At 43.8% G+C, this 107,088-nt stretch overlaps 2 protein-coding genes across 9 annotated transcripts; one reads left to right on the forward strand and one right to left on the reverse strand.

Moving 5' to 3' along the window:
- Positions 1-39,377: 39,377 nt before the first annotated feature.
- Positions 39,378-73,578, forward strand: SMG7 (SMG7 nonsense mediated mRNA decay factor). 7 transcript variants are annotated; one of them, XM_075616574.1, is made up of 26 exons: positions 39,378-39,591; positions 39,983-40,012; positions 40,622-40,695; positions 52,781-52,812; positions 53,300-53,417; positions 54,375-54,528; positions 54,734-54,866; positions 55,133-55,304; positions 55,699-55,770; positions 56,324-56,474; positions 56,597-56,732; positions 57,477-57,639; positions 58,437-58,593; positions 61,215-61,285; positions 62,511-62,571; positions 63,142-63,261; positions 63,807-64,239; positions 64,396-64,540; positions 65,080-65,459; positions 66,444-66,821; positions 67,698-67,847; positions 68,659-68,736; positions 68,840-68,999; positions 69,526-69,696; positions 69,815-69,966; positions 71,985-73,578. In XM_075616574.1, exons 5-26 carry the CDS (start codon positions 53,387-53,389, stop codon positions 72,096-72,098), a joined length of 3,582 nt encoding a protein of 1,193 aa, XP_075472689.1. In that variant the 5' UTR covers positions 39,378-39,591; positions 39,983-40,012; positions 40,622-40,695; positions 52,781-52,812; positions 53,300-53,386; the 3' UTR covers positions 72,099-73,578. The 7 variants fall into 7 exon arrangements, with proteins under 7 accessions (XP_075472689.1, XP_075472692.1, XP_075472694.1 ...); XM_075616579.1 differs by lacking the exon at positions 54,375-54,528 and having other exon boundaries at positions 39,379-39,591; XM_075616577.1 differs by lacking the exons at positions 39,983-40,012; positions 40,622-40,695.
- Positions 73,579-74,292: 714 nt separating this feature from the next.
- Positions 74,293-106,886, reverse strand: NCF2 (neutrophil cytosolic factor 2). 2 transcript variants are annotated; one of them, XM_075616583.1, is made up of 15 exons: positions 106,488-106,886; positions 99,791-99,873; positions 97,901-98,009; positions 97,259-97,396; positions 96,332-96,439; positions 92,799-92,858; positions 92,219-92,262; positions 90,893-91,034; positions 86,985-87,047; positions 85,037-85,127; positions 84,524-84,564; positions 83,659-83,810; positions 82,966-83,071; positions 77,891-78,047; positions 74,293-74,710 (listed from the first exon to the last, which is right to left on the reverse strand). In XM_075616583.1, exons 1-15 carry the CDS (start codon positions 106,659-106,661, stop codon positions 74,622-74,624), a joined length of 1,557 nt encoding a protein of 518 aa, XP_075472698.1. In that variant the 5' UTR covers positions 106,662-106,886; the 3' UTR covers positions 74,293-74,621. The 2 variants fall into 2 exon arrangements, with proteins under 2 accessions (XP_075472698.1, XP_075472697.1); XM_075616582.1 differs by having other exon boundaries at positions 85,037-85,145.
- Positions 106,887-107,088: the final 202 nt, after the last annotated feature.

Raw genomic sequence — 107,088 nt, forward strand, 5'->3', positions numbered from 1 at the left:
GCTGCAACTAATTGAGCAGGCTGGACTCCTGATTGCAAAGGGAGTTAAAAGTCAGGAAATGGCTTGATCAGAGAGACTGCTTTTCTCCAGAGAAGGGAGGAGAGAGAGCTACCCAGCTAAGAAGAGGCTAAGAAGAGGCTGGCACCGTCCCGTAGACCCCCTGGATGGTGGTCACAGAGTCTGCAGGGACTGACTGGGTCTTAATCCCAGAAAGAAGACTGAAGGACGCGAGACTGCACTGAAGTAGAGATGTCCTGTCCATAACTTTGGAACTACAGGAAGAGGGATTCTGTAAACTCTCGCAGGGTCCAGGGGGAATTACCTGGAGCCCCAACAGAAATAGATAAGAGATAAACACTATATTGACATGCAGAGACTGTATATATTGTTTAGAGATAATACTGTAGTACATGTTTTGAGTCGACAAGCAACTTAGCTGACGGTTACTGTTAGAGAGGGCTGCAGCTACTGCAGGAGTTAGACTCCTATGAAGGAGTAGGTGTTATTTTATTATTTGTTTTGATTTAAAGGGATGGTGGGACGGTTAGAGTATAATTTAATCCAGTAAATAAACCCTGTGTAGAGAAATACAATGCTTCCGGCCTTAATCTGGGACGTGATGCAGACTTCACAATATATATATATTATATATCACAATATATATATTAAACCTGATTTATATTCTAAAGAGAGTGCTACAGTATTTTTTTATTTTTGTACTATCTATTTCCATGGCTGAACGGTGCTCCCAGCTGCTCTGCAAGCACCCTGTCTGCAAAGATAAGTAACTTATTTTTTGTGATAAACCGAAAGAGAAAGAACTCAGTTGAGTTGAAGTAGCACTCAATTATCAATGATGATTAGTGTATTGATTAAAAATAATCTTTATTATTCAATTTAAATGTTAAAATAAATGGTGTACAAAGAAAAAAATAATAATAATCTTGACATGAATATGTCAGATATCTGGGGCTGTGCCAGTAGTAGCGGATCGCTACATAAGGATAGACCCCTATTGTCGGTGTAAGAGTAGCAGTGTCTAGTTGCTTAAGTTGGTAAAAGTAAGTAATTACACTCCCCCTTGGCCAAGGTGGGGAGTATAGTGATGTGGAACTACAGATGATAAATCTCGTCAGCTGCTTGTATGATATAGTTTAACACAGCAATTTGTGCTGTAGTGATATGGTATGTTGTAGTTTAACGCCACGTTGCTATGCAGATGGAGGAGCAATAGAGTGCAGCCTTGCTGCTTGTCCTCAGTATATAGATGTATAGCTAAAGTTTAGCCATATATACAGCCCCTTGCTCTGAGCCCCCTGTGGTCGCAGTTACCATCAGGGGCAGTTAGAAAGCAGTGAAATGTTATCAGGGCAGTAGGAATTGCGGATGTAGGATACTACCTGTGTATCAGCTGTTTGGCTCTGTTGGACAAAGTTGCACACAGGTGTGTTCCGCTCCTAGTCACTACAATAGGTGTTGCAGTGGAGTGTTAGGTTAGCTGTATTGTCTATAATGATGGCGTTCCAAACCATTAACCTCAATATCGCAGCCATAATAATAATAAAGTCCTCCACTACTGAAGTAAGGTAAAGCTGACACTGCTACAATTTATAAAGCCTACTAGGCTTTTTAAATTGTAGCAGTGTCAGCTTTACCTTACTTCAGTAGTGGTGGACTTTATTATTACTATGGCTGCGATATTGAGGTGAATAAACAGGTAGTATCCTACATCCGCAATTCCTACTGCCCTGATAACATTTCACTGCTATCTAACTGCCCCTGATGGTAACTGCGACCACAGGGGGCTCAGAGCAAGGGGCTGTATATATGGCTAAACTTTAGCTATACATCTATATACTGAGGACAAGCAGCAAGGCTGCACTCTATTGCTCCTCCATCTGCATAACAACGTGGCGTTAAACTACAACATACCATATCACTACAGCACAAATTGCTGTGTTAAACTATATCATACAAGCAGCTGACGAGATTTATCATCTGTAGTTCCACATCACTATACTCCCCACCTTGGCCAAGGGGGAGTGTAATTACTTACTTTTACCAACTTAAGCAACTAGACTCTGCTACTCTTAGACTGACAATAGGGGTCTATCCTTATGTAGCGATCCGCTACTACTGGCACAGCCCCAGATATCTGACATATTCATGTCAAGATTATTTTTTCTTTTTTCTTTGTACACCATTTATTTTAACATTTAAATTGAACAATAAAGATTATTTTTAATCAATACACTAATCATCATTGATAATTGAGTGCTACTTCAACTGAGTTCTTTCTCTTTCGGTTTATTGCAAATACAATTCTCAGACAAGCACCTTATCTACGCCATTAAAAACTTACCTGTTAGCTGAGCAGAGGTTTACTTTCCTTTCCCACCCCTCCCATACTTTTCCCATGGTATATATATTATTTTTTGTGATGATTGTTTGAGTGACCTGAACACCTTGTTGTGTATATGTGTATATATATATATATATATATATATATATATATATATATATATATATATATATATATATATGTGTGTGTGTGTGTGTGTGTGTCTATACTGTATATATATATATATACCCCCCTGAGGAAGATCCCCCTGTGTGGATCGAAACGTTGGTTCTGTGTGTCGTATTCCTAATACATTTGTTTATTTGTTATATTACTGAGTACTGCCTCCTCTTTGCCATCTTTTCTGCTGGTAACGTACTGTATGCTCTATTTGTTTTATGGTACAAGCACCAGACTACTGCATCATTAATACAGGAGTGCCACTTTTATATATATATATATATATATATATATATATATATATATATATATAGATAGATAGATAGATATATAGCTAGATATAGATAGATATAGATAGATATAGATATATATATATAGATATAGATATACACATACACATACACATACACACACATATATATATATATATATATATATATATATATATATATATATATATATATAATAGCTGTACCCAGCATAACATTCTAGCAAATATTAAAGGTTATTAATTAAACATTCACACATTTATTTATTTTTTAACTTATATTTTTTAATCAAAGATTTCTCTAAAGACACAATTGTCAATTTCTACAATAAGTGAATCAAACGATCTAACTCTTGATAGAGAAACATATAATTGTCCATGACTAAAAACAGGCATAGGTAGGGAAAGGCATATTTCATCACGTTTGGCCTTGTGACTTATTGATTGACATTGAAAAAGCCAATTGTATGGGAAATTGATTTCGTTTGAAACTGAATGGTACATTTGTGTAAATGAGTGGGATTCTTGGAATAAGTACTGTGTCTGAGTTTGCTGCACCGATCACTTTTGCTTCGATTGTGTGTGTTTGTACAGTATTTGACTAACAGTAAATCTTGTACTATTCCATAGTTCTCTCAATGGCATTAGGTTTTAAGGAGTATGATAACAGCTCCTACTTTAAGTTTCAGTATCCACGTTTTGCTGCAGCGATCAGTATGATGATAATATAAGTATTATAAGTATCTACCCAATTTGTAAGTTGTTGTATACAACCGCATCGCAGTCTTATAATCATTACCTAACGCTTTGCTTTATATTACAAAAGATTAACACTTTTATTGGCAATGTCTATACCATGTTGAACACACCGGTTCTCGTCTGATCACCAAAGTTAAGAAACATCGGGCGTGGTTAGTCCTTGGCTGGGTGACCACTTGGGAACAGTATTTTTTTTTTCCCTACATAGATTGTTGCAGACGTCCTTAGCTATATATATATATATATATATATACAGTGTTCGACAAACCTATACATTTGCACGCCCCGGGCGAGTGGATGTAACATCGTGGCGAGCTCCTATTGGCCCAAGCAGCACACGTGTGGTACTAGGTGGCGAGTAGATTTTTTTTGTTCGGCGAATAGATTTTTTTTGGTGATTTGTCGACCAATATATATATATATATATATATATATATATATATATATATATATATATATATATATATATATATATATATATATATATATATATACAGTGTTCGACAAACCTATACATTTGCTCGCCCCGGGCGAGTGGATTTAACCCCCGGGCGAGTAAATATTGGCCCAAGCAGCACACGTTTGGTACTAGGTGGCGAGTAGATTTTTTGGTGATTTGTCAACCACTGTATATATATATATATATATATAGAGGAGAGAGAAAAGAGAGCGCACGCCCCATAGGATATTCACTCGAACGTAGAACAAGGGAACCGGCAATGAATTGGAGGCCTCTGAAGATCTCTCAGCTGCGTGGCCTGTGAATGTTACACACACGAACCGGCCTGTTCGTGCGCAACGTAATGACGCAATGTCCGTATCGTAGTGCGTGATGACGCTCCCTGACGGGTTTCGTCACTCTCGGGCGACTTTGTCAAAGGGTGGTAGGGAAGGAGATCTTCAGAGGACTCCAATTCATTGCCGGTTCAATTGTTCTACGTTCGAGTGAATATCCTGATGACCACGGATCGTCTATATCCAGTTAGCGACATCAGAGACAAGTAAAGACAAGCAAAGACGCCGGATGGTGGTGATTTATTCACGATACGCTTTTAACTTCCTTATCCTTGTGAGTGCGATTCTTTCCCCCCCCTCCCCCCTCCATTTCCTTTATTAAATATACAGTTACACACAATGGGGCGTGCGCTCTCTTTTCTCTCTCCTCTACAGATTCTATAGGATGTGGTTCATCCTTTCGAGAGCAGCCGGAGACCCCCTGCATTCAAGCTTACATATCTTTGATGGACTACACCTATAAAGGACTGGTTTTTCTCCTCTTTATTTATTTTTATATATTTTTATACCTTTTTAAATTTTTTATAACATGCTTATATATTTGTTGCATATATATTATTGCGTCCACTAAGTATTTAATTGATTATATGTGTATCAATTGTTATTCATCACATTTTTGTACGCAGGCACTGATATTAATTTATACTATATACAATATTTATCATTGCATATATGCCCTTTGAGGCGCTGCTTTTTTCTGTGTGTTAGCATATATATATATATATATATATATATATATATGTATATATATATATATGTATATGTGATATGATATCAATTTGTAGAAACAAATATACGTACATGTATAACTTTTCCAATTTTAACAAATGTCACATAACATGAATATATAACTTCACTTGAGAACTGTACGGAAACAGTTTCTAAAGATTTAGAAATGTTTTTGTCATTACATATGAATTATTTGTTTCTATGTTTAGTAAACAGCATCTATTATGCATCCTTAGTATAAACTGCTTGCTATATGTCACGCATGTATGCCCGCAGACCAAGCTAGACCCCAGTACTGAGGTAGGAACGGTATGATACCACACACCCACAGCAGTGGGAGCAAGCCCGGAGTGTGGTATAGCGTTGCTGGGCCTGTTGGAAGAGTTGTTAGAGTATACTTGCAACGCTTGGGGAGTGTCCGTGAGAATAGTCGTGTCCGTTAGCCAATGTCCAGGGATCCAGAGGGTAGAGTCGTCAGAGGGCAAGCCAGGTCCTAGGAAGCCAGAGGTCAGCGAAGTCGTACGTGTAGCAGAGTTCAAGGGATACCAGAGAGCAGAATAGTCCTGGGTCAGCAGGGGTCAAAGCCAGGGAAATCCAAAGTATCGCAGGAGCAGGTAATAACAGGAGCACAGAGGGAGCACAGCATAGGTCAGGTACACACAGGGAAACAGGAACTATGCAGAGCGAGGAAGAGGTGGACAGACAGGGGTTATAAAGAAAAGGTGCACCAATGACAGAGAGGGGAGGAGTAGAGAGAGAAGTGGGAGAAGCTGGAGATAGGTCAGGGGAAGAAGAGGAGGAGACAGAAGGGGCAGTCAGGGGAATGGCCTGTACAGCTTGGGAGGCGGAGACAGGGGAAAGCTGATAAGAAGCGTCTGTGCGCGCCCCCTGTGGATACGTACGCACAGGTTGCAACACAGACGCGGCCCGCACGGAGCAGGGGAAGACCGCAGGAGGAGGACGGAGCCAAGAGGAGGGGAACGCACGCAAGGCCTGCGCCCGCGCGATAGCCAGCAAGGGCAGGGAGGAACATGCACGCGCGTCCTCCGTGGGCTGAGGGGGCGCGTGTACCGGACGCGTCACCAAGTGTGCAGAGCGCCGTACCGCGGGCATCACGCGAGGAGGAGGCAACGGGACGGATGGCACCACAGGGAAGGTAATGGAGCTACCGCGGGGGAGATGGAGCAGGGAGGATCAAGGCAAGGGTTAAGGGAGCACGTGGGTATGCGGGACCTGCGGGGGACGCGCTGTGGTAAGGGGAGAGAGGTAGACGGTGAAGTAGGGGAGTGAGAAGGAATAGAAAGGGAGACAGGAGATGGGAGAGAGGGACAAGGAGAAGAAAGGAATCTCCTGAGTCGTCACAGTATCCCCCCCTTGAGGATCAATCTCCGAGTGATCCAACCACGGCTTAAGGGGGAATTTCTGGTGAAACTGGGAAAGCAACCTTGGAGTGTGGACGTGCTGTGCCGGTACCCAGGAACGTTCCTCGGGACCGTAGCCCTTCCAGTGTACCAAAAACTGAAGTCTTTTTTTTGAAATACGAGAGTCGATAAAGGACTGTATTTCATACTCCTGTTGACCCATGGTGGACACTGGAGTAGGTCTCCGCGAGGGATCCGGGAAGTGAGGGCTGGACACAAACTCTTTGAGGAGGGAAACATGAAAGACAGATGGGATTTTCATAGAGGGGGGAAGCTCGAGGCAGTAGGCCACATGGTTGACCTTCTCTTTTAAAAGGTCCCAATAATCTAGGGGACAGCTTGGGTGAGGGAGACTTGAGCCTAATGTTCTTGGATGACAGCCAGACCAGATCACCGGGTTTGAATGAAGGACCTTTCTGGCGGTGGCGATCAGCTTTGGTCTTTTGCTTGGCTACAACAGATCGTAAGGACTTGAGAATATTTTTCCAGGATTCTTGCAAGTTGGTGATATGAGAGTCGGTTGCAGGCACTCCAGAAGGAGAAGGTGAGAGAGGGAGGCTACTGGGGTGAAAGCCACAGTTGATAAAAAAAGGAGACTCCTGAGTGGACTCGTTCTTTAAGGAATTGATGGCAAATTCGGCCCATGGTAGAAGATCCACCCAGTTATCTTGTGAGTCAGAAATGAAGCACTTCAGATACTGTTCGAGAGTTTGGTTCATCCTTTCAGTTTGGCCGTTGGTTTGTGGATGATATCCGGAGGAGAACAAGAGGAAGATACCCAATCTTTGAGAGAAAGCTCGCCAGAATTTCGAGATGAACTGGGATCCCCGGTCTGAGACGATAGAAATGGGAACTCCATGCAGCCTAAAGATTTCTTTAGAGAAGACATCCACCAAGGTAGCCGAGTTGGGAAGACCCTTGAGGGGAACAAAATGAGCCTGTTTTGAAAACCTATCAACTACGACCAAGATAGTGTTCATCCCTTTGGACACTGGCAGTTCAACGATAAAGTCCATTGAAATGTGTTTCCATGGTTGTTCCGGGATGGGAAGCAGAAGTCCAGATGGCTTATGATGGAGGGTTTTACTCTGGGCACAAACCAGACAGGCGGACGTAAAATTGAGGATATCTTGATTCATCTTGGGCCACCAGAAAGTCCGTTTAATGAGATCAGCTGTCCTCTTGAAGCCTGGATGACCAACTGCTCTGGAGGAATGACCCCAAAGTAAGACTTTATGGCGGAAGCGTGGAGCCGCATAGAGACGTCCTTCTGGTACCCTGAACCTGCTGGGGACATGAGCTTGTGCCTTGTGGATCTCATCCAATACATCAAAGTTGTTAGCCGAGATTATGCACTTGGCCGGGAGAATAGGTTCAGAGATTTCTTTAGCCTCGGTCTCCGAGGCAAACTGACGAGAAAGGACAGCCGCTTTAACATTTTTGGTACCAGGGATGTAAGAGATGGTGTAGTTGAAGCGGGAAAAGAAGAGTGACCAGCGAGCCTTGCGGGAGCCCAAGCGACGAGCACCCTCAATATATATAACAAATTTTTGTGGTCCGTGAGAATGGCGATTGGTTCCTTGGAACCCTCTAACAGATGTCTCCATTCCTGGAGAGCCAACTTAATGGCCAAAAGTTCACGATTACCGACATCATAATTCTTTTCTGCTGCTGAAAATTTCCGGGAAACAAAACCACAAGGATGGAGTTTCTCTTGGGGAGAAGTCCTCTGGGACAGGACTGCGCCAGCTCCTACGTCTGAGGCGTCAACCTCCAAAGTAAAGGGGAGGGAGGTGGCCAGATGACGCAGGATGGGGGCAGACACGAACGCCTTCTTGAGAGTCTCAAAAGCTGTGATGGCGTCTGGTGACCAGGATGTGACGTCGGCCCCTTTTTGGTCAAGGCGGTGATGGGAAGAGCAATGGAAGAATTTTTTTTTGATAAACTTCCTGTAATAATTAGCGAAGCCAAGAAAACGGTGCACCGCTTTGAGCAAATTAGGGAGTGGCCAATCGAGGACCGCCTTCAGCTTCTCTGGATCCATGGAGAAACCTTGGCTGGAGATGATATAGCCAAGGAAGACCGTGGACGCCTGGTGAAACAAACACTTTTCCATCTTGGCGTAAAGGCGGTTAGAACGCAGCCTGGAGAGCACAAGTTTGGTATGTTGAATATGTTCCTCCAGATTTTTAGAAAAAATAAGGATGTCGTCTAGATAGACAATGACAAAGGTTCCCAAAACGTCACGGAAGATGTCGTTCATAAATTCCTGAAACACAGCCGGGGCGTTACACAACCCAAAGGGCATAACAAGGTATTTATAGTGTCCAGAACGTGTGTTAAATGCAGTTTTCCACTCATCTCCCTCCCTTATGCGAATGAGATTATAGGCCCAACGTAAGTCAAGTTTTGAAAAAATAGAAGCCCCTTGGAGACGATCGAACAGTTCAGAAATGAGCGGAAGCGGATATCTGTTTTTCACCGTGATCTTATTGAGTCCACGGAAATCTATACAAGGCCTTAGAGATCCATCCTTCTTCACAAAAAAAAACCTGCACCGGCAGGAGAGGTGGAGTTACGGATGAAACCTTTTTCCAGGTTTTCTTGAATATAAGTAGTCATGGCCTCGGTCTCCGGGATGGAGAGTGGGTAAGACTTAGACTTTGGCAGAGCAGTCCCAGGTATGAGGTCGACCAGGCAATCGTACAGGCGATGAGGAGGGAGGACCTCTGCTTGTACCTTGTTAGACACGTCCAGGTAGTCATGGTACACGGCAGGCAGGGACGAGCGATCGGCAGGTACGGAGTCCAGTCCAGCAAGCACAACCACAGGAGGATCCGCTGGCGTAGTAACTGCGGATCAGGGCCACTGGATGGGCAGGGTACCGGACCAATCAATGTGCGGATTGTGGAGTTGAAGCCAAGGCAATCCTAATATAATCTGTACTAAAGGGGACTGGAAAACGTCAAAGACAATTACCTCCTTGTGACCATCAGCCAGGGTCAAGGTAAGAGGAATAGACTCCCAGATGATGAAAGCCGGCTGGAGTGGTCGTCCGTCGATGGCCTCAAGGCCAATTGGGCTCTTCCTTCTGACCATGGGGATTTGATTCTCCACTGCAAACTACTGGTCCAGGAAATTACCGCCCGATCCGGAATCTATGAACGCTTCGACCTTTACGACAAGGTTGGGACCCTCCAGTGTGGCTGGTAGCATCAGCTTCTTTGTGAGAGCTTTGGAAGGAGAGGGGTTAGGAGAGACAGTACCCAGTAGAAGCCCCTCTACCTTTACTGGGTGTGCCCGTTTCCCGGCTTCAAGGGACAATTCTGGAGACAATGTTCCGAGGAAGCACAGTAGAAACACAGCCGGTTCTGGCGCCGCCACGCTCTCTCGGTTGCCTGGAGTTGTTGACTGCCAACCTGCATAGGTTCCGAGGCCTCCGGGGCCAGGAGAGGAGTAGCGACTGACCTGTGAGACACAACAGAGGAAGAAGAACGGGAACACTGCCTCTCGTGTCACCGCTCTTGCGTGCGCTGATCCATGCGTACGCTTAGGGTGATGAGTTCCTCCAGGGACGTAGGCCGGGCGTGAGTGGCCAGATCGTCTTTCAACGCATCTGAGAGTCCGTGCCAGTATGCAGCTGCGAGCGCCTCATCATTCCATTGGACCTCGGTGGCCAGCGTACGGAACGCGATGGCGTATTTGGCAGCTGAATTTCGACCCTGAGACACATGGAAGAGGGAGAAGGCAGCTGTCTCGTGCCGTGCGGGGGTATCAAACACAAGTTGGAATTCGCGTATGAATAAAATATAATCTTGCGTTATTTCGCTACCACGTTCCCATAGGGGAGAGGCCCAGGCAAGGGCGTCTCCGGTGAGTAGGGCGTAAATATACGCAATCTTAGCACGGCCAGTAGGAAACAGGGAGGAAGACATCTCAAACTGCACCTCACATTGGTTTAGGAAACCGCGGCAGTTGAGGGGGTTCCCATCATAGCGATTCGGAGAGGGAATCCGTGGGCCAGGGCCGGCGTAGGTATTGGCCATGGTTGGCGCAGAAGCCGTGGACCCCTCCTGATGGGTGAAGGTGGCTAATTGCTGGGATACCGTGGACAGCTGATCGCTAACAAAGCGTAAGGCCTCTATGCTAATACTTGTACCCACCTCAGGGGGGTTTGCGTTTGTTGGGCTCTGCATAATGTCATGCCTGTATGCCCACAGACCAAGCTAGACCCCAGTACTGAGGTGGGAACGGTATGATACCACACACCCACAGCAGTGGGAGCAAGCCCGGAGTGTGGTATAGCGTTGCTGGGCCTGTTGGAAGAGTTGTTAGAGTATACTTGCAACGCTTGGGGAGTGTCCGTGAGAATAGTCGTGTCCGTTAGCCAATGTCCAGGGATCCAGAGGGTAGAGTCGTCAGAGGGCAAGCCAGGTCCTAGGAAGCCAGAGGTCAGCGAAGTCGTACGTGTAGCAGAGTTCAAGGGATACCAGAGAGCAGAGTAGTCCAAGGTCAGCAGGGGTCAAAGCCAGGGAAATCCAAAGTATCGCAGGAGCAGGTAATAACAGGAGCACAGAGGGAGCACAGCATAGGTCAGGTACACATAGGGAAACAGGAACTATGCAGAGCGAGGAAGAGGTGGACAGACAGGGGTTATAAAGGAAGGTGCACCAATGACAGAGAGGGGAGGAGTAGAGAGAGAAGTGGGAGAAGCTGGAGATAGGTCAGGGGAAGAAGAGGAGGAGACAGAAGGGGCAGTCAGGGGAATGGCCTGTACAGCTTGGGAGGCGGAGACAGGGGAAAGCTGATAAGAAGCGTCTGTGCGCGCGCCCCCTGTGGATACGTACGCACAGGTTGCAACACAGACGCGGCCCGCACGGAGCAGGGGAAGACCGCAGGAGGAGGACAGAGCCAAGAGGGGAACACACGCGAGGCCTGCGCCCGCGCGATGGCCAGCAAGGGCAAGGAGGAACATGCACGCGCGTCCTCCGTGGGCTGAGGGGGCACGTGTACCGGACGCGTCATCAGGCGCACGGAGCACCGCGCGAGGAGGAGGCAATGGGACGGATCTACCGCGGGGGAGATGGAGCGGGGAGGATCAAGGAAAGGGTTAAGGGAGCGCGTGGGTATGCGGGACCTGCGGGGGACGCGCTGCGGTAAGGGGAGAGAGGTAGAAGGTGAAGGAGGGGAGTGAGAAGGAATAGAAAGGAAGACAGGAGATGGGAGAGAGGGACAAGGAGAGGAAGGAATCTCCTGAGTCGTCACACTATATAAGTCTCTTGGGCCGATTCACTAAGCTCCGTTAAGTGGCTTTAAGAGCGCAAAGTACCCTTTAAGACCGATAAGGCTGCAGTGAGATTCACTATGCAGTGATAACTGCGCTTTATCCCTCTTAAAAGGGCTTCTTCAGCCCTCGGCGCAAAATGCGCACGATCAGGCTATTGCGCTGCTTTGACAGTACAGGAGATTCACTAAGCAGCGCTAAGTGAATCGGCCTTAAAAAACACGCCTAACAAACGCACCAGCTAAAGGCAGGCGCAAAAGGAGCTGGACTTAGAAAATATTTCTTTGTTTACCTTTTTGCAGGCCCGCGGATGTCCCCGGCTGACCCCGCGGGGGTCCCCGGGTGATCTCCATGGGACTATGGGGGTCCCTGGGGTTCCCCGTGGGGGTGTCCGGGGGTTCCCGCAGCCGTCCAGAGGTCCCCGCGGCCATCCGCGGCCTGCGGTACCAATGGTGTGCCCCCCAAAAATAAACAATACTATAAAAAAATACCCCCGCCCCCTAACACATACACTACAGTAATGGGCAAAATTACTATTATCCACATATGGATAATAATGCATTTGCCCATTAAATATACATCACAATAAATACAATAAATACATTTTGTACTCACCCTTGTCCGGCACCCATGATGAAGGCCATCCTCATCTTCCTCACCGTCCATACACTGGGGTGCTGAAAAATATACACAAGAAGAAAAAGAGCCAAACTAATGTCCCCCTAACCCCTTAATGACCTTAGCGGTTATTAACCACTACAGTCATTAAGGGGTTAAGCCACCCTGACCCGATACCCACCCTTCACCCATTTATTTGTACAGTGGCTTCATCATGTATGTATATATACATATATATATATATATATATATACACTTTATATGCATGATTAACTAATATACAAATAAATGGTTAAGGATATACTGTACATGCCGAAATACAAATCTCTCCCAATATCAAACAGCACCAAGCAAAATCAATATCTAAGAAATGCAAATAAAAACACTCAATTTGACAATGTGTACATGATACAATTAATCTGCGCATCATGTATACTATGCCAACCAATGCTCCAAATCAAATACACTGTTCCAAACAAGATACAAATACAATCATTAAAGAAAAACAAAGCATCTCAACACAATTAAATTACCATCAATTAATCCAATCTCCAATCAATTACAATCCAAATCAATTACACACTTCAAATCCTAAAAACAAACCATTGTGAAAAATAATCTATGTCAAAGTAACCATCACACTAAATCTAGCTTCTGAAAATAAGCCAATGGAAATAATCTATAGCAAACAGCCTTTAAATAAACATTTGAAAAAATGAAATGTAGATTAGAAACACATTTTTACACACAGCAGCAAATTGCAATTCCAAAAAACATCAAAACAAGGCAAGCAAACAAGTTTTTATTATACCTGTATGTATGTCCATCTATAGTTTACAGACATAAATACAGGTGCAATAAAAGAGCATCAAAAACAATTGAATAAAATTAAAAATCAACATACAATACAACCACTGACTTGTCCTGTACGTATGACGTCATGCGCATGCGCAGTGGCATAAGAGGGGCGCGATTCGATAGCAATGCCCTGTCTGACGAGGGAGGCGTGTCAGGAACACCTTAATCATTTCATATTCGTGTGAGACAGCACTATGCGACGGAGCCTGACAGAGGGAGCCTACCTATGACGTCATGCGCATGCGCACACACTAGAATGAGGACAATTTGCCAGCAGTGCCCACTGTACGGGGGAGAGGGCGTCTTATGAATACAGCAATGCAATAGGACCATCAACAATGACGCATCATCAGTCCCACGCAGTCAGTATACTTTTAACACACACTTCTGTTTGTAATATGTATATCATGTGTTTGGACAAATTCTCACAGGTGATGACACTCACGTGCTTGATTATAGATCCTTTTTAAGGTTGCATGTTACTCTGCCTACCCCACCACTCCCAGTAGAAGGCTCTTGGCCGAAACGCATAGGAGCGGGTGCTGTAGGCAGGAACCCCTGGTTTGTCCCTTGCCAGGGACACGTAATTATTTCTGAGCTTTGCTCCTTGTTTCCTCCATGATTTTGCTATGTGTCTGACATTAGGTGATGTATGACTAGAGCATTAGGCATTTGAAGTGTGCTTCTCTAGGCTGTGTTACACTTTGGTCCTATCATGTACTGAAGCCTTGTCACTTGAGACTACCCCAGAGATTGCATGGGGATTAGTATGCCATAATATTACGTGATTTGACCACTCGCCCATAGCCACTTCAATTTTAATCTTAGCCTTTGTATTTACAATCACTGCTCACCTTGTCAGTTACACTTGAGTACATTATCTGTTTGATTTGATACGTTTTTTTCCTATGTGGATTTCACTGTTGGAGGAGTTGTGCAAGTATTATGTACAGGGGATCCATGCCTTGTTTTAATCTTTCTCTGCTTTCTTTTAATTTTTCTGTGTAATAAAGATTTTGTAAATTTGTACTGGAATTGGTATACTAGAGTGCTTTTGTTTGGGGCTTTTTCTTCTCTCCTATTATATATATATATTGTGACAAACGGCTTACTCCGGGGCTCCGCCGTCTGTCCGGGACTGTTAGAACACGGTCTTTTAGGGTAGGTTAAATGATGAGACGTCACGTACTGTTCCTTTAAACAGGCTATGCCTGGTTTATTCAGTCCCAGGCACTGAGACTGCCACAGTTTAAACAGAAAACAAAGCCAAACAAAAAGCTGCTCGTCTGAGCGATAACTTAAACTTAGATGTCCCTAACTCAGAGTTGGAAGTGGCTTGTCCACTTCCACCAACAAAATAAGTACCTTTGCAGTCTTTAGACAAACTAACAGAATGAATAAAGCGATTTGGGAAAGAGGCTTTCTCACCCCTCTGCAGTTCAGCAGCCTTCCAGGCTCTTGGGCGGGGCCCAGAGGAAACAGGAAACAGGTCTTATATACCTGAACTCTAATCAGCATGACAGGTGACAGAAAACAGGCAGCAGACAAACTGTGGAATGGAGTGCCTGTACCACGAGGCTGCCCTGTTCAGCTTAGACAGGACAGAAACTGTTCAGTATCCTGGGAGCCCTGTATATGGAGTTTATTACCAACCCCTGGTTTCTGTCACATATCCTCCCCCCCAGCTCAGACCTCGAGGGGTGAGCGACCATGGATATTAGGGAGTGCATCCTTGACAACCCGTCGGCATTGCCATGTTTGTGCCCCGACCTGTGTTCCACAGAAAATTTAAAGGGCTGTAGGCTTAGGAACCACCTGGTCACCCTAGCGTTCTTCTCCCTATTTTGACACATCCAGGTAAGGGGTGCATGATCTGTGACCAATCGGAACTTTCTCCCCAACAGATAGTACTTGAGTGTCTCTACAGCCCACTTTATTGCGAGACACTCTTTCTCGACTATGGAGTAATTTTTCTCCTGGGGATTTAGTTTCCTACTTAAATAAAGGATGGGGTGCTCCTCCCCTTGAGACTCCTGGGAGAGTACCGCCCCCAGCCCTACCTCAGATGCGTCGGTTTGGACTACGAACTCTTTGGAGAAGTCAGGTGTGACCAACACTGGTTGGGCACAGAGAGCTTCTTTCAGGCTTCTAAAGGCCTGTTCGGCTTCGGGGGACCACTTTACCATTAGCGGTCCTCTTGCTTTTGTGAGGTCGGTTAGTGGGGTTGCCTTAGTTGCAAAATTGGGAATAAACCTCCTATAGTAGCCAATTAACCCCAAAAAGGTCCTTACTTGTTTTTTTGTGACTGGCCTTGGCCAATTTTGTATCGCCTCTACTTTGAGTGTTTGTGGTTTGAGTAACCCTCTACCAATAGAATACCCCAGATACTTGGCCTCCTCCAGACCAATAGTGCATTTAGCGGGGTTAGCAGTTAGTCCAGCAGACCGAACTGCGTCGAGCACAGCTTGGACCTTTGGAAGGTGGGACTGCCAATCTTCACTATGGATTACCACATCATCCAGGTAGGCGGCAGCGTACCGAACATGTGGTTTTAAAATTTTATCCATCATTCTTTGGAATGTGGCGGGAGCTCCATGTAAGCCAAAAGGCAGCACCTTATATTGAAAGAGGCCGTCTGGGGTTGAGAAGGCTGTTTTTTCTTTTGCCCTTTCTGTGAGGGGAACCTGCCAGTACCCTTTTGTTAGGTCTAGGGTTGTGAGATATCGGGCTTTGCCCAGTCTCTCTACAAGTTCATCCACCCTGGGCATAGGATAAGTATCAAATTTTGACACCGCGTTTAGTTTCCGGTAGTCATTACAAAACCTTGTTGTACCGTCTGGCTTTGGGACTAAAACTATAGGGCTGTTCCACCCACTTTGGGATTCCTCAATTACGCCTAGTTTTAGCATTTTTTTAACCTCTAAACTTATAGCCTCTCTCTTGGCCTCTGGGATTCGGTACGGTTTAAGGTTAACTCGGACCCCCGGTTCAGAGACTATGTCATGTTTAATTACGTTAGTTTTACCTGGCTGTGTAGAGAAGATTTCTTTGTTCCTTCTCACTAAACTCTGGACCTCTCGTTTCTGATGCACGGACAGTGTTTCAGCTATGCTAACCTCTGGGTCAGTTTCTTGATTCTCTGACGGACCTGGGGGTACTAGGGTTAACAAGACCTCTCTATCTTTCCAGGGCTTGAGTAGGTTTATATGGTAAATTTGCTCAGGTTTCCTCCTACCTGGCTGCCTTACCCTATAATTTACTTCTCCCACTCTTTCCAAGACCTCATATGGCCCATGCCATTTAGCAAGGAATTTACTCTCCACGGTGGGAACCAGAACTAGTACCCTATCACCTGGAAAAAAAATTCTGACCCTAGCACCCTTATTATACGTATTCCTTTGTGCTTCTTGAGCTTTCTCCATGTGTTCCCTCACTATGGGTAGGACTGCAGCAATGCGGTCCTGCATTTGGGCAACATGCTCTATTACACTTCTGTAAGGGGTAACCTCGTGTTCCCAAGTTTCTTTGGCTATATCCAGTAAGCCCCGTGGATGTCGGCCATACAATAGTTCAAACGGGGAGAAGCCTGTGGATGACTGGGGAACTTCCCTAATGGCAAATAACAGGTATGGTAACAAACAGTCCCAGTTTTTCCCATCCTTATCGACCGCCCGGCGTAACATGCTCTTTAAGGTTTTATTGAACCTTTCCACTAAACCATCTGTTTGTGGATGATAGACTGAGGTTCTGAGATGCTTGATTTTTAGGAGTTTACATAGCTCTTTTGTTACTTGGGACATAAATGGTGTTCCCTGGTCAGATAAGATCTCTTTAGGAATTCCGACCCGGGAAAACAGAAGTACTAACTCTTTTGCTATGTTTTTAGCAGAGGTGCTACGTAGGGGAACTGCCTCCGGATATCGGGTAGCATAATCTAATATTACCAATATATGCTGATGTCCCCTAGCAGACTTTATTAGGGGTCCTACTAGATCCATAGCAATCCGGTCAAATGGTACCTCTATTATGGGAAGGGGTACCAATGGGCTGCGGTATGCTTTGAACGGGGCGGTGATCTGACATTCTGGGCATGAGGAACAATAGTTTGTAATTTCTGCCAGAACCCCAGGCCAATAAAAGCTTCGGAGAACCTTTTCTTTTGTCTTTTCCACCCCTAGGTGTCCCCCCAATGGATGACTATGTGCGAGGTGTAATACTACGTTACGGAATGTCCGTGGTACCAACAATTGTTTAGTTGTAACTGATTTTCTTTTATCAACCCGATATACTAGGTCGTTCTCTACCTCGAAGTAGGGGTAAGCAAGTGACCTATCTGGTTGGCCATGAGTACTATTCTGGTCCCGTATATTTCCCCTTGCTACCGCTAATGTGGGGTCCTCCCACTGGGCCTTCTTAAAACTCCCAGGACTGACCTCTAGGTCAGCGAGGGTCTTATCCTGTACTGGGGTGGTAAGTGCCTGATCAACATCTTGATTTGGGGTATTCCCTACCAAAGTAGTGATGGGGAAGGGAATTTCACAGCACTCCTCCTTTTCCCCTTTCTTATTTGGGCCCTCGTCAACCTCCATTTCTGAAAAAGGGAAAGGATTTGTTTCTTCTAACACTTCGTTATGGTCTGCTATTGAACTCTGGGCGCTATTCTGAGCTGGGGACCACATTTTTAGAAAATGGGGAAAGTCGGTCCCTATTAACACATCATGTGCCAGTTTGGGTACAACACCCACCTTGAAATCTAAAGAACCAAATTCTGTTTCAAAAAAAACATCAACAGTGGAATATTCATGATTATCCCCATGTATACAACAAATTGCCACTCTTTGTGAACTGTTTACCTGTTTCTTCTTAATGGGCAATAGGTATTCGGACACTAGTGTGACCATACTCCCAGAGTCAAGAAGTGCCCGAACCCTCTTACCATTAACCTTTACAAGTGCCCACAGATGGTTATTCAAGGGGTCCTCTGGGCTAGGGCCCATACATTGGGACAACAGCGAATAAGGTTCCACGCTGTTGCATTGCATGGGCTCATCATTTAGTGGGCAGATTTTTGCTGTGTGGCCCCTCTCATGACAATTTACACATTTAGGTACATAGTCTGTGTCCCACTTAGAGCCTTTTCCCGGCTCCCCATGTTGGCTATTGCCCTTAGTGTGCGAACCACTGTTGCTGGTGCTGCGTGAAGGTGGTCGCCGCTCTTCAGCTCCCCTTAACCCCGGTACCCTTTTACCGTCTCTGGAAGAGTCCTGGAACCTCGGGTAGTGGGGTTGCTCCACGACTGTGGGTTGCGGGTGCTCTCCTGCTGCATTGTACCTTTCTACGAGGGCCACAAGCTCATCCGCATTGTGGGGGTCACTCCGACTGACCCAATGGCGTAAGGCAGAGGGAAGTTTCCTCAAGAACTGGTCCATGACCAACCGTTCCACGATGTGGCTTGCTGAGTTGATCTCGGGTTGTAGCCACTTCCGGGCGAGGTGGATGAGGTCATACATCTGGCTTCGGGTGGCTTTATCCATCGTGAAGGACCATGCGTGAAACCTTTGGGCGCGAACAGCCGTGGTTACGCCGAGGCGGGCGAGGATCTCGAACTTCAATTTTGCATAGACGTTAGCTTCGGCTGGCTCTAGATCAAAGTAAGCCTTCTGGGGTTCGCCGCTTAGGAAGGGTGCGATTAGACCAGCCCACTCAGCTTCTGGCCATCCCTCTCTCTGTGCCGTGCGTTCAAACGTGAGAAGATAGGCTTCCACATCATCCGAGGGTCCCATCTTCTGAAGGTAGTGGCTTGCCCTGGTCATTTTCGGAACTGGGGCTTCCGCTGCCAGTGGAAGGTTACTGATAGTCTCCCTCAGGATCTCGAGTTCCTGCTGTAAGCCCTGAGCGAACCGCTGTTGCTCCTCTTTCAGCAAGCGGTTTGTCTCTTGCTGGTTTGCATTCGCCTGTTGCAGGGCTTCATTCGCGTCTCTCTGGACAGCGACATTGCGTACCAGCGCACTCACCACGTCTTCCATCTTGTTTGGAGAGAGAGAAAAAAAACCTTTTTTTTTTTTTTTTTTTTTTTTTAAAGTTCTTTAACCCCCAGACCTTTTAGTGTTCTGCCCGCATTCTCCACCATATGTGACAAACGGCTTACTCCGGGGCTCCGCCGTCTGTCCGGGACTGTTAGAACACGGTCTTTTAGGGTAGGTTAAATGATGAGACGTCACGTACTGTTCCTTTAAACAGGCTATGCCTGGTTTATTCAGTCCCAGGCACTGAGACTGCCACAGTTTAAACAGAAAACAAAGCCAAACAAAAAGCTGCTCGTCTGAGCGATAACTTAAACTTAGATGTCCCTAACTCAGAGTTGGAAGTGGCTTGTCCACTTCCACCAACAAAATAAGTACCTTTGCAGTCTTTAGACAAACTAACAGAATGAATAAAGCGATTTGGGAAAGAGGCTTTCTCACCCCTCTGCAGTTCAGCAGCCTTCCAGGCTCTTGGGCGGGGCCCAGAGGAAACAGGAAACAGGTCTTATATACCTGAACTCTAATCAGCATGACAGGTGACAGAAAACAGGCAGCAGACAAACTGTGGAATGGAGTGCCTGTACCACGAGGCTGCCCTGTTCAGCTTAGACAGGACAGAAACTGTTCAGTATCCTGGGAGCCCTGTATATGGAGTTTATTACCAACCCCTGGTTTCTGTCACAATATATATATATATATATATATATATATATATATATATATATATATATATATATATATATATATTATACATACATACATACATGATGAAGCCACTGTACAAATAAATGGGTGAAGGGTGGGTATCGGGTCAGGGTGGCTTAACCCCTTAATGACTGTAGCGGTTAATAACCGCTAAGGTCATTAAGGGGTTAGGGGGACATTAGTTTGGCTCTTTTTCTTCTTGTGTATATTTTTCAGCACCCCAGTGTATGGACGGTGAGGAAGATGAGGATGGCCTTCATCGTGGGTGCCGGACAAGGGTGAGTGCAAAATGTTTTTATTGTACTTATTGTGATTAATGTATATTTAATGGGCAAATGCATTATTATCCATATGTGGATAATAGTAATTTTTCCCATTACTGTAGTGTGTATGTGTTAGGGGGCGGGGGGGATGTGTGTTGTATATAGCAATGTTTATTGGGGCAATTGTCCCCAATAAACATGCTATTATGCCTTAATCCCTTCATTGCCTTAGCGGATAGCCGCTAAGGTAATGAAGCTGCTTTAATGTATTTTTATTAATAGTGTCGCCGCCATCTTTATAGAGCCCACGTCGCGTCTTGGACGCTATAAAGATGGCGCCGACACTGGCACCGATGCCCCATACCGGGGCCTGTAACTCGGGAAGCAGGTGGTCCCTGAGCCATTAATCAATGTGGTTCAGCTCAGGGGACCCCCTGCTCCCGCACACTATTATTACAATGTACTTTAATGCAGCTTCATTACCATAGTGGCTATCCGCTACGGTAATGAATTATTATTTATTGGTATTGGTGTTTTAATACTAGTGTAGATGTGCAGGGGGTCTCCTGAGCTGAACCGCATTGGTTTCAGCCTCGGGGACACCCTACTTCAGGAGATATAGGCCCCGTTATGGGGTGCCGGTATCCCCTGCACTTGTAAAGCTCCCGCATCACGTGACGGGACATTTACATTCTGCAGGGGATACCGGCACCCCATAACGGGGCCTATATCTCCTGAAGTAGGGGGTCCCCGAGGCTGACACTAATGCGGTTCAGCTCAGGAAACCCCCTGCTCATGTAAACTAGTATTAAAAATCATATTTGTACAGCACGATCGCCTGTAAGAGCTGTGCATTGAGACGCAGCGTCTCCATGCAGTTCTTACAGGCTGCTTTGTTTATAATAGTTATCTAACTTTAAGCACGATATCAAGGGGGGGGAAGAAGGTGATCGCGCGATATGGCCCTTTTGGGCAAGGTAGGCCGAAAACGCGCTAAACAGCCTCAGTGAATAGCGCTTATGGCTTCACCCTTTTTCGCCCGAGTGATGTAACCCATTTCAGCGCTAATTAACGTAGCTTAGTGAATCGGCCCCAGTGTTTTCTCTTCCCAGTTATAAGGACACTATATGAGCTTGTGTCTGTGATTGTGGACATTATGTACTGTATATAAAGGGTTTGCTGTTGCTTATATAACTTCCTGCGTTTTGCACTATATTTAGTCCTCCCACTTATGCTTCAGGGATATTTGCTTATCTCATATTTATACTGTATACTATTCATATATAGTATGTCTTTTTCATGTCATATACTTTAGAGTATTGTACTGTTATGTTTGAGGATTGTGAGGTAATGTTACCTATGTATATGCTTAGCACAAGCGATTTCAAAATTATTTATCTTATTTTTATATGTTGACTGATTTTTCGATTGCATATATTCTTTAATAATAAATATACCTATATATTTTGGGAACTGATGATTTCATATATTTATTTTTGATAGGCTATGTATTGATCACTTCAGTGTTGACCCAGGATTTTTTTGTGTCTGTTTTGCTTATCCTAGTTTTTCTGGCCCAGGTAGCACCTCTGTTTTATTCGGGTTTAATTTGTCCTGGTACATTTGGGAACTTTGACCTTGTTTTGGTTCGGTGTATATTGAATATTTAATTTGCAACTTTGGTAAAAAAAATTGGATCCAATGAAAGTTTGGAGTCTTGATTTAATTAATTATCCCCATGCAGCTCCAGATTATAAGTGTCTGAGTCATATTTTTTTTTTAGCATGTTCTTGTATAGCGCTGCTAGCTTTACGTAGCGCTTTACAGAGACATTTTGCAGGCACAATATGCACATACCAGTGCCAAATATGAATTATGTGCCACTTAATACATCAATCCCTTTACGTGTATTTTCTTCAGAATCTTAGCCTGTTTGTTCTCTCAGTGACTTTCTCCAATAGTATGAATCACTTTACCAATCTCTTTCCGTTTCTCTACAATAACAATAACACTCAGTAATAGTGACACACCGTTTCTCTCAACAGATTCATTTCATATGTCATCTCCTCGTTCTTATTTTTATTTTATTTTACTTAGGTTTTCCTTTTTCATATATAGAAGGGGGGGAGATAGGGGGTACAAAATAGAAGAGGATTGGAAAAGGGTATGACATTGTACAACATAAATATATCACATAGTATCACAGTTGTTCACTCACATCATTTGTAGAGTGCCGGTACCCGTGCCTTACAATTTTGGGATGGGGGTGGTGGGAAAAGGATATCATGGGGGAAAGAGAAAAGCCAGTGGTTCCGGTGGTAAGGAGGGTAGTTGAGGGGGCATGTGGGGTCCCTATAGTAGTAACATTGGTGCAAATTGGCTCAATTTCACCTGCGTTTCTGGCATATATAAACCACGAAGACCATATTTTATTAATCTACTTACTGTATCGTTTAGGTATGCTGTCAATTTTCACCATTAGCTTTATTTCCTATATTTTGTTTTTAACAGATGCTAGGGAGGGGGACTGGGGATCTTTCCAGTTCCTTGCAATTAAAACTCTAGTTGAGAGAAGTATCTGGGGGGCTAGTCAGATCTCGCAATTGGCGTTCTAGGATAGGTTGGCTTAGTATTATTATCCATGGATCCCTGGGGATGTTTTTTTCCCAGTATTCAGACCAATAACTGTAGGGTTCCGTCCCAAAGATGTGTTAATTTAGAACATGACCATCAAATATGTGACATTGTCCCTCTTTGTCAGCAGTGTCTCCAGCATAGCGGCGATACAGAGGGGAACATTTTGTGAACTCTCAAGGGGTGTAATACCACTGGTATAGTATTTTGTATGAATTCTCTTTGGTCATCTGTGACAAGAGCGACCTTGTAGGTGAGGTCAGTTAGGAGTCCACACACTGTACTTGTGCTGAAACAGTCCTTCTGGTGATTTATTTTTCACACAAGTAACAGAAGATTAGGTACACTGTCCCTTTAAAACAAAACCATAAACCAAATGCCTATTCCACTTTAGGGAGACAAACTGCAAAGAACAGGCCATGACTAACTGACTGGTTAGCTAAGCTAATTACCAGTTCAGACAGAACATTGTATAATACAGTACATCTGTAATCAACATACAGTTCTTATCTGAGGTGCTGGCAATGAGTCCCAGGTAATCTTCTGTTGCTGGCTGTGAAGTCTTGCTGTACCCAGGGAGTCCCTCTGAGCAACTACTGCCCTGTTTCCTTACAGGCTTCTTTGTGATGTGAGGTTGTAAGTCCCCGCTGTTCCCAGGTACATCTCTCTGGGAACAAGAAGCCTGGCTCCCTGCTGGCTGGTGTTTGGTTGGTGCTGGGTGTGTTTTACTTCCTCGGATTCTATTGGGCGGTCTAGAGTTAATATAGCTTCAGAGGTTAGATTCTATAGGCCACTTTCGTTAACATTTTCCACTAGGGAGGGTCCTTTCTGTGGGTTAGGGTTTACCAATGTTTTTATATAGTATAGTGATTAGTAGTATTCTTCAAATCTTCTGCATATCTCTTTTGGACCAGATCTTAAGGAGTTATCCTTATTTCAAATCTTTGTTATAGTCTTGAATGTTTTAAGGTTGTTCAGTTTAGCTGCTAGTAGAGAGTCTGCTTTATTCGCCTTAGAGTAATAGCATTATTTGAGCCATCTGAGTGCCAGCTCAGTCTTATATTGGAGCATTAAATTTAGTTCCCCTCTCTGAAATATACTGACATTGTTTGTGATTTCTCCTTTTATCTGGTGCACAGTGTCTGGATTGCAAAGCATTGCCTCATTAAGACCCCAGAACGTTTGAGGTTCTGCTTGTCTACACAAATGTTAATGTAATACTAGGGGTGTGTGGTCAGACCACATTATTGCATGGTATGTAGTGTGGCCCATAGTGGGGATTAATGATTTATCAAGTAGAATATAGGCCAGCCTGGAGTACATATGGTGTACTTGAGAGCAGAAGGCATAATCTTGTGTGGTCAAATTCTTCATTCTCCAAGCATCTGAGATATATTGAGTCTTGTAGAACATTTGGAAACTCTTTGAGTTTCCGGGGTATCTGTTTGGGTTATTGCTCGATAGGGTTGATTTATCTATAGGGAAGTGTGTGTTAAATTAAAATCTCCTGCTACTATCAGCATTCCTTTTCTAATGTTGGTTAGAACTTGTGTAATGTGTTCTAAATAGCCAGCTTGATCAGTGTTGGGAGCTTATAAATTGGATAGAATAACCTGCTGTACTTGTATAGTACCCATTAGTATGATATGTCTGCCATTTGTGTGTGCTTCGCAGGTCTGGAGCTGGAATGGAACAGTAGGATTGATTAGTTTCGCCACTCCTAGTTTTATCTGGAGCTGTGGAATGAAAGATATAAGATTTGTATTGTTCAACAACCGGGTATCTTTGTTTAGAAGGTGTGTTTCTTGCAGGAAGGTGATCTGTCCCTTCATTTTCTTAATATCAGAAAATAAAGAGTTTATTTTACGTGGTGTGTTGAGGCATTTTGCATTGTATGTAATAAACCTACAGTAGTATTCATTTATAGTTGGTGTGTTTTATTTGTAATGAAACTCTGCGAGGTATTGTGTACTCACTCATGTGTGTCTATGAACCTGGGGAGAGGGGAAGGAGAGAGGAGGAAATATGAGCCACTGAAATAGGAATGTGAACGCATTGTTGTTACCTTCATATTGATTTGTGGGTGATTGCTTTTATGGGGCGTCGTCATGCATTACAGATTTGGGGCGGTATTCGAGTATCAGGGCTCACCAAGATGTTCCTCCAGGTCTACGGTGGGGACAAGCAACTTAAGTATTGATTCCTCCCGATTTCTTTCATTCTAGCTACGTATACGGAGTCAGACATATTTCTAACATTCGTAACATTTGAGGACATTTTAAATGAATATATTCGGTCTCAATGGTAGTAGGCCTAACAGGAGGGCGACTTGTCATGTCGCTTCTAGAGAGAACTCCTGTCTCCAGGCTCCTCTCAGACAGATTTTCTTGAGTTATATTCACTCATGGTATACTGTTCAGTTCCTTATAGCAAACCATTAATATTTTCAGGTGTCTTTTCTTGCTCCCTGCTCTACTGGGGTTCAGGATCTCGAAGTAATCCATTCCCTTCTAGGCGGTCTGCGTCCCATCGGGGGGTCCGATTTACCTGTTTCCATGGGTGGCAACAGGTGTTCCTTGTCTTTTAAATATAAGAGGCCTTCATGTGGTGTTTGGATGTAGGTTTGGTTCTCTCCCTCCATTATCACCAGGCAGAAAGGAAATCCCCTTTTACATTTGATGTTGTGGCTTTGCAAGGTTTGGGTGATTGGCTGAAGTTCTCATCTCTTCGCTATTGTTTTCTGTGCTAAATCTCGGATCTTTGGATCTGGTGGCTTTCTGGGATAATCTCATGCATAGCCCTGCACTTTCTAGAGGATTTCTTCCACTGTTTGGAAATAATGCAGCCTTAGTATGGTATCATTTTGTTTTGAGGTGGGAATGTAGCTGGTGCTGAGGCTCTCTGGATCCTATAAATCAATAGAAGTTCCTAAGTTTTGTCAGGTAGAATAGCTTTAAAAAGGGGAGTGATATAGTCTCGCAATTGGTTCGGGCTTATCGTTTCTGGTATTCCCCGTAATATTATATTGTTTCTACGGGAGCAGTTTTCAGCATTCTGTTGGCACTCTTGGAATGTCATTACTTTGTGGTGTAGGTACCTTATCTCTGTGTCTGCCTCCTGTTAATATTGCACTATATCCTCTATTCTTCTCTCATTAGCATCTGTTCTACCTTCTAGGGATTTCACATCTTTTTTTTACTTCTGTAATAGATGCCTGCATTTCCTGATGGAAGGTACATTTTATTTCTTGTAGTAGGTTCTCTAGGTCTCTCCTAGTAAGTGGTGACTCCTCATCTGAGCTGCTCTCCAACTCCGTGTGGCCTCATGGTGAGCCACCATATTATGGCTCTGCATGTGTTTTGTCCCGCTTCTTAAAGAAGCTCGAGACCTCCTGTGCAGGTGTTTTGTGGTGTTTCGGGGCCATCGGCGAGTATTCCCACATCTGTTAGGGACGAAGCAAGCCAGTTTGTGTGCTTGCTTCCGTTTGCTCGGCGTGGTCGGAGCTCCCAGGTTGGAAGGCCATCTTGAATGCACACCACGCATGTGCCTCCCTCCTTGCTCTTATTTTGCTTTCTCGGCTTCACTATTTCAGTCTCTTGCTTTCTGGCAAATTCTTTCTTCTGTTTGCACTGCTCTATTTCACTCATCTTTGCTCTTCTTGTCCCACAAAGTTTATCCTAGACTTTCTGTGTGTCTCTCCTCATTGGCTTGAATGTCAGTTAACGCTTATAAAGCTACGATACCCATTATAAGAGCTCCGTGAATCCCCTCTAAGTCTCTTTCTGAAGCACATCTCTGCAGGCAGACTGTGTATTTTCTTTGGATCTGTCGCTTAAAGCAGCCTTTTTTTCTTGCCCATTTTTGTTTTTTCGTTGTTTTAATAGATGCAGCCCTTCGTTCCATTTACGGAAATGCAATTATCCAAGGTGCCAGTCACAGGAGTCATTAGGGGGGGGGGGGCAGAGAGTCACAGGAGACAGAGGGGGCAGAGAGTCACAGGAGACAGAGGGGGCAGAGAGTCACAGGAGTCAGAGAGTCACAGGAGTCATAGGGGGAAGAGAGTCACAGGAGACAGAGGGGGCAGAGAGTCACAGGAGACAGGGGAAAGAGAGTCACAGGAGTCAGAAGGGGCAGAGAGGCAGAGAAAACAAACACACACACACACACACACACACACACACACACAACAGGACCTTAACAGAAAACACACAAACAACAACAACAGGCCAGAACAAATACACACAAGACAGACACACAGCCTCACCTGTCTCTTGGCCACACCCCGCAGGCTCCTGACACCACCTCCTGATTGGCTGCTGCTGGGTAATGCAATCAGGATAGAGTAAACTGCCCAGCTCCCTAGCAATGGCCCTGCTTTCTCCCTGCCCTGGTAGATCAGGGAAATCCCACGGCACCCTTTTGATCCTCTCAAGGAACCCCAGGGTGTTGCAGAACCTCAGTTGGGAATCACTGATTTAGAAAGTCATACCCACTTCCTCTTTCGAAACAGGCTCTGACACACCTTTTTTTAGCTCTGCACTTTGGCAACAAAGTATCACAAACAGAGCTGATGCTGTGTTCCAAACAGCAGACTGTTTATTACTCTGAAAGCTGTAACAATAATGTGTTACACTTAGTAATATATTGTTACATACCAGCTGCAGCATTTCACAGACTGCAGCACAAAGTTAGAAGGCGGCCATTTCGTTAGACACACAATCAGGCTTTGAACTGATGTATAACTGGAGCACCAAACGATTGCCAGCTTACATAATCATATAGAATTATACATTGTCACATGTTTTACATTTAAAATAATTTTTTTAAAAATTCAAAAAAAGGGGAATGTAGTATTTAAAGCAGCGGTGCGCAAACTGTGGGGCGCGCCCCCTTGGGGGGGCGCACGATTATGTAGGGGGGGCGCGGGCTGCGTGCGGAGAAACCTGGGGGCGGGCAGAGCTGTGCACGGGCGGCCAGAAGCTCCGTGCAGAGGCTGCTTCTGTGTGATGTCTGCCTTGCTGTGGGGGCGGGGCTTCTCACTGCACACAGTTTTCAGCGTACATGGGGGACTGAAGCAGGCTTAAAAGTGAAAGTAAGTATTTGTGTGTTGTGTGTGTAGAGGTGGGAGACATATTGGGGGGAGGGAGAGAGAAAGAGAGCCATGGAGAGGTGGGAGACATATTGGGGGGAGATAAAGAAAGCCATGGAGAGGTGGGAGACATATTGGGGGGAGGGAGAGAGAAAGAGAGCCATGGAGAGGTGGGAGACATATTGGTGGGAGAGAAAGAGAGCCATGGAGAGGTGGGAGACATATTATGGGGAGATAAAGAGAGCCATGGAGAGGTGGGAGACAGAAAGAGAGCCATGGAGAGGTGGGAGACATATTGGGGGGAGATAAAGAAAGCCATGGAGAGGTGGGAGACATATTGGGGGGGGGGGGAGATAAAGAAAGCCATGGAGAGGTGGGAGACATATTGGGGGGAGGGGGAGAGAGTCATGGAGAGATGGGAGACATATTGGGGGGAGGTGGAGAGAGACATGGAGAGGTGGGAGACATATTGGGGGGAGAGATATGGAGAGGTGGGAGACATGTTGGGGGGAGGGGGGAGGGGGAGAGAGACACTGGGGGGAAGGTGAGAGAGAGACACTGGGGGGAAGGTGAGAGAGACACTGGGGAAGGTGAGGGAGAGACACTGGGGGGAGGGAGAGACTCAATGGCTAAACAGTGGGATGAAGGTCAGGCAGAGATGGCAGAATTGAGGGGCTTGGGAGTATGAGTTTTGGGGGGCTGAGGGTTCTTCTTTGGGTCAGAGGGGTCACTTCGGAGTATTGATCAGCAGGGGAGATTCATCAGTACCCCCCTTGAGTTTGGTTATGGGGTTCCCTGATCCCTGGGCAACGTTTAAAACAGGAATAAATAAATAATACATAAATCTGGTAGGTAGGAGTGGATGACACTGGGGAAAGCAAATGGGAGAGGGAAGGGATGTAGCAAAGAGGTGGATGAATGCCCCCTCAAATGTATTGCCTTTGTGCACCAGAAAAAAACATATTACCAGATGCCAGCAAACAATAAAATAAACAGTGATCCAATACCAGTATACTGCCTGCGCGCACGCCTGCAGCCCAAGCGATTTTGTGAACTTGGCTGCAGGAGATTGTAGACGCGTGGCGGGGGCGTCACAAAGCTGGTTCGCCCTCATTGGCTGAACCAGCTCACGTGCGCTGACGTCATGTGATTTTGATTACATCAGGCAGGGGGGGCCCGAGAAATTTCATGGATGAAAAGGGGGGCTCGGCATAAAAAGTTTGCTCACCCCTGATTTAAAGTATTGCTTTAAAGTAGCATTTCATTCAAAATCCTTTGTTTTTTTGTTTTTAAATAAATCAGCTGTGTAGTAGTAGTAGATGATACTTACTGCATTTAAAAAAAAACAAAAAAAACTTTAAAACGTTTTAATGTGTTAAGCTTCCTTGAAGTTGCTATAGCACCTATTTATGAATCCACAACACTTCCTATTTTGAAACAGGTAGCCATACTGGCAGTGGCAGACTTCCCATTAGGCTGAGTAGGCTGTAGCGTCAATGTTTTGGGGGGCGTCAATTTTTTTGTGGGGGCGAGGAATGTGTGAGAATGCCTTACGTTTTCTGGAGCAGCCCCCTCCTTTAGCATCGTGTCGTCATGGTGACCCAACGTCAAGTGACGCTGCATTACCATGTGTCACGGTTGTGCTCGCCACAAACTCGGGTCGGACCGCGTGGCTGAGGTAGGGTTGTAAAAGCACCGACATTAAACCTCGCAGGCTGATCCGGATTGCGCAGTTCATAGTCGTACGTAGCAGGGTCAGGATTGGAGAAGACAGCATCGTCGTTGTACAAGCCAGGGTCAGGACAGGAGACGTCAGAATAAACATTGTCCAAGTAGGAGGTCGGCAACAGGGAGTCAGGAAAACCCCGCTTCAGCTTAGGGAAAGAGTAGGCCCCAGGAACCAGGAAGCTGTAGATACACAGGGAAACCTCCGCTTCAGTGCAGGAATCCAGGAGACTGAAGGACGCAGGGGCGAAACCTCCGCTTCAGTGCAGGAATCCAGGAGGCTGAAGGACGCAGGGACGAAACCTCTGCTTCAGCACAGGAGAACAGGAAGCTGACGGACGCAGGGACGAAACCTCTGTTTCAGCACAGGAGAACAGGAAGCTGAAGGACGCAAGGGAAACCTCCGTTTCAGCACAGGAGAACAGGAAGCTGAAGGACGCAAGGGAAACCTCCGCTTCAGCACAAGAGAACAAGCAAGAGCTTGTGGCAGAACAGTTGGTGACATCCGGTAAGACTATGCTCGGCAGGGAGCATTATGGGGAAAGCAGTACTTAAAGGCCAGCGGGCCAATCCCCAGCGGGGGTGTGAAGGTACTGCTCCAATGAGTGAATGCAAGTCTAGGTTGCAGTGATAGGCTGCACAGCTGCAGTAGATACCAGAGGGAGTGTGTATAGCTTTGGTGAATGAATCCAGGCTGCAGCAAACATCAGGAGAGCTGTTCCAGAACTGCACCGGTCTGCAAGGTAAGGCAACCAGTAAACCGCGGAGCGGATTCCTGACACCATGACAACGTTGCGTCACATGATGCCGTGATGTCCTGACGTCAATACACTAGGCAGAGGGCCACCCCCCCCGAGCCTACAGGCGGCCCGAAATGTAAGTTGGCCACTGCATATTGGGTGCCCTGGGAAGCAGGATCTTTACTGATTGGTTACGGGGGAACGGATCGAACCATGAGCTTAAATAATTGTATTGTCGTAAATGTAAGGAACTGCTGCATTTATTTATTTAAAAAATTGGGCAAGACAAAATGCCCCTTTAAGGTTTCAAATAGTTTTAACTCGTTTTGTATTAATCAATCCAAAAATAGATTATTAAAAATTGTGAACAGAATGTAAGAATATATATATATATATATATATATATATATATATATATATATATATGTATATCTATATATATATATATATATATATATATATATATATTTATATTTTTCAGGATTCTACCTAGGACAAGTTTCCCAATTTTTTTGTTTAAAATGTACATCTTGATAGCAAGCCATATATTATGCTCCAAAATTTGGCAATTTGACATTTAATTAGAGCTCAAAATAATTTTGAACATGTATCCTTTAGTATCAGTATATGAAGGTCATTTAGACCTATTTAATCCCACCAGTATCAGAGAGTGATTTGGAAAGTGATTAAAGAAGGAAATGGGAATCACAGTCTGCACACATTATACCCGGATGTATTCAATTCTTTGTCTGGTACTGTCATTTTTTTTACTGCAAAGTCTGGCTAACAATATGCATCAAATTGATTAGCACCACATGCACCGTGTGAGAAGGAAAAGGAATAATTGCTCTGTGTTAATACACACTTTTTGGGATTTGATACACAGGCCCTAATACTCACTTGATCTTTCTAAAGGGCCAAAACCATATTTATTTTTGGTACTGGTGACAATCATATTGGTACTTGTCACGTACAGCACACCTGTGAGCATGTGACCTGCATACAGGACAAGGGTTAATACAGCACAGCTCGCAAGCTGCTCGACTTTTCACCTGCCGCAAAGTTCCCTCAAATGTTGAACAATATCTCACCTCACTCCCAATATACTATCTGTCATCAACAGCACACAAGTGAGCACGTGATTTACAGTAGGTGTGCTACCAGGGTTAATACACACGGCTACTCTAGACAACTCGCCTTTCTCCTGCGCAAGGTACTTTCAAGGAGTTAATATTAACCCCTTACCCAATTGCAATGATATCTATCTGCTGCCACCACCCAAGAAGAATGCTAAATATGTCTTTAATATATATCTTAACAAACAACACACAGAACCCCAGCAAGCTCTTTTTAGGAACATCTGAGCAAAATATATATGTATATAAGTGTCAAAAAGGAGAGCTATTGAGCGTGGCAAATGTATACAATCCTAATAGAGGTATATTAGTATTTGATCTGGTAGTGTTAGGACCTGTAAACTGGGTCTGCCTTGTCGTGGCTCACAGACTTACAATGCTTTGGTCAAAGGGTTAAACTAAATGACCCTTTTTCCAAGAGAATATATAAGTATTTTACTGTGTATTTTTGTCATATTGGATGTAGCATTGGGCTTCTCTGTTGCTTGTTGTATACATTTGCCACGCTCAATAGCTCTCCTTTTTGACACTTAAATACATATATATTTTGTGGGGGATCAGGGGTTCCCAAAAGGAGCTTGCTTGGGTTCTGTGTGTTTGTTAACTTATTTTCAGCTGTCTCAGCTGTTGGAGGTTAGTGGCTCCTCCCTCCCAGGTTTTAAGCCCGCCCCTCCCCATTTCCCAAGTCAGCGGGTCCTTTTTATTGTACTGGATATGGATCCAATGTTGGTCCTTCTCCCTCCTAATAGAGGTAAATGAGAATTTTAATCCTAGTATAGGTATATTAGTATTTTATCTGGTTGTGTTAGAACTGTTTTGGTGAATTTTAGCTCTTTTCTGTGCCTGTGTGTTGACTATTGGCTCCAGCCACAATAAAAACCCTTTATCAAACATCTTTTGTCCTGTCTGGTGACATTATCCTGGTCAATTATCCTGGTCTCCCATAACTAGGAATAGAGAGAGGAAGTGATTAGTAGAGGTAGGTAAGGACGGACACATCATGAAAAGCATGTTGAAGAACTGGAAAAGACAAGCAAGGGCAGAATTAGTGAAGTGAGATAACAACATACATGAAGGACCAACAGAGATAAGGACGGAGTTGAAAAGGGATGACAATAAGGGACAGTATGGAGATGTTGGGGTAAAGACAGATGTTGTGCATTGTATAAGGTGTGGAGTATTGTGGGAAAGGAGTGTAAAATAGTACACAAATAAAACAATTAGGTAAAAGTGTATACAGTATGCAAGGAAAAATGGGGAAAGGCAGGGTTGGAGACCAGTCTGAGACATGCAAATTTACCAATAAGTGGTATTTTTATTTGCTGTACACAGTATATTGGGAGGATTTTTGTCACTTTTATATTCCCCATCACTTGTTTTGTCTCTGGTTATACCTACTTACCAGCTTCACATTGCACAGCGGGTAACCAGCCTCACACTGATGACATCCAAAAGGTTTCATGCTGAGACCCAAAAGGTTGAAACAGCTGTCTGGCTATCGCTTCTAGGCCTTTTGGCTATGATCAAGTCCCCAAAGCTGCGATGCACAGGCATCACGAACCTTTCCCACCATGGACACTTTTAATCCACGGTTTTTATTTCTCACGCACTCGTGGGTTATTTATTGACTGGGTGGGTGGGTTATTTAGTGACTGGGTGGGTGGGTTATTTAGTGACTTTATTTAGTGACTTTTATTTAGTGACTGGGTGGGTGGGTGGGTTATTTAGTGACTTTATTTAGTGACTGGGTGGGTGGGTGACCTTTATTTAGTGACTTTATTTTGTGACTTTTATTTTGTGACCGGGTGGGTGGGTTATTTTGTGACCGGGTGGGTGGGTTATTTTGTGACCTTGGGTTATTTTGTGACCGGGTGGGTGGGTGGGTTATTTTGTGACCGGGTGGGTTATTTTGTGACCTTTTATTTTGAGACCGGGTGAGTGGGTGGGTGGGTTATTTTGAGACTTTATTTTGAGACTGGGTGGGTGGGTGGGTTATTTTGTGACTGGGTGGGTTATTTTGTGACTGGGTGGGTGGGTTATTTATTGACTTTATTTAGTGACTTTATTTAGTGACTGGGTGGGTGGGTTATTTAGTGACATTATTTAGTGACTGGGTGGGTTATTTAGTGACTATTATTTAGTGACTTTTATTTAGTGACTGGGTGGGTGGATGGGTTATTTAGTGACTTTTATTTAGTGACTGGGTGGGTGGGTTATTTAGTGACTTTTATTTAGTGACACTTTATTTAGTGACTGTGTGGGTGGGTTATTTAGTGACTGGGTGGGTGGGTTATTTAGTGACATCTCCCCCTACCCCCGCCCCCCCATACCTCAGGCGGAGGCCTTAAGATAGCGGGCGGGCAGGCCTGCATTTCCCCCCTGCATCTTACCCCCCCGCAGCGGCATGAAGCTAGTTTAAGGCCGGCACCCCCTCCCCCCCCATGCGGCGGCTTTGGGGGCATGAAGATAGCGGGCGGCACGCCATTCCCTCCAACCCCCCCCCCCCATACCTCACGCGGCGGCTTGAAGGTAGCGGGCGGCCGTAGTGGAATCTTTGGGGAGGCGGGTGGGTGTCACGTGGTGAGGTGTCCCTGCCGTGGCCACCACTGCCCTGCTCCTCCCGCAGGCATGTCCCGCAGTACGCGGGCAAGCAGGTTTGCAGGCTGTGAGGAGGGTGGAAGGAGGCGGTAGGGCTGCTGCGTCGCCCCTGAGGGTTGTGAGGTGATGGGAGCGGCGGCGGCGCTAAACCCCCACCCGCAGAGGAAGGGGGGAGGAAGGGTGTGTGTGTGTGTGTGACCTTTGGCCCGTCATTCCGCCTCAGGCCAATGAGAGGTGTGCGGGGGCGGGCGGGCCAAGGGAGCCATCTCATTGGCCTGAGGCGGAGTGACGGGCCAAAGCTCCAATGCGATTTCCCCTAGGGACAGAGGACAGACAGGCATACAGTGGTTTCAGAAATATATAGATAGATAGATAGATAGATTTCAGTTGTTTTTATCACAAATTCGCCCTTTTGGGGATTCTTTGGTCAATAGACTTGTTAACTCTATCTGATTTACACAGCTGATTTATCCTTATCAAGCTTCCTAAGGTGCTACTCCAATTTGTGTGTGTATATGTGTGTGTGTGTGTGTATATATATGTGTGTGTGTGTATATGTGTATATGTGTGTGTGTATATGTGTATATGTGTGTGTATATGTGTGTATATATATATATGCAAATACAACTGTATGCTCATGTGCATGTCTTAGGCAGGTCTGCAACCCCGCCTTTCCCCATTATCACCCAGCATACAGCACTTCCACTGCAGCAAGGGATTCTGGGAAATGACATGCAAATGAGCACACAGTGTCACACATATATATATATATATATATATATATATATATATATAGACAAATCACCGTGCTGCTTGGGCCAATAGGAGTTCGCCACAATGTTAAATCCACTCGCCCGGGGCATGCAAATGTATAGGTTTGTCGAACACTGTATATATATATATATATATATATATATATATATATATATATTTATATATATACACACACACTAGCTGAGAGACCCGGCGTTGCCCGTGAGTTAAATTTCCCGCTCCCTCCTCTCCCCCTATTTCTGTGCTCCCCCTCTTTCTCCGTTCCTCCACCCCCCAGAGGGAGGGAGGGACAGTGGACAGGAGGGGGGGGGACAGTGGACACGAGGGGGGGAGCAGTGGACAGGACAGGCACCCAGCGTTGGCCGTGCTTAAAATTTCTCGCTCCCTTCTCTCCACTCCCCGTCTGCTTCTCCGCTCCCCCCTCTCTCTCTGCCCCTCCCCCCATGCGCAGCTCCGGTCCCCACCCTACAGTGACACACACACAGTGACACACACACACAGTGACACACACACACACACAGTGACACACACTCACACTGAAACTGCGCACCACCACCTCCCCGCGCCCATTTCCCTCCCCACGCGGGCAATCAGGGTCCCGTGCACGCGGCCCCCAGCCTGTGCTCCCTCAGGTGCAGGCTCCCGTGCACGCGGCCCTCAGTTCGCGCTCCCTCAGGCTGTCCCAGTCCCCCTCCCGGCCGTCTGTTCCGCCGCTTGGTCCCGGCCGATTGAGGCGGGAGGCGCCGGGGTGTGAGGCAGCGGGAGGCACCAGGGATTGAGTCGGCGGCCCTGCGGCAGGGGTGTGAGCTGGGAGGCAAGGCGGGAACAGAGGCTGGAGGCGCAGGGGTTTGAGGCCCCGGCGGCAGGGGTGTGAGCTGGGAGGGGAGGCACAGGGGTTTGAGGCCCCGGCGGCAGGGGTGTGAGCTTGGAGGGGAGGCGCAGGGGTGTGAGGCGGCGGTTTACTTACTTACCTGGGCGGGAGGTGGTGTGTATGGTGGTGTGTGTGTGGCAGTTGGGTGAGGCGGCAGTTGGGTGACGTCATAGAGCCACCAATCTGATTGGCCAGAGGCTGAGGACCAATCAGATTCACCGCATCTAGCACCAGACTCACAAATTTCAAATGATGATATATATATCAACTGTAAATATTACTGTATGCTCATTTGCATGTCTTAGACAGGACTGCAACCCTGTCTTTCCCCATTATCGCCCAGCATACAGTGCTTCCACTGCAGCAAGGGATTCTGGGAAATGATATGCAAATGAGCACTCAGTGCCACCTTTTGTCTCAAGCTCGTATTACACAAGCAAATCCTCAAGCCAATGCATGCTGTTTTAAACACAGCTTTTAGACAGAGGCTGGGATGAGATGCAAAGCCATTAAACCCACTCACAGACATGTTTCAACCTTGATGGGTATCATCAGTGTGAGGTTGGTTGTAATGGCTAAGCTGGTTTTGAGACTATAGACTAGGTAATCACCACAATTATTGACAAAGTGCAGTGGATGCACGAAACGCGTCAGAGTTCTTTCTCTAGATGATTCTTTCTTTTTAATAACATGTCGTTGCTGTTCATTAGTGTTTATTAAATTTTGCACCGAAAATCGCCATCCAGCTTCCGTTTTTCTTCCTGCTTCCGGAACGCACGAGGCACCTGTTGGCACGCTGTCCACCGCCATCTTTCCCCCTATCCAGGGTGATTTTATACCCCACATTAACGTACGCAATGGGACCGGAGCATGTATGTAAAGCGAAAATGTACTTAAAGTGAAGCACTACCTTTTTCCCACTTATCGGTGCATGTACTGTACTGCAATCGTCATATACGTGCATAACTGATGTAAATAACGCGTTTGTAACAGGCTCTATAGTCTCCCCGCTTGCGCACACCTTCGGTACAGGTAGGGAGCCGGTATTGCTGTTCAGAATGCCTATTGAGCGAGATGTACTTACTCGCGAGTGTACTTAAAGTGAGTGTACTTAAACCGGGGTATGCCTGTACAATGTAATTCTATCCCTATATGCCAATAGGGACTACATAGTATCCACACATTAATAGTAATGCAACACCCTCTTACATATCTACACCTACCCACCATTGGTATATATTCCCACTCCACACACACCTTTTGTAAAGCGCTGTATACACTGTGGGCACTTTATAAATGTATATTTACACACAAACACACACACACACTCTTACATCACAAACATTCAGGGACCATTTAACACCTAAAGTTATAAATTGCATACTGCACAGGGGGGAGGGATATGTTTCATCCACAGATAACATTCCTGGCTGTTTTAAAGTAAAACTGCTTTATCCATTGTAACATTGCCCGAAGAAGAGATCAGCGTATCTCGAAAGCTCGCACAAATAAAAGCATTTCGTTAGCCACAGAACCGTATTGAGTATTTGTTTTTGATTATTAAGCTCGGCTAACACGGTACAGATTCACACACACACACACACACACACACACACACACTTCTGCAAATAAAAGAAGCACGGAAAGGACCTCCTATGGTGAAGTATGTCATTGTAAAGATAAAATCAATACAATAAAACTCCAAAATGGACACTGTCACACGTGTATACCCACAGACCTGGCAAGACCCCAATACTGAGGTGGGAACGGTATTACCACACACCCACAGCAGTGGGGGCAAGCCCAGAATGTTGTATAGCGTTGCTGGGCCTGTTGGAAAATAGTTAGTATACTTCCAACGTCTTGGTGGTATAACGTAAGAATGGTCGTGTCCGTGCGCCAAAGTCCAGGGATCCAGAAAGCAGAGTAGTCAAGTTCGTAAGCCAAGTCCAAGGGTTCCAGAGGTCAGCAAAGTAGAGTTTGTAGCAAGGTTCAAGGGTAACAGAGAGCAGGGTAGTCCAGGACGAGCAGGGGTCAAAACCAGGGGGATCCAAAGATGAGCAGGTACAGGCTGGAACACAGAGAGAGCAAAGCATAGGACTGCACACACAGGGATAACAGGAACTATGCAGAGCAACGAAAGACAGGACAGTCAGGGATTATAAAGGAGGGAACACCAATAGGAGAGAGAGGAGGAGCAGAGGGAGAAGTGGGAGACAGCAGGGATAGGTCAGGAGGAGAAGAGGAGGAGACATGGGAGTCAGACAGAGAGATTGCATGCAGGGCATGAGAGGAGTTCAGAGACTGACAAGCTTTAGAAAAAGAGCTGTAAACTGAGAGTGCGCGCGCACAGGCTGCGTCACGAGACACGCGGAGCGCCGCGCCGCGGACACACCTGTGGAGGGGAACGGAGGAACGGAGGGGATAGCCACCAGAGGTGAGGGAATGGAAGCGGACACCTGAGGGGACCTGGGAGCGGGGAGTGTCGCCGCAGGGGCTCGGGGAACGTGCTGGTGCGCGAGACTTGCGGGGCGCGCGCTGAGGCAAGGGAACAGCGTCAGAGGTTGCCGGAGCGGGACCGGAGTGGGTAAGCGAAGGGAGGTTGGCAGGGGAAGGGACAGAGAGGGTGACGTCAGGAGCATAAGAAGGGGAAGGAATCCCCTGAACCGTCACAGACACCCACAAAGTGTCTTAGTAATTGCGGATATGTAGACCAAAACCTGGTTCCTCCGTCCTGTGTCCCGATCTTGGCACACCTCCGTCCGTCCTCGGCTCACCTCACCATGAACCTCAGCCTCAGACCGTCCGGATAGTGTCCTGGTGATGTCGTTGGGGACTACAAATGCTCTGTTTGGCCAAAAAACCCAATGGGCATTTCGCAGATTGTTCATCTGCTTCGTCAGAGGTAGAGCAACAAAAGACCTCCACCGTTAGCCTATAACCAATAAAGAATGTCACTTGTGAGCACATTCACATGTCTTAGACAGGTATGCAACCCTGCCTTTCACCATTATTGCCTAGCATACAGTGCTTTCACTGCAACAAGCAATTTCCATTTAATTCATGTGTATATATATATACATATATAAATGTATCATTATATATATATATATATATATAATATATATAAATAAATATATATATACGTTTTATATTATATTTATATATATATATATATATATATATATATATATATATATATATATATATAATCATAATAATACAGATGACAGCATAGTCATAAACATGAAGCATCGCTCCACTGGCTCAGAGCTCCTGGTGACGTACTAAGCAGGCCTAGCGCCGCAACACACTGTTGCCTAGGCAACAGCCCAGCAGTAGGGAACCCGTTACCATGGCAGCCGAGGCCTCTCACTCCATCCCCACCTACCTCGTGGTGACGTCTCTCCCTGGACGTCTCTCGCGCGTGCGCCGTAGTCGGAGTGGGCGGCGCTGTGAAGCCGAGGAAGCTGCTGGAGCGGGAGGAATATAGCTGACGCACCAACCGGAAGTACCGTTGAGGGGGGCTGTTTCCGGAGGGGGAAGGTGTTGAGTGGGACTCTCCGGGGGGGGGGGAGTTGGTTACCGAGTGTCGGTTGTCAGGGGGATAAGGAGGAGGGGAGGGAAAGCGATGCAGGCCCAGGGCCCCGAGCTCGCAAGCGGTGGGGGCCCGGAGAAGATGGCTTGTTTCTCGACCGCCCTGAGACCGAGCCTGTGTGGGTAGACCGATCCAGAGAGCACCCGGAGGAGGATGAGCCTGCTCTGTGCGCAGTATCTCCGGTGAGGGTCCGACCGGCCCGGTGGGCAAGGAATCAGAGGGGGTTAGGGGGTTGCTTATGTAGTTATTAGGACAGCAAGGGCTGTAGGAAACTGGGGTTTTGGGAGCATTGGAGGGTAAAGATACCTGTGCCTGTATGGTGAAAGAATGAGGGGAGCTTGGTAATCCAAAGGGGCGAAGTGTAGGATATAAAGGGGATTTTGTAGGGCTGGAATAAGCATGTTGTGAAGGTGTCAGAGAGGGGTGGGTGCAGGAGGGACGTTTATCGAGGGTATTACATGTATGGGGGGGGGGGGGGGTAATTTGTATGGGGTTTAAGACTAATTGACACCTCAGAACTTTAGTATTCGGTGATATTTCTATATTTTTTAATTGGGCTAATTGATGTTTTAGGACAAGCTTTGGACAGTTCATCTCCGTCAGGTAAAGCGATACTGATTTTCTTCCTTCGTTGTTTTATTCAGTTCCAATGAGATAAAGGGATTCCCTTGCCGTTAACGTGTCTAGAAAATGAAAGACTGTGCAATATAACAGTATATTATGTGATTCCCATTTTAAACTGAGTTGTATAGACCAATCACAACAGCAATCTTTTGAGTGTGTTTCTCATTCGATGTGATATATAATCTGCCCTAATTAAAAGTGCAAGTTTTAGTATGTCATTAGTCCACTAGACCCTTAGAATAGGAGAGTAAATTATCATTGTTAATGTAACCCAGGTATACTTGCAAATTTTAGATTTTAAACTCCATGTATATATCCTGGTAAAATATATTTGAAATAAATTCCAGCGTAATACATACCCACTTGAATGGGAAAAGGTATAGAACCTGCCACACTCCTGAGTGAAATATTTCTCACTGTCTGCACATCCCCTTTTTTGCAGGGGAATTCCTGGTTATTTTCTGGTAACGTTAATAGATCTGTTGTTTGCTGTATGAAAATGTAGTGGATTTCAGACTTATTGTTTCCTTCTGATCCCTTCTGCATTTTTCTCATTGTTTTGTAACAATTAACCTGAATTTTTTTTAGTGATCAGTTGCCTCCTTCCTTCTGGACTTGACTTATTGCTGTGGATAGATTATATACAGTATTTTCTCCCTGTTGTAAGTATAACTATACAGTGTGTTCACATCACAGTTCTCCTCTTCACGTGATACACGAAGAGAAGACCTGTTTGATTTTGCAGGCTTCGTGCACTGTAATTTCATCTATGAAAATAATATATGTGCGTCCATTAAAATGATCACAACCTACACGAAATCTACATGTCTCCAAGACCAATATGTCAACTAAAACCTTGATCTTCACAGTCTGTTGGTAAAGTTTTCGTAGTGGCGTCCTGAGAATTGAGGAACTCAACTAGCACCTCATTACAATTAAATGTCGAGGCAAATTTCATTTGCAAAGTGCAGTTCAAGTGGTGCCATCAAAATAAATATATTATATGTATGTATTTCCCAACACATTCTGTTTTCTTACTGCATAGTTTTCAAAGTATGTGCTAAAAGCTTTTAGGAATGGAGGACTTCCAGTTCCTGAAATGTAATGGATCATTATTTTAATAATATTATTATTATTATTAACTTTCATATAGCGCTTTTCTCCCAATGGGACTCTAAGCGCTTGACAATTACAGTACAGTGCGTGGTACTCAGCACATAGGTTTTTTTTTTATTTTTATGCACAGTCCCTGTCCATATGAGCTTACAATCTGTTTTTGGTGTCTGAGGCAAAAAGCTGTCTTGTCCAAGGTCACAAGGAATTGACACTGGAATCTGAACCAAATTCCTTGTCTTTGTTCTCAGTCAGTGCCTTTACTCAATGAGCCATTCTTTCAGCCCCAGGTTTAAGAAGGTTTATCCTGGTGATTCAGCTTGTGGAAGGGTATATTGCACCGCTTTGTAATATTATGCCTGTAATTTGTTTAGGGTATGGAATCGTTGTTATTTTGGCACTTTTCTTGCTCGCTTTGATTTATTTTTGCGTTGGTTAAGTCAAAACTCACGTGGTTGTTTTGTTTTCCACTTTACTATAGAACTATATGAAAAATCAAATAGGTTCAGGGAGGACCAGACTCTGCAGAATGGGCTTCAGGAGATCTGGATTGAAAACTTGTGAAGTTTCCATATTGCTTGCATTACACTGAAGTTGGTGATCTTGGATATAGTGGTTCCTTTTACAGTAGCAGTTAGTTGCCAGAGTCTTTAAACGCCATTTTAAATGTTTTTGTTTTGGGTTTTTTTTAAGAATGAAAAATGAGAGCTTCTTTAAATAGATGTTTTCTCTGGGGGGGGGGGGGGGGGGGAAGAGGTTGAAGCCTAGGTTCCTAAATAGGGAAAAAAGTGTTCTCATGCCATTATATTTTGACCACTGGTTGTAATAGTACAGGTAGTCTTCGCTATCCAACATTTCACTTTACAACGAATGGCATATCCAACGCTTTACAATGCCTCCCTATGGGCCATTTTTCGACGCCGGAATGCGTTATCCAACGCTCACCGCCACTGATTAACATGGGACTCACTCTACAACGGTTTCATTATCCAACGCTACTCCCAGAGCGGATTCCGTTGGATAACTGAGGACTGCCAATAGTTCAGGGGGGAAGAGTCAAACGAATGAGTCCTGGTTTCCCATGAATTTGTGGTTGTACTGTCAGCGTGTGAGTTTTTCACTAGTGTGACCTGTTCTCTAAATCATCAGCATAGAGATGAGAAATCTGCAAGGTATGGCCTGATGGGGACCAAGGAAGACACGGGCAACTGCCAAGTAGTATATTAAAAAGAAAAGCATGACTGTGTCAATTTGAAGTACTATTAGGACGGTAAACCTTTCTTTTACAATATTTACATGGGTGGTGGATCTTTGGATATTTATTGTATTCTGTTGTATGGAACTAAAGTACAGTAGTTATTATTGGCCCTGAAGAATTCTTTGGTTGTTTTTGAAGCATGAGGTAACCAATGGACCAGCATTTGTTTTGAATAGTTAGCACATCAGCTTTCAACACCTCATACATATTAAGACCACCTGTGGGGTCGGGAAATGCCAAGTACTGATAATACTTATCAAGCATTCTGATGTTGGTCTGTAAAAACATAATGCTGTATCCAAAAGAGGTATGTTATGGAACACTGCGAATAAATGAGCTTATATAGTATTTATGGTTTTCTGATTAAAAGTATTAGCTGAACCACTACAGGAGTCCATTGAATATGAAGTCTGTGTCTTTCTGTGGAGCTGTGGATGCTTTTTAGTGCTGATGCTTAGTGGATTGGGTATTAAGCCTGTCATCGAAAGTTTAAATATTTAATGTGATGACATTTAGAAGTTTCAGTAATGCGGCAAAGGGGCAGTTGGTAAGGCCATAACAAGGCTTTGCAGGGACGAACCATTTGAAAATCAAGCCAGTTTACAATTTGCTAGGTAGGGCCTTTTTAAAAAGAAGTGGTGGGAAGTCCCTTATAAAACCCCCTAAGTAGTGATTGAATAAGGACTCTTTAGCTCCCACTCTATAGTCATGTTGGAATGTATAGAAGTATCTTCTTGTCCCTTGCTCTTGGTTTACATGCTGACTTCATGGTGTTGAAGCCTGTTCCTCATTTTGTCTTTTTAAAGCGGCATTCCAACATGGGGCAAAAACAAAATTTTAAGCAACTTACCTGCGTAATTTGTTTATTTGGAAATATTTAATCAGAACTGAAGCAACTGTTTTACCTTCTTGTATCTTGTGAACAATGAATGTGTTGCATTTCTCAAGGAATGTTGGATTCAAGCATATCCACTACTTGCAGGTGTAGAAAACCTTGTTGCCCCCCATTAACGCTGGCATTATTTAACAGTAGTGCTATGGAAAACAATAGTTAAGATAACGCTTGTTATTTAACCTGTTGACGGAGGTAATAATGGCTGCTACATCTGTATATTTATCGGTTTGACTAATAATGGGTTCATAATTTTCAAGCAACAAACAGGACAAAAAAGCAAATTGGTTGTGACTTTGAGAACTAATGCTCATCTCCAGGTGACATTGAATGAATATTGTTCAATCCAACCACATCATCTGTTTTGCCTTGGAAATGTTAAGTGTAAAAACACTTATACTTGTCAGTTTTTTGTTTTGTAATGGTCTCCATTTAATCTAATAAACATGCCACTGTCCTTAGTTTGTTAGAGAGACTGACTGACTCAGATGGATGGGGAACACCAACCAGTCCCAAAGATATTCAGGAAAAAGAAATCCGCAGCACTCACGAGTAGAAAAAATATATTTTTAAGTAATCAAAAGTCATCAGGCAGTCAAACAAACTCCAGGTCGAAGTACGTTTCAGACACCTAGGTCTTTTCTCAAGCTCATACATGCATGCATACATACATACATACATACATAGCCCCTTTTAATGCCAGAAAAAGTATGACTGATTTGTGGATCTGTCCGCATAGAGCAGGCTCTCCTTCTCTTTCCCCCCCTCCCCCCTTGGCCCCGGTGTTCTGACGCCATGGCAATGCGGCATAATTCAACGACGCAGCGCCCGAAGCCGTCTGAGCCAAGGTAAGGGAACTTGCAGAAGCCTTCGCCACTCCCCCGGTATTTAATTTGAATGTCTTTGGGAAGAACGCAGGGACTGTGTAACCGCCACGCCCCCCAGTTTGCGCACGCCTGTTATAGAGTATAGTTGGGGATTATGGGCACACATTTGTGGCAGAAAGAGTTTACAAGCTAAAGCTTGGAATGCATGGCAGATGAATTGTAAACGGGCACAGAGCTGGCTGTTGGCATCAAACTGAGATTTCTTAATTTGGAGGCCCAGCAGTTATTCATTTTGCTGTCAAAGCGTTGTAGACTTCTGTGAGCAAAAAGGGTTGATTTGAAAGCTTAGTCTTTTACCAAACAGTAATGGTGTCTCATTCACAGATATGCACCTGTCTTGCCTTTGTGTTTGCGTGGAACTACCAGTTATTCTCTTGTTTTGTCTTTTGCATGAACATCTGGTTCAAGACTGTTGTCTTGTATTGCTAAGTGCTGAGCATGCCTACAACTGTTATTAAAACTGAGGTGGGTGACTAAGTCTACCTATGACATGGTTAAAACATTTTTATAGTACACTTCCATAGTCTGTGAACACTGGATATATTGACTCTCCTTCGTTGGGATTATCTGCTGGGCAGTTCTACCGTTTAGTGGTTTACCTGCAACAAGATGCATCATTGGTGGTTGTTCCAGGTCCATTTTAACTCCCTTTACAAAACTGTGACGTGTTTTTGTATGGTCTTGCTACCCGTAGGCGAAAGGGGTTGGCGATGGACAGGATAGATGATCGAAAAATATATTTTCGTAGTTTCATGAGGCCTAGGGTCTAATCCCACTCCCCATCCACCTGTGCTCAGCACTTTCAGAAAGGAAGGTTGTTTCCCTGTTACTCGTGTTTCTAGCCTCACATCTTGCATATTAGTTGGCTATTTTGGTACTTGTGTTTGTTGCATGTAAGTCTTTTAAGATATTTTTCTGCTACGTTTCTTGGCATTCTAATAATAGGAATTATCAAAGGTTTGTTTTTTTGCCTCTGTTCTCCAGCTCCAGACTCTGGTTCTGTAGCACCATAAACTGCATTACTGCATATGGGCGAATGTTACATTTTTTAGTTACACAGGTAGTGTACAAGCTTATTATGATGGGATATTAAACACCTTGAGATTCCATGAGACACATTTTAGCCTGAAATCTGTTCCATTTTTTTTCCCATTCCTACCAACCAGTCTTTGTATTGATGTGACCTCCATGTTGCCATTATGACACAGTATAGTATCCCTTCTGTGGGCATTACTACTGAATCCTACAGGAAATGTGCAGTACTGTATGCCAACGCAGGGGTGCGCAAACGTCTTGAGCTGCGCCCCCCTGCCCGGAAGCCGCAGCGTTTGCGCCCCCCCTCTCCAATGACTCAGCATCAAATGACGTTGCTGGTCATGTTACGTGGCCCCGCCGCGTCATTTGACGCATGTTGCCATGGCGATGTGTGATGTCACATGACCCCGCAGTGTCAGTTGTCACCGCGACGTGTCGCCGAAGACCCAGCAGAGAGCTGGTAAGTGAGTTACATAGGCCTCATGCCTCCCCCGTCATTTAATTTAAATGCCGTGGGGAAGAGCGCGGCGCCTCTGTAATCGCCCGCGCCCTCCTAAAAATTCTCGCGCCCCCCAGTTTGCGCACCGCTCTGAGAATCGGGTAAAGCAACTTGGGATGCCCCTAAACACTGGGGTCTATGTTGAAGAAAAATGCAAGAGCTGGCTGCTAAAGGCAAAAGATCCTAATCAAGGAAAAGCAATATGTAGAAGGGAGCCAAGCACACCAAATAGTAGAAAAAAAATCAGATCCCTGATGAAGGTGCATGTGCACCGAAATGTTGGATGCAATTCTGACTCTCTAGTCATTAAATGACCTTGTTTGCCATACTTTTGATTTTTTTTTTTCTCTCTACATTTTGGTATGCTTGGTTCCTTTCTACAAAGTACTATATGTTGTCATATTTTTATACCTAATAACACGGGACACTACTGAATGTAAAAGATGAGCAAAGCTAATTCTTCATGTCTTCCTGTCGAGTATGTATGTATGTATGTATGTATGTCTTTATTTACATAGCGCTTCACATTAATAATACACGTGACAGTCGTATAAATAACAAATAATACAAATAGCAGGTCCCTGCTCCAAAGAGCTTACAATCTAATTGGTAGGTAGGAAGAGCGTACAGAGACAGTAGGAGGGCGTTCTGGTAAGTGCGTCTGTAGGGGGCCAAGCTTTATGTATCATTTGTATAGTATTAGCCACAGTGCTACTCATCCTTCTTTAAGCAAGTGGGTCTTAAGGTGGGTCTTAAAGGTGGATAGAGAGCGTGCTAGTCTGGTATTGAGGGGAAGGGCATTCCAGAGGTGTGGGGCAGTCAGTGAGAAAGGTTTAAGGCGGGAGAGGGCTTTAGACACAAAGGGGATAGAAAGAAGACATCCTTGAGCAGAACGCAAGAGTCGGGATGGTGCATAGCGAGAAATTAGGGCTGAAATGTAAGGCCTCGGACATGGTCAAAAAGACCGTGCTGAGGCGCACTGAGGGGAACCATTTATCCCTATCAGTGCGGCTTTAGACAGCGCTTCCGCAGGCGTGTGCGGAGGCGTGTGGAAATGCAGGAGACAGGCAAGTTTAAATTTTGCCGCTCATGCAAGCGCAGGGTCGGTCACGTGACTGCCAGAAGCCAATGGCAGTCTGACGTCAGCACCGTGGCGCCCTAGCCCCGCCTCCCGCCCGGCTCCCACCCTGCACACAAGCGCGTTCGCTGATGCTCATGCAGGGACAAGAAAAATCTCCTGCATGAGTGTCAGCGCTGCCTAGCGCCGCTCCCTGCACCATGTCCCAGGCCTAAGGAGGAGCAGAAGAGTATAAAGCTTTAAAAGTGAGGCGGAGAATTGAGTGCGAGATTTGATTGGAAGCCAGGAGAGTGATTTCAGCAGGAGAGACGCGGAGACAGATTTAGGAAAGAGTACAGTGATTCTGGCAGCAGCGTTTAGGATAGATTGTAGGGGAGACAGGTGAGAGGCAGGAAGGCCGAACAGCAGGAGGTTAGAGTAATTGAGACGGGAGAGAATAGGGCCTGAGTCAGAGTTTTAGCAGTCGCGCAACAGAGGAACGGGCGTATCTTTGTAATATTGCGGAGGACTATTAAATATAGATGGTAAAGGCACAGGTTTTTTGTGTCTCGGATTATTAAATTAATTTCTAAAGGTCCCCCCACACAATAGTAGTGAGAAGAATCTAAAACCATCAAAACCAATGCATCAGAAAACATAGGGTGCTATAATAATGTGGCCCAGTAAATCTACTACACACAGTGAGATCACAACAAAAGCACACAAATTATCAGGTTAAATATATTAAACATAAATTGAATACACTGATTAACAAATGTTGTTGCCTTGTCCTTGGACCTTCCTGATAATTGATCAGAAACAAGTCCAATTAAAAGACCTACCCAAGACTTATTTTGCCCTCCTAGAATGGGGGCGGGGTGGACACCAGATCAGTTTTGCCCAGTGTCTGCACTTAATTATTGTAATGAAGGCATCAGAGCAGTGTTTTTCAACCAGGGTTCCTTGGAAGCCTTGGGCTCCCCAGACATCCCTAAAGGGTTCCCTGCAATTCTCTTGTCATTTGAAAATTGTTCAAAAGACAGGTGAATTCACAATGCATCTGATAAGATATTACTATTCGAGATGGTTGGGGGTTTCTCAGAATTTCACTCTACTAAAAAAAGTTGGAAACCACTGCATCAGAGTAGCAATTTCTCTTTGCAACACGTCACACAAAATGAAAATAGTATTGCAACTGTCCTAAACTGGTGGTCTCTGCATCTACAGATAAGTCACTAGAACATTTATTTCCTAATATTAATGTAGTAAAGCATATCTGATTTATTGGTTCTTAAGCCTGTGAAGTGGTTAAACAAAGGGACACGAATGTTTACATCTGCATCTTGGCTCTGGATTTTTTTCCAATTAAGCTGTTAAATTGTGTGTCTGCTGCCAAGCCTGTAGTCATCAAATTAAGAGTTCAGTTGCCGCACTCCTTCTCTGCGACCTCTTGTGTTTTGCTGGTTCCGTTCTGTCCTCACTTTAAATTAGATGCAGCATCTAAGTCTTGTTTTGGCGCGGAAGCCGCACAAAAATATAAATTTTCACGTATTTGCTGTGATCTGCCACGCCACTGCTCACTTCCGTGCGCACGGCTGAAGTATAGCACGCCAGGCCTGGACACAGCCAATTATAAGTGCCGCGCGCGCTCTATATATTACGGGCCTAACAGCATGATTTTAATAAAGCACACCTACTATCGGAACGACTTAAAAAAATTGTACTTCACTTCTATCGTTCATAGTTCTGTTTCTTTTTAAATATGTTTTACGTTTGCAGTGGGGTTTTCCCCTTCATTCAAACCACCATATCACAGTAACTGTCTCATTTGTCATGCTCAGATCACTACGTAAACTTATATTTTACGTTCTGCGTTTGTTTCTGTCTCGCAGTTTCTCCTTATCTGCTCATTTAGGGTTTTTTAGTGGTACACCTCTGCATGTTCCCATCCGTAAAGTATACGTGAATAACAGTCTCTTCTCTGCACGGTCAACCTCAGAATGAAATACCCGAGAGTGCTGGCTGTGGGACTAAAAACCTATTCAGGTTTCTAGTCTCAAACTTCTATATACATAGCCATATACATGTAGTCTGGGACCCTGTCCCGCTGGCGTCTTTGCTGTGCATTTGAGTACCCTGGTATAATGTGGTCAGACAAACTCCGGCCTCCTACCCCTGTGATGATCTTAAAGTGGCTGGCTTCCAGGGCAATATTTGATCCTCTAATGTGCCAACAGCAGCACATGAAAAATCTATAATCTGCTTTTGATAAGTGGGAGGTATCTATCCATCTGACCATCTATCCAGCAGTCCCTCGGGTGAGTCTACATCCCCCGCTTCCTCTTGCCGTGGAGACATTGGCAGCTGAGCGCTTCCTATGTCGGCTTAACCCTCTCAATATCAGAAGATCATGTTGAACTTTGTGCTCATCTTTCAATCTTGATTGTTACCTCGTATGGTTTTTGTATTTTCTCATTCAGTGTTTGCTTGTGTCGGTTGCATACTCTAATGTAGAAGTTGGGAGATACAGGACTATTATTGTTGTTGCCTTAGGGGAAATGGCCCATGTGCTTTTTAATCACTTTGTAATTGGTTGTACCCGACATCCTGTATACAGGAATGCATGCGGAGATGCTAAAACTAGAATTTGTTTAAGCAGAGTTATCTACTTCCTCGAGTTCAAGCTACAAATATCCTCTTACCTCATCAATTCATGCTTTTTGATTACTTGCGTACACAAGTCCCAAATATTACTCGACATAAGTTCTCCAATGTATTCTTCTTTTCTGTTTATCTTTTTCCTCTTGGTTTTATAAACGACTGTCAGTGACTGTCCCTCACAAAATACACTGACACACTCCTACTTTATTATAGATGTTACCGAATTGATTGTGATAAAACATGACAAAGACCTTTTTAACCCAGTGTGGCAAGTACATGTTCAGTCCACCTCTCAGGTTTCTGATTTGAAAGGCTGCGTGACTCGTAATTATATGTAGCGCAACTCTTATTATGTGTTGTAAATTCACTCCCACATTTATCATTTCCTTTATCAGCCTCTTCATTGCATGAAGGGTCCTGCAATGTTCTTGTAGAAGCATCTCAAATGCTCTAGTTGTTAATGCCCTCATTCATATCCCCGTGGCTGCACTGTCTCCCCCCTTCCTGCGCCTTTCTCAGTGTCTCAGAATCGTGCACATACACGCACATCACATATCTGGCAGTGTGGCTTCCTGAAGGAGCGTGGAGGAAAGAGATGGCTGTAATTAAACCGACAGACCAGGTTTCACTGATGCTAGTAGATAAAACTCCATTCGTTGTGACTGACGCCGACTACTTTCTCAGGGAGAGTCTGTCCGTATGCACATCTTGCCATACAAGTATGGTCTCATTTGTAAAACTAGATAAAGGGGATTATGGTTTCAGCATGAGCGAGAATGGAAGTAATCTTTGGATATCCAAACTATCACTTGTGAGCACATTCACATGTCTCAGACAGGCCTGCAGCCCTGCTTTTCCCCATTCTCTTAGCATACAGCGCTTCAATTGCAGCCAGGGATTCTGGCAAATGACATGCAAGTGTGATGTCCCAGAATCCCTGGCTGCAGTGGAAACACTATGCTAAGAGATAATGGGGAAAGGCAGGGTTGCAGACCTGTCTGAGACATGTGAATGTGCTCACAAGTGATATTTGTATTTGCTGTACGGTGAATGGGGTTTTTGTCACACTTACCCAAGATAACTAATAGCTAATGACATGCCTGACCTTGAGCAAAGTACATGCCTCTGGTACCTGAGATATGAAATAAAAGTGTAAGTTCATTAGCACTGTAATTATTTAACTTGGTCGTTTTTAACGTGTTACGTGGAACCCGGGGGTTCCTTAAGAAAACCGGGATACTGACGACGAATATTAGTCCTGTTAAAGTCCTGATAACCTTTATAATGACTAAATTCACAAATATGGCAAAAATAAAGTTGTGATGGTATAATTTAAAAAGCTGTTTGGACCCTCATTTTTGTAAATTAACAGAGCATTATTATTTTTACGTACATTGGATAAATGGTCTAGCATTCTGCAAATTGCCATGCGTTCAACCGTCATATTGTATATTTTAAGGGTCCTACAGTTCTGCAAAGGTTGGCAAACGCTGATTTTAAAGTAGCAAAACATGCAGCATTGCACAATTATTCTTAGGTTTTTTTTTTTTAATTAAAGGATTGAAGCAGGGGGTCTCCAAAGCTGAACTGCATTCATTTCAGCTCCAGGGCGCCCCTGCTTCCAGAGATACCTCTGTAGGGGGTGCTGGTATCTCTGAAGTGTTAAATGTCCCGGTCGCGCAGACCAATACGAAGCCGCGACGTCACGACTTCCTATTGGCCTGCATGACACGAGATATATTTAAAGCTACTTTTCGTTAGGCGCACAAGTTCCCTGGCTACAGATACCGGCAGCACCTATGGAGGCAAATATCCATGGAAGCAGCGGGTCCCCAGAGCTGAAATTAACACAGTTAAGCTCCGGACACTCCCTGCTTCAATCCTGTAATAAGAAATTAATTAAAAAATTCATGTCGTACACATGTTTTGCTGCTTTAGCGAAATTGTTCTGTATCTAATTCAATACAATGTAATGATGTATATAATGTCAGGATAATTTCAATGTATTAAAGCGGCAATCCCATCCAGAAGCCTATGGTTCTGTAAGTTACACTTCTATAGGGTTCGTATCTTGCCCTCTGAGCATGTCCTGCTTTTTATTTGTTTTCGCTAGAGCAGGGGGGCGCAAACTTTTTATTTATTTTTTCCCCGGTGACCCCGGCCGGCGGTCACCTCACCCCCACTTACCTCGGCTCCGGCATCGTGACGTCACATGAAATGACGCCGCGTTGCCATGGTGACGCGTGTGGAGCCAAGGTAAGTAAAGGTTTACAGAGGCCCTGCAGCTCACCCGGCACTTCATTAAAGTGCCTTCGGGAAACGCGCGGGGACTCTGCAAACCGCACTCCCCCCCTCAGGCAGTCTTGTGCCCCCCAGTTTGCGCACCGCTGCACTAGAGCAGGGGTGGCCAACTCCAGTGCTCAAGGGCCACCAACAAGTCAAAGATTGAGCCACCTGTGCTAAAGCAGGAATATCTTGAAAACCTGACCCCGTTGGTGGCCCTTGAGGACTGGTGGTGTGTGTGTGTGGTGTGTGTGTGTAGTGTGTGTGTTTAAAAAAATAAAATAATTTAAACATGCTTTTAAGCCCCTGTTTTTGATGTTACCATGGTCACCTTTTTAGACTATAATGAGCTCTAGGAAAAGATTAATTTTAACCTGCCGGGTACTTGATATTTAAATGCAAATCCTTACTGTAGCTCCTAAATAAAGCATCAGCCATTGGCACTGGCAAGAAGAGATCTCTAAAAGTGAGAAAACAAAGCGATTAGCGCGGACTGCTGCTTCAATACATAGCACCACTCACCTTCTTTCTCCTAAATAAATCCAATCTGAATGTTTTGAGGTTTATATCTGTTTCTCTCCCCCCCCCCCCCCCCCTGATCTTTAGCAAAAGCACAGCGTTATTCATTGTAGCATTTGTTTCATTGGAACCTGATGATCCCACCATGTTCCATTCTGTGTACACTGCTAATGTCCCATCAAACACCGCTCATTATCATTTGTTGTCTGTTTTCAGTTTGGCTTTTCTACTGGTTTACAGTCAAGATGGGAAAATTCTTTTAAAAAAAATGTGTCTATCTGCCAGAAGCTGGCCCCTCTGGGAGTGAAAGTGTTAAATGGCTGCACTGAGCTGAAGTACAAAAGCTGCTTTAGTTCTATAACATTTTGTACTCTTCATATGAGAGCTGCACAGGTATTACAGGAGGCAAAGGTTTTGCTGCCTGATTGTTACTTTAACACTCATGTTGAAGACACAGTAGGTTAAACGGAGGCCTTTCAAGCCAACGTGCAGGGAGCTCTGTTTATATCTAGTGGTAACCAGTCCTTCTCCTTTCCCTTGCAGGCAGGCTGAAGTCCTGAAAGCAGATATGACCGGTAATCTCGCCTTTTATCAGCTACTTGTTTGCCCTTTCCTTGCTCTCTCTTACCAATGGTATGGGTGTGATGGGAGAACTTGAGAGCACCTTCAAGTTCAGCTTCTGTTCCTCTGTATAAGAAAGTAATAGGAGACGCTGTGTAGTGTTGGGATAACGCATTGCATCTGCAGTATACATGTGAACATCAGTAAAGCAGTATTACATTACCAACTGGTGTGCTGAATTGAAATGCGCAGGAGTTGAACCCAAGATGTTTGTGCAGCGGTAAATGTGTCTGTAGGAAAAGAGTTGGGCTAAATGCAGTGGTTGAGTGTTTGTGAGATCACGCATTGATGTCAGAACTGGTTGTGTGGTGAGAAGCCGAGCATGTGTCGTCCTTGGCTGGTGTGTAAGAAACAGGATGATTGTACGTGTGCAGGAGGTTTCAGACTGCATTAGTGCCTGACCTGGATCTCGTGTGTGTGTGTGTGTGTTTTGTTGGTCAGAATACAAGCCTGGTACAGCTGAGGTGTGGACGTCCCGTCAGGCCCTGCAAGACTTGTACCAGAAGATGCTGGTCACAGACTTGGAGTATGCACTGGACAAGAAGGTGGAACAGGATCTGTGAGTATAAAGTGCCCTTGTCCTGCCCTGTCTGCTTGTTTGAGGGATAGTGTGTGTAATTAGAAAGGCCAGAGATAATCTTTTATCTCTTGGAATTCCAATAGGTTAATTGACATGGTATTGATCAGCAGTGGCCAACTCTAGTCCTCAAGGGCTACGAATAGGTCAGGTTTTTAGGATCTCCCTGGTTCAGGACAGGTTGCTCAACCAGTGGCACAGTCAACGGTTGAGCCACCTGTGCTGAAGCAGGGATATCCTGAATACTGGACCTGTTGGTGGCCCTTGTGGACTGGAGTTGGCCACCCCTGCTATAGATGAATGATCCTAGAGCGGCGATAAACGGCATTCGCCCAGTGCAGGTAACATATAATTTTTTTTAAATATACTTTTTTTCCTTGTTTTATTATTATTTAATATACAGTAATTAGCTTCTTTTAGAAAGATTTATATACTCTTAAAGCGTATTTTTTTTTTTTCTCTCTCTTTCAAAAAAAAAAAAAAAAAAAAACTTTTATTTTCACTGAGCCCTAATTCGTTGGCACAAAGTAACAAAGAAAGAGGGGATTAACGATTTCACCTGTATATGTAAGAGTTTTGACACCAGATTAGGTCTCGGTCGTAGAAACCCTCCAAATTATTTGATCACCGTGGTAACTAACATTTAAAAAAAATATATATTTATTTATATATTTATTTATTTATTAATACTTGGATATTTACCACCTACACTGAACCTATTAAAATGCTACTGCTAACATTGGACCTTGGTGGTGTGCTGCCCACCTTAGATTTTCTACCAGGTCATAGCAAGGATCTTTTTGGCAAATCCATTCCTACGGTGCCTAGAAGTGAATAATCCCAGGGTAAATCCCACAGTCCCCCTGTACTCCAACTCATGTTCCTCTTCAGTTTATCACCCTGTTTTGTTCCTTCCCTTTTTTTCTCTCCTGCATGCAGTGGTTAGAGGTTTCCATGTCTCTGAATGTGTTCCTTCTTGGGAGCTTTGTGTTTGCTTGTCAGATGAGAACCTTTGGCTGTTCCCAGCGAGCGTAGAGATTAACAATGAAGCAACATGCATCTCTCCTAGTCTAATCATTCCCAATCTGATTTGGTAATTGACTTGTAAAATGACTTCCTAGAGTATCATCTTTGTGGTATTCCTGAATCGTACGGTCTAGTCATAGCTGGATCATGTAACGCTATTAACTAGATTGGCATCCTGTTCTTACGGTATCATTGTATATATCTTGCGTTGCAAAGAAAGCAGTCAGCACTGTATATAGATGTTAATACGGGGAATGCTGTCCTGTCTGTAGCTGGAACCATGCCTTCAAGAACCAGATCACAACGCTGCAGGGACAGGCCAAGAACCGGACAAACCCAAACCGTAGTGAAGTACAGGCAAATCTGTCGTTGTTCCTGGAGGCAGCCAGTGGCTTCTATACACAGGTGAGGCCTAAACTTTTCTGTTGGACAATTCGGGGATTGTATGATGGTACATTTGCACTGTTATAGGCAGCCTTTTCTTTCTTTGTACCTGTGGCTTTGCATACACGCACGTACCTTCAGACAATCTTCTTGTTTACATATGCTGTGCTTTTCTAATAATTCTAGTCATTTTCTCCCACCTACCATCTACAATATCTGCCGATCTTTCTTCTCTCGCCCATCATGTTCTCTCTGCCTTCCCTCAGACGTTGGTTCTCTTCTCTCAGCTTTTGCAGGAGCTTTGCACAGTGTTTAACGTGGATCTGCCATGCCGTGTGAAATCCTCCCAGCTGGGAATTATCAGCAATAAGCAGATGCACTGTGGGACGGTGGTGAAGCCTCAGTCCAGTTCTTGCGCCTACATCTGCCAGCACTGCCTAGTGCATCTTGGAGACATAGGTAAGACTGAGGAAGTTGTGAGACCAGAGCAAGTAGGGGACAGAGCTGCACCGTTATCACACAACCTGCTCCAATACGGATACTGAATTTATAGGGCTGCACGTTCAGGGTTAGTTTAGTATTATGCTGAACATGGGCTGTAACATGCCGAGACAGTTGCATCCATGTAGGGGATTCTCCAGCCAAGTCCTGTTACTGAATAGGCAATGGGCTATTACAGGCTAACAGTTCGAGGGTAAACGCACTCCTAGTGAGTCTTCTTACCTACTAGCAAAGGTGGCTTGCCTATGCTACTACGTACATATAAAAGTGCTACTCCATACTGTAAACTGTATGTTTATTCCATGGAGCTGTACAGGTTGTCACCACTAACCAGTTTTGTCTGTCCTTCCAGCTCGCTATAGGAATCAGACCAGCCAGGCTGAATCTTACTACAGACATGCTGCTCAACTTGTCCCTTCCAACGGTGAGTGATTACTGCGGATTGGTGTGTGCGCGCCATTTTTCTCCATTCAGTTGTCCCTTATCACTTTGCTTGATACTGTGTACAATAATTTTACATGTTCAATGGTTGCTGTGGGAGATCCTATATTTAAATGCAATGCTATGAATACATGTATAACCCCACATTTAAGCGCTCGCCTCGGAGTGAGCAGAAACTTGCATGTCAGCGCTCCACACTGTATATAGCTTTTTGTCTCACAGGGAGTGAGGACAGTACTATGTCTCAAAGCTATGCCATGTAGAAGGTGAGACATTCATTGAATCCTTCTTGAGCATTAAGAGATTAAATACGACTACACATGAACGGGGTCGGCATGCCTTATAGCTCATGTTGCCAAGCAGCCATAAATCAGTGTCTTGGGTTTCCCGTACTTTACAAGATACGGGGCAGGATTGTGTACAATATAGCAATTAAATTACTGGTAAGAGCACAGAGAGATCACGATAAACAGCTGTAGCAATGACGTGTATTTATGAGCTGTGCAATGAGTATGATTTGTGGTTATTTTTTACAGGTCAGCCCTATAACCAGCTGGCTATTCTCGCCTCTTCAAAAGGGGACCACTTGACCACTATTTTTTACTACTGCCGCAGCATTGCTGTCAAGTTTCCCTTCCCAGCAGCATCCACCAATCTACAGAAGGCCCTTTCCAAAGCATTGGAGAGGTACATGGAGGGGAAATCAATTGAAATGCACCATTCTGTATCTTCTCATTGTTTCCTTCTTACTCATCTGATTTACCATCTTTCCGTTCAACTTTCACTGTAATATCGCTTGCTTTTTGCAGCCGTGAGGAAATGAAGACACGCTGGGCAGTACCAGATTTTATCAAGGCCTTCATTAAGTTCCACGGACACGTGTACTTGACAAAGAGCCTAGAAAGGGTGAGCCCCCTGCGTGAGCAGCTGGAAGAGCAATTCAAGGTCAGTGTGGTTTCCGTAACTAGCTATGTTAATTGGTTAAGTGAGTGTTGCATAAAAACATCCTGAAAACCTGGTCTGTTGGATGCTTATGATCTGCACCATTTGGATCTGTTTCTCTTCCATTCGATATGATCCTGGGAGGAAGACTGATGTCCTATGCAGCCACATGAGAGAATTTTAAGAAGCTTATGGTTTAAAAATCAATTTTAATTCACTATTTCACTTGTGTACAGGCACTATTAGAGTCTTCATTTTATTTATATATTGCACATCATTTTTCACAATCATTTGAGCGCTCCCCACGCTTTTTATACTATGTCACTGTTGGTTGCTCTCCTGGGCTAATCTTGGGGAGCTTTCTAATAACTTCTCTCTTATGTGGAAACAACCTGCAAGTTAACGTTATACACAACGTATACAAAATCTCAACACCCTACCAAATGTTTGTTGTTTTAAGAGGAAAAAAATAAACTGTAAAGCGGCTCAATTAATATTTGTTTGGCAGGTCTGATATTTGGTGTGGTTGTAGCTTCCGGTGTCACAGGAAAGTCCCAAATAATAGCGCTTTTTGTTAATCTAGCACAACAGAGCTTGGTATCTCCAGATTGAACATTGTTTTGCTTAGTATTGTTACTTTATCTTTGAGCACCCTACTTTAGTGTGTGTGTGTGTGTGTGTGTGTCTAAACTCAATAGGTCTTTCAACACACAGTCCTAATACCTTGCACCTCTCTTTCCCATACAGAACATGCTTTTTCAGAGAGCCTTTAACTCTCAGCAGCTGGTTCACATCACAGTGATAAACTTGTTTCAGCTTCATCACCTGCGAAGCTTTGGCAATGACACGGAGCTGCAGAACTACAGCCCAGAGGAAGACCTGTGCTGGTCCCATCTCCTGGCTCTCTTCAGTGAGTGTGAGGGTGGAGGTGAATGGAAGAGTTGGTACCATTGTGCGAGAGGGGTGGCCTTCGTGTTTGTGATTGCATACCATGTTCTAGGACCAGGAGCTTGTATCATTTTGGAAATATATTCTCTCTAATTGCTCCTGGGACTAGAGTTTTTAAAGCCACTGTCCTGGAGAAAAAAATGTGTGATGACTTGCAGTGGTCCACGGATTTATTTATTTCTCTCTTCATAGCTGTAAAAGTATTTTCTACTGGTGTCTCATAGTGACATGGGAGTGATTGGTGGAAAGATAAGTAGGGTAATGGGTTTAGGCAATGGATTCTTATGTAGTTTCTCACACATCCCATTGTAAGTCCCCCGCAGTTTTCCTCCGAATTCATGCAGATGTAGAATGTCTTGGACCATAATGTTTCTTGCTTCACCAGCATTAAGGGCAACCAGACCTGGGCACGATGAGGCTCTGCTGCGCTCACCCTCATTGTGAAGAAAGCACTGAAATAGTGTTCTTTTAGCACATGAGTGGCTGTAGTAGCGATCTTTTATGGAATGAAGCTGAAATTCTAGCCCTGCCATTGTTTTATGTAGTTTGATGTTAATTCATTTTGTTTTGCTGCTAAATCACGTTATGCTTGACTCATTCATATTGGCAAAGGGCACTTAGAAAGTTGTATAAATAACGCACAATTAAAATGTAATTGTTGGACAGCCTAGGGCTTGTGTAGAAGCTTTTGTCACCCCCGGGCTTCTATCTCAGTTTAGCTGCTTATTAATTATCTTCTAATTGTGGTTATTTCTGCAGTGTCTTTCCTAGGCATCCTGTGTAGGAGCCCTCTGAGAACCCACCACTGTGAGGGCACGTCCGGTGCTGATCCACTTCCTGCCATCAAAGTGTCATTAGACTGGATCAAGCTGCGTCCCAGTGTCTTTCAGGAGACCGCTGTCAAGGAAAGGCAATAGTGAGTGGTATTAACCTATATTGGGGTATTAACGGAGTGAGGAGACCACTTTGAGGTAAAGACTGGATATCCTATGTTTTGTGTTGGATAAAATTGTAGACCACTCTCTTCCTTTGAAGAATAAATTAATGCATATCTTTTCTCAAAGAAGCCCAGTGTAAATTATTAATAAATAACTATTTCATAAAGCGCCTTTCTCCCAATGGGACTCAAAGCGCCTCGCAATTACAATATAGTGCATGGTACACAACACACAGGAATTTTTACAGACACAGTCCCTGCCCAGGTGAGCTTACAATCTGTTTTTGGTGTCTGAGGTAAAGTGACTTGCCCAAGGTCACAAGGAGCTGACCCTGGCAATTGGACCAGGTTCCCCTGATTCAAACTCGTTGCCTTTACTCACTGAGCTGCTCCTTCTCCAACTAACCATTTAAACTAGTCAGTCGGTCTGCAATGGGTGTGGCCTGTGCCCTGTACTAGCCACACGTTCTGTTTTGCTTTCTTCAGATAAAGGCTATCGACTCCTATAGAAATGGCGCTACATCCTGGTCTTGCACTGTGATGAACAGCAGATTAAGTGTTAATGGATTTTCTGTTCAAAGTAGAATTAATGCAACAAAATGTTAATGCGCGAGTCAGTTCATAATATTAATCGTTAGCAACATATGTGTCCCCAAGGGGCCACAAGATTCCCCTTACTGCACTCATTCAGTATATAATTTATAGGGAACGGAGACTTCAAAAATCTGAGTAACTTACTCACTATGGAGTCACTTTAGTGACCTAAACACCAAGGTACTCTAAAAGTAAAATAATAAAGTTTTATTAACATATGTAACATGGTATGTCTCATGTACCTGTCTTTCCCCACATAGAATGGTCTGTTACTGCCTGGAATTTAACAGGGCTTGCGTAACAGGTTAATCTGTGGGCTAATGACCCCCTTGTTCTTTCCTTGAAGATGAAGGAAAGGAGGTGGTGACTCATGGCATGTGTACAGCCACTTGGAGGTGGGTACAGTCCATGAGCCTGCCACTTCTAGATTCTTCTGGGGAGGATCTAAATTGTGTTGTAGTGGACTCTCCTTGGAGAGAGGGCGAAGGCAGTTCTACTCTAACCTCCCCGGGGAGAGGTTGTGTGTAAGACAGTGGAGTTCTGCCCTGCTCTAGGAGTAGGTGTGGAAGGAGATGAGGTCTGGCTCTGCTCCTGAAAGGGAGCAAGAGGGCTGTGAGTCTTCCCCATTGTGGGGCAAGCCTGCCTTTCTAGGACGGCCTAGAGACTATCCAGACCAGAATGCCCCAAGAGACTGGGCAAGCGCCACCCAGAAGTCCTGCACTGCAGGAGACTATGCTGCCCTAAAGAAGAAGAGGAGAGAGAAAAAATAAAGATGCTTGTGCACCTTGCCTCTGCCTGGGTGTCAGTTACTGGGCAGGAGGTAGATGGACTGCAATGACAGGAGCTGATATCCTACCCTTGGGATCCTGTCAATGCTGGAGGCGCTCTACCATGAGGGTGAGTAACTAAGAAATGTCATTAAAGCTTGTCCCATTGCCCATACCATCACGCAGCCCAGCTTCTCCTGACACCACAGATAGGCTTCAGCAGTAACCAGGGTAGTTTCCCAGAGGAGGGGGGGAACAGGGTTACACATATATATATACATAAACAAGCACTGTGAATTAATATAAACAAGTGATTGGTAAAATCCTCAGAGGTGGGTATGAGACCGACACATTTCTAGAAGTGTGTGTGTGTGTGTGTGTGTGTGTGTGTGTGTGTGTGTGTGTGTGTATAACCTTACTGCTACCGCCTATACTTGCAACCTTTATAGTGGTGATATTAGGCTTTGAATCTTCTGCTACAATCTTGTAGTGTTTAGATTGAGTTTTTATATTGTCTGAACAGTGCTTCATTGCTATAAGCATAATCCTCTCTCTCCCATTAGAGGAGGAAAAGATTCAAGTGCAGAGTTATCTGTATTATTAATGCACATGACCTGTACCTGGGTTATAGGACTAACCACTATCAGGACTCCCTATTCCTGGTTTTATGTCTAAAAAAAAAAAAACTCTCTATATACATATAGACTAAAATATATATACATCTCACTCTACATCTCTCACACAAGGGTTTACCTATACCCCCATTTGAGTCTCTATCCTGTCGGTCTCATACCCACCTTCTGAGGATTTTACCAATCACTTGTAAATATTAATTCACAGTGTTTATGTATATATGTTACTAAAACGTTATTATTTTACTTTTTGAGTACCTTGGGGGGTTAGGTGACTACAGTGACTCCATAGTGAGTAAGTTTTTTAAGTCTCAGTTCCCTATAAATTTTATACTGAATGAGTGCAGTATACGGGAATCTTGTTGTGGCTCCTAGGGGACACACATGTTGCCAATGTTTGATATTTCCCAATGCACCTCAGTTGAATCCCTTTTTCCATCTGCATTTGGGCATTTGAGTGAGCGGTAGAACACCTTGTTTATGTAAATCATATTAATCTGCCCGTGGGAGGAAAAATCTGTAATTGTTCTTATATCTGGGCTCTGTGTCTTTCATCGGTGGTAAACCCCCTGCCCTCCAGGTGACTACTTTGTCCTTCTTTCTGCAGTGTGTGGCCGTGGCTGATTTCTCTTCTGAACAGTTTCCATGTGCTTGATGAGGACATTTGCAGTGCGAACAGTAAGAAATCTGCTTCTGTGCAAAGTGATGTGTTTTCTCTTCGGGAAGGGTGAGGGGGGAAATGTTACAAAATAGTAAAGTTATGTGGGTGAACTTGTATCTATGGCTTTATTTCTTGTCTTCCACAACCCTGGATTTAGTAAGGAGAATCCTCCAAAAATGTGTAAGAATGATTTACATGGCTATGCAGCGACATTTCGTTGTCTGCATCATTTGAACGCACTACATATAAACGGCCTAATCTGAATGACGCAGTGCACCATTGATTCCGGCAGGTAAACAGAAGATCTGCCTTTTGTGGGGTTGAAACTACAATCGCACCACAATCAATGAACATATTGTGAGCAAGTGGAGCAGAAATGTATTTTATGTAGTGTTATTCAAATTAGGAGGTGGGTTTTTTTGGGAGGGGAATTCCCAAAGGCCATTGTTCATGACCGAATGGTCAAGAGCTATATACGTGAAAAATGCGTACTTGAAATGACGAAATCCTATATGGCTTTAGTTGTAACAATGAAGACCTTTTTTTTTATTAATCCACATTGTTTGAATGTCTTTTTTTGTTTTGTTTGTTTAATTTGGTGTGTGCCGGTAAGCAGACGTTCACCTTTTCGGAAATGTAGGTAAATGTAGCAACTGTTTGCAGAGTAAGTGGTCCATATGAAGAATTCTGTTTAACGCAGTGTGTATACCACTGTGTATCTTGTACTCTGCAGCTTGACGAATGAAGGTCCTCTCTGTATTAGATTGGTAACGGTGCTGTATTTTTTTTGTGCCCTGAAGAAGCGGCTACATTTGCAATTAAATAGCTGCAGCACAGATCCAAACTCATTCATGTGTCCATTTTTGTTGCTTCAGAGTAGAGAGAACAGCCTTCTTTGTTGCGTGTATAAGGATCGTGCATGTCTCCATTTAGTAACTTTCCCTGCTTTGTGCCAGTATAATATGAAAAGCAACACGCTGCATGGGACTGAAAGGTAGCTCTTCTTCAAATCTGTAACCATTGGATGTGATGTCCGACCTAGAGAGAGACACATTTGATTATAGTCCTGTTCCGCTTCCTCTCTGTCCTATGTTAATAGTACCATAAACAGAACTCTGTCCAGTTCCCCTACCCTGAAATTGCTACACTGTTTTGTATTTTTGCATGGTTCCACTCTAGGCTTTGCATTGGGGTAGTGACCTGCTAGGGGCAGTGGGTAAATGTGTCTCCTTATTTTCCCAGTGTTGCCACTTCCAGAGGAGTTTGAACTGCAGGGGTTCCTGGCTCTTCGACCAGCTTTTAGGTGAGCTTCTGCTGCAACTTACTGCTAAGGGCCTTCTCCATCCCTCGCTACACTTTCTTGGACCACCGTGAAGGTTTCTTTCCCCATGCATTCAGTTATTGGTTAGGTTCCGTGCAGCTGAAAACAAACGGCCTGCATGAAACTTGCTGTTTTCCCAAGATCTGTATGGTGCCTATATCCTCTACTGTATGCAGCCCTATGTTGGTTACCTCTTAAATCTGAGCAGTTGCTTCTGGATCCTCTTATGGCTACATACTGTATGGATTGAGGATTCCCAATAGGAGCACGGTTGAAAAACTTCCACAATCCCTTCATGTCTGGCAAATCAAATGATTCCTACCCAACAACACATTTTGCTGAAGCAAACACTAATGCAGTGTTATGAGCTGCTAACCTTTCTCATTCACAGCAGTCATCCAGCTACTCCAAAAAGGGAAGCGTAAATGAGAGCGTGACAAACTGTGGGAGCTAATGAAGAAGGTCCCTTGAAACCACTTCACAGTGGGAGGATCACTTTTTTTAGTGCTTTGTTCAGTGAAGAGGTTCATGCTTTCACTTTCTTTTCCACAGGAACCTGGACTTCTCTAGAGGCCACCAAGCCATCACAGGAGACAGAGACGCCCAGCACCGCCGGCTGCGGCCGATACGCCTAGTGTCCATAGGAAAGTGGATCTCGGAGAACCAGCCTCAGTATGTTCCCCCAAACACACTCTGCGTTTCTTTTAGTCACTTGTATAGTGACACATAGATATCAGGAAACCCTGGAGTACTCATAGGATAGATTTAAAAATTAAAGATGTTTTTGTTCAAGCCCCTGTTTGTGGTCTTTTTTTATTTATTTTTTTAAATACTAATTATTCAGTAACATTGTGTGGTTTTATTATATATATATATATATATATATTTATTATTATTATTATTCTGTTTAATGCATAAACGCGAGTCTCCTCCCTACTCCCTAAATTTTAGGTGAAAAGTAATTATTTTCTCAGAAGAGTACACGGTCAGTTTTAGTATCTGTGAAGGTGCAGTCATTGGTCATACCGCTTGATACTGATTTTGTCAGCCTTCAGAAAACCTTGCAAGCTTACATGTGCTAATGGTACCAAAGGTCCATGGTCCTAGCCAAAGTGTGAGGCATAGGCAAGCAAAGGAGGATTTTTGACGAGCACTGTACATTTGTTGTATTAGCACTTTATTAACACACACTGCTGTTTTGTGGGCTTCCTCTGCAGGCTGGTGCAGTATCACAGTGTGATTGGGGAGCTCTCCTTCTTCACGGACATCCCTGAGCTCTTGACAGAAGATACAAATGAGGCCGAGGACAATTGTTCCCCGCAGGAGCCCCTCCAGGCTGAGCCGCAGAAGACTGAAGGGAGCCCTGGTCTAAAGTCTGTATTGTCCACCGGCCGCAGCCCCAGCTGCGAGGCATCTGAAAAGCCTGTGGTTACTTTTAAAGAGAACATTAAACCACAGGAGGTAAACCGGGAGTTGGCAGCACGGAGCTACATCAGAGCAGGGAGTGCGGTCAAGGAACAGAGGGACTATACCAAGGGAATTAATACAGCAATCAACAAGAAGGATATCAACGGCAAAAGGAAGAATGAGCCCAAGAAACTTGGTTCTGAGAAGATGCCAGAGCCTGGGAAACAGAGCATTGCGGTTCAGGTAGTTACCATGATGTGGGAGATGGGTTAGTTTGTAATCAGAACCTGCTGGCCGTTATGCTTGGAATTTGGCATGTTAGGTCACTATGCTAGTGAAAGCAATTTCCACTCAACACTGACTCCACTCGCCTTCTGAGTTGCCTTATCCTTTTTGCAGGTGAAATCTCAGACGGAGTTGAGAAAAACCCCAGTATCTGAAGCCAGGAAAACGCCTGTGACCCCAACCTCCAGCCCAAGCGCCAACACACAGTTTATCCCCATCCACCACCCAGGAGCCTTTCCTCCTCTGCCCAGCCGTCCAGGTAACCCTCGCTATTTATATAACCCGTGCCTATTGTAAACAAAACTCTCAATGTTAAAATTCCTAAATAAAGGGGTTTTTTTTAACTTGGCAAATAAACTTTCACAGTTTTGAGCAACATCCAGGAACATGGTATTGAAAGATAACTTATGGTTTCCAGGACTGTATTTCTCCATTGCTTTCTTTATAACTCCACTCCTAATATCTTATTGTATCACAGTACCTTTCTATAACCTTTATGATTATTGGGGGGTAATTTTATGTAAAGCTTTAAAAGCATTGTAAATACTGAAGGCTTCAGGAGGGCGTTGTCTTCAATGATATAATGCCTGAAGATTCCTCTATGGGGCACATGCATCACGTGCCAGTACAGGTTGTAGGACCCGTTCCGGCTTTAACTCCCGGTTAAGCCAATGGGAGTTAAAGCCGTAACGGTAGCGATAACCCGTACTGGTGCTTGATCCAGGTGCCCCCAAGTTGACTATTCTTGCTGATTCTTCACAAGTGCCAAGTCCTAATTTAGGCTTTTCCACTTCACAGGTTTCCCTCCACCAGCCTATGTTATCCCACCTCCTGTGGCGTTCTCCATAAGCTCCGGATACACTTTCCCACCGGGTGTTAACGTCCAGGGCTCTTTCCTGCAGCCTTCATCTCATTCTCCTGTTGGGAACCAGGGTCCTCCCGGGAAACAGTCCCACATTCCTTACAGCCAGCAGCGCCCGTCGGGTCCAGGGACTCCTAACCAGGGAACTCCACAGGCGCCATCAAATTCGCCGACTCAGCCCATCACCCAGACTGCAGCACAGCTACAGATCCAAGCACTGGTCCAGCAGCAGCAGCAGCAGCAGCAGCAGCAGTCCCCTACTAAACCAATACAACCCCATGGCAAGAATCCCCAACACCACCCCTCACTCCAGCAGGTATCTGGGTTTTGCCTTCAGTTCTTTTTTTATTTTGCATTGTGTAGTGGTTTGGCACTTTTTAGCTACCATAGCCTTGGTTTTTTTTAATTTTTTTTATTTAGCCTGCTAGCAGTTTAACAATGCAGAGCCACAAAAGTCCAAAACAGGCAAAATATATATTTCTCCATTGCTTTCTTTAGAACTCCACTCCTAATATCTTATGCGTCCCTAAATTGTCTGTACTTCCACATCCATGTACCACGCTAAAGACCTATGGCCACACGGATTTAAGGGAAGAATGTTGGAATGACAGTTCTCATTCCAGCATCTTGATGTCTTGCAATGAAACGACAAACCCACTCCTGCATTTCCTGCTGAGCTATCCAGTCTTCATTCACTCCCTGTTGTCTCGTGTTTCTCCCACATACATTGCCTTAACTTATTCTTCCAAACACTCCACCCTCGCCCCATCTATATTTTGCCCTATGGTGTTGCTTGCCCCCTCAGAGAGTTAACCAACATTAAGTGTCACATTTTTTTATCTTCTATTTGGGAAAGACCTGTATTGCTCCTCGCACAAGTACACACATTGTAGTGTGATGTATTGTGTATACCAGTATCAGTACAGTGTCAAAATGTACAATAATGCATAGAGTTTCAGCCCAGCAGGTATTGAATATCAGAGGACTGTGGATCTAGATTTGTACTTTACGCGAATACAAACCCTGTAAGTTATTAGGATCTGATGAGGAACTGCAGTGTTATCACCATAGATAATATTTTGAGGTTCCATTTAACTACTTTTGACAATCTAATCGCTGAATAACATTAAACGTTAGCGCACTGCAGGGAGATTATGGGACAAAGCAGGATATGTTGGCTTCCAAACCCTTCTTTTGTACAGTCTTCAGAATCAAGAAAGGTAAGGTGCTTCGATTTCCTCAACTTGAGAAACTCACTTCTGTAGAACCTGTTCTGAAATGTGTCTCTTTACTTTTATAGTATCAGCAGGTGGATGCATCCAAGCAGCTGTGGAGTTCTCAGGTCTCCGGGCCACTGGGGAAGCTGCTGCCCATAAAACAACCTTATTACATGGATGGCCGTGTGCCCACAGAATCTCTGAACATGTTGGAGCAGTGCCTACAGCACCCTATCATGCAGCAGCCTCTGGAGAAAAAGATGAAGCCTTTCCCCATGGAGGCCTATAACCATGGCGCGTCTGAAGTCAAGATGCCAGACTTCTATTGGGTGGACCCACCATCCTACAACTTGCCCGACAACAGAGCCCTCTTGGCACAGCAATCCCTAAATAACCAAAGGGGCAAGCGCCAGCTGGGCTATCGCTCTGGCCAGGACTCTATGGCTAGAGTGCCCTTTGAGGTAAGCACTGCGTATGTTTGAGGAGGAGGGGGGGGTAGAAGGTAGCAGGATCGCATCAATGGATTCTTTCTCTACAGTCCTCCATCCAGTCTATGGAAGTGTGTGGTTTGTTGGCCCTCTGCTTCCATCTTTTTTTCTACACACAGGATGTGGATTTAAAGATCACTGTGCAAGTGCTTAGTGCTTTGGAGCTCTTGACACTAAAATGGGCAAATATCACAATGCAGCGCTTTAATAACTTTCTACTGCAAAATGGTGTTAAAATAGGCAGTCGCTGCAGGGATGGTGGTAAGCAACTTTTCTGCTTGATGCGTGAAAATGTGCTATCGTGAGACACCGCACGGTCACTTGGAAAATGCTGTCTAAAAAGTACTGCGTTAATATATTATGCAGAGACGCGGAGGTAGGGAGGGAGGAAGCCCTTGGACGCGGGGTAACCTGGAATTCTAGTGTCCACTGTTCTTGTTGACTTTGGGCGAGTCCTTTTTTTTAAAAATTTATTTATTTTTTCTTCCTGCGCCTCGGGCGCCAAAAATAGGTGAAACTCTTTGGGGCAGGTGCTGCATGTGCCTGCAAAACCCCAAAATATCTATGTACAGCGCGGTGTTCACCCGCAGCACAATATAAGAAGGGGGGGGGAAAACAAACAGATCTCGGCTGTCAGTTGAAGCGCATATTTTGGTATTATTTTGTAGCCCAAGAGCAGCTTGGTGCTGTGCTGCAATCTTTAAACACCCCCTGTGCTTTCCCTCTAAGTATTCTACATCCCATTCTGTGTAACTTTTTTTTTTCTATATCTCTATTTTATTATTTTCCTGCTTCTCTCTTCCTCCTCCCTCTTCTCTTTTTGTTTTTTTCCTGCCTGTCTCTTACTAGGAACCCAAGCGTTCCCCCCTCCTGCCCCCGGACCTGCTAAAGAGTCTAGCTGCTCTAGAGGAGGAGGAAGAGCTGGCTTTCTCCCCTCCTCCTGATCTTTACCCAGCTCTGCTCGGCCCTCTTGCCTCTCTCCCCGGACGAAGCCTCTTTGTATGTATTCTGTGGGGTGTGCTGTGCCCTCTGCTGGTTGAATGTGTGTCGCTTTGTCTGTGTTGTTTGCCCCATTTCCTACGCTATACGTAGCAGCCAGTATTATTTCTGTGCAAACAGAATATAGACTCGACTCCTAGAATTATCCAAATAATTTTGGAAGTTAAAATGACACCGCTACAGGGAGCACAGGGACTATTTACACTAGCTCTTGCTGCATTGTATTAACAGGCAAAATGTGAAGCCATTTTTAGTGACCCTCTAAAAACATATTGCCTGTGAGTGTAACACCCTACTATTGAGGTAGGTTACAACTTTTGTTTCCTGTGCAGGACAAAGGAGTATGTGTATTAAGGCAAAGGAAAACAAATGATACATCCAGTTTTATAAGTGGTTGTCCAAATCCTCCCTAACTCGTCCTATTGATGCTTCCTAAATCATGAGCGGTTTCATCCTGTGTATTCTTTTAGCAGTGTATCTTCTTTTTATTTTTTTCTCTCTGCGTATAATCTAAACGGTCTTTCACTAAATTGTGATGGCTACTATACATTAGCTGCCATTCACTTTCACACTTAAGTTGATCGATAACTTGGTGTCAAAACACTTTCTTTATTTTTATTACTTGAATTATCCAATAGATTTACACAATACAAGTATAGATCTGGGTGTATGTGTACACTCTCGTTCGCACATATACTCGTATCCGTTTTATTTCGTGGGAGTGGCTTCCCTATTTGATTGTAGCAAGATGCACTTGCATGCAAATATAACCGTGACTGGCAGTAACTGCGGTCTCTTTCTTTTGGAGAAGTCTCTTCTGGAAAAGCCATCTGAGCTGATGTCCCAGCCCTCCTCTTTCCTCTCCCTCACTGGATTTTCCCTCAACCAGGTGAGAGAAGGTTCTGTTTGGAGATGACTGTGCACATGAGATGGAAATTGGCTTTACTGAGACTGTGGAAATGTCCCTAATGTTTTGTCTTTGGTCTTTGCAGGAAAGGTACCAAAATAACAGCATGTTTAATGAGTTGTACGGTAAATCCCCATGCACTAGCACAAAGCCGGAGTCCTGCCCACCCATGGGCCAGCAGGAGACCTCCCTCTACTCTCTGTTTGAGAGTACACCCTGGTCTCCATCATTACCAGCAAGCTCGGGTAAGGAGCATGGATGGAAAGGGAAGGGGCATCTTGTGGAGTACAGATCTGAAGAGAGCAGACACATTCTGAGGCAGCAGGCACAAAGTCAATTAGATTATCCAGACCTTTTTGGCATTTAAATATACTCTCTGACCCAAGGGCAGTATGCTTGGCATCCGGGTTCAGCCTGCGTAGAATCCTATATAGTGGCTTTAATAAATGTATTTATTTATTTTTCTCCTCTATACTCAAATTTTTTTTTTAAAGTACAGAATTTTATATATGTGTGTGTGTGTGTGTGTGTGTGTGTGTGTGTGTGTGTGTGTGTGTGTGTGTGTGTGTGTGTGTGTGTGTGTGTGTATGTGTATATATATATATATATATATATATATAATCTCTGTATATATATATAATCTCTGTATATCTGTGGCATAAGGTATTCTTGGGGTGGGGGGGGTTATTTAAAGACTGTGATGCTCTAATGTGCCTAAAATGTCATCTACTGCTCTAATGTATACCTCCCGACTTCCAACTGTTCGGACAGATCACTCTACGCCAGCCAGCCAGTCGCCTCATTCCTCGAACCCCAGCAGTCTGCCCAGCTCTCCTCCCACCCACAACCATACCTCCCAGCCCTTCTCCAACTTTGGGCCCATCGGCACTCCAGACAACCGGGATCGCCGGGGTGTTGACCGCTGGAAGACTGACAAACCAGGTATGTAATTGCATCTTACTCCACTTGCTGACCGAGGAAGCAGATGAATCTCTCCTCAAGTGCAATATATTATAAGCTGTTCCTATAGTGACACTTATTTTTCTTTCTTTTTCCTCAGCTATGGGTGGCTTTGGTCTGGACTACCTGTCTGTGAACTCATCTTCTGAAAACAGCTGGCGCCCTGCAAGTAACTCCAGCAGCAGTAGTGCGTGGGCAGCTCAGGGCAGCAACCGAGAGGACTCGTCGGCTGCCCTTATGGAGAGCTTTAAGGTGAGAATGAGGGAAGTGGGACGTTTAAACATCAGCTCTCCATGTTCTCTGCAGATGAGGAGCTATTAGCATGTGATAAGCTACAGTAGAATACAAAGCATCTTATGAGCCTCATGCATATGTGTCTATTATAGTGAAGAATAGAGTAGTTTAATACTCCAGTTGATTTAGAAGATAATCTATTTGATGTAACTAGCACTTGTCAAATGTGTCTTCGACATAACCGACCATAGTCAGTGCTGACATGTTGCCCATGGCACTATGGGAGTCGCCATAAAACCATCAACTGGATGAGAATGGTGGCTTCAAGAAGGTTAATCCCCAGATATAAACCAGGCCTAAAGGATCAAAACACAGAGTTTATAGAAAAATACTTATCAGTGCACATTTAATTTATAAAGGAATAGGTTAAAAAAGGTAATGGCCTACAAATCCAGACAGCATTTACTGCCCTTCTGTAAAAAGCCAGAATAAATTGCATTAGAAGTAGCCAAGATAAAGATTACTATAATCGATGATCAGAGAAAATATAAGACTGGCTCTTATTTATAATTTAAAACCAAGGCAAAGACATTTATGAGAAATTGCATTCGGACAATTCCATCTGTACGGCCCCTTTTTATTTAGCGGGACGTATTAATTAAACCCTACCTTTTTAGTTACCACCTCATATCATTTGTACAAGTCCTTCTTGGTAGAGGGAAAAATGTAAGTTGCATTAGTAGCACATTTGACATTAATAATTTTAAATTGTCTGTTTATATCATTTGATGGTATGACGCCTATTAAATAGATCTTAAATATAACAAGTCTGTCTCCTTTTTATATATGTATTTATTAATGCTGTAATTCGAGTTTTGTGTTTTTATAGCTTTGGTAGTAACTTTATGGACCAAAAATGGTCACTCAACTAAAACTTGATATGAAACTCTCTCTTACTTGTCCCTCTGCAGTATGAATGATGTGATGACCCAAACTTTAATCCAACCTTAATACATCCTAGATCCTTGTTAATAAACCGATAAAAGAAAATATTGCCACTTGGGATATAATGATATTTGGGCCTCTGTTCAGTAAATTGGGAAGTGTGTTAAAGCAGCAATACTACTTTCAAACTTTGTTTCTTGCTTTCTTCTTTGTATAAGTAAAGCATGTGACAATGTATAATTCTACATTCTTACCTAAGCTGGCACTCGTTTGGTGCTCCTGTTATAAATCTGTCAAAATCCTGATTGTGTGACTATGGCCGCGCTTATAGTGCTGGCGACGCGACCGATGACGTCGCCACCGGCGAAAGTTGTAATTTTACTTTTAGGGACGTCGCTGGTGACAAGGCCAGTGACGTCACTAAACTGGGCAGGCCGCTCAATTTGATTGGTTTAGGGACAGACACGTGGTGACTGTCTCTAAAAGATCAAATTTACCCGGCTTCCAAATTTAGTCGCTGCATCGCGCTTACTATAAGTGTTTGCGACGGAGTCAATTCATTTGTTTTTGGAGCGACGTCGCATCACAAGGCACTATAAGCGCAGCCTAACATGGCTGCTTCAATCATTCAATCAGTATAACTCGGTAAGCTCTATTGTTACAGTTTACAGCTCAGACTGCAGGGAAGATTTGCAACAAATTATCCCAAACCGGAAAGTGTTGCAAAGATCTTGCCCTGCTTGGGAGGTGGGTTAAAACCTGCTATAGAAATCAAAGGATGCTTTAAAAATGGCACGAAGAGTTGAATGAAAACAAAAAATAAGTCACTAATACTACAAAATAAAAAAACCTGATTTCACGTTTTTCTGCTTTAACGATGCAGTACCTTCTATTCATGTAAATGGAAGTTGCTGCATCTCTAACTGCGTTACAGAAAGTCTCACTTTGTTGAATTAGGGGTCTTGGTATCTTTCTGGTTTCCATATAAATGTGTATGCTTTATTGACATTTTCTTAACTGTATGTTCTTATGTAATAATGTGGCTGGATCTGCTTTGGGATACATATGTGACCTGAATCTTTTCCCATCAGTCCATCTGGTCAAGCACAATGATGCACCCTGGCCCTTCTGCCCTGGAGCAGCTATTAATGCAGCAGAAGGAGAAGCAGCAGCGAGGACAGGGATCACTGAACCCCCCGCACTGAGAGAGAAGGGGAGAAGAACCCAGCGACATAAGGCATAACGGGTCAGCAGCACGGGACAGGATCTGTCCTGAGCCCTGAGGAGGGCAGCCCTCTCTCCCCTCTTACCGTTCTGGGGGGGAGCACGTGTGGGGGAGCGTCCAGCTACTCCCACCCAATATGAAACCCCCGCAGGCGGCAATGTCACCTGACGGACACAGCAGGAAGCTTCCATCCAGAGGGAGCATGGGACTTCTTGGGTTTGGGGGAATGGGGGTAACCCGCCCCATCTTTCTCGTTGTTTGTGCATGCCTCTCACAGCACCCCCCCAATCCTCTGCCTAACACACGGATGGCAAAATATCTCCCCGCAGCGCAAGGCAGGAAGTGGAAATAAGAATCTTCCCCTCAGCATCTGAGTTGTAATGAGTGGTGTGCTTCTGTTTCCAGGTGGTGGGTGCCCGAGGACACCCCCATATCAAATTTGCAGCTGAATGTCAGGAACTCTCTCCATTGAACGGAGCAAAGGAACCTGTCCCCTCTTAGTCACCAGCTTGTGCTGGCTGAGGGAGAAGTATTTGGCTGGGTGAATTTGTTTAATTTTATTTGGTCTTTTGGGGGTGATGAGTGTCTGTGTTATGGATGCTTGCTTATTCCCATCCAGTGTCCTTAATCTACCTTTGTGTCTGTCCCTGCCTGCTTTAATGTCACATGTGTTTGTGTGTTCTCAATGTTCCCCTAAGGCTGTGTATTGCAGGATGGGTGCTGTCATAGGGGGGTGCTTTTAAGGTGGAGAAGAAGATAGGACAGGTAGAGGCTGTCTGTGCAGCCTCCTAGTTGTTACAGCTAGACTGCAGCTATAGGTGTTTTTCCTTTACCTTGCCCCTTTGGGAAGTCCCACCTGGCAGAGGGGTAACATGAGTATCCGATCAAGTGGCAAGGCTATGCTGGGTACAAACGGCAGAGCTCGTAGCACAAAAGAGCAGGGATTGTTCTGTCCCCCTCACTGCTCAGGCATCATGAGCACTGCAACACTAGCAGTGAGGGAGTTGGGATGCTTCTGCAGGGTAAGCAGGATCAGTACATGATCAGATAGAAGTGTGGTATAGAAGGCACAGGTGGTGCCCTCGCTTTGTCAGGTGGAAGAAGTGGGGCTTCTAGTAACACCTGTCATATAGGATTCCCTTCCAGTAAGAGTGTGTTTCTGTGTATGCCAAGGGTATAATATTACCCCATGCCAGCACGTTAAGCACTTCATACAATGAACATACACATGTGCGCACACTGGGGCAGGTCTTCTCATCCATAATTTAGGGTTCCCCTGGAAGAAGCCAGTTCCCTTTTTATGGAAGAAGAGGTTGTGAGGTGCCCTTATGGCCATCCTTCCGTTAGTAGGACCTAGTGAGTGCAGAGACTCCTACTCACTCCCACCCTTCCTTGTATTCTTGTGTGAGCACCTGCTCGGCTCTGCTTTACCATTAATAAACTCATCTTCTCTGCAGACACCCGTTTGTCATGTTTATTTATTTTTTTTCCAGGACAACCAACAAGACCTATTTATTTGTTACGGGTTGGAAGTGCTATGGGGGAGTAACAACAGAATAGACCTACTTGGGGGACAAGCGAGTGTTAAATGTTCTGGTGGGCCAAATCTAGGTGCAAATTGTTGCATCAGCCCATTTTCCAACTGCAAAAGGGAGTTTAGAATTTGCTGCAAAAACAAGTTGTCGCTCAAAGATGTGCTGACTTATTGCATGACATCGCGGACCAGGCAAAATTGTTATTAGTAGCGAAAGAAGCCACGGCTTAAGATTTGCAGACAATTTGCCAGGCTTTAAGGCAATGTGCATTAAAATATTTCCTAAAATCGCTAGATTCACTTAATGCTGAGCCCTTTGAGGCTTGGCAAAATGTTTTGCATGGAACCAAATTTGGGGGGGAAGTCTCCCTGTTTTGGAAATGAATACTGGACCGTGTAGCACATCTTTACCCCTCCCGTTCCTCTGCACTGTTGTGTAAATTATGGCAAAAGATTGCAAGAGGAGCCCAAATGCTTGGGAGGGCCCATTTGGGACGATGGAGGTGTTACTGCTTGGTGGGTGTTGATACAGGAGAGGGGGTGTTAATCCAAGAGTGGATGATTTTAATACTATAACAGGTACTAATTGTTTGTATTCCTTGTTTGTTTTACCAACATTCTGTAGCTAATCTGACGCCCGTTCATCGATTTTCTTTATTTTATTTTTTTATTGGGAATAAAAAATATCCACACTTCAAATGGCAGAAATCACTTTTCATCATACCAAAGAACAGTTTTTTCCTGCCTATGTTGAGCTTAAGTACAATGTTCCCCCTTCTTAAAGAATGGTAAAAGGTAATGATGTACATCTCTCACAGGGAATATTCTGTTCTCTAGAAGGCCGTAGGTGTAAGGTTATGGAGCCTGCAAGTCAAGCAGATAAATCAAGGTCTTCATAATGTAAACAGGACTTTTCATGCCGCATTCTTGAAGACCTGACCACTGTGATCAGCTGCAGCCCTCAGGAACTCATTTTCTGGGCTTAAGATCTTCTACGAAGGCTGTGGGGAAGATTCCCACCTTCCCCTGACACTCTCCTTCCCACCAGCTTTCGGACACTGCAAGAGAGCAAATTACTTTAGGGTTAATGTACTAGGACCAAATACATAGATTTGAAGCAATTATTAGGCCAAAAGTTATTGAAAACTGATAAGTAGCAAACCTCCAGGATTAAACAACATGTCCACACTTCTTATTTATCTAAAAAGTAGATTCATTAACATGAATGAGTGTTTGGTGGTTATCAAAGTTGCTTGGCTGCAAAACTGGTGCAAAAATTGGCACGAATAAAAAAATTTTTTAAAGCAATGGTTGGTTTTATTTTTTGAGTACAAAGGAAGACGTAAAAATATGCTTTTTTTTTTTTTTTCACTGTGAAGAAATGTATCCAGGGGGAGTGCCTCATGTAGAGATTAAATTAATAAGTAATATCTAAATATTTACAGTGTTATACACACACACTAAGGAAATCCCATGTAAAATCTAAATGGAGGTAGGAGAGAGTTGTGATGTTTGCTTCTATAGCGCCAGATTTTGCCTATTATCCATTCGTGATTAGTACAGTGTTTAGGATCTCACTACTGTAGTACTTTAAACGTATTGTAAATCTAGGAGACTTTCGATTTTGATTCCGTTTTGTTAAATAGTATTTATTTATCGAATTTTTTACCAGGAAGTAATACATTGAGTTACCTCTCGTTTTCAAGTATGTACTGGGCACAGAGTTATAGTGACAGATACATGGTTACATTAAGTGAAAAGGGATCTACAGTACATTATATACAAGAAATTGCATGCACAGTTAAAGATAATATATATTATAGGCGTATGTAACTGTTACAGACCAAATGTGAGACAACTTTAGTTTTTAAAGAACGTTAGACTGGTGGCGGCTGTGAGTCTCCCAGAAGTTTCTCCTAAGAACGTGTTACTTTTACGATATTTTAAGTACTAGGGAGATCCTAAATGCTGTACTAATAGCAAATTGCTAATAGGCTATATAGGTCAAATCTGGAGCTATAGAAGCAAACGTCAAAACTCTCTCCTACCTCTCCTGATTGATTGATTTTAGATGGATTTTCTTAGTGTGTATATATAACTGTACATATTTTAGATATTACTTATTAAAAGTTATACATTATTTCATCTCTACATCAGGCCCTCCCCATTGATACATTTCTTCATATTGTTCATACTTGGATATTCTGTGTGCACCCAGTCTAAAGGGTTTCCTCTTTCCAATGGAAGACATTCCTTTTGTACTCATGCTACATTATACCCTTATTGGAGCACCTGTCTGTTTATACTGGGATATCTTTGAGCAGTTACATCTCTCACTTGCATCTTTTTGTCTTTCTTTGAATCTGGTGCTATTGTTTGCTCTTGTTTTTCAGCTGTAAGATTTTAATAATTTGTCCTTTTTTCAAAAGCTATGTATTAGGTGTCCTTGGACATACCATCTGTTCTAGATCACATCCCTCATGTATGTCATGTACCTCATGTATGTCATTCATTTTTTTTAATTGGTGTTAAATATATCAAACATACTTTACAAATGAGCTGTTTTGACGAGTTTAAATATCAGTCTCCATTATCTACCCATCCTGTAATGGGAACTGATTTGCCAGAGGTCCCTATCAAGTTAATGAGCAGCGGGTACATTGGACATCAGGGTGCTGAATATTCCATTCTGACCACCAGATGAGGAAAACCAAGTAAACCATCGAGCAAGAATATTTCTGAGTTAAACAACAAAAGTCATGTTGATGAGCAAAGACTAGTAGGCAGAGGCAGATTTTCCACAAGGCTGACTAGACTATAGCCTAGAGTGGCAATTTTTGTATTGAGGGGGTTTTATCCTCCGCTCGGGAGCAGCCCCCCTCCTGCAGCATTACGTTGTCACCCAACCAGTGGCGTAGCTAGACCTGGGCGGGCCCCCGGGTAAAAACTATTTCAGGGCCCCATTGATATTAATACGGACTGTAATTTCTTTTTTCTCCCTCCCCATCCTCTCCCCCCTCCTCATCACATCAACAGCTCACCCCCAGCTCTCCGTCCTAAGCTCTCTTCCCCCCTCCCCCCCCAGCTCTCGCTTTCTTCCTCTCCGCACTCTCTCTTTCTGCCCCTCATCGCTCGCTCCCGGCTCTCTCCCATGCCTAACTTTGGCGGGAGGAGATGAGCAGAGGAGCTGTGGCAGCAGACACCGGAAGTAAGAAAGACTTCCGGTTCAGACTGCTAGAGGTCGCTCCTTCCCTGTTAGCTGATTCCTCTACCGGCTTGCTTTTCCTTTAAGGCCTCGTTCAGGGTGCTGGCTTCGGAGGGAGGGCGTGCTGACGTGCGAGCTGCCGTGGGACACAATGTATTCAAATTGAATACTAGTTGTCAGGGTAGCAGCTGCCCTGTCTCCGAAGTACGGAGTTGACGCTGGCTACAGTTTCAATAAACAAACCAATTCGTTTTTTGAAGCTGCTGCAGCGTCACTGGGACCTCGGCAGCCAATGAAATCATTCTTGAGAATGATTTCAAGACTGCAACTTGGATCCCTAACCTGCCGTCTATAGCCCCGCCCCTCCCCGCCTCCTCAACTCCTGAAAAAGTCTGCTGGGGAGGATGAACACACATCGCCCAGCAGACTGCCGCCCTCTCTCCAACTCCTGCCTCTGGCACCCTGAACGAGGCCTAACACGGGGAGCCCATCGCCGCATACCATCTCCCCCCACCTGTCTACAGGTAGGGGGAGAAGAGTGGGCCCCCCCAAGAGCACGGGCTCCCGGGCTATAGCTACGCCCCTGCACCCAAAATCGCATGATAACGCATTGCTATGACAACGCGGTATCATGTTGCTGCTACGCCGCAGGAGGCGAGGACTGCTCCCGCTGCCAGCATGTGCCTATGGGCGGCAAAAAGGTAAAGGCACTGGCAGTAGATGGAAATGCATTCATTATTCCTAAAACCCTGTGGCTTGTGGTATTAGAACAAGTTCTATATGTCATTTCAGCCCTGATTCATTCATCTGTTGTCTTGTAAAACACTCATGATTGACACAAAATCAGAGTGAATTTTAAAAAGTACACTATACAATACTGTGTGTCCCTTACCTACACACGCCCACCAATTTCCTCTATAGATATACAAACGCATACTATCCATTGATCACCTATTTCTACACAGTAAAAAAAGACACCTGTTTTATTACTTTGCAGCCCCCATGCGTCTTAGCTGTCCTGAGAGACACTTACCTTTATTCAATACTTTTATTACATCCCCCATGTGAAAAGGCAAATCCTCTGGTTGTGCAGCTTCATAATCAAAGAGAGCTCTGACCTGGCTCGCTGCCACCTCACCAGCTGGAAGCTGAATTTCTCTCTCTTCTGTTCTCACAAGGGCTTCCTCCACCTACATCAAAACAAGTAACCTCATTAGCAACTAATCAATGCTGCCATATGTACTTGGGAGCCATTTAAAGGGGCAAGCTCTCCTAGGACCAAAGTGTATGAATTACAATGATATGTTTAAGGAGTCTCATCTAGGTTAGTGGTCCGCAAAGTGGGGAGGGCAGAAGATTTTCCAGGGGGGGCGCGGCGGCTGCAGAGGTCCCGCGCTCTCCCCCTGGACATTTAAATTAAATGCCGGGGGGACCGCGTGAGGCCCCTGCAGCTTCGCCTACCTGGTCTTCGGCGACGCGTTGCTATGGTAACCCGGCGTAAAATTACGCCACGGGGGTCACGTGACGTCATTTTACGCCGACCAGGAGAGGGGCGCGAGCGGGAAAACTTTGCGCACCCCTGATCTAAGTGATGTCAGATTGGGGTTAAAACTGCAAAGTTTTTGTTAAGTTAGACTTGCGAGGGGGTTGATTTGCCTCTGTCTGCTCCCTTTTGTGTGATGTCAATGTGTGTTCTGCAAGTGCTTCTACAGCCACTAAAAAATATCAATTGTGACTACCATAATTTAATTAAAAGGAAAAATAAACCGGAAAGCAGCTAAACCATTGCGATGAGGAATTTACCTTTAGATGACTGACAGTCTTGTCTCAATTACATTATATGAAAGTTCAAATAGGAAACAATTGAACTGCCCACCTCCACATATATTGCGGTCCTATGGATAGTAAGGTAGGTGCATAAAGGGTATAACATATATAACCAAGAGAACTCAAAAAGAATTGAGTAAAGCACCCTAGTAATTTGCACGCTTACCCTATAGTGTAATATATTGCTCCTTATAACCAAGAGGCTACGCACTGTTCCCTGTCAGGGTGTGGAACCGACGGAAAAACAAAAAATTCTTTAATACATCTAATAATCACATTCAATAAAAAAAGGTTTTCTAATAATCACATTCAATAAAAAAGGTTTTATAAAACAGGGAACAGTGCGTAGCCTCTTGGTTATTAGGAGCAATATATTACACTATAGGGTAAGAGTGCAAATTATATGAAAGTTGTTAGATGTTCTAACGTTATTGTTTATCATGTGAACTCACCCCCCCCCCCTCTCTCTCTCTCACTCCACACCTCCCTCACCCCTTGTTACCCTTCTTTCTCGCCCCCCCTCCTTCCGTTTTTACAATCCCCCTCCTCCCCTGTTTTATACCCCTCTCTTGCCCTGAATAGCTGTGTGCAGTGGCTGGGAGAACATGTACAGTAGCTGCAGCAGGAACATGCTGAAGGCAGTGTGGAAACAGCGTGGGAGGTAAGAAGTCTACTCTGCTCCTGGCCTCCCTCGCACTCCCTCTGCAACCCCCCAAAATGTGCCGTCCCTAGGCAACCACCCAGGTCACCTAGTGGTTGCACCAGCCATGTATCACTTCTTATAAGCCATCTTCTAGTACAACTGAATTGCTATTTATTGCTGAAGGAGAAGGCAAAACGATGGTTCAGGTCCACATTGACCTTTCATTAGGTGAGTGATCAATTACCTGATGAAAGCCAATGTGGGCCTGAAACATATATAAAGTGAGATAAACTGATCGCTTACCTGATTAGTTTTTATGAAGGAGGTACAAGCCGAGACAAACACATGGGCTACATATCCGCGCCATTCTCCGTATCCACGGGAGTCAAACAAGGTTGCATAATATCGCCAGTGTTATTCAATATTACCATGGATTGGATTCTCAGAAAAACATGTAAAGACAGGCCTGGCGTACAAGTGGGAAGCGAGTTTTTTTCTCACGGACCTTGTATACGCTGATGACATCGTGTTCTTAGCGGATACAGCCCAAGAAACTTTGAATGAAGTGTGTGAGAGATGCACCTATACTATGAGGAATGTGATTACACTGTGTGAGAGATGCACCTATACTATGAGGAGTGTGATTACACTGTGTGAGAGATGCACCTATACTATGAGGAGTGTGATTACACTGTGTGAGAGATGCACCTATACTATGAGGAGTGTGATTACACTGTGTGAGAGATGCACCTATACTATGAGTGTGATTACACTGTGTGAGAGATGCACCTATACTATGAGGATTGTGATTACACTGTGAGAGATGCACCTATACTATGAGGAGTGTGATTACACTGTGTGAGAGATGCACCTATACTATGAGGAGTGTGATTACACTGTGTGAGATATGCACCTATACTATGAGGAGTGTGATTACACTGTGTGAGAGATGCACCTATACTATGAGGAGTGTGATTACACTGTGTGAGAGATGCACCTATACTATGAGGAGTGTGATTACACTGTGAGAGAGATGCACCTATACTATGAGGAGTGTGATTACACTGTGTGAGATATGCACCTATACTATGAGGAGTGTGATTACACTGTGTGAGATATGCACCTATACTATGAGGAGTGTGATTACACTGTGAGAGAGATGCACCTATATTATGAGGAGTGTGATTACACTGTGTGAGATATGCACCTATACTATGAGGAGTGTGATTACACTGTGTGAGATATGCACCTATACTATGAGGAGTGTGATTACACTGTGAGAGAGAGATGCACCTATACTATGAGGAGTGTGATTACACTGTGTGAGAGATGCACCTATACTATGAGGAGTGTGATTACACTGTGAGAGAGATGCACCTATATTATGAGGAGTGTGATTACACTGTGTGAGAGATGCACCTATACTATGAGGAGTGTGATTACACTGTGTGAGAGATGCACCTATACTATGAGGAGTGTGATTACACTGTGAGAGAGATGCACCTATACTATGAGGAGTGTGATTACACTGTGTGAGATATGCACCTATACTATGAGGAGTGTGATTACACTGTGTGAGAGATGCACCTATACTATGAGGAGTGTGATTACACTGTGTGAGAGATGCACCTATACTATGAGGAGTGTGATTACACTGTGTGAGAGATGCACCTATACTATGAGGAGTGTGATTACACTGTGAGAGATGCACCTATACTATGAGGAGTGTGATTACACTGTGTGAGAGATGCACCTATACTATGAGGAGTGTGATTACACTGTGAGAGATATGCACCTATACTATGAGGAGTGTGATTACACTGTGTGAGAGATGCACCTATACTATGAGGAGTGTGATTATACTGTGTGAGAGATGCACCTATACTATGAGGAGTGTGATTACACTGTGTGAGAGATGCACCTATACTATGAGGAGTGTGATTACACTGTGTGAGAGATGCACCTATATTATGAGGAGTGTGATTACACTGTGTGAGAGATGCACCTATACTATGAGGAGTGTGATTACACTGTGTGAGAGATGCACCTATACTATGAGGAGTGTGATTACACTGTGAGAGATGCACCTATACTATGAGGAGTGTGATTACACTGTGTGAGAGATGCACCTATACTATGAGGAGTGTGATTACACTGTGTGAGAGATGCACCTATACTATGAGGAGTGTGATTACACTGTGTGAGATATGCACCTATACTATGAGGAGTGTGATTACACTGTGTGAGAGATGCACCTATACTATGAGGAGTGTGATTACACTGTGTGAGATATGCACCTATACTATGAGGAGTGTGATTACACTGTGTGAGAGATGCACCTATACTATGAGGAGTGTGATTACACTGTGTGAGAGATGCACCTATACTATGAGGAGTGTGATTACACTGTGTGAGAGATGCACCTATACTATGAGGAGTGTGATTATACTGTGTGAGAGATGCACCTATACTATGAGGAGTGTGATTACACTGTGAGAGATGCACCTATACTATGAGGAGTGTGATTACACTGTGTGAGAGATGCACCTATACTATGAGGAGTGTGATTACACTGTGTGAGAGATGCACCTATACTATGAGGAGTGTGATTACACTGTGTGAGAGATGCACCTATACTATGAGGAGTGTGATTACACTGTGAGAGATGCACCTATACTATGAGGAGTGTGATTACACTGTGTGAGAGATGCACCTATACTATGAGGAGTGTGATTACACTGTGTGAGAGATGCACCTATACTATGAGGAGTGTGATTACACTGTGTGAGATATGCACCTATACTATGAGGAGTGTGATTACACTGTGTGAGAGATGCACCTATACTATGAGGAGTGTGATTACACTGTGTGAGAGATGCACCTATACTATGAGGAGTGTGATTACACTGTGTGAGAGATGCACCTATACTATGAGGAGTGTGATTACACTGTGTGAGATATGCACCTATACTATGAGGAGTGTGATTACACTGTGTGAGAGATGCACCTATACTATGAGGAGTGTGATTACACTGTGTGAGAGATGCACCTATACTATGAGGAGTGTGATTATACTGTGTGAGAGATGCACCTATACTATGAGGAGTGTGATTACACTGTGTGAGAGATGCACCTATACTATGAGGAGTGTGATTACACTGTGTGAGAGATGCACCTATACTATGAGGAGTGTGATTACACTGTGTGAGATATGCACCTATACTATGAGGAGTGTGATTACACTGTGTGAGAGATGCACCTATACTATGAGGAGTGTGATTACACTGTGTGAGAGATGCACCTCTCTTGAAAGATATTTGTAAAAAAAAAAAAAAAAAATGTTGCTCTCTGGGGATATCTAGGATTCTCTTCAATTTGTTTACAATAAATGCAGCCGTTAAGTAAAACGCTTTCTGGGACTGTAAAAGGAAAATTAGCAGCAGGGTAAGCGCTAATAAAGCAGAATTACTTGCTCTATTTCTCATTACCGCCCATATTTACTTAGCAGTGCTATGCTACATGACATCCTCCATTGCCAGGCGAGACCGTTCAAGTGAATAAGCTGTAAGGTGTCTTCCAGCATCTGAAGGACCCTTATGCCATAGCATCGCTTAGTAGACATGACTTCCTCTTCTTACCTCCAGTTCCTTGCACTTTAGTTTCAAGCAGTTTTCCGTGGCTCGCCCCCATGCTTTTTCCATATTGTCCTTGTTCAGCAACACGTCAGCTTCCCCGTCTTTGAAACTACCCAGATAAAGAACAATCCATCATATACTGTGAAGGTACTTTATGCAGTAACTGTACTTGTGTGGCAGAGGTATCCGAAAAGGTGGTGATTACCCGTCTACACGCGACTGTTCAACATGGCAGTCTTTGAATGTGTTTATAATGCGTGTTGCGGACATAATCTACCTCCACTCCAAAGCATCTTACAGTTAGTGCAGCCAGCTCTAGGGTGGTATCCTGCCAGTATACTTCTGTTGCAGTTATCTGCAACAGACTCTAAAGATTACAGCTGTACTAGATGAAGTAAAGTGAGATAAATTGATTGATAAAATATTGCAGGCAGCATACCCAGCACTGTATGGAGGACCGGTGGTGTATTTGGTGTAGTGTTCACACTCTCACATGTACTGGTATGTGTTGTAGCTCCCCCAACGGAAGAGTTGAGAGCCCATCTGAGATGTACAGTAGCCATCATTGCAAACTGTAGTGCAATATGCTACCTCGGCTCCTCCTCAGAGACCCTACTCTACTGCCAGACCTGAAGTATACTAACCGAGGAGGGGAAATCCACAGCACTCACCTGTACCCCTGGAGTTAGGCCTTACCTGAGTTGTATGCTGCAGGGTGGCAGCTGCAGTTTGCTGCTGATCAAGGTCAGAAGATCGGAGTACGGAACTTTGTGGGAGACCTGTATCGCCACTGTGTATTTATAATAAACCTTAACAAGGTAGGAAGCTGCGGCAGCTACCACCCCTTCCTGCAACCAAGAGACAACAGTGAGATCGTCTGGCAGTGCATGAGACGCACAGTTTAATGGTGCAGTGACTTTGCATTACTCCAGGATAAAGGCAAAAAGTATAATGCATGCCCCCACAGGGATGCACTATTTGCCCCACCCCTCTCTTCTCCCTCTCAAATACCTCATATTCGTCTTGGAGAAATGCAGATTTGTTGTAGGGTGCAATACCTTTTAGCGGCCAACATAATAGTTCTTATATTAAAATAATGTGTACAGACTTTTGGAAACGTCATAGGTTGCTTCTGCAAGTGTACTATGGCAGAAGAGTAAGAAGGAAACATATCCTAATATATACACACATATAATCACACACACTATATATATATAGTGTGTGTGATTATATGTGTGTATATATTAGGATATGTTTCCTTCTTACTCTTCTGCCATAGTACACTTGCAGAAGCAACCTATGACGTTTCCAAAAGTCTGTACACATTATTTTAATATAAGAACTATTATGTTGGCCGCTAAAAGGTGTGTGTGTGTATGTATATATATATATATATATATATATATATATGTGTGTGATTTTTTTTTTTCTTGAAGAAACATGGCATTTTGTTGGTCCACCACTAAAAGGTATTACAACCTGCAACAAATCTGCATTTACCGCTAGGGAAAATTATGTGTCCATTTATATATCTCCCCCTTACACTAACACTTTGTGATACCTTCGGCTTCTCCTTGACCGTGCTGGCATTCTCTTGTTTATCTGGAAATAAGGAAATAAGAATGTGTCTGAGGCAGTTGCTGATCCTATTAACCTTCACAGAGCCAATAGCCTTCCCCTGTGAGGTATTTCAGCACCCTTCCCTTCTAAAAGAGGCACTGTAAGTTAGCCCACAGGCCTCCCACAACATTGTACGGAGTTCATATCCCTTTCACAAGAGGCTCCTGAGTCCACAACCCCTTACACAAGACACTACTAACGTCATGCCCTTACACAAGAGATTATTGGCCAATAGTCATTTCACTGGAGGTTACTGAGATCAAACCCTGAGAAATTACTGCATTTATATCTCTATTGCAAAAGGTCATTGACCATTTCTTCCGAAGCTCTTCTCTCCCATGACTGGTTTCAAAGCCCCAAACCCTTATAGTATAATTGAGGCCACATTATTTCAGAAGATGTCATGGAGCCAACATTCACTCAGCTTTTGAATTGTCCAAAAGGGGTCTCTAACCTTTCAGGCTTTTGGGCATTCCAGGTGGAGCAACAGCTGGTGGTGGAGGGACGTCTTTCTGGTGTGGGGGGTCAGTTGGCGAACTTTGCTCCTGCCATGGGACACCAGTTTGAAAATTATTGTCATTTAACCCTATCACTAACCAAAAATGCTGATGCGTGCAAACAAAGCAGCTTAACAGAGGTAGTTGGCCTGTAGTATTATGTCCCAAACATGCGTCTGTTTACAAACATAGGCTCTATACGTACGTGTTAGTAAGCTTTCATTGGCTCAATCTATTCCAAGTTACTACCAGGTAGTATCCCTTCTCTTGTATTACCATTAGGGTGGGAGTTCCTCTCCATTAAATCCGTTCTCAACCTTATCTCCAAACTTTGTGTTCTGCAAAGCTGCTAAGTCTTGGTCCATCGGTCCATACCTCAACCTCCTTGACCATCATAAAGAAAATTATTTTTTTCAACTATTTTTTTATCATTTATGTTGGAATCAAAGGCAGATGTGGTCACTGAATCATATTAATTGTTCTACATCACAAACTGTAACTCAATCCTATTCAGGGCAAGTTATATCTCACCAATTGTGGCTGGATAATGAAAATAATGTCATTATGTCTGTATATACCCAAAAGCACATGTGGGCTATATATATATATATATATATAGGCAATACGATACCGCATCAAGATGAAATATCAGAGGCAGCACTCCAAATGGTAGTCAAAATATTGTATTGAATCAACAAGACATCATTCCAACGTTTCGGTCCACAAACGGGACCTTTATCAAGGTGATGTGAACATATATATATATATTTCAAATAGCTTATTTTATTTTTTCATGTATCGTTCTCTGGTGACCAGTCTCATCGTGTCTGTGTACATGTATTTTATTTATGTAACTCCCTTTTTAGGTTGACTTGCCCCCATTTTAATTACTTCACGCTCTAGTTATGCTGAGATCTCCATATTCTTTCTTCTTCTCATATTGGTTGTTACTCAAACCCTGCAGCCGGGAGGTGATTATAATAAGTGCATGCGTACAATTTGTTGATTTACCGGAATGGAAGTCCCGTGGGGGAGGAAGTAAGCCGTGCTCTGCTTATTTCTTCCCCCACGGGACTTCCATTCCGCTTTTCAGCTGCAAGCAGGGAGCACGCTACCTCCGGACACCGCACTACATGGCCGTGAGTAAATGGCTATACATATTTTGATTTTACAAGTCTAACCCCAGGAGGTTGAACCTTGTATGTTGTGTTTGGGTCCAAGTCTGTCACTCTGTGGCATTCCATTGACATCCCCTCTCGATACTGTTACTCAAGTGTTTCTCTCCAAATTGGGAGTATTATTTACTTTGGTTTATATCCTCTCCATTATTTGGCTATCTGGATCTATTTACATTATGAACATTATAATAATCCTATGGTTATCACCAACACACTCTAGATCAAGGGTGCGCAAACTGGGGGGCGCGGAAGATTTTCCGGAAGTGGCACGGTGGTTGCAGAGGCCACGCACTCTTCCCCAAGGCATTTAAATTAAATGCCGGGGGGGTGTCGCGTGAGGCCTCTGCACGTGTCCTTATCTTGTCTTCGACAACGGGGCGTCACGTGACCCCGCAGCGTCATTTGACGCCGAAGATAAGGTAAGGAGGGGGAAGAGAGCAGGGGAGGGGCGCAGGGGGAAAGTTTGCATACCCCTACTCTAGAATAATTTCTCTATTTTTTGTTCTAATTTGTTGATTTAGATTGAGTATAAATCGAGTTTCTAAATGTTTTGCTAGCAGTAGGAATTCATCAGCATTCTTATTCCATAGTTTTATGTATACGTGACATATTGTTCTATATATTGTGTATATCAGTGGGATTTCTGTCAGTCTTTCCCTTTCCTGCTTACAATCAGTGTCAGGAGGAGGTTTGACTTTGGATATCCTCCACTCCAGAAATTCATTACCTGCATCTGAGACTGAAAGCGCAGTTCCATGGGCTCCAGATAGTTGCACGGCACAATCCCCTTCTAGACAGCAGGAGAAAAACAAACACATTACTCTCATGCGCTTTATCTGTCTGACTAACAATGGCTTCATAATTACTTTGCAAACAAAGAGCAAAGCAAAAAGAAACTGGGCCCTGAGGCCTGACAAACGGTCTTATCACCAACAGACTTCCGATAGAGATTGCAAAAAGCCTTCAAAGCTTTTGTTTAACATGGAAATGTTAAAAGATTAAGACATTTATATAAAAATATCTGTGTTTTTCTTTTAATCAGCTCAATTTAACCTATTAAACACGCCACAGTCTTTAGTTTACCTTAATCCTAGGAGGAGGCAATCCCTCCTAGGACCAAAGTGAACCAATAACACTGACATGTTAATGGGGTCTCATCTGTGTAATTGATATGTTTTTTACCCAAATATGACACCCATGAACCAGTATTTATTTAAATCAGATTTTGGGAGACGTTTGATTTCCTCTGGCTGCTCCCTTTTGTGTGTGTTCCTTGTGTGTTTATACAGCCAGAGTCCCACATCTTTATTGGTTCCCTGATGAGGACAGGGTGGGATAAGGGTAAAGAAAACACTTCATTCAGGCCTAAGAATTGAAATTCGCAGAATATATTTGGGATTGCACCTTGAAAATGGATTTATCTCTGTGCCGCCCGGATCTCATACGCAAAGATAAAATATCAAGTCCCATACTCACTAATCATTCACTGTTCTATGATTCATGTTCCTATCTCTGATTCATGTTCTTAGCCAAACAGGAGGGGTAACCCTCGCTCAGCTGGAGTGAGAAGAGCGGGAGGTGCACCTCTGGGCTAAGTATTGATACTAGAACAAGAGAAAGCAAACCCATTTCCGGGCACTCGGACGCCCCGAGAAGCGAATTGATGATAGTTAAAAAGCTTTTAATAGATGCATTTAAAATAATGGATTTGAGACGATGGCGATCAACGTACTGTAACCCCAACAAAGCACTAAAGTGAGTGCTAGTGTGTACATATACACTTCAATGTAAAAACTGTAGGGTAGAGATAAACCTGCAGGCGACACACCCAACAACAAACAATCAAGGTGACAATAACTCCTTGTTGGGTTGGCTTTTAGGGGGTTAAATTATCTGTGACTGCACAGTGTGCATATGGATAGTCGGATGAAATTGATCGGAATAACCGATTAATAAATGCAGATGAAAATCTGGAATAAATAATTTATTAAGGGGGATTAATACCCTCTATCAGAGAGCTATCAATGGAAAGTTAAATACCTATCATATAGCATAGTGTGTTAATAGATCAATAGGAAGATACTGCGTGCAGATCAAATAGTAACTACTGCATAGAGCTGGGTGACAGTAATAGCAGAAATTTGACTCAAATAGAGATCTGGGACAAATAGTCAGCTCGTGGGGATCAGTGCCCTGTCCCAGGTAGCTAGCAGTGTGTAAATGACTGCTTATTGCGCTGCATAGTGTGTTAGTAAATCAATAAGTGGCTGCTGTGTGGAGGTCAGTGAATACCGAACTGCTGCATGGAGCTAGAAAAATAGAGTAATGTCAGTCTAGATCAGTGATTCTCAACCAGGGTTCCGTGGAGCGGTCCCAGGGGTTCCACCTAGCCACCCGCAATCGCTGTGCGGCCCGTCACGGCTCCCACCCTCACCCCAGAGGCCGGTCACAGGACTTCCGGTGCCTGCTGCTAGCTAGAGCGAGCTTGCAGTCCTGGCTGCTCTAGCCCGCTGCCACATCCTGCCCCCGGGGTGGAGATATATGTATTTAGGGGGGTGGTTTTTTTTGGTGTGTATTTTTTTGGGGGGATTGAGTGAGAGTGGGGTAATTGACGGAAGGTATGGGCGAGTGAGAGGGGGGGAAGTGAGTGAGGAAAAGAGGGAGTATGTGAGACGCAGGGGAGATAAATACATGCGAGGCGGGAGGGGGGAGAGTGAGTGAGACGGAGGGGAGAGAAATACATGGGTAGAGGGTGGGAAATAGAGGGGGCTCGTGAGGTATAAAATTAACCTAATAGGTGTCAGACAGATAGGGGTTCCCTGAGATTTTTCAAAACACTTCAAGGGTTCCTCCAAACAAAAAAGCTTAGGAATCATTGGTCTAGATACAGGGCTCAGCACCCTTATTAGCGGTTAACTGACATTTGAGAGAACTCATAACAGGTAATCTATAAATGCACAAGTAGCAGTAATAGCTACATTCAGATGCACAAAGTAAAGGGATCAGTACCGTCTGTGTTCTAACCATGGATACTATCAACAGTAGGCTGACATACAGAATGAAAAATCTCAGCACAGGTAGTATACATCTGCACAGGTTGCAAAAGAAGTCTAGATTCAGGTGCATATACTAAAGGGATCATTATATCGTTATAACCAGTGGTTGACAAATCACCAAAAAAATCTACTCGCGACACAAAAAAATCTACTCGCCACCTAGTACCAAACGTGTGCTGCTTGGGCCAATATTTACTCGCCCGGGGGTTAAATCCACTCGCCCGGGGCGAGCAAATGTATAGGTTTGTCGAACACTGGTTATAACCATAAGTATATGTTTAGATATATGCCTCTTTAGATGGCACATGGTGCTGTGGGAGGCTGGCGTTAGAACTCACTGAACATACAGTTTCCGCTCACAGACACAGTGTGAGCATGAGACAAAGTAGCAGCTCCTGAAACAGAATGTCGCTACTCGGGACACACAGTAAGGCCGCGTTTATAGTGGGAGCGCATGGCGCCGCTCGAGCGATTTGAGCTCTTTGAGTTTGCACGACGGGGAGGCATGGCGTGACGTCATGTGAGCGGTTCGCCCTCAAGGACACAATTATGTCTTTTAAAAAATCTGCCGCGTGATCGCTCTTAATCACTCGCATGGTTGTGTACCACTTTTTAACCAGAATAAATTTCTTTGTATAACGCTCAAACACCACGGGGCATGCGCTTTCTGTTCTTTTTCTATGTATGTGTATGGTGTGTATTTGATGCATGTATGGTGTGTGTACAAATGTAGTACCTGTTATTACTCCCGTTTTGCAGCAGGACTTAAGCATTATCGCAACTGCTGCAACGTGCCATTGGTAACAATAAACAGTTGCATCTGTATGTATATTGTGCATATGTATAGCATGCACTGCATGGTGCATGTGTAATTTGGACATATGTAGTGTTTTGTACATGTATGCTGCGTGCATCTGGTCTTTTATCGTGTACGGTATGTCTATCTGCAATGTGTACATATGTATATGGTGTGTATATCTGCTTTGTTTGTGTGCATTTACATATGTACGGAGCTTGTCTATTGTATGGTGCGTGTTTCGGTCGTGCATCTATGTACAGTATGGTGTGTGCATACATATGTGTATAATGCATGTCACGTGCATCTATGTATGGTGTGTGCATACATATGTGTATAATGCATGTCACATGCATCTATGTATGGTGTGTGCATACATATGTGTATAGTGCATGTCACGTGCATCTATGTATGGTGTGTGCATACATATGTGTATAGTGCATGTCACGTGCATCTATGTATGGTGTGTGCATACATATGTGTATAGTGCATGTCACGTGCATCTATGTATGGTGTGTGCATACATATGTGTATAGTGCATGTCACGTGCATCTATGTATGGTGTGTGCATACATATGTGTATAGTGCATGTCACGTGCATCTATGTATGGTGTGTGCATACATATGTGTATAGTGCATGTCACATGCATCTATGTATGGTGTGTGGGCTGCCTGGTTCTTGGACCAGCTAGTTACTGCCACTGTGTTTAGAGATACTGCAGTCCGCTCCTTCCTACTAATCCCTGCATAATGACTTCCCCATGCACCAGGGACCCCGGTTACCTTTCCATTGAACAAAATAGTGGCCCAGTTATCCGCCCCTTTTGTGAGCACGAACACAATGTTCCCTGGCATGACCTGCATCTCCTCTGCCGTCTCAGGGTTAAACTCAAACAGGACGCGGTGCGGCTCCCCCTGTAGTGTCCTGAGAGAGAGAGAGAGGGGAGAGGGGACCCCCAAACCCCATAATGTGTATCAGGTTATGTGTCATTCCCACTCGCTCACTGTGTGACATCACTATGGGGTTATTCAGTAAAGCATCAGTTCAAGCAATATCCTACATGTGTGTTTTGAATAAATCAGTTCTGTACTATGAGAAAATACTTGTAGCATTAAAAAAAAAAATAATGTTTTAAAGACATTTTTAATGTTTCTAATGTAGGAAGCATTTCCAAAGTGACAGCCCCCTTCCCTTTCTGATAGGCTCTGGCTCTTGAGCCCCGCCCTCTCTCTAGCAGTGCACCAATTGCATCTAGTAACTGCCCAGTCAATCATATTCCAGGAACTACATTGCCCAGAATGCTGTGCAAGAACTGAATTAAATAACCCGGAGCAAGCAATCGATTACAGGAGTACGGATCGATCTGCAGCTTAGCTAATCACTTGTCAGTGTGCAGACTGTATTGATGCACATATTGAACGGGTTTGTTTGACTTCTGTATCAGTTGCACAAACATAAAAAGATATATTACAAACCTGGTGGGTTTTGTATCATTCATTTGCCCGGATGAGATCCTCGCAATGTTCACACAAAACAAAATCTCAGATTTCCTCCTATTTAATTCCACTCATACAATATAAATAATATATTTATGAGTAATAATGGCCTGTCGGACTATTTTTAGGTAAAAAAATCTGCTAAACTGTTTCCGGAGAGGCTGTTAATTATTTAGCAAGAACAAACCTTCATCAAATTATAGGCAAGTTTCTTACACCTCACACTGATGCTAAAGGATGGAATAGTTTTCCACCATTGCTGTATGCATTGTACCTAAGGCATTTGTCCTTCTCAGTCTCTCAAACACTTTTCCTTCTCAGTTCTTTTTTTACATGGACTCTGCCTCTCTCTGCCACACTCTGCCTCTCTCTACCACACTCTGCCACACTCTGCCTCTCTGTGCCACACTCTGCCTCTCTGCCCCTCTGCCTCACTCTGCCCCTCTGCCTCACTTTGCCCCTCTGCCTCTCTGCCACACTCTGCCCCTCTGTCTCTCTGCCCCTCTGTCTCTCTGCCCCTCTGCCTCTGAGTTTGTTGCTATCATTCCAACTCTGTTTGTCACATCAGCTCCTGCTGAACTCTTGGATAGGGAGAGACATCTATGCACTCACCTCAGGATTTCAGGCGTTTTTGGGCGCTGGGACGGGACGTCAGCCTGTCAGCAAAACACCGGAAAGCAGTTCACTTTTAGAAACTGTTGTCTATCCATAGGTTTGGGGCAGGTCACAAATCCTGTTATGATCGCTGCCCAACCACAGTATTCAGCAGGTTGATATGTAACATGGGAACACACTGCCTTGTATATAAATCCTAGAGACAATGTATTCCCATATTACATCTCACGGGTGGTAATAAGTGATCCATAATGTAACCATTACAGGAAGGGCTAATGTAGCCATGCTCTCGAAGAGGAATTAAGTATAGGACATAGGATAACAGGTCTCTCCATTACTGGTCATGGAACGGCGAAGGAGAACTTTGTCTCAAGAGAATTGTGCTTTGTGCAGGATAAATGAGGAAGGAATCGTGTATAGTTCTTAACTTACACAAGTGAAAACCAGTGGAGTCAATCAGTCATCAGGGGAAATGATGCGTGCAGGAGGGTAAATGTGGATTGACAAGTACAGTGCAGGTGTATGTTGTGGTGAAGCAGATTTGGGATAAGGAACTCCAACCACCAAGCTTTCTCACCTGAGGCTGCAGGGGGGCAAATCCAGAGAAACTGTCCTTGTCAACTATAGAGGCTACAACCTGTAGGGCAAAGAGATACACAGTCACAAGAGATACTGTAGATATGCCCAGCACACTGGAACAGTATGAAGCAGTCGTCTCTTGAGCATCATCATCATCCTCCTTTATTTTTTAAGTAAATACATACATCCACTTAAGGGAGCAGCGCAATACTTTACAGTAAGTTTGATAACAACTACAATTAAATACAATTATTTTGTTACACAAGAGACAGACAGGAAAAGCCAGAGTAATAATAATACATGGTTGCATTAAATGAATACAGGTTAAACACATTCAGTTTACAGATATTTAAGGGACAGTCAGAGATTTAATTATTTATGGGCATAAGTAACATTTACTGACAGGATTCAAATGGTGTTAAAAGAGGTAGGGTAGACCTTCAATGTGTTAGACGAGGCCCTGACTCAAGGAGCTTGCAATCTATAGGCAGGGTAAGTTGATACTGGAAACGGGATGAGAGGGTTGGTGGGTATCGAAAGCAATAGAGCGGCTGTAACATTACCAAACGGTGGACACCCTTCGGCTGCCTTCAAAGGCCCTTGGGGTGACGCAGATGTAAACTGAAGTGGTTCAGAATGAATTCAGCTAATTCTCATCTAGGAGGTTATCTAGAAACCAGTGAACGACCCTTGTTGTTCCTACGTTTTTCCCCGGATAGAAGACAAGATCAAATATATTTTAACATATACTCAGAGAAAAAAAAAGTAGATAAAATAATGAATTTCTAGATAGCCTTCAAGGTGAGAAATGATCTCAAATGCAAACAAAAAACAGGTAAGATAAGACATCATGTATAATAAACTCAGTACAGGCATACCCCGCTTTAACATACGCAATGGGACCGGAAACATGTATGTAAAGCAAAAATGTACTTAAAGTGAAGCACTCCCTTTTTTCCACTTATCGATGCATGTACTGTACTGCAATCGTCATATATACGTGCATAACTGATGTAAATAATGCATTTGTAACAGGCTCTATAGTCTCCCCGCTTGTGCACAGGTAGGGAGCCGTTATTGCTGTTCAGGACGTGCTGACAGGCGCATGCGCGAGCTGCCGTTTGCCTACTGGGCGATATGTCCTTACTCGAGAGTGTACTTAAAGTGAGTGTCCTTAAACCGGGGTATGCCTGTACGTGTATTATAAATATAGAGAGTAAATGCAATATTCAAGGGCAGCAATGTCCCTCTTTCATGGACACAGCGAAAAGAGCGAAATATGACCTGGACTCAGCCCGATATGCATCTCTAATTCTCAATTGTATTCAGGCAGTCCTCGGTTATCCAACGGAATCCGTTCTGGGAGTAGCGTTGGATAGTGAAACCGTTGTAAAGTGAGTCCCAAGTTAATCAGTGGTGGTGAGCGCTGGATAACGCATTCTGACGTTGAAAAAAGGCCCTCAGGGTTGCAGTGTAAAGCGTTGGATATGCCATTTGTTGTAAAGTGAAACGTTGGATAACGAGGATGACCTGTATTGGCAACTACAGAAAACCTGCTCACAATCCTTCACTTCATCACAATGGTTATTACAGTCTTCAATGTTACCACTAGAGCTGGGAAAAGCAGTCCCAACTGCAATGGCAAAAGTCTCGCCAGCTTTAAAAAAAAAAAAGAAACATATTGTGTTTTTCCAAGATATTTCGCCAAGCTTTACAGACAAAAAACATTCATGACGTTTGTCTTAGATGCTGCAACAAAAAGACTGAGAATTCAGCCCCTGAAAGGCAGAGGGGGGGGAAGCGAGAGCGAGAGGAAGGGGAGAAGCTGGACGACAAAACACTCACGTATAAAACAAGTGGTATAAACACACCAAAAATACCTGGGAGTTAAGCTAATTAAAATATGCAAATGAGCTCCTTTCAATATGTACATAGACTCCTTTTCCAGGTATCTCTGGTGTGCTGTATAGATGAGCGGTTTGGGAGGTATATACAGTAGACCCTCATTTTGCGTGACTTCAGGTAACACGAATTCGTACCTACGTGGTTTAATAGCAAAATTGTAAAAGCGCGCGGGGTTGTTTGCAGATGCGCGGGGTTGGGCGCGTGTGACGTGTTGCCGTTCTGCTGTTTCATACCCCCTCTCCCAAGCTGTCCTTTTTCTCGCCCAGTACTGCGCACGCCCAAACCACACCTTATCATTGGTGAGTGTTAAACTACTGTGCTCTTCAGAAAGTCGATGTGTAACGTACCTGGGGAGTGGCTGAAGCACTTGGGAATAATGTTCAAATAGGCGTAGGAGTGGATAAAAGAGACTTTTGGAGTCATCGGGGACGCTTATCCATTTCTCCGTATAACCTTCAGTGCGATTTACGAGAATTGGATTTACACAAGGTTTTTCAGGCACGAAGCCCTCACAATGGGTGCTCTATTGAAATAGAACTCTCGCTCTCTAGCAAAAACCCTATTTCGGATGCTGGATCTCACAATCTTGCAAAATGTGTCGTGCAAGACCAAGAGTCTTCCGCATGGTTTGCAAACGGCTTCAAAGCTATTACACAGCTCTACTAACCACTAACCTCCATAGACTCTTGCAAGTAAAAAACAGACTGGGGCTTTCAAGGAGGAAAGTAACATATATATATATATATATATATATATATATATTTATATATATATATATATATACATATACATATATATATATATATATATATATATATTTATATATATATATATATATATATGTATATATATATATAGATATAGATATAGATATAGATACTGTATATAAACAGGATTGGAACTTGGGGGTCCTCCAGAGCTGAACCGTGTTATTTTCAGCTCTGAAGACCCCCCTAGTCCTGAGATACTTACAGGGGACGTTACTGGTATTACTTCCTAGAATTTAAAGGGGATTTAAATGGCCATCGAATAGGAAGCCACAACCAATGATGTTGCAACTTCCTATTGGCTCAATATTTGGCAGCCGTATTGTTTCCCCTGATGGAGATTTAAACCCAGTAACTTCACCCGTAAGTATCTCAGGAACTGACAGGGGGATCCCCAAAGCTTACAAAAGGGGTGTTTGGCTTAGGGGGACCCCTAGTTCCCCACCCCCTTATAAAACATGGCGTAAGAAAACGAAGCAATTGTTTAATACTCAATCATCTATAGGGATCCTCAATTCACAGTGATCTTGTATGATCCATAGGTACTATCTTTTTGTATGATGTTTAGTGAAAGGATCTTGATTCTATGTTCGTGGTTGGAAAACAGTGTTTGCGACAGCAAGGTCAAAATATTCCTGCTTACTCACAAACTCACTCAACTCTGTTGATGTTTCTCTATTTTTTTCTCTCGCATTGTTTAGCCCTGTCTCTTGTTTATTTTATCTCATTCTCTGTCTCTCTTTCCTTCCCTGTGACTGGTACATCAAATGTTACTTTAACGCAGTTGACTAACTACAGTATGAGTAAGTTGACTCTGCACTGCCTTCCTGATGCTGGCAGTGCTGATGCACAAACGTACCAGTGCTTTTCCCAGGTAGTCCTTCTTCTCCAGCTGTTCCACCTGCCTCTGGTTGGGTTGGAACATCCTCCCCTGTGGCATCTCCACAGGTGCAAAATCCTTCTGTTTCTAAAGAAGTGCAGAAGAATGATGATGAGCTCCTCTGATTCTATACCTGAAATGATCCTTCATCCTAATTTTGCAGACAGGTTCTAAGCCTCCAGGCTCCACCCATATAGTAAACCCACATTTCATACAAAATCTCTTTAATAAAGCATTTGAGAAGCTCCGTTGACTGATACTATACATCTCATATCCATTTATCTTGACCTCTTGCAGACGCACTTGTACCATAACACCATCCTACTGTCTGTCTAAGTTCTCCCTACTTACCACTTAGATTGTAAGCTTTTCAGGGCAGGAACACCTTTTTCTAATGTTACTTTTATCTATGAAGCACTTATTGGTATTATGTCACGTGTATTACTGAGCAAAGTGCTTTGTACATGGATGGTGCTATATAACTAAAGCTATACATACACACAAAATCTACACTCTGATTAGATCAAAAAAACAACACCCTATTTCATCAGTCCACCCACTGATCTTAAATGTAAACCTCCTCCCTAATCTAAAACTCACATGCTACTAATAACCCCATGCCCGCTATATACCGGTAGTATAAAAAATGCCATGAGACATGCTGCATTTGCATTTGCTACTGTGTTGGGGGCAATGCACAATGACTTTTAATGCTGGACAAAGTTGCCCCTATCTGTGCAAATACTTTTAGCCCAAAACCAAGAGTAAATTTTGCATTGTTTGCAAAGTACAGCGAAAATGTGGTACATCTCTACCAACCCCTATGCTCCATGGAAACCTGACAGATGAACACAGTGAAGTTCTCCTCTGCCTGTGTAGGGCACTGTCACATCACTGCACTCTTACCAAGATGTCCTGCATAGCTTTTTCGATCTTGGTGCTCTGCCTGGGCTCTGCCTTCTGACTGAGGGCGAAGAGGAGCCTCTCTTCAGATTTCGCCCACTCCCCCAGTTTAGCGTGTGCTAGAGCCATATTATACAGGATCTGGCAAAAAAAAAAAAAACGTGTGGTTAGACCAGCAGTTACCAACCTTACACTGTATCCCCATAACAAGTTGCATAATAGGTCGCTGATCAAGGGCATCCCCAAATCATTTTCACTCATTTTTACACCTGTGTGTACTGCCAGAGAGACCAGAAAGCAATGCAATGTTATCCTCTGGGCAGTGAGGAATTAATAACAGGAGTATGGGAGGATTTAGTGGATGACTAGATTTCTGTAAATATGACAACACCTCTAATGATAAAGAAGCATGTCCTGCATCAGGTACCTTTGCCGGGATACATTTTTATATAATGCATTGTAGACCCAAGGAATGAGCTGGTGTGAACCCTGCCTGCCTATTCACTTAGCTGTAAATACATCACATATAAAATAACATTTTTACTGCACCTGCTTCAAATAGCGAAACCGACGCATTTCATGGCTTTAATGCCACCTGTTGCAGAGCCCTTCATGATTCTCCAAGGCTCTTGATTAGCTTCTCACCTCACAGCTGTACAGTTTGAAGGTAAGTCCCAGAATCCTGTAGTCAATCAACTGGTTCCCGCGCATCTCCGTGAAACTGCGAGACCAGTCGTCCAGTGCTGAGTTGTAACTACACATAAATACATATGCTGGGCCATATTATGCACAGACAAATAAAAACTTAACCACCTAGCATTATTGTGTACATAGGTCTGTATTGTACTTTTATATAGATACCATACCCTTGAATGCTGACTCCACATCACACATACATACATACATATACACACATATACACACATATACACATACACCCATACATACACACATGAGATTGTGCTTATAACTTTTTAACATAGTGACATTGTGCTGGGGCATTTTTCCTCTACTAAAACAAAATTGATGAACAGACTTGTCACAACTCAAGTAGCCTTAGATTAGGATTTCCTTTGGTTAGTTTCGTTGGGTGGTGCCCCACAAAAACCATCCGCTTGTGTATACTACCTTTGTATGTGTATCTTTGTTTTAGGCAATTGGGGTCAGTTTGCTCTACCAACGATGGGCCCTTATCCTCCTTCCTTAGTACCCCCAAAGCCTACTACACCCCTTATATCCCATTCCCACTATGTAAAGTAGAGGAGGAAGACCGTTTAATTAATGGGTCAGTCTCATATAGGACCAAAGTGCTATGTTCAGTGGGTTAACGAGTCAGTCACAACTAGTGCCAAAGCAACCTAATGACTACAATCTCCCAGGAGTTCAAGTAGCAGTTCAACCTACTAAATGCATCTTTTAAATGTATTTAATGAAAAGAATATGAACATATGAGCAACAAAAACACAACTTCTCTACAGATCTTGATTGTCCCGGTAAACTGCTTTTCCCCATAACGTGTGGAACGCTGTAAAGATGGGACTCCCCCGGGGACCGTGCAGCCCCTTGCGACTGCAGAGAGACCAGGCAAGTTGCCTCATTCAGTGGCTGCGAGGTAGCCGGAGGTCGTCTGTGTTTCACAAAATGGAGAAAGCCTTATTTGCGGTGATTACCGGGACGATCAGCACCTGTAAAGAACTTCAGTCATGTGTCTTTTTGTGTAAATGTTTATTCTACTTTACTTGTTTTTTTTTAATTTTATTTAATTCATTAAAGTACTACAAGGAAGGATGCAAGAGCCCAGAAAAGACAAGCAGATTCGAGTCTTGGCGCCTGTTTTATAGGAAACGAGGGAGTCTCCCCTGGTGTCGGCATTGGGGTTGCCAATATTCAGACAAATGAAACGGGGGGGGGGGGCACTTATGATTATTGATGACATCCACACATGCATAGCATGTGGCTGATGCTCACACAGTGGCCGTGGATTGCTACAGCCCATTTATTTCCTGCAATCTGCCCCCACAGCACTTTACAGAGAAGTGATCACGTAACCTTCCTTTCTCTGTCTCTCTTTCAGGAACGCTGCAGTCCTCACCAGCCTGTTACAGAAAGCACAGGAAGACAAGCTGTCTCCATATTTCAAATATTTGCCCTCTTGGGTCATGGCGATCCCTGCACATTTCAAATTTAACATTGAAAAACCAACAAAAATCCTATTGCTAAACTGGAATAACTGTTGGTGAGCCACGGGATCGAACATCCCATCCAGGCAACACACACTAATCCATGCATTGCTAGCCCCTCTGATAGCAAAGGGTATACATGGAAATCTTAAACCCTTTAGTGCTTCTCCATCAACACGGCAAGTGATAAAAACTGGCCTGTATAAACATTAGTGAAATGGCAGAAAGGAGGTGGCTGCTCTACCCAGCCCATACATAAATACACGTGCATATGCACAACCAGTAAGCAGTATTTGGGCTTGGGTTCCCTTCCAACAACATAACATTAGAATAAATATAAAAAGGTTGTCCTTACTGTCCCATCTTGAAGAAGACAGAGCCACGCTGGAAATATCCCACTGCCAGGTGCTTGTCTCTTTCTATGGTAAGAGTGAAGGCCTGCAAGACAGAGATCAGAGCAATATTCATGTTAGATACTCTCATCCCATATAAAGAAATATTTCTTTGATATGCCTTATACTTAGCATAATTATTGCTGATATGTCCTGTATGACGGTCCAGGACAATTAGCCGCGACCATTTAGCCGCAGCCGTTTCACCGCTGGGATAGTTTGCCACCACAGGTAATGTAACCCCTTACCCCAAAAACCCTAACCTTAACGTATTGCTCTTAAAAGCTTAACCTCTAATCATAACGCGATTGACCGCACAAATATCGCTTTATTCACCCGGTGTGGGACAGTGTTAAAGGCAGGCTAGCAGCTGGAGAGGTGCCCGGCAGCAACAAGAGGCCCAACCAGCGCCGGCTGGACCCCCCACAGCCACCGGCAGGACAGTGAGGGAAAGAGGCAGTAGCTGGGGAGCTGCAACCTGCGGACGGAGGAGAGCCGCTTGTAGGTGCGGAAAGAGCTGCATTCTACAATCTGGCTTCCGCACTGCTCACTCGACTGAAACAGCCCTCACTAAAATAACTAGTGATCTCCATGCTGCCAAAGACAGAGGTCATTACACTCTGCTCATATTACTCAACCTCCACGCAGCATTTGATACCGTGGGCCACCATCTGTCCTATGTGGATATTATGAGACCATTCCAACGTTACGAGAGATCAGTTTGTTTGTGTGATCTGGTACCTCTGGTGGTTCCGTACTTCTGGTTACAGGTCTTCAACTAGTATCCATGGATCTCTGCTGTCCCTCTCAATGCGTTTCAGGACTAGCCTCATTAACCGTTCATTGGGGGGTTTTACATACAATCTTGGCATCATTGAAAAATGTAATGGTTTTATATAAACTGATAAAAAAAAGCGCATTTATGCTTTAATATTCATGTTATTCGCATTTTGTTACTAAAATTACACCATATTTCTGATGTTTATAATAGGACCTAAATATATAGAAAAATAGAAAACATACATTAGATTAAATTAATGATTATCTTATTAAAATATTCCCTTCTCAGATGTACACATACGTATGGATATAGTGTAAAAACAAAAAGTGCATTGTCTCGATAAAAAAATACGACTAATGTATCCATATTTAATCTCTATATTTCACATGTGTACATCATAAAAAGCACATCAGAAATAACATATCGATTCAATATAAATATTGTAAATATTGACCTGAAATCCCAGAGAAAAGTACACTGCAATTCAGTTAAAAAATAAAATAAACGTCTCTTTTGGATTTCTATAAAAGCCCACAGATCTATATCTACATTAAGACCATCTGGATCCATAGTTCTGAGTCTATGGATCCAGAATGTCTCTGACAATATTATCACTCTATCACTCTCCTACCCCACCCAATCTTCTATCTGTTCATTATTAAACATTTCACATTTTAATTATATAATTAATAGAACTATTAATATCTCATCTACACCCCAGAGAATTGTTTATGGGAATGTGGGAAGAGGATTCCATTTGGAATAAGAATCCAATTGGTGCGAACCTGTTCCTCTGGGACCGATTTATAGACGATATAGTATTTATCTGGGATGGAGATGAGGACATTTTAAATGGTTGTATTAATTATACAAATTCGAATAATTTCAATTTGAAATTTACCCATAGGTTTAGTCATGAACAGATCTGGTTAATTATATTAAAAAAATAAATGGTGTTATTAATACCAAGATGTTTTATAAAAAAAACAGTAACAATAACAGTTATTATGATTACTATTTATTTATAAGGTGCCAACCTATTCTGTAACACGGTACAATATGGTTGGACTAACAAAACAAAAAAATAACAAACATTAACATACATTGTTACACTAGGTAAGGGGGGCCCTGTACCAAGGAGCTTACAATCTATAAAGAACGGTAAGTGGTAACATAGGGTAGAATAGATAAGGATAGAAAGGTTCATGTTTTTTGATAGCTGCGTGTTATTTTAAGGAGTTGATGTTGGTGGAAGAAGTGGGATTATGCACATAATCCAGTGTTTCCCAACTCCAGTCCTCAGGGAACCCCAACAGGTGAGGTCTTAAGGATATCCCTGCTCCAGCACAGGTGGCTCAGTCAAAATGACTGAGTCCCTGATTGACCCACCTGTGCTGGAGCAGGGATATCCTTAAGACCTGACCTGCTGGGGTTCCCTGAGGACTGGAGTTGGGGAACACTGACATAATCAGTTCAAGATGTCACCATCCAAGGTGGATTAGAAATAAACTGTATTGTCAGTTCCGAGGAATAAGATGGAACTGCACACAAGAAAGAGATGTTTTAACAGCAATCAGAGATTTTAAAGAACCCATTCCTAGAAGAATCCACAGAGAATATGATGCTAAAGTTTTGAACAAAGATTTATTTATTTTTAAGAGCAAAGGCGCTAAATAGGAATTCTTTTAATGCAAAAAAAAGCTAAAGATACAACATTTTTTAATAAGGGAATTATCTCTTTCGTTACACAATACAATAAGATTAAGAAAATCATTGAGAAACATTGGAGCATTTTAAAACAGGATGAATTTCTCAAGAGTTACATTACAGATCAGCCAACAGTCATTTTTACGAAAGCACCGTGTCTTAAGAAAAAAAACCTAGCCCTTATCTAGTGAGATCGCAAGAGGGAGAGAAGCCAAGAAAGTGATTACAGGAAACGTGATGAGGAAAATGATGGGTAGAGAAGGCTTTTTACATTAGGGCTTTTTTACTAGTCTTTTTAAACTGAAAGATAAAAATGACACGTGTGAGCACATTCACATGTTTCAGGCAGGTCTGCAACCCTGCCTTCCCCCATTATCTCTTAGCATACAATGTTTCTACTGCCACCAGGGATTCTGGGTAATGACATGCAAATGAGCACACAGTGTGTCACATTTAGCATCTTGTCCGTTTTAACATGAACCTCTATAAGCTTATGCCTGCCGCATTAAGCAGCTTCAGCCCAGCCTGGGTTAGAGAAGTGCAAAGCCATTAAACCTGCTCACAGACAGTGGTTCAAACATTTGGGTCTCCTCAAGGTGATGCTGGTTACACTGGCTGTGCAAGGTGAAGCTGGACGCGGTTTCAACCGCACATTAAATACATTTACAGGGGGTAAAAAAGTTACAAAAACCCTCCTGCGTACGACAAATAAAAGTGCCACGTGCGCACACATTCACACGCCTCACACAGGCCGGCCACCCTGCGTCTCCCCGCAGTGATTAAACTATCAAAGCATTTCAATGTAATAAGATAAGGGAAGCATTTGAGATTGCCCACTACACACACTGCTGGAGTAACTTTGCCGTCTCTACGCTGAGATGTTGTTGGCTATTAGATCTTTTAGAATAAGAATATTAGAACGTTATAAATATTTGCAAAGGTCTCGAGTCACCAGTGGCGGATTTAACATTTTGCCGCACACAGGCGCTTACCTTCTTGCCGCCCGCTCCTGCAGTGCGTCTCTCCTTCTGCGGCGTCAAATGATGACGCGTTTCCATGACCGAGCGATTCCGCGTGACGTCACCGTGTCATGGCAACACGTTGCCGTGTGGCGTCGCAGGGTCATTTGATGCCGCAATGCTACAGAAGAAGGGCAGCGCGCAGGAGAAGATAAGAGACCTTGGCAGAGGCCCTACGCTCTCCCCCGGCAATCAGTGGGGAACCATGCAGTGCCTCTGTATATGGGGAAAAAGAGAAAATGTTGTTGTCCCCAAACCCAGGCCTGTCGGGCCTAATGGGAATCTGCCCCTGCGAGTCACATGATGTATCTAGGCATTGTAAGACATGCCATGATTTGAAATATAAGGGTAGAGATTTTATCAAAGAAAATTGGAGCGGTGGGGGGTGATAGAGTGAAAATATTATCACATTCTGGATCCATAGATTATGGATTATTAGGGTCTTAATGTAGATATAGATCCGGGAGCTTTTATACAGATCCAAAAGAGACGTTTATAGTTTGTTTTTTGTAAACCGAAATGCAGTGTATTTTTTTCTGGGACTTCATGTCAATATTTTAGATTGAATGTATGTGTTATTTCTGATGTGCTTTTTATGATGTACACATGTGGAATATAGAGAATATACAGTATATGGATAAATTACTTATACAGTATTATTTATAGATGTGTTGTAATTTTATGCTTTTACGCTATATCCATATGTGTACACCTGAGGAGGGTATATGTTAATATTTTAAGAAGATATTTCATTTTATACAAATTCTAATGTATGTTTTCCATTTTTCTATATATTTAGGTCCGATCATAAATATTTATTACAATCATAAATGTTATTTATTTTTAGTCACAAGATGTGAACTACATTAATATTACAGTGTAAATGCGCCATTTTTTTAAATCCGTTTGAATAAAAACCATTACATTTTTCAATCATGCCAATATTGTATATAAAGCCCCCAATGAAGGGTTAACCATGTTACTCCTGAAGAAGCCCCCAGGTGAAACGCGTTGAGCGGAACAGCAGAGATCCGTGGATGCTAGTTGAAGACCTGTAACCAGAAGCACAGAACCACCAGCGGTACCGGATCGCACAGACGAACTGATCTCTCGGAGCGTTGGAAGGGTCTCTCATAAGTTCCACGTAGGACGTATCTTTTCCCTTATTTGCCGAGCTGTGTTTATGTTACATATATATTGTGAGGGCAATGATTGTAGATATATATGTGAATTTAAATAATTGAACATTCTACACTATATTCTATAACTTTGTCTTCATTGTTGGATCCTTGCTACATTTCTCAGTGCTACTGATTACGGGGAAAGAATAAAAAAAACTACCAGAAGTGGATAACCAAAGGAGATTTAATAATACATGAACTCATTGTGAGTGCATAGAGGGAAAGTGTCTTTAGTATATAGTACTTGGAACGATTATACCAAATTCATCTTCTTTCTTTTCTTAATCCATGTGATTGCACTCCCTGGTTTGCCAAAAATCCTCGTTCAGAGAACTGATGGGATAGCTTTGATGGTTGAGAAGCAACATGGAAGTACAACAAATGACATTTGTAATGGTGATATATATATATATATATATATATATATATATATATATATATATATATATATATATATATATATATATATATATATATATTACCAGATGGTGGATCCGGAAAAGAGAGACAGCACACAATCAAGTAGTAGAAACAACTGTATTGATGTACAGGCATACCCCGCATTAACGTACGCAATGGGACCGGAGCATGTATGTAAAGCGAAAATGTACTTAAAGTGAAGCACTACCTTTTCCCACTTATCGATGCATGTACTGTACTGCAATCGTCATATACGTGCATAACTGATGTAAATAACGCATGTGTAACGGGCTCTATAGTCTCCCCGCTTGCGCACAGCTACGGTACAGGTAGGGAGACAGTATTGCTGTTCAGGACGTGCAGACAGGCGCATGCGTGATCTGCCGTTTGCCTATTGAGCTAGGTGTACTTACTCGCGAGTGTACTTAAAGTGAGTGTCCTTAAACCGGGGTATGCCTGTATAAGGAAACAGGCACTGCATCCAATGTTTCGGTCAGCTAAACGTGACCTTCCTCGGGGATGTGCGCACCCCATCTGGTAATATCTGTTTTCTATGTGCATATGGGATAAGCATCAGTTTATTTCTTGCTTACGGTGTGCCTTCTGCCCTTGTTCGTTCTATATATATATATATATATATATATATATATATATATATATATATATATATATATATATATATATATATATATATATGTTAAATGTTATATTTTTTGCTCACTATATACTTGGGAATTAATATCCTTTCTTTAATATTTATTTAAATAATACATCTTTTATATGTATCACTTATTTCCCTTGGTCTTTGTATATATTTAAGTAGGGCCTCTTAAATATGGTTGGGATTTTATATTGGGGTCAATGTATGACCACCTTGCCCACTGCACCAAGGTAACCCCTGATCATGCAAGTCCTAACTTCTAAAGCAAGTCTTATTTAGGAGAGAAGCAGTAGGTATTCCGTTCAGAAGACATGGTAAGAATAAATGATATGATAAGTTAGGACTTGCCTGATCTGGGGTGACTTGGCGAGTCGGTTTTGGTTTAACGCCTATTTTTCATTTGATCCGAGTTGAGTAAATCTAGGCCTATGTGTTGTAGCTCTGCATGGTTAGGCCGCGTTCCATAGTCCACGCGACGCAAACAGAAGGTTGTACCTCAATGAGGACGGCCATGAAGCGCGCGCATGGAAGAGCGAAGGCGCGACCGTTTGTTTTTCGCTGGATGACATTTTTAATTTGATCGTGCGACGGCTGGTTCACGTGCGTGGTTCAGCCAATGAGGGTGAACCGCTCACGTGACGGCCCCGCCTCCGTCATGCCTCCCCGTAGCGCACGTCATAGGAATCCTACAGGCCACGGATCGCTCCTCTTACAGGCGCGTGTGATGCCGTGCGCTGAGTCGCGCACGTCTACTATATCCGTGGTGTAAGTGTATGTATATATAACAGACTTACTGTATGCAACATTCTGATATATATCCATACTGTATACCTTAATCAATGGGAACGGGTAGCTATCTCTCCTCTGGTCTGACCCCCATCCCTTGCTCACCTTCTCTGCATCGTGCAGGGCTCCCGTGACAAGGTGGCAGCAGCCGATGTTAAAGCAGATCTTGGCTCGAGGGTCCGTGATGGAGGTGAAAGAGTGGAGTGCACCGGTCCAGTCCCCTTTATCAGCAGCGGACACCCCCTCACTCCAGAGGCGCATAATCTCAACTAGAGCCATCTGGAGAATCACACAGGAGCCCTTTAAATGTATCTGGTGTATGCGGTCTGTGTGTGTCCCTGTGCTGTGTGTTTGTTGATCTGGTCAGCAAGTCTATTTGGGCCTTTTGCTCTGTGTGTGCCACTTGTCCCTAAGTCTGAGTCTGTTTGTAAAAAGCTCTCTCTGTGACCCTGCTCGGCATCCCACTGAGTCTTCTCTCCCCGAATGTGATGTTGTCAGAATGTGTCCATGGCACAAGAGGAAGCAGTGACACACCTCACATTAACTGTCTGAAACAGATTCTGAAACTAGTGTTATGTGAAAGTACTTCCCCAATTCAGTCACTTTTGCTCCACGCTCTCCACACAGATAAATACACGGCAGGTTTTTATTGCAATGTAGAAAAGAGAGTTTGTAGTGGTATAAGTGCTCAAGCGCTGGATCCTTA

Source organism: Ascaphus truei, chromosome 10 (assembly GCF_040206685.1).
Source record: "Ascaphus truei isolate aAscTru1 chromosome 10, aAscTru1.hap1, whole genome shotgun sequence".
NCBI lineage: Eukaryota > Metazoa > Chordata > Amphibia > Anura > Ascaphidae > Ascaphus > Ascaphus truei.

Excerpts from the sequence above, each read along its gene's own strand:
- SMG7 (XM_075616573.1), top strand. The coding sequence starts at position 39,563 with ATGAGCCTGCTCTGTGCGCAGTATCTCCG. Across the intron at positions 55,771-56,323 it reads TCAACTTGTCCCTTCCAACG|GTCAGCCCTATAACCAGCTG; the intron begins GTGAGTGATTAC and ends TATTTTTTACAG. Across the intron at positions 66,822-67,697 it reads TGGCTAGAGTGCCCTTTGAG|GAACCCAAGCGTTCCCCCCT; the intron begins GTAAGCACTGCG and ends GTCTCTTACTAG.
- NCF2 (XM_075616582.1), bottom strand. The coding sequence starts at position 106,661 with ATGGCTCTAGTTGAGATTATGCGCCTCTGGAGTGAGGGGGTGTCCGCT. Across the intron at positions 78,048-82,965 it reads TAAAGTGCAAGGAACTGGAG|GTGGAGGAAGCCCTTGTGAG; the intron begins GTAAGAAGAGGA and ends GTTTTGATGTAG. Across the intron at positions 74,711-77,890 it reads AATAAAAGTATTGAATAAAG|TGTCCGAAAGCTGGTGGGAA; the intron begins GTAAGTGTCTCT and ends GCTCTCTTGCAG.